We start from the raw sequence: 129,026 nt of genomic DNA, 5'->3' as shown, positions 1-129,026 counted from the left end.
CGGGTCTCTCCATAGAGAGGGGGGGGGGGCGTCTCCTAGGGTGGTCAGTGGCCTGCTTGCACTCCCCCCTCTACGCATGCTTCTGTCTGCAATGTAGCGCACTCCAACGGCAACTCCTGTCTACTTCACTAGGGGTGTGGTACCCTGCTGGGCTTACTATATCCGCAGCTACGCGTTGCAGTCTTAAGAGTTCCCAACAGATGATCCGCTTTCATAAGGGATCTGCCATTGCGGACACCTTGTTCACCGGCCGTCCACGATTTGGTGCTTTCCAGTGGCAGCTCCTAGAGCTTTTTTATAGGGTGTCTTGATGCAGATATGCTGGGGCTCCTCGGAGCACCACTCTAAAAACCACGCGCTACGTCACTCGGTCCGATGGCACCACCCTAGGCCAGGATAGGCAGAAAAGCTGGCGAGTGGTAGGAGACGGAGGATTGAAGAGAGGGGCAGGAAAGGGTTTTATTTGCCATTTTCGAATGACATCACAGTTACTGAAATTTCACAAGGCTTTGCTGTGAGGGAACGCAATCATGCCGGGGAACGGGGTGGGGGGAGATCAAAAGTGCAGATGGCGGACGAGAGCGGGCTCATCCTTAGCATCTGTCGCGGTCAGTTCTTCGCCACGGGGAGGAAAAGAAACACGAGAGCTTTTAGTCTTCATAGCAACGCTATCTGACAAAACAGAGGATGAGTGAAACGTAATGTGCCTGGTTATTCTTGACACCATGTGCGCTTCCGCCTTTTCCGTTATTTCGACCCGTTGCGGTGGCTCAGTGGCTATGGCTTCTCGAGGTCGCGGGATCAAATTCTAGCCACAGAGCATGCATTTCTAATGGAGGCGGGATGTAAAAACGTGTGCACTGTGCGACGTTAGTGCAAGTTAAAGGTGGTCAATAGTAATCCGGTGCTCTGCACTCCAGAGTCTCTTGTGCAGCTTTGGGATGGTTACCTGCACATGCTAAACCTTTTAATCTGAGAAAAGCTGCCCAAGGAGAAAACAGTGAGCTGTTGGGCAAAGAAAAAGCAACCATTACTCGGACTAAGCACACTCGGGCTACAGCATGAGTGTCAGTAAAGGAGCACACAGGGATCTCTGCAATGCTTCGAATTACAAAGGCACCCACGTAACCCCCAGGAAGGGTGGAAATATTATAGTTGCACAACGAGACGCCGCGCAGTCCTCGCAAAGCTATGGCCAGCAATTTTAGTTAAGCAGGAGTGGTAAGAACGATGGCTTCACTTTGCTCTCACACAAGTTAACTGCAGCGAACAGTTACCATGGGGTCGTACATAACCGACGGTACCTGAAATAACCTGCACTCACCTTATCATCACTGCCTGCACACTCTAAAGAGAAAGGTGTAAAGAGTAAAATTATCCTCTGGCGCACAGCCTTTTAAAACAGAGAGTGCGCTCGAGGACAGCTTACTCCCTTTTAACTCCCATATTGGCGTATTCATGTTTAAAGCACAAGAGACCAGGGCGAAGGTAGCTGTTCACGTGGCCGGCTTCCATGTCGCGGCACAGTTCAACAAAGCTTACTCTAAGCAAACTGAGCTGCTATAAAGCAAAGTTCGCAGAATTTTCAGCACCCCTAGCGAAAGGTTAGCACTTGTTCGATAACATACAATTTGCTATGCCTCTTACTAACGAGAGAGAGAGAAGGTAGACCGGACTGTGTTTGGTCAACTACTTTACTGTGCTCAAAGTGATGAGCTGCATTCCAAATACATTTGAAGAGCAGTGTTGTTCCTTTTCACGGCAGGAAGTAGTTTCTTGGCAGTGGAAATGCAGATCAATTGCTACTGAGCATTCAAAACACCTGAAAATGTCTTCCGTGTCAGCGGGTAGAGTCAAAACGCGTAAACTCTGTTTTACCCAATCTCGATCGGGCGCACAATGTTTTGATAGCGAATGACGTCTATATGATATAGAGCACAACTCTAGGCAGTGGTTCTTTTTCCTGCACATAGAAACGTCCTCTTCACAGCAGTCGGAATTCTGGCACAAATGCGGCATGACATTGCTGTGATTTTCTCAAGAGAACACGGTCCATGAGATCGTTTGTCTTAGTTATGCTACAAAGGAACACGTGGTTATATTCATTGAATAATATACCTTTCTATGGGCAGCGCGGACGTTGCGATTCCAATGTTCAGCTGCATATTTATTAACTTGCGTTAATGATTCTGATTACTTCGGAATATTGAATTTCGGAGAAATTTGCCGATGACAAAATACCAATGATAGTGCCCCCCGTTTGAGGTGATATTACTTGATGATCTTGTTCACAACGTCCCAACAATGTTCCTCTTTTACCACTTGCCATTCATGACTGATGTGGAAGACTTTGGGGGCGACTCCGGTGGCCAGGCTTTTGGATGACGATGGCAAGACGGACGAGGATGGCGCCTTGCACACGGGGAGCCTGTGCAGCCGCTGCACTCCTTCACCCACCCGTCAGTTGCGGTATTTTGCACCCACAACGAAGATGAGGCAAGCTTGTGCCCCACCATTTCCCGCTGACAGTTATCCTGCTGTGGCCTCCCTGTGACCTCGACGTCCCGCTGACCCGTAACTGTGGTGCACCTGATGCTGTCGTGTTGCGCGGCTTCGTGCGCAACTTTATCCGGCTCTTTCTGGAGCACACGGAAACCAGATGAACAACACGCAGCACGGGCACCACCAGCCGGAATTTTATCAGAAGGCTTGGGAGACCAGCTGCAGTCCGGCAGAGAGCCAGCAGCTGGTGCACAAGTTTTTCCTCGTCTTCTCTGACGTCGGGTAGGACAGACGGCGCAAGGGCGCCAGCCATGCCACCAGAGTCGTCGTGCGACAGAAGACTCCACAAGCATCCCCAGCCAGATCTTGGGGCAGGTTGGCGGAGTGCTTCTGCGCCTTATGTGGCGTGGAGGTCTGATGGCGGATAGGCTGTTGGTGCACACAAAATAGGGGTTGTCGGTGAAGAGACCACACCACGAGCATACGGGGCGAGATGTCCCGGCTTGACCGCGAGTTGTTTCGAGTCTCTGACGTCGAAGCAGTGTGACGCAAGTGGACCAGGTGCCTCCAGAACGCTGTTCGTCGCAGTTCCGTGGAGTAGACTGGCAGCGTGGTCGGGAACCAGGAGTACTATGTGTCACCTTCAGAGCATTGACGGTGCAAACCGTGTGCAACCAGTACCGTCGGGTTTGGACAACGTTGACGTGGTGCCCTGCGCTTTTTCCAGCTTCGAGAAGCTGTTCATGCGGACCAGCGCACATCTGTATCTCCAGGCAGTTCCATCTGTTCGATTATTGCAACGGGCAGGTCTCGGAAGGACCATGGCGGCGCTTCGGAGTGTGAAGTGCTGCAGTGTTCTTCAGAGCACTGGTAAAAAGACGAACGCTGGTTACCTGTACATGGAGGGTGTACGTTTCCTGGAGGGCATCTAGCCGCTGGGCATGTAATAAACGGACATCAGCCGCGAAGAAATACCTACAGGGTGACCAAGATTGATGCCGCTGAGTCCTGTTGGGGTGATGTGCTCTTGAAAAAAGGCTCGTGGTAGCAGTCTCCAGTAGAGCAGCAACATTCCATCTGTAGGCACAGTGCTCGGCTTCCACGCAGCGCCAGGTTACCCTGGGAACTCCGTTGTTTTGTGAAGTGGCGGTGCCGCCCACTCCGAAGGCCGTCAGCACCCTTGGTTTCCCTTTAAGATTACGACACGTGCGTATCTATCTGCTGACGCGTAAAAAAAATAATATTTGGGACTTGCTAGAAAGGAGTGACAGAAGCTCAAGGAACAGCGAAAAGAGAGAGGGAAGCTACTCTGATGTTCCCCTCGCCACGGAAGGTGATGACGTATCGTGGCTTTGCTCCTTGCCTTGGTCGCCGCTCGAGCGATCACCTTCATATTGATCGCCACTGTACAATCGAATACAGAAGTCTCTGGACCACACGCTCTGTAAACGAAGTCCATAGCTCTATTAACTGACGACCACACTTGTGGAGGTGAAAGAACAAAATTTTTACTTTCTTCTCGACACGTGGTCTCCAGCCGACGGCTGATAGTACAGCTATCGGCTTCATTTACGGAAGGCGTGGTCCAGAAACTCTTGTCCCCGACTTGTGTACAAAGCGAACTCGCGGCATTTTCTGAGTGTGGGCTGCACATAATAGTGATTTCTTTGTTTCAAGTGAATTTCAAATCCTTCACGTCGCAAATAAGCTGTTTTTTATGCCATAGAGCGAATGTAATGAATAATATTTCGTGAAACAGTGAGCGCGGATTAGCATGTCGTCCGCCATTTTTGTGCAAACATAATTTTCCACCAGTAGTAACGTTTTTTTTCTCAATTTAAAGCGTAATGTGCACCTTTAATGTGGAAGTAGAAGTCGCGCCATTTGAATGCTGCTATTTTCGGCAATTATGACACTTCGTACGAAATTTGGCACGTCCCTGCAAAGAATCACCTGCTAATATTTTGTCCCGAAAAACTAATAAATTGCCTTTCTTAAGGCATGAATATAGTATTTAGGCGAGAAAACATTTCATTTCGATGGAAACAAAAAATTGCGGGTAAAAGAGTCAACGCGAGCCAACCGTTAACAAACACTGCTACAAGTTCTACAGTAAATGTAGATGAGTAAATGAAGGGCTAATGGAGCATGCCAGGAATGTAAAAAAAAACGCAAGTGAATGGAAAGATTATGAAGGTTTCTTCGCGGTTCACTGCTTGTCCTGTACTGATGACCAGAACAGCACCCGATATCTTGAAAAAACTGTCACCAAGAGAAGCAAAGAACGCGCCACGCGTGAAATCACTGAACCTGAATGCATCTCTGCGGGGTAGGACTGCGTAAGCACCGCAACTGAATATTCGCCGGACAGCGTATACATTCATGTCAACCGCTCACAGTAAACTTGTCGGAAGTCAGCGCGGAGGTCGTCCTCATCTTCTCTTCATGTGCCGTGCCGCTTTTTTCTTTCTTTTTTTTTTGCACTGCAGTCATTTTCTGTGAACTTTGGTTTATGGGGGTTTAATGTCCCAAAGTGACTCAAGCTATGAGGGACGCCGTACTGAAGGGCTGCAGAAAATTCCGACCACCTGGGGTTCTTTAACGTGCCCCGATCATCGCACAGAACACGCGCCTCCGATATTTCGCCTCCATCGAAATGCGACCACCGCGGTCGGGATCGAACCCGCATCTTTAGGGTCAGCAGCCGAGCCACATCGCGGCGGCTATTTTCTGTGAATTATTTAGCAACATGCCCCATTTGGCACATTAACAAAATTAAAGGAGTATCAGTTAGGCTAGCTGAGGCAAGCTGGAGTATTTTTATGCTGATTACATTAATCAGTTAATCAAAAAATATTTAAGGAGATGGGAAAAGGAAAAATTTGTGAGAAAACTGGAGTGGTAGAGGGTCATGATAACCCAAAAAAATCCGCAGAGACACTTAAGACTGTTTACGTGTGGGAATGCGAAAGCGTACTGTCCCTGGGTGCATTTTAAGCGCATAGTTTGTACATGCATTAAAGTTCTTTTCTGCAAGTTTATGCACCAAACCGCAAACATTCGGACCTTCTCGCTGCACGGCTATGAGGTTGGCCAAGTTTGCATGTCGTGGATGCAAGACGTAAACGTTTGCTTGTTTGGGATGTCCACACACACATGTGCACACATATGGCACTACCCGAAACGCTGCATCATAATTCTGATATGAAATTCTGGCAAGGCATATAATCGAAGGTGGATATGTCGTTGATTTTAATCCCTGTCGCAAGCTAGCCTCCAACTTGACTAGCATTTGTGAGCTATATGCAACGAGAGATCAAATGACACTACCCGGAACGCTGTGCAAACGGTTTCGCCACAATTTCGCATTACGAATGTCAAGAAAACTGGCGCCGCATGGAGGTCAGCCAATGGCGAGTGTATATAGACGAACAACATATATAGGATTGTCTGAAGTGGCGGTGCTCGACTTGATGTGTGCATAATACGGCCGCTCGATGACGTCACCCTACTTTTTTTGCCATCGCTGGGTTTTTCTGTACCATCTGTGAGTACATACACACGCCGCCGGCTTTTCTCGTAATGAGACTAGTAATGTTTTCGCATTAAAATAGCAGAATCTAAATTCAGCAGCTTTATTGGAAAACTATTTGTTGCGCTCTAAAAACCGAGCGAAATCGAGGATGATCGCAGCAGGAGCGCGAGTCTTGATATTCGGCACATAGCTACGCTACTGCAGTGGCCGTTGACAAAGGTGGGGCCAAGTTTGCGCAGCCGCAGTGACTAAAAACACGCGCGAGCGGCCGAAATCTTAAGAATTTTGGGCAATAAAGCGCAGCAGAAAGGTTAAGAAAAATGATTATGCGTTAGGATGTACGATACTTTACAAGTTGGTATAGGCAGGACGTTTGACGTTCTGCACTTTCCAGTCCATGTCCACTACGGTCTCTCTCTTAATATAAATTCCTAACTTGTTCTAACTGATCAAACAGGTTTATGGACCAATTCCCAGGTGGTTCCAGCTGTTACCTATTGAAAATTACTATAAACCAGTTTAACCAGTTAGGATTTTCACTTGGAGCATTGACTCTAAACCCCCCATACAATGTCATACCATTACTTTCTATAAAGACGTGTTCACCACTCAGCGCTCCGAGCACGTGCAGGATTCTTGCACTATTACTTTATCCGAGCTTGCCATGCACGCACACAACAGTCCATCCGTACGGCGACGAAGAGGAGGTATATACAACAGTCATGAAGGCATCAATACGCTACCCCGGGGAATATAGGCTAAACGCTTAGGGAGATTAAATTGAAGTTCTTAATGCTTTATGTGGCAGCCAAAACTTCCGCAAAATGGATTACAAATACCACCCTTTGGGAGCTAAACTTCACTGTAAGATGCATAAACTCGCCTTTACTGTCCCTTCGATAACACCAAGACAGATACCTTAAGGTATCACTTACGCACAGCATGCAGCCATAGGGCCATAAGAACGAGTTTAAGACTGCCGGAGTCGAAGTGTTAATGACATGGCTAGTGCAGCTCTTTGGATGGTAATGGTGACCGTGCGGCAATTGATCGGTGACTGTTGCTAGGGTATCTTACGCTACAACTGCATTTCGGTGCGTATGCGGTTTCGTTGATCATAGAGCATGAAGCATTCTGCGAAACGCAAGTGTCCCATGAGGAATGCTGATGTTTGAGCTGGTCAAATGATGGTCGCGTGTTCCCTGCTGAAGCAAAGTGACATTTTCTCCGAGCTGTCTGAGTATCTCTTAAGCTTCCTCTAGAGGTCTAAAACGCCGCATATTGCTGACATGGGAGTTTGGGGTGCCTGTAGCAGATGGGCATGCTCAAGAGCTTATTTTTAATTCACTGCGCTTGATTAAGTCAGCATATGCCAGGTGTTTCAACGAACGACGAAAATTATTAGAAATAGGGAGTTTGAAATAGAAAATCTCTTCATGGAAGAAAGTGCGTGTATATGGTATTGTAACTGGTGTGGTACGGTACTGCGGTATGGTATAGTATACGGAATTTAACGTCCGAAAGTGATATAGGTCATATGAGGGACTCCGAAGTGGATGACTCCGGATTAATTTTGACCACCCGAGGTTTTTTAATGTGCACTCATAACGCACAGTACAAATACGCCTTGTGTTTTTTCCCCATCGAAACGCAGTCGCAGCCGGGATCGAACCCACATCCTCGGGTTGAGCAGCTGCTCGAGCGCCCTAGCCACTGGGGCTTTCAGGAAGTGCCAGCCATGGCGGACGTCAGTTACTATGCAAATCATCCTAATTAGGTAGTTATAAAATGCACTAAATTCAGTTGTCACAGTCTGGTAGTTAGTGCTAACGGGGAGTTCTAAGCCATGGACAAGGCGATAGCATACCAGTTTTCAAAACGAAGAAAAAGCCGTTACCGAAAGCTGTGCAGTGCAAGGATATCCAGCGCTTTTTTCCATACTAAACCGAAACTAAGTGCGTAGGGTAGCGCGCAGGAAGCTTGGTGTAAACCCAATGTCCGCTGATGACGTGTAGCTGCGACTATGGCGCACAATTCGAACTGCCTGCGCTATTGCACCACTGCATGCACATTCTTCTGCTTCACTGCTTGACACAAGTAAAAGAATAGCCATGGCGAACTGCGTGGTCGTTATCTTTTTTTTTTTATATAACAACGGAGTAATGAAGTGCGTGCCATGGTACAACAGAGCAGGCAGTTTAAATTCGATGCCGCAGTCATTGCAACAAGTCATCAGCGGACGTTGCATTTGCACCAAGCTTCCTGCATTCTGCTTCATGCGCTCAGCTTCGGTTTTTTGCAGAAAAAAGCACCAGATTTCCCTGCGCTGCAGAGCTTTAGAAAGCGCCTTTTTCTTCTTTCGAGAACTGGTATGGCATCATCCTGTCCATGGCTTCTAACTCTACATTGGCGCTGATTACCATACTGAACTAAAATTAGTGAATTAGCTTTAGAATAACTGACGTCCGCCACAGCTCACAGTTTGTCCCTGAAAAGATTATCTTTCCATTTCAAACACAATATTTACAGAAAATTTTTTTATGCGCCCCCTGAAACACCCAGTATAGGGTAACAATCTATGACTGTACATACAGTTCAATCATAGGATCTTGTGCTGATGTAACTTCGCATGCAAGTAAAAAAAAAAACTGAAGAAACTAACTTCACACCTTTCATCAGACAACTTCTCAAACTCCAGAATGTGACATATGCAACCTTATTTTGAATGATGATGTCAGCAACATTCATATTGTTGTTAGGCTACTCTGGTTTGCTGTACACACCTGTGTGCACCTGAAAGTGACCCATGTACAAACACTGGCTCAAGTCTCTCAATTTCTTTTACCTATATGCCTTCAAAAAAGTAAGGTTGCTTCGACTTTCCAGTGCACAGGTGATGCTTGCATGAGGTAGCGGGGTGAGATCCCTGCGCGCTAGTAAGTTAAAAGTATGTGTGAACACTGAGTGGACTCGGCAGGAATGCACTCTAGTGGTTTGAAATTTTCCACACCATCCAATCCTATAAGCAAGTGCCATGTTGTTCAAAGAAAAAGCAACTGGTTACAGATGCCCGATGGTTCCTTCAGATACTTCCCCGACAGCCTTTTGACACAAAGCACACAATACAATGAGCACTCTTACCAGAATATTTTTGAGTAAAACAACACTCTCGTAAGCTGCACTAGCTGGATGCGATCCCTGGAAGACTGCCAGCCTTGAACACACATTATGTGCTGCTGTTAAGGGTATGCTATAAGAATCTGATTGGTTCATGCTCATCTCACACATCCACAACATGGCATGCCATAGTGTAAAAAGTGCCCATTTTATGAGGCTGTGCAGCATACTCACCTACCAAAACGAGATTTGGTACATCAACAAGAAGCACTCTGTAAGCTAATTACTCCCTCATAAGCAATGTCTAGAGCTACTGCACGAAGCAGCTGCCCAACTAGAGGAAAAGAAAGCTTGTGGAGGTGAAGAAAAAGCATGCTGCAAGCCGCAACTTTTTTTCTAAAAAGCAAGAAATGCTTAGAAATGCTTTAAATACCTGAAAGAAGCAGCTCGTTAGCCAGGCTAAACACAAGAAGGCTTGCAGCACTCCATTCACAGTTAAACAGCTGCATTTGTATAAAACAAAACCAAGCTTTTTTTATTTAACTTCATTTCTTAGATGTCCGAAACAAAGCTCTGGAAAGGAAAAACACTCTGATATTACAGAGCATCATACACAACCACAAATCCAATGCCAAAATAAAGTAAGCATAGCACAGCAAAACGAAAAACCAATCGGAGCTCACAGTACAGGAAACTTTACAGATCCAGCAGCAACCAAGTACACAGATGCACTAATGCTCATGAGAACTAAACAACAAATGATATCGCAAGAAATGAGACTTTCTACACACTATGGACACTACTGAACTTTTTGACATACAGGTATGATTGTTGCATGCACATTTTGAAGCAGTAACCAAAACACCACCAAAAGAGTTACTGTGGCTCACTTTTCTTGATGAAGGCTGCCATGCAGCTCTGTTTTACAGGTATCCAGGTGTCACAGCTACCAGTCCAATGTATAAATTTATATACATGTGTGCGGTACTTGCTTGAGCAAAGGCTGGAAACCAGGGTGCAATGAATTCATGAAAAGCCTAAAATACAGGCAAGAAAGATTTGTATCATGCATTAAAAACAGCACCACCAAATCAAGGCTCTGTACACCGAGCCCAAGTCTGCTACTCTGCAACTAAAGCAACCACTGAATAATCAGCCATGCACATATCCCTGTCACACCGCACGGCTACCGCCACACTTCGCCCACACATGCACATTAACAGCCAAAGTGCTCTTGTAGAATAGAACAAATGTATAAAATCAAATCTTCACCTGCCTAATATCTTTATTTTAGGTTATCTTTATAGCACAAGACGTTGATTCATTTGAAGAATTAAGTTTGTCACCACTTGTAGCAAAGATTTGCGCAGCACTCAGTCCCGTTAGTCTAAATATCATCTAAAAAAAATCATTAAATCTTGAGATCAACACAGTCACAATAAGAAAAAACATTTACTGCGCTAATCTTGCCACCTACCAGATCACAGCCCAGAGTGCAGGCTGGCAAATTCATTAATGCCGACCGAAGCCTTGGCTTAGTTTGACAGTTGTGCTGCTTTGTGTGTGCAGACTTGCTTCTCAAGAAGCTTACAAAAGTAAACTTATGAAAATTTAAAAAACATGGCACTACAAGACGGTCAGCAATAACAAGATGTCGCACAAAGTGCTGTGTCAGCATAGATAAAATGACAAAAATGTGCACTTTTTTACCCGAATGTACGAAGATAAGACAGCAATTTGAGGTTTGCGAAATGCACCTGTGATGTTGCCACAAGCATCACACCGCCTTCACCCCATGATGTCCGTCTAGTGCTCTTACACCTCTTTTCCCCTCACCTCCATCTCTATGTGACATGTGCCACAGTGCTCCACATCGTAAACTTGCTTTCCCAAAGGAATGCGCAAATCTCTGCATGATAGTGCCATTCTGAGGAGCCTAGTGAACTGGCAAGGAGTGCAAGGTAGCAAGGTTTATTCCTGTCGCTGTAGCAGCCGCACATTGGACTCCCTCTGGCACTGACTTACGGTGCCATGCCTGCAGCTACGTGCTGAGCAAGCACCCTGGTTGGCTGCAGCCAGCAAAAACAATGGCTGCATGACATTACCATACCTTGACGTATGACACTATCTGCCATTTGTGTCGCACTAACATCAGTGTAAACCCCACAGGAAATGCCGCATACAGTTGTCGCTATGAAAGGAACTTGCTGCACCAGCCAGTGACTGTCAAAACCACACACGTCATCAGAGAAGTGTAGAAGGAAAGAAAGGGGGCTAACACACACACTCATTCCTAGAAAGTTCCACATCCTGAAACAGAGCCACCACATCAGTGAACCAAATGCTGAGCAAACAGCACCCTGCTGATGTCAAACGACTGATTACATGCTGACAGTGAAACTCAGTAATTCACAATGCTGCTTCCCTGGCAGCTGCAGCTTACTACCTGTCTCCAACAGCTTTCCCTAGGAACTAAGATGTTCAGAGTGTTGTAGCTGTTCTGTATCGATCATAAGAACTGGTCTTGGATTTCAGACTTCTCAGTAATTCTTTTTTTTTTTGCTTTAAAAATTCAGAGCACCAGGGTAATAGTCTCTGCTTGTAGTTTGAGCAAAAATAGTTCAATTGGACAGCAAGCCATCTTTTCACTATCTGAACGTACATATTTTTTAATTCCGTTTTATTCAAATCAACTTGCACTTTAGGTTTCCCGCAATTTTAGTATGTCCTTCCACTGCTTATGAACAGTAAGCACTCTTCCTTTTCTGTACCACAGCACAACATGTACTGGTGCCAACCTTTCCAACTGTGGTATGCCCCCAGCATGCACAGGAGATTTCACTTGAAAAGCATATTTCAGAGCAAGAGTACAATTAACAGTACAATAATTAAATTGTTGCCAAGCGCCTGCTTTTAAAGTGGGGACAAAATGATAATCAGCATGAGGCTCCTGCTCAGGTCTACAGCCTCACTGCTTTTACACCGCATAAATAATTCCCCCAAGCTTTTTAAGTAGACCAAACAACACATCCGTATGGCACAGCTAATGCGTGAATGGAGGCTGGTTTGTGCACTGCATTATGAAGACATACAAGCTTGCTCTCGAGTAGAGCAGGTTAATGGAAATGAGAGCATTTGAAAACCTATTTGCTCGGCAAAGAGCAGCAAAAAATATTTAGTTTCAACACAGTGCCTTGAAATATCTCATAAAAACAGCACAGCAGCCTAAGGCTAAACAAGTCCAAGGCAAGCTAAAGAAGTGGCCACAGAAAAAAAGACAACGCACGCAAAAAAAGTAAACTGCCTCTAAGCTGTATGATGCAACTAAAGAGCCAGTTGTTAACTCCCACAATCTTCCCAATTTATCGTTCTGCACATAAAGGCTATCCTACAAATGCTTCTACAGCAAAGCTAAACTTCACTGCTCTTTCAAATGAACGTAATAAAAGCATTCTGGTGTCCCAAAATTTAGCCTCAAAAAATGTAAATTGAAGACAAGTGCTGTAGAAACTAAGCACATACATTCAGGCATATACATGCCAGAGCAAAAGAGAATTGAAGAACTATGCCACAAAGGAAAGAAAGAAACTATCAGCACAATGAAAACTGCAAAAAGTTTTTTTTCCTCGCGAGTTTTATTTCCCTGATGCTTAAATCAGTGTTCCTCCTGTTTAAATCAGTGTTCCTCCTGTCATCAGAGCCTCCCACTTCATTTCAAATACTTCTGCTGCTCAGAAAAACAAAGCAGTCAAATTTGGAGGATGCATGTGCCCTCAAAGCAAGGCTGAAAACAAAAATTTATGACCACTGACTCAAAGAAAACTCGCCAATGAATTGTTCCAAGAAGCCTATATCAATTATGGTTGCTAAGGCCAAGTCCGAGAACCCAAGATGCTAGACTGTTTTAACGGCTGACAAGCCTTCCGTAAAACTTTAAGGTGTGCAAACACAGTACTGATAGACATGTAAATCTTTGACACCTAGCTATTCAAAACAAACAACTAACTGAAAAGCATCAGTGCCTCAAAACAAAACACAAACAGGTAGAAGCCTGTCCCTTAGTTCTGAAACTTAAAATAGACATATAATATGTATACCATCAGTAAACATTAAGCAACAAGTGAATTACCATATCACAAATGTGAGGTAGGATGCCCAGCGTAGTATGTTTCATAAAGAGACAATTACCTTTTCTTTCTGCCACCCAGAATCACAGACCACAAGCGTAAAACTAACTTCTCCCAGCTCACTGAAACATTTCTGGTCTACCACGCAAAGCAACAACAGAACATATAGCACCACAATGTAACGTGGTATCCCTCATCAAGCTCTAAAGCTGGTTTTGGTTTTAACAGAACCGATCAGCAATAAAAGTTAGACCAAATTGTTTAAATTTCAGTGATGGCAACACATGCTATCCAGAACACTGTTCATTGAAATTTCCCCAGCAATAAAATGGAATGTCACCAATGGGCTATCCTAACAGATGGTTCTTGAAAGGTACTCAATGCCAAAAAAGGGCAGCTATGACAAATGGCTTTAAATATCAGTTAGAAACATTGTAATGTACATATCTGTGTGTATATACATATATGACCTGTCTGTACATATAGATAGCAAGAATAAATTGCACTCTCACCCACCTCCTTTCAAGCTCAATTATAACAATTTGTACATGAGCATGGTATTTAAGAATGTTTAATGCATGGACAATTCTCAGTATTAATATTGACATGTGATGGCAGTTCGTGTACAGCTCAGAGAACATATACGACATTAACCACTTTAGTGTCTATAAATCTATGAATGAGAGCAACATCTGACAATAACAACCTAATATTTTCTCTGCCACAGCATCTTTCTTGTAGGAGAAATTGCACACAACCTCAGGCGAACTTGCCCATAAAATAGTGCTAAAAGAAAAAAAATTGTTCCATATGAATGACTTCAACAGTAAATAACAAGTAAATGCTATAGCTCTGCAAGCAGAATTGTCGCCAAGGGATACGAACTTACAATTTCGCAACAGCAACTTAAGCACTATGTACTTAAAACTAGAGTTCAGAACATCAAGTGATGCCTGCCTATGTGTTTCTATTATTTTGTAATGTCATATGTATCAAAGGAATTGAAATAATTGTTGAAGGCATGAGTGCTATGTGAACACATACGGTCTGCAATTACTCCACAGAGAACGGGTATGTTCACCTCATGGTCCATGGTTTCCTGAAGAATATAATGAGCACAGCCTAAAATATATCTCGAAACTAAGCCTACAGACTGAAATGAGCAGGCATTGTTATCGTGCATTCGTACTTCATTACTTCAAACAAGAGCAATGCAGCTTCAACCTGAACAGCTGCCAGGACATATTTTTAAGCTATTGATCATTTAACCAGGTTAGTTGCACCAAAACAATGCTTTCTTGTCTCTAAGTTCAGTAAGACGAACCTATCTCCATTGGGTGCTGTGCACAGGTACCAACATTCAGGACAATATGGATAACAGCAGATCCTGTTACCATGGTGAAAACAACAACAACAACAACAGAAAGACATGTCAAGAAAGGCCTTGGCTAGCTGTGCTGTTTTTTTGAGTGAAGATAACTCTGATAGCCATGCCTAAACCCCACACCACACCGGGAGCATCGATGGCGTTCTCGTGAGTGGCACCAGTACATGTGGACTAGGTAGCTACTGTGACACCTGAATGCCTTCTTGCGTCGCAGGCCACCTTCCAACTTACAGTGGTGACATGACAGACTCAGCGAGGGTTTTCCTAAAGGTAGGCGCGGAGGTGCACAATGTTTCCTCCGGCGACGTGGAGCCGTTGGGCCTAGCTGAGACTTTCCACAGCGGTCAGAGCAACAGACAACTACTTTTCGAGGCTTTGGTTGCTTCCTAGACTGCTTCAATCGCTGCACCTGCAGCGCAGGTGCTGCTACTACCCGGCCAGCAGTGTCTGGCTCGGCCACCAGTCCAAAGTGGCGCAGCAGCATCACTGCGCAGTCAGCACAGCGGCCTCTGAGCACCATGTTGTGGTGGCTCTCTGCCGCGTGTCGCGTCAGCACCTTGGCACTGCTGCACGGCATCCCACAGTGTGGGCACCGAGCCACTGCATTGTCATCCGCGTGCTCTGTGGAGACATGCTTGCGCAACACATCCTCAAAGGGCGTACTGTACTGGCAGCACGCATCCATGGCTCGGCAGCAAAGTGTCTGGCCCGAGTGGAGCCGCATATGCGCAATCATTGTGTCCTGAGTGAAGGAGCAGAAGCCGCACACAACGCAGCGGTATGGGAACACCGTGGCCAGGCCACCCTGACCCAGAGGCCGCTCGTCAGCTGTCCTGCAGCCAACCTCCTGGGCAGGGTCATGGCGGGGCCCCGGGGACACGCAGTCTGCTAGCCCTCGCTGCTCAGTTGCTGCACTCCATGTAAAGAGAGACAGGATGAGCGGGTCACGCTTAAAAGGGGCTCACCCAAGGAAGCCAATGTCCACAGCCTGCATACACAGGGGACCCGACTAGCATGCGCTACAACACAAATTTTCACAGTGGACAAACAACACAGTGTTTGCTTGTCACTTCAATCGGTTCAGCCTCAGGGTACCAGGAAGCATTGAGTGGAGCAATAATACTTCTGAATGTGTTTTAGTCACAACCGCTGAACTCTCACTTTGGAGCTCCTTACTCATCATCACAACTCTTTCTTACTTGCTGTCAGCGAATGATATGAAAGGGGCTGTTTATTCTTCGGATCACTGTTGCTGGTGGCCAAAATTCTAAAAGATAAGCCCTACCCTGAAATGACTCCAAAAGCTTGTCTCTTCCTCACTAAACACATTAGTGCTTTCCCTCTCAACTTTATGCATGCAATGTTTTTACACATACTCTATTATCCACCGCCAGAAGTTACCTTTTGAGCATTGCAAGAATTTACATTTTTGAGCCTCTGCTAGCGCAAGCATTACCTTTAAAAGGATTTACAGCTGTTGAAAGCTTGTTGTGGGATGACAAAGGAAATCAAGAGGTCTTGCCTTCATTGACAGAATCAGGCATAGTATGAGGAGTGTCTGGAAACTAAGAATACACCACGTGCCACCCGGCTGGTTACAATGACAGGTGGGAACACTGCCATATATATACTTTGAACCTCCAGCTTAGTTATTTTTTTTTTTTTAGAAAGTAAATGGCACAGTAATTCTCAGATCTCGGTGGACACCTGAACGATGCTGTAAGGGAAGGGAGGAAGGTGGGAGTGAAAGAAGAAAGAGAAAGAGGTTCTGTAGTGATGGGCTCCAGAATAATATCAACCATCTGGGGATCTTTGACGTGCACTGACAACGCACAGCACACAGTTTTGCCTCCATCGAAGCACGGCCATCATGGCTGGGTTTGAAACTGGGAACTTCGGCTCAGTAACCTAGTGCCCTAACCACTGAGCCACCACGGCACGTAACCTTCAGCTTCCCTCTCCCCTCCGGTCTGAAGTGCTCCACCAGCGCATAGCTGAGTAGCAGACTTTACTAACATCTGTGCTGATCCAGACTCCTGCCAAATGCGAGGTACAATTTGTGATGAGCTTTCACCATCCATGCAAGAGGTGGAAGACCAGTGACCATTCAGTCTGACATGCACTGTTTATAATGATAAGAATCGACAGAATGTGGTAAGTGCTGCCATGAATTCTAGAAAGGCAGAACCGAAGTTCATGACAAAAAAAAGCAGCGGTAGTCCATCTGTTGTCGCCAATGAAATTCTTTGCAAAATCGAAGGTGGAAGTTGTTCAAATAGGCGGGTGATGATGAATCATATTTCATGAAGCCAAACTTCATGCCTCCAGGTACATTAATTAACTCTGAAACATATTAAGAAACCCTGGAACATTTACGGCAGTGTATTTAAAGCAAACGGAAGAAACTGCCGAGAGGTGGCATACACCTGTTCATGACAACGCCCAGGACCATACAGCACATGCCACTACCTCGCTTCTGACAAGATTCAGATGGAAGATTTTGGAGAATGCCCCACATAGCCAGGAGCTGGCAACCAGTTATTTTCACCAGTCTTTTTCACTTGAAGAAACGTCTTGCTGGAAAAGCATTCGCCAATAACGAGTTCACAAGAAGAGTCCTCACATAGTTTATTTACACAGTAGGTGCAGGTTCAAGGTGCAGGTTCAATCCCAGCTGCGGTGGTCGCATTTCGATGGAGGTGAAATGCTAGAGACCCATGTACTGTGTGATGACAGTGCATGTTGAAGAACACCAGGTGGTTGAAATTATCCGGAGCCCTCCACTGTGGTGTCGTGTCCCTCATAGCCTGAGCCGCTTTGGGATGTTAGACCCTATAAAACCAAACCAATCATTTCTCCACGTATTTGTCACCATTATTCGAGCAATTGTTTAGTATTGGAATCTGCTTTTCTCTAATATGGTGAACTTTTGCCTGTTTTATTTACCCTATATTTTGCTTAACTGTATTTTAGTATTGCGTCATTTGCCTCTTGTGTTCAAATTTCATATAAACTTTGAGGACATAAGCAGTTAATTTTTGTTATATGCTAAGGATGACCTCCTCTAAGCTGCAGTTTAAGTTGTTTTTTTTTTTGTCATTTTACAGCACCATTCTGCAATTGCACTGAAATGTGCTGCAACTGAAGGTGATGCAGTGAACATTTTTACTGGAGCTATATCTTACCAAGCATTCTGCATGAGGACCAGCAGCTCTCAAATGTGACTCTGTGAATACTTCGCACTCCTTGAGGGGTTTTTAGGATGCCTGAAACAATTATTTTTCAGCACCATCGCTTGCATTTCTCTACCGAACAAAGCTAAATGTGGCCACATGAACACATCCAGGTGTCCAAGCCCAGTGAAACCAACCGAGATCTATTGCCTGGCTTAGACTACAGTATTTTTTCATTCTACAAACTTAAATATTTAGTAAGAATAATTAGCAGACTTTTTAATTACTGGTTTAGAATCTGAACTTTTCGTTTAATCAGTAGGCATATTCGATTCTCCAGTCCCGGACTATTTGCTGACAGGTCTCGGCTTCCACTCTGACAGGAAACACCATCAGGGTCACATGACCTACTTGCCAGGGGTTGCTTGCGGACTCTGCGCCGGAGCCGGGCGCCCGCTCGGTTACCGTGCCAGGCTGCTGTCATCTGCTAGCAGACGACGCAAGCCATGGCCACCATGACGCCGAAGCAACGCCGTGCGTTCAATCCCGATACTGAGTCGATTTGAAGACCATACTGTCAGCTTAGCATAGGTGCATTACACAACTCAGCTTCGGGGGTATGCTCGCCGCTACTGTTCACGGTGAAGTTCGCACAAAGTAGCCTAACTCGTTGTGGATAGGCAGACAAACGAAAGCCTTCGCAAAAATGTTGACAGCAAGCGCTAGCTGCTCCAGTATACGAGTGGTTCACCTGCGATGTTTTCAGGTAAGCGCACAGACAGCATGTTGCAAAACAAGTGAACAAGAACCTCTTGACAACACGAGCAAACAATACGCGCTCACAACTCCAAATGCGCACCCCTGTGTAGAGGATTTCAAGAAAATAAAACACAGATGCCAGAACAAAAAGTCTTACAATGGCTCAGAGAGCAGCTACGAGCTCGTGTGAAGGTGAAGGTTTAACGCACGATATAGTCCTCCAGGAAAACGAAAAGTACGCAAAATGCACACAGAGGATAACTCAATATAGCTGCCAGCAGGCCGCTTCACTTTCTGGGCAACTGTCGTCTGCTCCCTTCCTTGCAGCCCCAGGAAGCCCACAGACTGGCAGAGGCGAAAAACGAACGCGTTGTTATGGCGATGTGGGCAGCTTTCTGACTGGTGGGTGGAGCTTTCGGGCTGCCCGAGAAAATCGTATGCCGACTAGAGTCTGCAAGTAGTCCCGAACAGTCTGGGACTGAAAAATGAATGCGCCCAGTAATACGAGGCGAAACATCCATTAGTTGTACCGACTGGTCTCGAACATTTGCGTCAAAATACAATATTCTGAAAAATATATAATGGACAATACAACTTATCAGAAGCACATACAGCTCAGGTATGTTACAGGTATTGTCGTCAACAAAGGCGGACATCATTCGACGGGTGGAGGCCGGCGAGAAAAAGTCGTTGGTCGCTGAAGTGCTCGGAATTCCTCGCAACACGCCGAGTACAATCCTGAAGAACAAAGCAGACGTGGAGCTGAAGGCAGCGCAATCCAGTCACCCTGGAGCGTGTCATATGCGTGCTCCGACCAACAACAATGTTGAGCTATTGTGATACATTCCAGCGGCTAAAAAGACAGTGACGAAGGTAGACGAGACAGGACGAACGCCGGTACTAGAAAGTATGTCATTAAGCGTAGAAAGTTGGGCTAGTTGGCTGGTAGTACTATTGTGATACATTCCAGCGGCTAAAAAGACAGGGACGAGAGACAGGACGAATGCCCGTGCTAGAAAGTATGTCATTAAGCGTAGAAAGTTGGGCTAGTTGGTTGGTAGTACTATTGTGAATCATTCCAGCGGCTAAAAAGACAGGGACGAGAGACAGGACGAACGCCCGTGCTAGAAAGTATGTCATTAAGCGTAGAAAGTTGGGCTAGTTGGTTGGTAGTACTATTGTGATACATTCCAGTGGCTAAAAAGACAGGGACGAGAGACAGGACGAACGCCCGTGCTAGAAAGTATGTCATTAAGCGTAGAAAGTTGGGCTAGTTGGTTGGTAGTACTATTGTGATACATTCCAGCGGCTAAAAAGACAGGGACGAGAGACAGGACGAACGCCCGTGCTAGAAAGTATGTCATTAAGCGTAGAAAGTTGGGCTAGTTGGTTGGTAGTACTATTGTGATACATTCCAGCGGCTAAAAAGACAGGGACGAAGGTAGACGAGACAGGACGAACGCCGGTACTAGAAAGTATGTCATTAAGCATAGAAAGTTGGGCTAGTTGGTTGGTAGTACTATTGCGATACATTCCAGCGGCTAAAAAGACAGGGACGAAGGTAGACGAGACAGGACGAACGCCGGTACTAGAAAGTATGTCATTAAGCGCAGAAAGTTGGGCTAGTTGGCCTGTCTTTTTAGCCGCTGGAATGTATCACAATAGTACTACCAACCAACTAGCCCAACTTTCTACGCTTAATGACAATGTTGAGAAAGCTTTGTACACCTGGTTCTTAGAGATATGTGCCAGAAACATCCATGTACAACCCGAAGCCCATGGAGAAAGCGAAATGGTTTGCTGTAGCAATTGGAGAAGACAGCTTCACTGGTGGCACTGGTTGACAGCAGCGTTTTAAGAGTCACTACAGCATCGTCGGAAAGACCCTCTCGGGTGAAAGCGAGGTGACCAGCAGCACTGACACAGAGAAGTGGCTGTCCAAAGAGTGGCCGGAGATTTGCGATAGCTTTTCGCCGTCGCAAATATTCGACTCAGTTGAGACAGCATTGTTTTCACAAATGCTGTCAAATAAGACAACAGCTGAAGGGCAGTGCATGCCATGGTGGAAAAAACAGAAAAGTGCGTGTCTCGCTGTGCTTCTCATTGCTCGCTGCAAAAATGGTCATGCAAACTGCGGGCACTGGTTACCGGCAAAAGCAAATCACCACGGTGTTTTAAAAACATGAAAGGCCTCCCAGTTCGATGCGCATTTAATAAGAAGGCTTGGATGACATGCGATCATTTCATCGAGAGGCTCCGAAAGTGGAATATTGAACTGGAGAAGTCAGGCCGCAAGGTTTGTCTTTTTCTCGACAACTGTTCTGCCCATCATGTCTGCCAGTTGAGGCAGATCACCATCAAATTTCTGCCGGTAAATATACAACAACGAAGCTTCAACCTCTCAATCAGGGCACAGTGAAAGCATTTAAGGTTGTTTACAGACGGCGGCTGGTACAAAAGCTCCGAATCAACCTTCGGTTGAGAATCGAACTCAAGGTGGGCCTCCTCGGGCCCCTAAAGATGCTAGCTGGTGCCTGGAATGACGTGAAGCAAAGCACAATCATGAACTGCTTCCACAAAGCAGGGTTTGAGGTGGCTTCAGACGACAGGTGTCTAGACAAAGAAGATAATGGCGCTGGATGCCTGGACAGCAAGCTTTGTGAGCTCCCTGCATTCACAGACGCCGTCCCAGACGGCGTAACAGCACAAGATTCTGTCAGTGCTGACGACGACATGCAAGCCGTTGCGGATCACGCTGACGCTCAGATTGTGGCTGACATCATCGATACCGAGGAAGCGGACCCGAGCAGTGGCGAAGATTCTGGAAAAGAGAACCAGCTGCCATGCACTCTGGCTGAACTTGCATCCACATTCAGCGTCATTCGTTGCTGTTGTGGCACAATGGAAAAGGCACCGGACTTTTCATATGGATACCATCAACAAGCTTGAGGACAGCTTAATGAACTTTATGGTGCAGAAGAAGATGCAAGCTAAGCTCAGACTTTTTTCTTGCAAAATAAAGTGTGGTGGTCCTGGAGCTGTGCTTTCATTTCATATGGACTTTGTAGGAGCAAACTGGTAAATTCCCACTTGTCACGATCCTGGAGAAATTGTCCGAGATGTGCGCAATTTTGAATGTAATGGTGTATTTTATATTTCGAATTATCGATATATGTATCGAACTTTTTCATGATCCCCTTGGAGTTCAACATATCCGGGACTGACTTGAATTTAATTACTTTTCAAAAGTAATTTTGCTATGTATGGCATACAATAACATGCTGCCAGTTCTGAGACTGGTTTTTGACTCTAGTTACTGGGCCTAACTACAAAGGGCAACGCCAACGCAGTGTTTGCTTCGGACATCTGTCGGTTCTTATTTTATCCCCATCTTTGCCCTTTCATTTCGGCCGCTCTGTATGGCGGGCACAGTGCACTTCCCACAGTGGCAGGTTCGCTTCTGCATCCAGACAAACCATGCGTTCATCCGCAATGCACTGACAGCAGTATAGCCATAAAGCGCCGAGCTCATATAAGTGGTCGCTGTCCATTGTCTGTATACACGATGCACGGAGAGGTTTAGTGTCATGTGAAGCTTCAGAATGGGCATGAAACTATAAAGGCGAAAACCTTAAATGGCTCATTCTCCCGTCCGTCTGTCCAGTGTTACATCTAGCGCCTGGGGTGACTCATCGACGAGCACAGCTACCAAAACGTGACGTCATCTTCATCGGCATGTGGAGCTGTCAGCGCGGCGGCGTCGAGCGCTGTTCCGTTGTCAGTCGGTGTGCGGCAGCTAGTGGAGGAGGATGGCTCCCAAGCAGTGCAGCAATTCCACACCAGGTGGTTCGGCTCAGCAGAGGAAGAGCGACGTCTCAGTTGTAACAAACACAGGCAGTCATTGGCAGTCGAAGTAGCGCGATAAAAGCTTTCGCCTAGCGCACTTTAGGCTGCCAAAGTTTTTTAACCATCATTTTTTAACCTCTTCCTCCACCATACAGACAATTAGAAGTTGAAGAGCAATTTTTTCGGTGAAATTTCGTCCGCGTTTTGTTGTTCCTGCTGTACCCACCCAGAAGTATGAACCAACTAGCTCAGTTTTCTACTCTTTTAACAAATTTTATCAAAGAAAGTGGCGCCTTTGCAGTGATGAATACAGAGCTATAATGGCTGCTGTGATAAAATACTGACAAACATCACAGGACTTGTTCAACACAATATTACTAGCAGCTAGGGTCACATTCATTATCAATTCCTAACTTTTGATGCCATGCAACATCTACTCCTCAAATATCAGTTTACTGCATAAGCTACTTCTATGCAAGAGAGTGCATAGATCGCAAAATTCTGCCAAGAACTTTTATAGCATTACGCACACAGTCCTTCATATATTAGGTATTCGAAATAGTAAACTTTGTTGTGTTACAAAAAAAAAAAAACAGGATCATTCTAAATTATTTCCCGAAACTTTCAAAATTTCAACAAGGTGCACCTAACCAAAGCTTCTTGGCAAGCAACAGGTGGCTGTTTAGTAAGCAACTGTACACGGTTTGTAAACTTGATGGCACTTTATGGACAGCCAATTTCCCGCGTGAAACAGAAGCTAAAACATAATGTTGAGAAGAAATAATTTGGCCAATACTTACGTCCCACTTGGGGCTTCGAATTGGAACTGCAAGCACTGGTGCCATTGGTCACTGAACATCCACAGGGCTCAATTTTGCACTTGTCCACTGGTTGCGAAATGGATGGGTGTGGAGCTCGCACAGGAAATGGTGGATACAGGGAGCAGCCCATGCGTGACTTGTCGTTCAAGCTTGAGCTTAAGCTGAAAACCAAAAATTTCACTTTTCAGCCCAGCTATGCAAGCATGATGTGGTCACATGACAGATAAAACTAACACCAATTTCTCAGGAGAGGTCATTTGTCACAACATACTTTTAAACACCAATATTATGCGCATTGTACACTCTACGTTAGAAATATACAGCATACTGGTCCTGCTTCTGGGTCTTACTGTGCCATTCGTTATATGTATTCAGCGTTCTAAATCAACTGCAATAGAAGACCCATCAGTGACCCTTCCATTGCTTTAACAGATAATGAGGTTAGATTTCTTGAACAGGGCATGTGTAGGGGGTTGTCATGACGTTTTTTGGTTTTTGATGACTATGTGGTAGGGGTGTGCGAATATCAAATTTTTCGAATACGAATCGAATACGAACACTTAGTTCCGAATATCGAATTGAATATCGAATAATTAAGGACAGACGCATTTAATCACTACAAAACATTTATCTGGGCACCCAAAAACATCACAGTTCAACTATCGATGATTAAATAAACACAAAAGGCGTGTGTGGCTGCACATGGTCAGGCAGAAGTAGTTCCCTTCTAACTGAAACGACTCCTCCAGCCACAGAAAATGCCCTCTCACTTGGCACTGACGCTCTGACTATACCAGCTTCGCAGGTATAGCCACAAAAAACCTCACCAGTGCAGTCAGCTACGGCATGGCCCTTAAAGGAAGAAAGAATTTTCCTTCCGTGTAGGCGCCGCCATGTTGTTATGTATCTGTCGATAGGGCTTGCGGACCGAAATGAACGCCGGTGCTCACGATGAATATTCGGTTAGATACGAATATTCGCGTCGGGTCGAATATTCGAAACAACACGAATACTTGGATTTCGAATCGAATTCGAATGGTAAAAATACAATATTCGAAATATATTCGAAAATTTCGAATATTCGCACACCGCTACTATGTGGTTTTAGTGCTGCTTGGCTTAGATATATTCTGTGTTTTCCTCAATAAACGTTAGTTGCGAGTCAGCGCTCGCCCTGTTTGCTCTTCATCCTCGTCTTTAGCGCTGTTTATTCATTATGTTCTAAATCTCTTGACAGTGAGATTAACTCTCGTCCTTGCATCGCCAAAACTTGGGCTTTCTAGCGATGCTACAGAGTCCCACAACATGCCTGAGAGGCAAACAATTTTGACTGTGCATTTCTGTTAAAATCTATGTCTAATACGTAAACTTTAAGCAAGACTTGCTGCCGCATAGATGCCACCTAGATGCCACCAAGTCTGACCACCATGCTCAACAGCCGAGTGGAAAGCTGTTGGTGAAACAGTTATGTGGCGCTTTAGGCAAGGACAACAGTGTTCTTGTACCTAGTACAGTCTGCCCTGTGCTACAGAGCCCCATGCACTACACACCTTAGAGGCCTTGGACTGTAGATTTTTCACAAAGGCTGAATCCAATACGCAAACTTTATGTAAAACTTTCAGCCCTCTAGATGCTACCAAGCCTAACCACCATATTGAAAAGCTGACTAGAAAGTAGTAGCTGAAACAAAGTTATGTAGTTCTCTAGGCAAGAACAACAGTGCTCTTGTACCTAGTATGATGTGCCATACGCTATAGAGCCCCACTATACACAGCTTAGAGGCCTTGGACTTTATATTTCTGACAAAAGCTATATCTAATATGCAAACTTTACATAAACCTTGCTGCCATCTAGACGCTGTCAAGTCTAACCACCATATTCAGCAGCTGACGAGAAAGCGTTGCATGGCGCTTCAAGCTAGAAGGTGTGCTTTTGCACCTAGCACAGTATGGCACATGTAATTTTGCCTCATGTAGAACTGATAGCACTTTTCACCATCGCCATCATCAGCCTGACTACGACCACTGCAGGGCAAAGGCCTCTCCCATGTCTCTCCAATTAACCCTGTCCTGTCCCAGTTGCGGCCACCGTATCCCCGCAATTAACTTCGTAATCTCATCTGCCCACCTAACTTTCTGCCGCCCCCTGCTGTGCTTGCCTTCGCTTCGAATCCATTCCGCTACCCTTAAGGAGCAGTAGTTATCTGGCCTTCAGAGTACATGCCCTGCCCAAGCCCATTTCTTCCTCTTGATTTCGACAAGGATGTCATTAACCCACAATTGCTCCCTCACCCACTCTGCCCGCTTCCGGTCTCTAACGTTACACCTATCATTTTCCTTTCCATAGCTTGCTACCTGAACTTAAGCTGAACCCTTTTTGTTAGCCTCCATATTTCTGCCCCATAGGTGAGTACCGGTAAGATACAGCTGTTGTATACTTTTCTCTTAAGGTAAATTGGTAAACTGCCACTCATGATTTGAGAGAACCTGCCATATGTGCTCCACTCATTCTTATTCTTCTAGTTATTTCCTTCCCATGATCCAGATCAGCGGCCACTACCAACCCTAAGTAGACATATTCCATTACAACTTCCAGCACCTCGCTACCAATTGTGAACTGTGGTTCCCTTGCGAGACTGTTAAACATTAATTTGGTTTTCTGCATGTTAATTTTAAGACCTACCGTTCTGCTCTGTCTAACTTATTGATCATGCTTTGCAGCTCATCTCCTGACTTACCTAGCAAGGCAATGTCATCAGCGAATCGTAAAATACTTAGGTATTCTACATTAACTCTTATCCCCAACTGTTCCCAATCCAGGCCTCGGAACAAATCCTGTAAACAGGCAGGGAATAGCATTGGAGAGTGTTTCCCTGCCTGACACTCTTCATTATTGGAATTTTATTGTTGACTTTATGAAGGACTATGATAGCTGTGCAGTCATTATAGATATCTTCCAGTATTTTCAAATAAGGCTCTTCTACACCCTGATTCCACAATGCCTGCATGACTGCTCAGGTTTGCACTGAGGCAAATGGTCTCTCGTAATCAATGAACGCTATATACAAGGGTTGGTTATACTCTGCACATTTCTCTACCACCTGATTGATAGTGTGAATATGGTGTACTGTCGAGCATCCTTTATGAAAGCCTGCCTGGTCATTTGGTTGATTGAAGTCTAAGGCTGTTATGCTGTCCTTAAAAAGTACTAAAATGAATTCTTCCAAAACTCTCCGAAAGAAGTAAGGCTCCACCAATTATAAAATGTTCACAAAAGCACAAATGCATTTCAAGCCAAACTGCATTGTATAAGAGGCTGGCACAAGGAATACAGTAAAGAAGTCTCCTTAAGCTTGAGCATGTTGGTTATTCATTTGTGGTGCGCTATTTTGCACTGTTAAATCACAAATAAATGACGAACATGCCTAAGCTTCTGTCCTGGCAAATTTCATTTCTTGTACTTTGGGCTGTTTTCAAAGTGTCAATCTTAGCTTCCAAACTCTTACTTCCCTCACTGTCAACGCTGTCAGCGCCTGTCTCCTGTCCTGTCCCATCGTTTTGCGCTGTTCCATCACAGATGAATAACCAACACGCCCAAGCTGCTGTCCAGGCAAATTTCATTTCTTGTACTTCGGGCTCTTTCCAATGCATCAATCTCGACTTTTAAACTTTTATTTCCCTCAACGTCAATGCTGCTAGCGCCTGTCTCCTGCCCTGTTCCATCGTATTGCACTGTTCCATCAAAAAAATTCTGTACTCCGGCGGTTGTCAGGCATTGTCTCCAGAACACACAGCCGCAAAAACTTTTTCAAAGACTCATTAATGGCAGAGCTACAGCCGTCGCAGTCAAGTCATCTGCCACATCTGCTCAAAGTCAGTTTCTCTCACCCATCTAGTCGACAAGCCTAGAGAAATTTCCCTTTATTCTGCATTTGTAGAGGGAGACGCAGGGTACATCATATACAGGGTCTGTTCCGAAAGTAGTAGGACTGGTTTTTTCCTGGCCGAACGGGCGGACGAGAGGCGGTCTGCGCATGCAGGATCGTTGAAGGGGGATATTGGGAATGCTGGGGAAAATCGGCAGTCGACTCTCGGCCGTTGAAGACAGCAGGTCGCTTGTACAGTGAACCCCTGTCGAAACGTCTCGTCACGCAGAATCATAGGGCGTTTACTGGATCAGCGATACGCGATCAAATTTTGTGTAAATCTTGGTAAAACGGGCAAAGAGACTCATGACATTATTAAAGCCTACGGCGACGCTTCCATAGGTAGATCAGGTGTTTTTTGAGTGGCACAAGCTGTTCCGAGAAGGTCAGGAAAGAGTGGAAGACGACGACCGCTCCGGACGCCCTTCGACCAGCAAGACCAACGAAAATGTGTTGCGAGTGAAACGTTCATTGAACAGTGATTGTAGGATGAGCATCAGAATGATTGCTGATGACTTGAGCATTCCTCAAACCCAATTTTTTGATATCGTGACAGAAAAATTAGCCATGAGGAAAGTGTGCGCGAAGTTGGTGCCAGGAGTGTTGTCAGAGGAGCAAAAGGCCAACCGGAAAGTGATCTGCCAGGATCTTCTTCATCATGTGAACAAGGACCCCGATTTTTTGCCCAGCACAAGGCGGCAACGCTGCCTCAGGCCCCCTACAGCCCCGACTTGGCCCCGCCAGACTTTTTTATATTCCTGAGAATAAAATCGACGCTCAGGGGGAAACGTCACGGATCAGTGGAGGCGGTTCAACAGGCCGTGAAGAGGGAGCTAAACAGCATTCCAGTCCAGGCGCTCCTGGAGGCGTACGAAAACTGGAAAACTCATTGGCAGCAGTGTGTAGGTGCGGAAGGGTGCTAGTTTGAAAAATTCTAATCGTTTGTACCACTCTCTTGAATAAATTTTATTAAAAAAAATGAGTCCTACTACTTTCAGAACAGACCCTGTATGTCTACGTCATGGCTTCACCTCGCCAGGTATTTTTTCTCGCCTTTCACTTCCTGGCATCACAGTATGCATAAAGCATGATTGCCAGTATATGAAGGGGCATAGAAACACATGAGCAGCTTTCTGACAAGATGGTACGTCCGCATTCATGGTAAAAGAGGAAGAAATGGACAAAATGGACAGTAAACAAAGGGCACACAGTTCCCTCACCATGCACACACATAAAAGAACCAGAACAGCAAGGAACTACCATGTATGTTTTTTTGTGTGTGTGTGCCAAAACAAAAGGCGCAATGAAAAAAGAGCTACTATAGGTAGCAGACAATGAGACATCGTCCATTGTTTGTCTATGATACAGAATGATGGATCAATGAAACGTAATTTGCAGCAGTGTCACACCCAAGTCTTGGGTGCCAGCATAGAGGATGAAGAGGAAGGCTTTGCCGAAAAAGAGCGCAAACAGGCTTTGAATTTTCCCCACCTTACAGGGCATGCATGGCTCGAATACTTTGCACAGACAATCACAACAGCACAATATACACACTGAGCTTTTTATTTGAAATGTGCAAACCTGGTTAGGGGCCCCTTAAGAATGGTATGGGTCCAAACTCGCAAAAGCAGCTCACATGTGGATATGTACACATAGCTGCAGAAGGCCCTGACACACAGTTCCAATCTTTGCACACTTTATGAGCAAAAAATAAATAAAATTCTGAACATGGGACACTTGTAACAGCACTCACTGGTTTTCCTTCACATGGCGCTCCAGGGCAATCGAGTCCTCCCCCGCAAAGTGGCACTTGTTGCACAGATGCTTCCCGTGAACCTTCAACACGTGCGTGTTCAGGCGCTCTGACCGGGCCGCCTTGTACTCGCAGAAGGGGCAGGAGAACGGCTTGATGTGCGTGTTGAGATGCCGCCGCAAGCACCAGCCATCCACACCACGCCAGGGGCAGTAGGCACAGGCAAACGTTTTCGCTGCTGCTGTACCACTTGTGGCTGTAGCTGCCGCCTTGGCCGACCCCCCTCGCTTTCCTTTCGCTGCCGTTTCCTGCGGCAGCGCAGTGGGGCAACCCATAGCCTTGGGGCCACCCCCACTGCACACAGCAGATACACCGCTGGCATGGAAGCCCCAGGCCTGTGCACCTCCTGCACGGATCCCACCCACTTCTGTCAATGCATTCCCAAGGCATAGCCATTCGCACCCCTTGACTACAAATGAAGCACTGCATTTAATCTTCGCTTCCTTGCAGAGCAGCACCACAAACTGAAGAGGCCAGCATAAGGAAGGGGTGATACAGAGGCAGTCTGTCTTAACCCTTTGAGGGTTTTTGCCGTATATGTACGGTGGCGGTTTTCCATCCCATAAGGTCTTTGCCATACAGGAACGGTTTCAACCTTCCATTTGAAATTTTGCGCCATAATGGCGATGCATGTTCACAGGGAGGTGCTGCCACCTCCTATGACTTGCAAGAAGCATTTGAAATTTGACTATGCTACCTTCTATAGGAAATAGACAGAATTGATTTCTAGCTTCAGCGTGTTGCGCAGTCTGTGGCAACGCCGTTTCGTGGTTTCAGTTTCGCCGCGTGATCGCAATGGAGGCACGCGAAACTTGATGTTTATCTTTATCGCAGGTACTGCAGAATTTGATTTCCATCTTTAATGGTGCTGCTCTAAGCTTGTTTATCACAGATGCTCACAAGGTATTCTCGCTCTTTTTGTTTACCAAGTTTCCTTCGAGTTCTTCAGCTGAACAGCAAAGCGGCGATATGGCCGAATGCACTGCCCTTTATCTTGACACCGACAGCGATGACTCTTTCGACTGATTTTGTACATTCTGTACATTCAAACTACACAATAAAGTAATTTGACCATCCGGGAGTTTTTTTTCAACAAAATTCTACCCTCAAAGGGTTAAATAAAGAAACTAGACGTCCTGAATTAGCCATCTAGGGGACATCTCACTGTTATACACGTGACACTGTTGTTGCAATGGCAAAGTGTTTTCCCTCAGTTCCAGACCATGAACCCTGAATCTGCCCCATCAGCATTTTACAATGTAGAAAACAATCAGCACCAAAACTGGACGCTGTCGATCACCATCTGGTCTCTCAAACAAAGGAATGATTGTGAATATCACATTTCTGTCATGCTAAGTAAGGTTTATAATTGGTTGACTAACAAGCTACGCTCAAGGCCAAGACTCAGTCTACTGTGCTCTTGCACACTACCACAATGAACTCAAGCATGATATGTCGAGCCAGACACGAGCCCATGAAGCATGAGCTTAATTGACCACTCTAAACCAGCATCGTAAAATGCATTGAGACACTGGACAGTCTGGCATTCTCTGCACTTTTCCGGATGCACCAAACAAGTCATTTTCAGGGCATACTAAATCACTTCTCATCAAAGCTGCTGTTTCTGAATTTGAGGCCTTCTCTTACACATCAGCAATGCTACTTTGCTGGAGAACATAGGGGCACACCCAGTGCAGCACACACAATACACTTCCCTCTTTTCCACTTCCCTCCACACTGCCCCTCATCCACCATCCCCATAGCAGCCCACATTCTTCCTCACTTCCTCTCTGCCTGCTTGCCTCCTTACCAGTCATCGATAACTCCCCTCCACTTTGCTCTGCTCATCCATCAACACCAACACCACTGTTCTATTTTATCCACATGCAGACAGACAGGCTTACACTGAAGCGCCATACTGAAATAAAACTATTCACCCTAGGGCAAAACCTGACTTTTGCACCTTGAGTGAAGTTTCACTAGACTCGTGGTTAGACCTGATTTCTCCATGGAAGTCATCCTTCCCAAAAATATAGCCACCAGCTAGTGCATGTTGATAACACCATGAACGGCTGAAAGTACAAAAAATAACAAACTGCCCTCCTGGGCCATCTCAAGAAAGATCTGCAGAAATTTTCTTTGCGAATAATCATCCTCTCTTGACCTTTGCGGCCTTAAATTTGCCACTCTTCAAGATAAGTTTCAACAGTACCCGTCAGAAGCAAGCCCTTAGTAGTTTGTTACATATTTATTAAGCAGCTCACTACAGCAAACATTTAAGGGTTATTGCTGTACCTTGCAAACGAGGCAACAAGCAATAAATGGTTTGTCCCCTACTCTTTAGACATGGCCAGTGGCAGATGCCAAAAACGGCAGTGCATGCTTACCATTCATTACGTGTTTCACCTACTGGTAGCAAGCTCTAGCAAACTAGCATTCCTCTGAAGCCAACACCCCACTAAAATTTCACAGACCCTGGCAGCCCAGCATTCCTGAGTTTGAATGAGCACCCCAAACTAGCAATGCTGCCATGACAAGACACCATGTAGCCAGGAGCCGTACTTTGTAACATTTCCTTCAGTTTTGTTGCATTCGGTCATGACTTCAACTGCAACAAAAGCAACAGGAGCTGGGTAAGGAAACTACAAATCACAGGCACAGTCTGGACACGGCAGAGTCTGGACGTGCCACTGCTCTGGCTACTTTACCATTGCTTCCAAGTCTGGCTGTGTCATAGGGACACGCAACGCTCGGCAGGCATGTTAAACACATCTTTGTGCTTCGTCATTCATCAGTGTTGGTGCCAGTCCATCTGTACGGCATGGGCATAAGGCACGTTTATGCAAGTGGCATCATGAGTATGTTTTCATCCAGGTCATCCACCAATGCCCAAATCACTCGGAGCAGCGACCAATAGCACAGGACCAAATGAAACAGAAATAAAATTAAATGATAAAAAAAGTAACCCTGGCCCTCAGCATTTGGCTGGACATGCTCAACTGGCTAACATACCTAATACCCAGGAACCAAAGCTCCTAGAAGAGGTGCAGTCAATCAACCAACATGGCATCACTTGGCTCCAATGGTAGGCCACTACACACCGACTCCTACTCCCCCATCTTATGTCACTTGCCTCCTCACATATACTAACGCCTGACCTCTTCACTGCTCTTCCTCGCTCATCGCCAGCTAGCTGCATTCCGCTTCAATTCTGCTCTTCCTCTGCTCATGCAATGCATAATGTTATAATGTGCAACATGATGCTGACACAGATCTGCTACCAGGATGTGCCTGCAACAGTTCATTGCCAATAAAATGCTGGTTTGATTTTACTGCACTATCTATCAAGCCAGCTTACATCACTAACACTGTGGTGCCTTCCATGGTGCAGCTGCAGCATTGAAAAAATGTACATCAAGTTCAGGTAAGGTACAAAGATTGGTTTATTGGGGTTTATTGTCCCAAAGCAACTCAGGCTATGAGGGACGCCGTAGTGAAGGGCTCCGTAAATTTCGACAACGTGCACTGACATCGCACAGTACACGGGCCTCTAGAATTTCGCCGCCATCGAAATTCAGCCGCTGCGGCCGGGATTAAACCCGCGTCTTTCGGGCCAGCAGCCGAGCACCGTAACCACTGAGCCACTGCAGCGGGGCATAAGGTGCAAAGAACAATCACGCCTAGCTCGAAACTGGAAATGCTCAGATTTCAGGCAGTAATATACTGCATATAAACAAGAATTCCAATAAATGAATACATACTACTCCCATTACATGGCCAGTTTCAATACTTACGAACTCCACGTTCATCGCGCTCAGTGAGCATTGGTTGATGCCAAACACCAATTTAGAGTGACTATTTAATTTGATTTGCATTGACTCAATGGTAGTTTGCAAGGCCACTGAGAGCAACCTCGCACTTTCCATAGGCAACCTGCACTGAAGTATGCCGTGTCAATCGCAACGCCTTTACATACAGCCTAGTGTGAGAGCAAGCATTTTTTGGTGCATCCAGAGCGCTTTTCAATGCCATCTGCCTGCACTTACAAGCGCAAGCTTCTGCACTCTGCCGAAGCTGCACGTGGCATGCGTCAGCTAACTCAGCTACACCGGAAGCACCAAGGCAGGGATTTTTACCTGCTATACATACGTTTCTAATGGCTCAGAATATGTTCATGCGTTTGTCGCGGCCCAAGCAGCTGACTGTTGCAGTTTTGTGGCATGCAGTAGAACAATTGCAGCACCACCTCGGCAGTGCAGGCTGTCCACAGAACTTTGCAATAGGGCTCCCTGGGCATCACCATAGTGCTCAATCAACTGACATGTGCACTTGTTGCTAGCATGAACGAAGTGGCAGCGTAAGTGGTTTGCAACAGTCCAGAGAGAAAGCATTTTGACAACTTTCTCTCCCGATGCAAAGGTCAGTAAGGTGGCAAAAATGGGATTAAAAAAAAAAAAGTCTTATTAAAACAAATATTTTCTGCCTTGTTTTGTAGGTAAATATTATTTATGATCTCTATACTCCGTTTCATCCACAGCAGGAAATGCTGCGGAGGCTGCGGAAGTAGCGCGCCCACAAAACCTTACTACTACTCTACGTATAATTCTTCTCGAAGCCTCGGTGAGTGTTTGGATGAAAACAAACAGCAGTATAAAATGAAGTGGTAGCACTGAAAATCATGGTCAGAGCTTTGAGGCACTGAATGTTCGGTCCCTCTGGCTACAATGTTCACTTAGTGCAAACTACTTTTTAGGCACCAATGAAGTTAAGGCGATCCGCCCCACCATCCACTTATGATTTCACCATATGTCACTCTTAATTACTTCTCAAAGTCTTGATGAACCAGAGGACAAAAAAATGCGGCAAGAGGTAAAACGAAATCCAGGAGGTTTCCAGTCACGGACTTAGGATCTGTCGCAACTAAATATGCTTGTGTTCACTTAGGTTGTATTTTGAACTACTTTTTGGGCACTGAATTAAGCTGCACAAACCAGCGCACAAGCTTTGGCATCGTTGATTGCTATGTATGACACTGAGTATAGTAAAAATGGCAGCACCGCAAATTGTCATATTCAGACAAACTAATGCCGCTTTCATTGCACATCATGTCCCTGCATTACACCCATTTTTGCCTCTTAACACACTATGTGCGACTGAAGCAGAAGAGACTCACAAGTGCATAGTGCTATGGCAGTAGCTGTGGAAATGATCGTCGAAATGTGGTAGCTTCATTGTCAATTTTTGCAGTCTGCGGATTGTGCAGAACTGAGAAGTATTTAAATGGTTTTCTTTCTAAGTAATTCTCAAATAGAATAGCTCTCCGTTTCATATGTGTCCTTTGACTTCCTTACTGCATCCCTTTAAGTGTTTCTACATTAAATGTAACTTAGCTGGTTTGATGTGCCTAATGCTACCTGAAGGATTTCATGCCCATTTCTCAATGGCCACTGAAATTTACAAGGTAGCAGTCCAATGCGTAAATAGATTCAATGACCCCCGTTCTCGATGGGCACTGACGGTGCCCCTACCCCACCACACTTTACTCAAAATTTTACATATATAAAGCCCAAAAATGAAAGGCTTAATATAATTAAAGGATATCACACTTGTAATAAACTTTGACGCATAGCTCAGAGAAGAAAAGTGGACATTGATAAGCCTCTACTAAATTTAAAAATAAGTGAAAAATCAAATTACTTGCAATTAGATACCCAAATAAAAAGCATGTTTTGAGATAAGAGGTGCAACACCATGTTTAGGATCAGCATGAAAAGACTGCGCCTAACAGCGAACCAGTGCAGTACTGTTCTCATGAACTTTATCACTCAAAAGATGCTGACCTGCAGGGCAGCCGTTAGCAGGCACAGGCAAAGCCCTGGAACAATCGGCTGGGCCAGTGCAGTTGGATGGCTGGGGTAGGCGAGCCGTCCCTGTGGCATGTGCTCCCCACTGGCCATTGTTGCTGTGATGGTGTCCACTAGCTGAAGGCCCGTGGGCTGCATGAGATGCTGAACGTGGTGGATGGCGCCGGATCAGGCCAATATCGTAGGGATGGTTCTTGTGGATGCGCAGAAAGTGCTTCTTGACGTGGTCGGCTCGGTTGAACAGCTTGAAGCAGACATAACAGTGGAAAGGCTTGTCATCCTTGTGGATGTTCTCGTGTCGGTGGTACAGGTCTCTGCGGTCGGTGGCATACGGGCAGCGTGGACAGACATAGCGCTTATCTACAGCTGGAGTAGCAGGTGCTGCTGTCAGTCCTGCACCTCCAGAGGCCTCTGCCAAATTCTTCAGGTTCTGCAGTAGCCCCATGATTTCATCGAGCAAGGGCTGGTCACGCCACAGAGATGCTGGTGCATTCTGGATGCCATGCACCTTGCCCAAGTGCAGGCGAACACACCGAGACCAGGCACTGCTGTATGGGCACTCCGGACACTGGAACACCTGCTGTTCATGCAAACACACAAGAGGCACTCATTGTAGGCAGCTACAACAAAAGCAAGACTGAGGGGCTGCCACAAGAGATTTACTGTTTCCACTCCATTCTACTCCATTATAATATACACCATACTGAGAGGCTGACCTTAAAATAGTGGTGGCTCAACACAACGTAATAACCCACTGATGAACCCAAAGAGCCCCAAACATCAAAATGAAACTTGGACAGAATTGTTACATTATTCCGATCTTAAATGCACAGGAAAGTGTTTCAATCAGAGAAACAATGGCTCAGCCCAAGTACTCAGAAAGAACTGCACCTGTGTAGAAATACTGCATTTGTGGAGCTAAAAGCTTATCACCAACACATTTAGAAAATTCATTATAATGCATAATTTAATGCATGTCTGTTTATTGTACCCAGAGCACCTGTCACAGCCTTTATGCAAGTAAATTCCTTTAGCTTGGATTCTGAAGATATTTTTTAGTACCATCAGAGTTGAGAGAAAAAAACTAACGCCAACCAATATTTTAATTTAGCCCAACGTTTCGGGACCAACTCGGTCCCTTCTTCAGGGTTGGCGTTAGTTTTTTCTCTCAACTATCTCAAAAGCCCAACCAGACGGACCTCCGTCGAAGATGTTTTCGTTCGTGCCATCAGAGTCCTTCAATAGCTTTATGGTCATGAAACTCCCGCCGAAGTTTGGTTTGAGGACAAAAGCAGCTGCTAGAGGTGCCACTAGCGATCAAGGATACGCAATTCGTAGACCGGCCCTGCGACGTATGGTGTGGTTTGAGAGAATCGTCCTCCCGCACCCGTGCTGTTATTTGGCCTCTTAATTATTCATGAGTGATTCGCTGAGCATTACCTAGGTTCCATGGCGTGGGATTTTATTGGATGGTTTAAAGCCAGGCATGGCTAAGCAGCTGCGAGTGCACTGGAACAGCACATCAAAACACAGTGCTGGCTGTTGCTACATGCATGGCATGACATTCCCCTTTTGGACGCACATTGCATTCAACTTTGCTTGCAAAAGTTGCGCACCACAGATTATTTTCATTTGTTTATTTTTTGAGCTTATAAACTGCGCATTTCGGTCGGGATAGCTTTACCGTTTTTCCAGCATAGTGCTGCTATTTGTATAGTGACAATGCTACAGCATAGCGTCACTAACTGCCCCGATCCTGATAGAATAGCGCCGTTCTGAATTTCTGAGCTTTTTGAAGCACAGTATCAAGGTCTCCTTTAACATAGTAATGTAAATTATGTTTGCAACTTACTCGTCACAGTCTTCGGTGGTATATATGCGCAAAATGAAAAAGAATGCCTCAACAGATTGAACCTTTTATTCACAAACACTACAGAAACCAGAAAGACATTTGAGCGTCAACATAGGAGGTATTAATGGCTTGAATTTTTGACTGCACTGGCTGAGCGTTTCGCAAGCACAGTTGCTCAGTTTGTTTACATATGCTATTGCTTTAGCAAGCTTCTACTGACACTATAGTGGAGCTGGTACTTCGTCTTGTGAAGCTGCAATTTTAGTTTGTGCAGCTCAGGATTGTGCGTGGGTTTTGCAGTTTGAGAGGTTTTGTCCAAACTTTGCACATCTGAAAAAAAAAATAATATAAATAATAAATGGAAAGGTGCCACTCCAGCCACTGCTTTTTTTTAGTACTTAAAGCTCTGACGTACTGGACTCAAGCGAGCGATCTGTGTTGACACTGAGGCTCACCGTCATTAGCTGCGTCTGTAGCACCGTCGATGGCCAGGTAGTTCGGGCAGGAGATATATGGAGCGTCCGCTGCTCCGCAGCTATCAGATGCAATACAGCGTCGCTTTGCTGATAGCCGAAAACATGGTTTGTTGCTTGTTAAGCATCGTAGAAGCCCTTCAAATACCCTCGCAATAGCATCAGGCTTCAGCTTGGGCAGCTCAAGTCGCAGCGAAACAGCACCCTCGTTCACAGCGAATTCATCATCCCAATGTCAGTGGTATCGTAATCTTTCTCACAAATGCGCAAGTATGGTGAACCAAAGGAGAAGCCATAAATTTCTTTTCGGAGAATGGTGCATCTCCACTTTTCTTGCAGTTAGACGTCAGACGGGAAAAGAAAAAGTTGACATGTTTTCCCCGTTGCCCATATAGCCGGAGCAGCTGTGCGCACGTCACACAACAAAGTGAAGGCATCATGCACAGCATGCACTCGATTCACAACAATACAGTGATTCACATTTCTACACTGCACCTGATAAAACGGCGGAGCAAGAAAATGACGCAACGACACATTGCAAAACATCACTTCCTACGCACATGCATCCGCCCGCCTGCTCTGCCGCTCACCAAAACATGATGCTCGGTTGACGGCCGCACCACCCGCGGCCGCTTTGGGCAGCGAACCAAGCTCCCCCATTGAGTTTTAGAGAAGTTTCATGACCATAAAGCTAGTGAAGGACTCTGGTACCACCAAAACATACAAACATTATGCCCCAGAGTTCAACTTCCACCAATAACCAGAAACAAAACCAAATGAACACCTTTCAGAATCACACATCATTTCTACACATCACACATGAATGAAGACTCAAAGAAGCACAATCAGGAGTGAGTGAATTAAGCATGCTAATATTGTTTCCTTGCAACATGATTTAAATAAGTATTAAAAATTATAATGATTTTAATATGAGCACCTAAAATTAAAACATCCAATTCCACTGCAGATGGTCTGGCTATACACATTTACCAGGAATGAAATTTGCAACTCTGCACTTTTTCAGACAACCACTGAAATTATTTGAAGTTGAGGAGTGGCCCTAACAAGGTTAAACATTTTATTTCTAAACAGCATATATTTTTCATTCATATCAATACTGATGAATGCTTAAAATGGTAAAAGATGAATGACAGTCCACATTGGCTAACCACTTCTTTACAGCTTGCCAACTGAATGAGTGCTGCCTTTAGAACACCAAATTAAGAAAGAATGAGGTGCCTGAATAAGGTCTCATAATGCTTTCTACAGATTTATAGCACCTCCTCTTTGGCTTGGAACACTAGGAACAGACCAATGCAATATTTTCCTCCCAGAATTTGGATGTTATCTTGGCTTAAGTTCTGCTGTGCTACAATGCCTGCCCAATTTATAGTGCCTCCATATTTCTTTGCATTATGCCTAAAGCACATAGTTACCAAATGGGACATGCATACAAAGCAGCAACATCTGTGACTCGGAGCTGCCTGCCTCTTCATGCTACCATTAATCGTGACTGTTACCACAAAAACTGGTTACACACTACTTGGAACTAAATGGAATATGCAACTCAAATGATTGACTTCACTTTAAGAGCAATGAAAAACAATTTCTTTAATGCATGTAGAAAAAAACACTTAGTTCTAAAACTAAACTCTCTAAACTAGGCTAAACTACTGTTTATGGTCTATGGGGTTTAATAACGTCCCAAAGCGACTCAGGCTATGAGAGACGCCATAGTGAAGGGCTCCAGAAATTTCAACCACCTAGGGTTCTTTAACGTGCACTGACATTGTACAGTACACGGGCCTCCAGATTTTCACCTGCATCGAAATTCGACCGCCACGGCCGGGATCGAACTTGCGTCTTTCGGGTCAGCAGCCGAGCACCGTAACCGCTGAGCCACCACGACGGTGCAGCGTCATCTAATACTAATTCGTATTAAAGTTTATTAAATTCGCTTATTGTGAGTTTCAGGCTACAAAAGTCCAGACATGCAATGCAATATTAGCCGAAATCACAGGATGCTTACCTATGCTGCTATTCAGCAGCAGCAAGGAAGTTTATGATGACAAAGACAATGATAATAGTGGCAAGCATTGCAGTGAATGGCCTAAAGAAATGGGAATAAAAACTACCTAAAAAAATTTCAGTGAACAAGTAAAATAATATTTGGACACATTCTCTGATGCGCAATTTAAATTGAAATTCATGTGATTCAATGAACATAAAATTGATGGCTTGCCTTGGCATTAACATGCGTTCCCAAGTAGTGCTCGGCAATTCTTGACAGAAATCCCAATGTGTTACATGCAACACAGCGGAACATCTTAGTTGCAGGATTGTAGGCAGCCACAGGTGAGCCATCCCAGCTGAATTTTTCTTGGCCTTGCACCCAGCCATCATTAGAAGAAGCCCCTGGATCACGCTTTGTCTTGCGCTCAGATTTCGCTGAAGTTCCCGAGCTGGGAACCTGCAAAAACAAGTGAAGAATGTCAATGCCTTGTCAATGCACTACAAAGCCTCCCCTACGTCCTATGCATATAGTGACCATCTAAGTCCTAAAACACCATTCACTATCCAAGAGCTGTTCAACAAAACACTGAAGAAAGCCATAACACAAATTATATGAGATCTAGGCTATGACAATTTATTCATGTGCACCTCTATTTATGTACACTGATATAAAAAAATATTAGCAAAAGTCACTCTTGGTTTCAGAGACAAAATTATGACACATTGTATTGCTTCAGAAGAATTACCAGTGAGAAGAAAATGAAAAATGTTGGGGCAGTAGCTAGCTATGAACACATATTGCTAGCAAATAGCAATCAATGTCCACAATGACGTAGTGCCAGCACACTGTTTCCAGTACTAGCTAGGAAGGCAATTTCGAATCCACCAAAGATATCTGTGCTCTCAGTGACAAAGCAAACAGAGAATAAAGCTACAAGCACAGTCAGCATAGTCTGCAAATTCTTGATGTATGGCCGCAGCGTGCCTACTCTTCGTGCAAAAGTTGAACCCACAAGCAATCTTGTTTCCTGCATGCTTTTACAGCTGCAGCAAAACATCCCCTGCAGCAGAAAGCTACAAGAAATCAGTGATCTTCCACACGAGAAATTTTCCCGTTTTCAGATAGTTTGAGGGGTAATATTCGACGAAAAAGGAATTTTTTTTATGGAGTTTCAGGAAAAATTAAAAACCAAATTGTCTCACTTTTTCCAAATTCATGAAGTTTTCAAGCCGCTGAGCGAAAAAGGGCCTGAAATAGGGAATTTTAAGTCTGATTGACGGAACTTTTGGCTACAGCATGGAACATCACCATGTGAAGTGCTGACTATTTGGTTGCATGCCAAACACACATCAACATTGCATTACACAGTTTAACACTATGACAAGTCTCCTTAAAGCAGTGGAGACAGTATTTATGTTCTGAGTTCCTTCTTTAGTTTCTGTTTCAGCAGCTGAATGATATGACATCATAGATAGAAATAAGATGAGAAAATGAGAATTAAAAAAAGTGCAATATAATGACTGCTGCATCACTTTAAATTGCTCCAACTCTTGCATTGGCCTGCCCCAAGAGCTGTAATAACAGTAAATAAACAAACATCAGTTTTCACAGGCCTCACATTACCCAAACCCTACTTGTGATGTTATGGCCACCATTTGGCTTCTGGAATTGAAACTATGTCAGGAAAGAAATTCAATAACAAATTATTTACAAGGAACACGACAATTATACATGGTGATCCAAGTTTACAAAAATTTCAGGCACCATTCTAATGAAACAAAATATGCGATAAAAACTTGCCACTGCTACCACTTTTACAAAAAAATTGTACGTAGCACAAAACTTCAAGAGAGGCTGGACAAGATGAATGCTGTGCAAACCGCTGCATTATACATGTTCTGTTGCAAAACGATGTTTAGAAATGATTTTCTACTTTCACTACAGGGCTGATTCCAGGTGAAAATATGAAGTGGGATTCCAAATCGTCCCACTTGTTTTCAAGGGGTGCAACTTCAAAGCAAGTGGTTTTACAAATGGTCCCACTTGCTTTCAAGCGGTCCCACTTGAAAGTAAGTGGTTTTTTACAAATGGTCCCACTTGCTTTCAAGTGGTGCCATTTGAAAGCAAGTGGTTTTTACAAGTGGGACCACTAGACTGCAAGTGGCCACAGCTGGGCATCAAGTGGAGCCATGATCCATGTGAACATTTGTATATTAGACAAACAAGGCAGAACTACAATAGATTCGTAAAATAGAGCTGTCAGCAGCTTAATCTGCTACATTGTATTAATTGCAAACTTGACAGGACTGAAGAACGAGAAGAGGACAGGATGAGCGATTCTCGTTCTTCAGTCCTGTCAAGTTTGCGGTTATTCCTCCTCTCCAACATGTCAGACCAACTGGCCCAAAGCTTCCCCTTGTTGTATTAATCATTTGCTCAATCACTGTGATCGAATTTATATGAAATAACCGCACTCAATAAGCAAGCGCCATTGGCCCCAGTATGAGAATCTCATAAGTAGGGTATATATATATATATATATATATATATATATATATATATATGACAGAAGCCAACAGCCACAGAAACCAAGGGGCACAGGGGATTTTTTTTTTAATTTCTTTATTTATTTTGTGGTGTTGATCAATTTAGAATATTAGTGAATATGTTATCGCTTAAAGCTAATTGATTAGAAAAGTAGAAGAAAAAACAACCACATGCCGCCGGTGGGATCCGAACCCACGACCTCCGAATTACGCGTCCGGTGCTCTACCTCTGAGCTACGGCGACGGCTGTTAAATCTTCTGCTTTCGGGGGTATTTATGTTTACATGTAACCTAACCTTGAGAGTGTTCATCAGCGCCACCCACGTTCATAAGCGGCGGACGTAGAACGTCCTGAATTACCGCAGGTGTGACGTAGAACGTCATCGAACGGAGAGGGTGGAAGCTGCGTGAGAACCCTCTTATGCTTCCTATGGCGTCAAGGCTGCCAGAACCGAGGCCCTCGCTAAGCAATTAAGCAAAGAAGGGAATGGGGAATGAGGGGCTCGTTAGGTCGTGGGTTCGGATCCCACCGGCGGCATGTGGTTGTTTTTTCTTCTACTTTTCTAATCAATTAGCTTTAAGCGATAACATATTCACTAATATTCTAAATTGATCAACACCACAAAATAAATAAAGAAATTAAAAAAAATCCCCTGTGCCCCTTGGTTTCTGTGGCTGTTGGCTTCTGTCATATTTATAACGAGCCCCTCATTCCCCATTCCCTTCTTTGCTTAATTGCTTAGCGAGGGCCTCGGTTCTGGCAGCCTTGACGCCATAGGAAGCATAAGAGGGTTCTCACGCAGCTTCCACCCTCTCCGTTCGATGACGTTCTACGTCACACCTGCGGTAATTCAGGACATTCTACGTCCGCCGCTTATGAACGTGGGTGGCGCTGATGAACACTCTCAAGGTTAGGTTACATGTAAACATAAATACCCCCGAAAGCAGAAGATTTAACAGCCGTCGCCGTAGCTCAGAGGTAGAGCACCGGACGCGTAATTCGGAGGTCGTGGGTTCGGATCCCACCGGCGGCATGTGGTTGTTTTTTCTTCTACTTTTCTAATCAATTAGCTTTAAGCGATAACATATTCACTAATATTCTAAATTGATCAACACCACAAAATAAATAAAGAAATTAAAAAAAATCCCCTGTGCCCCTTGGTTTCTGTGGCTGTTGGCTTCTGTCATATTTATAACGAGCCCCTCATTCCCCATTCCCTTCTTTGCTTAATTGCTTAGCGAGGGCCTCGGTTCTGGCAGCCTTGACGCCATAGGAAGCATAAGAGGGTTCTCACGCAGCTTCCACCCTCTCCGTTCGATGACGTTCTACGTCACACCTGCGGTAATTCAGGACGTTCTACGTCCGCCGCTTATGAACGTGGGTGGCGCTGATGAACACTCTCAAGGTTAGGTTACATGTAAACATAAATACCCCCGAAAGCAGAAGATTTAACAGCCGTCGCCGTAGCTCAGAGGTAGAGCACCGGACGCGTAATTCGGAGGTCGTGGGTTCGGATCCCACCGGCGGCATGTGGTTGTTTTTTCTTCTACTTTTCTAATCAATTAGCTTTAAGCGATAACATATTCACTAATATTCTAAATTGATCAACACCACAAAATAAATAAAGAAATTAAAAAAAATCCCCTGTGCCCCTTGGTTTCTGTGGCTGTTGGCTTCTGTCATATTTATAACGAGCCCCTCATTCCCCATTCCCTTCTTTGCTATATATATATATATATATATATATATATATATATATATATATATATAGGAGCAAAAAAAGTGTTCTGTGGATGCACACACAAGCCAAGCCAAGCGTGTTACTAGTGTCTATCTCTAGTATGTCTTTCTTCTGTGTGATGTTTGCTCGTGTATGTGTCTTGATTTCCATGACAGTATATGCAATTCTAAGTTTTAATTCTCCTGTGAAAATGTTGGCACCAGGCTCAATGCCACCCTGCAGTCCTCACAGTTCAGGTCTCCTTTTGTACCTTAATAATATGCAAAGGCACAATTGGAACCAATTTCAAAACCCTAAAATGTGTGCATCTAAAATATCGAATTTCATGGTTCTAATTAAAATTTCAAATTTTTTTTTAATGGTTCCGTTTGTCAAGTGGTCCCACTTTGCCAAGTGGTACCTGTCCAATAACTTACTTTATGTGGTCCCACTTGCAAAATTTCCACCTGGGATAAACTAGTTCCTCTTCAAAGACAACACCAAATACAACCAGGCCTGTTCACGTCGATGCCACAAAACCTTCTGAACACGCAACAAATTCAGAACAAGTAGTGCCTCTTACATGAATGTGAAAATACAAAGAAAAATATGCTCAAGTGTTACAAAAATTTCTGGAATTAAAACCACTTGTTAGTTAAAAAAAGATGACTACTTCATGCATGAAAAAAGTTTGTTTTAAAAGTAAGAAACAGTGGCTTAGCACAATGTTTAAAACAAGAGGCAGAAAACTAGCAGCTCCGAAGACTGAAACTAATTCAGGAACTAATTTCCCACTGAAAGCATGGCAGCTTTATCCACAGCAAGACAACAGCAAAAGTGCTAATCTGAGATGCAAGAAAAGCCCCAACTGATATGGCAGCTGTTCATGAGCCACTGTGCTCCCATGGCAGGCCAAACAACAACACATCCTTGATGTGGCAATATGATCAGTGAAGCTTCAGTAGGAAATATACGTACACAGAACAGCTACAGTTGCTGCTTTAAAACGTTAAGTCCAATGCTAAGTGCAATGCAATGAACAAAAAATCACAAACACAAATAACGCTCCGAAAATTGTTTTAATAGTGTTTCCTAGTTTTGCGCACCTTCCTTGCAGCTCATTAATCACCAGAAATTAATTACCAAATTTTATTATTCATTTCATAGACATGTCACATGTCAATCAAAATGTGGTATGGAGTACTGAGGAACATTTGAATGAAATTTTTTCATAAGGATAGCATTCTGGAATTTTTTTTTTTTTTAAGAAACACAAGATACATAATATATTAAAAATACCCCGTCACAACACTTTTGCATGACATGACTGCCACGGACTTTGTACAAGTCAAAGGCACAAAGCACAATCTCGACCATTTTCCTAGACACAGCTCTACATTTATGCTGGCTTAATCTGCTGTCTTGCTTTTTAAAATTTCACGCACAACATAGCTAGACCAAATAACCTCTAGGTTCAGCTGGGATCTAGCTGGTGCCAGCTAGTTTGTGCTAGGATCAGCAAAGCCTTAAGCTAGGCTGGAAAAAGCTTAAGCTAACATCAGGAAGGCCTGAGTTGGTCCTAGTAAAGAGTTTACTTGTGATGGATCTCAGTGAGCCTTAGATATTGGACATCAACACCAAATACTGTACTTTATTAATTGCTGCACACATAAAAGTAAAGCTGGGGCACATTTTTTTTACAAAAATGATAGAATATGCACTGCAGTTTGCGAAAATAAAAAATCAGTTTTTGACTTGTTTTAGTTTTTCAGGAGTGCTTATTAAGCATGCCTGAAAAATAAATATCAACCCCTGCTTCACACTTTAATAAAAATTGTGTCAAGAAATCGCAGAGCTATGCCTCACATGTGATCTGCACTGGCAGCAAGCACAAACAGCTCAATTCTATCTCAAAAAAACTTTGTAAGATGTTAACTGCTGTAGCTACAAGCAGCACTTGTACATTCCTACCCAACGCAATTGCATAGAATACACAACACAGACTACAAAGTGAACCAATATGGTTCCGTGTACAAAAGATATTTGGACCTTGATGCACACAGTTGCATTTTGTATTTGTGGCACCACATATTCAATTTAATGACCTATCTTTTCTGAACCTCTAGAGTACCATAAATGGGTTATACAAACTCAAAAGAAATTATTTTGAGTGCAGTGTTGTGCAACATCGGTTCATAATGTTAGTGACTGCTTGATTACATCAGCTGTGAAAGCTTTGTACCCGTTATTCCCATTATGTCTCTCATGCTCAAAACTGTCATTCCTCCTGAAGCAAACTTAAGTAGCTGACTTATGAGGCATACTTTTTTTTTTTTTTTTAAATACCCCCCAAAGGGATGTGTCTTGAGCATCTTGCAGACTTAGAAAATGTGGCCCAACTACAAATGTTACCTTACATTTACACCATATTATATATTACACTACACTCAGTAGTGTGAGGCAACTTGGTAGCAATATCTCGTTACAGGCAACACCATGTCTGGCAAGCTACTCATTTCAACCATAACAGCTTATCTCAGACAGCACACAACAGATCAGGCCAACATAGTTCTTCAGGAGTGTGCCACAGCAACCATGACACGGGGACAAGCTATAATGTAGTGTTTCAACATTTGCAGGCTTTCTTATATGACCAAAAACAAGAACCAGTAAAGATCTACCTTACATGTAAGGCTCAAAGAGCATCAGAGTACAGCTACACTATACCCAAAACCAGGTTGTATATGGTTTATTAAAGGAGTATATAAACCAAACTTTATTTCTGTGTTTTTCCTTTCAAATCATATGTTAGATATTAGAATACATGGATCACTGCGTGGTATTCACCTATGACCACTAAAAAATTTATTGAATTGCTTCTTGATGCTGTTTCGGTTTCATCAACCGAACAATGGTGTGAGGTGTAGTTGTTTTAATTCCCTACAACGTTTAAGCCAGCCTGCTTCAAGAGCTGGAATGACAACAGACGACGTGTTGGCAATGATACTGCCTTTTTTTTTTCATGCCTTATGTGACCTAAATACCAACTACACACCACCATTGTTCGGTTGATGAAACCAAAACAGCATCGAGAAGAAATTAAATTATTTAGTTGTTGCAGGCGAACACCATGGGGTCCTCAATGCGCGCTAATGTCGAAGAAAACACACAAGCAAAGGTTTGGTGCCTATACTCCTTTGAAAATGAGCCATATCCCCATTTATGATCAAGTGCTAGACCTGACTGAGTGGAACCATGCAGTCAGCTCTGTGCATTGTGCAGCCAGGCCAACACAATCTTCAGTTTTTACTACCACCACGTTGCACTGACCATCAAAATACCTGTATGTGTATAGTAAAAACGCGGACAAGCAATGCAAAAAAAGGACTAAAAAGATTAAGACAGGCTACACAAGCAACAACAGGCTAAGTTACGACGACGAACATAAAAAAAAAGTTGGAAAGAGCGAAATCCAGAAGGAACCATTGTATGATAATTCAAGACGCAGCTAGTGTCCTTCTATCTGAGACTAGATTGGAGCAACTCAGAACCAGGCAATGTAAAAGCAAGTATGAACAAAGATATTGTGTAGAATGCAGGATCGGTTTTATTTTATGGAATTGGCTGCAGTTAAGTTCAGCAGCCAAGAACCTCCACATGAATGACCGGGATGGCTGACAGCCCCTTGCAATCAAAAGACATATGCACTGTTGTGCTCTGGATTGCCTCGATCCTCACCCTTTAATGGAGTTGCTATAGAAGTCGACTGCCCTCAAGGCCTACAATGCCATTGCCGAGAGCTACTGGCTTGAGTGGCAAACTGTGACTGTGCTCCTCGCCCCTCCTATCTTTCCCTTTTCAATCCTCTCATCCCTCCCACAGTAGCCAACAGGAACACTCTTCTGGTTAACATCCCTGCTTTCCATCTTCATCGTTATCTCTCCCTTTAACATCCCAAAGCAACTCAGGCTACAAGGGATGCTGTAGTGGAGGGCTCTGTATAATTTAGACTCCCTGAGGTTCTTTAATGTGCACCAATATTGCACAGTACATGGGCCTCCAGCATTTCGCATCCGCAGAAATGCGACTGCCGTAGCCGGTATCAAACCTGCGTCTTTCAGGCCAGCAGCTAAGCACTATGTTGCATGCAGGAGCAGTATAGATTCATGGTGAAAACAGCGCGGGAAAAACGAATGGACGACGAAAGACACAACACAAGCGCTGACTCGCAACTGATTTTTAATGAAAGAAAACGTCCTTTAAATGCTTTCCTAATCAGGAAAACATCAAAAGTGAAAGAACGCAACCAAAAATCGTGATCATACATGACGGTGACAAGACGCACACACCATCTCTGTGGCGCATATGCGTGAGACAGTTAGATGTCTCTTCCGGATAAATAGGAGAGCTCTTTATCATTGAGAGCGATGGAAGGATCGCTGATGCACCCGCCACTGTTATCGTAAATATGAAATGCCTCTATAATTTCACGTGTTAATCGATCTTTATCCCTGGCGAGGATGACGGTGTTAGAGAAAAGAGGAGTGCATGTGCCTTCCTTCCAATGACGGGCAAGATTGCATGTAGAATCATTGGACCGGGAATTGTAATGTTCACTCAAACGAACATTTATGCATCGCCCCGTCTGGCCTATGTAAACAGCTCCGCAAGTACAAGGGATCCTGTACACCACCCCCACCCTGCATGGGACAAAGCGACTCTGATGGTTGATCTGGCAACCACCCATCGTTTTCTTTTTTGTGTTTGCCCTCTTCGCCTTTATCTCCACTTGCCTGCACACGCGGTGAAGTTTGCTCGGAGCTGAAAACACAATGTTAACATTGTATCTACCTGCGACATTCTTTAAACCGTGGAGTTAGGAACGCGGAAAGTTGAAGATCCTTTCCACGTTCCTAACTCCGAAGTTGTGGTCAGCTTTCTAAAAACCGACAATCCGGGAGCGTGCGATGTTTTCAGTGTGGATGTGCAAGACTTGTACTACTCGTTGCCGCATGGTGAACTAATGAAAAGTGTCAAAATGTGCATCTTTGAAGACAATGATGAACTAGAATTCATTGCAAGTTGTGGAGTTTCCCTTGAGAGCTTCCTAGAGATCTGCTCGGAGCTGATAAGTCGACAGTAATTGAATGGAATGGTAGGTCTTTTGTCCAAAATGACGGTGTTTGTATCGGGTCTAAAGTAGCACCGGCGCTTTCCAACATCTTCCTCGCCCGCGTTGACAAATTAATTGAAAGTAGGTGTGGAGGGGTAGTTCTTAGGATTTTTCGCTACGTAGATGACTACATCGTGTTTACTCACAAGGGAAACATCACCCAAAGGCTAATAGATGTGTTGAAGGCACTGGGATTAACGTTTACGGCAGAACTTCCAAAGGATGGGGCACTCCCATTTCTCGACCTAAGGATACACTTAGAAATGCACCATGTGTGCTGGTTGTACGCTCCTCGGTCTACCAAGTCTTTCTTGAACTACAAGTCGGGTCACACAAAACTAGTAAAAAATGGCATTATTCTCTCGTGCCTTAAATCCGCCATTTCCAAGTCTTGTGAACATAGAATCAATGAGAGTGCAATGTGTCAGGCTGCCCGATTAAGGTCAAGCGGTTACCCCTCCCATTTGATCTCTCGGGCAGGTGATAAACTTCTTGCATGGGTGAAAAAGGGTGACAAGCCGAAACGGGAAAGAAAGAAGTTTGTGGTAGTGCCGTACACTCATGGTGCAGCGCATGGTTTAAAGAATGTCGCAGGTAGATACAATGTTAACATTGTGTTTTCAGCTCCGAGCAAACTTCACCGCGTGTGCAGGCAAGTGGAGATAAAGGCGAAGAGGGCAAACACAAAAGAAAGAAAACGATGGGTGGTTGCCAGATCAACCATCAGAGTCGCTTTGTCCCATGCAGGGTGGGGGTGGTGTACAGGTTCCCTTGTACTTGCGGAGCTGTTTACATAGGCCAGACGGGGCGATGCATAAATGTTCGTTTGAGTGAACATTACAATTCCCGGTCCAATGATTCTTCATGCAATCTTGCCCGTCATTGGAAGGAAGGCACATGCACTCCTCTTTTCTCTAACACCGTCATCCTCGCCAGGGATAAAGATCGATTAACACGTGAAATTGTAGAGGCATTTCATATTCACGATAACAGTGGCGGGTGCATCAGCGATCCTTCCATCGCTCTCAATGATAAAGAGCTCTCCTATTTATCCGGAAGAGACATCTAACTGTCTCACGCGCATGCGCCACAGAGATGGTGTGTGCGTCTTGTCACCGTCATGTATGATCACGATTTTTGGTTGTGTTCTTTCACTTTTGATGTTTTCCTGATTAGGAAAGCATTTAAAGGACGTTTTCTTTCATTAAAAATCAGTTGCGAGTCAGCGCTTGTGTTGTGTCTTTCGTCGTCCGTTCGTTTTTCCCGCGCTGTTTTCACCATGAATCATTACCAACTAGCCCAAATCGCAGCCTTAATTGAGCAGTATAGAAAACAATAAACACGTTCTGGTAGACTGTAAAGCTACACATCCAGATACCAAAGACATGGTATGCCTACCAGCCTTAGGTTTTAGGGAGAGTGAAAACAACACATCAGCGATACAAGCAAGCAAGAGAAGGCTAGAGTACTGGTGGCATAAAAGCAGAATGTAAGAACTACAGTAACTGTCACAGAAATCAGAACAATATAGCTTCAAACTTAAGAAATAGCTTAGCATGGGAAAAAAAAAAAGAACAGGAGTCAAAAGAAAAAAAGGGAAAAGGTAAAAACTACAGTTGTGCCTCGTTAGTATGGACACTCTGTTCCCGATCAAGTGTACATAATGAGAGTCATCCGTAATAACGAACCATGCAGAAAAACTAAATAAATGTTCTTCAAAAAAACTATGATTACGGACTGCTTCTCAGCATACTGGCAGTCAGTGAAGGGAAATTCGGGCAATCGGGCAATGGAAGCTAAAGGTGATTCTTCAGGTCTTCATTAGCATTAAAGCCATGTGGTGCAGGTTTTAGCCCATTGGGAGTGCCGTGTGATCCATGAGACGCATTATGCCACCTCTTGGTATGATGAAGTATCTCCTACTGCGACTGTTCACATCCCAAGAACTCTGTACTCACTCGGCTGACAGCTGTTGAATATGGTTTTCAACGTATCAAGCAGAAAGGATTTTTTTTCGCAGCCATTCATGCAATACGATAATGTGCATTGACCGGGCACCTTGCCGCTGTACAGCATTAAACCACTCATGCACAAAAAGGCCCTTACTACGGCATTTGCACTTTTGCTAGTGCTCTGCACTCAAAACACAATGACTGGAACATCTGGCAGAGGCACCTGGGATTTGTTCTCATTGATGCCCATATTAATTTGACAAAAATACATGGGTCCCAATAGGCTTCGTACATTTTCACGCTGTCCATTGTCCGAACGGAGAGTTTCCATATTAACAAGGCGTAAATGCATTGAAAAAGTTTGGCCCTTATAGAAACTGTCCATAACTCGAGTCATCCACATTAATGGGGGTCACAATATTAGGGTACAACTATAAATAAAACAGCTACTTTAATTTACTCGGCAGGGTGGCACTCACCGCTGCCCTAATTCTAAGGGATGTCAATAATATCTATCTAGATATCTATAAAATAGCCCTTCCCCATTCTAATTCCCCCCCTCCCCAAGGCAATTAAGCCCTTTTTAAATAAAGATTCATTCATTGATTACCCTGGAATGTTGCTGTTGCTGCTGTTGCGGCTGCTGCGGCTGCTGTGGCTGTGGGAGATGAGCTTTTTTGGCACAGTCATCGGTCGCCGGCAATGGTGGTGCAAGAGGTGGGAACAGTGGGTAGGGAGGCAAAAAATGGGAGGCAGAGCCTCGACTAGCTTGCAACAAGGCGCTCACGTGCTTGCCCACATTCTGGTTGGTGTAAATGCCCTCTAAGCAGCTGAAAGCTGCATTCAGAGTGCCCTTGTCCATGCTGGGTCATTCTCGTCCAGTTCCTGCTGGGTAGTCCTGAAAGAGCAGCAAAACATTTATGCACTTCAGTCATTATTGAGAAGATAAAAAAAAATTGGTATTGAGGAAATAAAAGGTATTCAGAAACTGTCCCACTTCTCGGTGGACATCTCACCACGTTGTGAGGTAAGGGAAAACCAGCCAAAAAAGACGAACACACAAGGAAAGAACAACACAGGACAAAAGACAAAGCCTTTGTCCTGTGTTGTTCTCTCCTTGTGTGTTCCGTCTTTTTTGGCTGGTTTTTCTCCTTTGACAAGTCGAGATGTTGTCAAAGGTAAGTAAAAGTCGAAGGAGCAATGAAGGACTTGACTAGCAATTTAGGGGGAGCCCATATGAGCATGGTTGTTCAGTCTGCTTTAGCTGAAATTCACGTTGCAAGTGGTAACCGTCCTGTGAGAGTTTTATTAGTAATGGGCCCTTTTAATTGTCTGCGCATTAAAGGAGTATAGACACCTAACTTTTGTGGCATGTTTTATTCTCAACAATAATGCCGAAGACACTACTACACATGAATCACCATGTGGTATGCGCCTATGACCACTAAATAAATTATTATCAAATTTTTCCGTCATGCTGTTTCAGTTTCGATTTCAACTGCCGATTTCAACTGGCTGTGATGTCAAAGAGGAGTTATACGTCACAGGCATAGAAAAACATCGATATAATTGCTGCTTCATCATTTTTAATTCACTACAGTGCTGAATCCAGCCTTCCTCAAGAGCCGGAATAACAATGAATGCAAAAGCAGCGATTATATTGCAGTTTTTTCATGCCTCACGTGACCTTTAACCTTACTTCGAGGTCACAGTAATGGGTTGGCTGTTGAAGCCGAAACAGCACGAAAAAGAAATTCGATTATAAATTATTTAGCGGTCATAGGAGGATTCCACATGGTGATTAATGTATAATAATGCCGTATGCATCATTACAAACAAGAAAACATGCACCCAAGAGTTAGGTGTCTATACTCATTTATGCAGTTCAAATTTACAAAAACAGCTCCCAGATTTTTTCACCACCTCCTGGAGTGAAATGGCCGCGATAAATGTGCCCAGGCCCCTCCAAGAGAGCAGCCACAATAGCATGAACCCCATATCCCAAGCCTACCTGAATCACTTTCACACTGGCTAGCATTTACAAAATGTAAATGCAGGAGCTTTTTAGTCACCACATACTGTGCCAAAAAACAATACAATGTCATAAACCTGAGAGTTTGTCTCCAATAGTCAGCATTATGAAAACAAAGCAGTGATGGGCAAATGCACACTTCAGTTTCAAAATCAGCTGCAAACCACTTGAGTAGCCATGTCTCACTCAAAAATGCAGATTCCTCAGCAAGTGCTCGCTTGCTCACCACATATACAATGTGCAGTGTTATGCCCCAAACATTGCTTCTGGATGTTAAACCCTGCAATTCATAATTTCTTTTCGTTTCCTCTAAAAAAAATAAAGCACAAAGCAGAGGAAAGACAAGAAGACTGCCATCATGCTTAAATATTGATAGCCAGCTGTGTGTGTAGGCACAGAGTATAGCATACGTTTTCAAGTGCATACGTTTCTAGCATACGTTTTCAAGTGCAATGTTCATATGGCTCAAGAGGCAAAGCAGTGAAAATTTTGTTCATTTTACATGCATCTCGAAAGAACATCTACAATGAAACAAGTGGCCATAATTTCAACATTAAATATTCATTCAATGCTCTGAACCTTTCCCCATAAAAATTTTAAAATGCCATGCACAATCAGTTTAATTTCGCAGTTGACAGAGCAACCACATTAGAAACATACAGTTGGCTACATAATTTGAACTCGAATGGAGGCTGAAAATTTTCAGATTATGTGTAGTTCGAATTGAGCGAAAATTCTTAATGCACCTGATGACGGCACCAAAGAGTCAATTCAAATAAAATGGAAGCTTTAATTGACACTGTGTAATAAATGGGTGTTTTGTAGGTTCATTTCATTTTTTTGTTGTAAATTATGCACTGAAGCTAAATGAATGTACTATGTTATAGTATGCTCTTCAGATAGAAATATTAAGCATTTTTAAGAGGAAAACAGTCAAACAGACAAAGGATGAGAAAAGAGGCAAGAGGGAATGTTTTTGTTTCAATAAAGCACAGATGGCAGTCCCGTCATTGTGTATGCCTTCCTTTTCTAGTCGTCCGTCTGTCTGACTGGTTTCCTTCTAAGTGTGTGCCAATGGGCCCAGATTTCAACTCTCCTGAAATATTAAGCATCAATGTGAAAGTGTGTCTAACACAAATGGTGGCAACACTTATGGCGTGTACTTGTAACGTTGAGCTTATAACAGGAAATGAAATAGTTCAAAAATTCTGAAATATACAAAAAGTTATTTGTGTGACTACATAAAGCACCTGAAAGTTTCAATGGTCAAACTTATTAGTACCTCAAGCTACAGGACTCGGGCTATGAGGGATCCCGTTGTGGAGGGCTCCCGACAATTTCAGTTACCTAAGGTTCTTCAATGTGCACATGCTAGGTGCACATGCTGCAAATGCTCAGCGCATGGGTCTTTAGCATTTCACCTACACCGAAAATGCGACCGCCGCAGCCGGGATCAAACCTATGTCTTTTGGGTCAGCAGCCACGTACTAGTATAACCACTGACCACCGTGACAGCTAATACTTAAAGCTACAAAAGCTACAAAAAAATATTGTTGCCTTACAGAAAAAGCTATTTCTGGGAGGTGCTACAGAAGCTTTTTTTTTTTTCTCCAAATATTTTGATAGAAAATGCGTCAACAGAAACGTGCTTCTTATTGGAACACAATTAGAATGAATGTGGAATTGTAATACACACGAAAAAAATTTTAGTCCAAAAATTTTGAGCAAAACTTCAAAACATGGCAATACCATGGAAGAAACAAATTGGCCAATATGCATAAGATGCAAAAAATGTTCAAAATAAAGGGGGCCTGAAGCACCTTCTGAGAAAACTACATAAACTCGCTGAATCACTACACGAACACCTGAGGTAAATAACACCCATCGAGACGCAACATAGAACCCACAATCGTGCAAGTTGGTGAGCCCTTTCCGGCGACATTTTGAAACTCTTGCTCTCCTCTGTGTTGCGCGTCTGCAAAATGTTCGTTAAGAGATGGCTACTGGTTAGATTCTTTCGGAATTACGCAGCTACCATGGCTGCAGCCAGTCAGCCGCGTCGTTCCGATGGGTCAGGACGCTCTGCCCCCCTCTCTCAGGGAATTCTTGCGTGCATCGGCGCCTGGCGGTGGGGCTGAGTGGGTGGGGCTGGCGGAGAAGCGCCGACCTCTCAGAGTCCAAAAAGTGACGAGAGGAGAGGGAAAGGCACGAAAACGCTAAAATTTAAATTCTGACTACAGATTAATTAGCTTCTAACAGACGCATTGAAAAAATACTAGCTGGAGGATATTGATGAAGCGCTGTCTTAACATTCCAGGCATACTGCAACTTTATTGACAGTCCCTTTCAGAGCACTTTAAAGTGGCTAAAGGCTAGGCATAAAAACTGAGTTCACTCACAAAGGCTATGGGCAAATGAGCGAAGCAACAGGGCAATGTTGAAAGACACACACGGACACACAAGATGCCCAGAAGGTTTAGTTATACAGGGTGTTTCACCTAAGACTTTCTGCAATTTTTAAAAATAAGCTATTTGAATTAGATGCGCGCTTTTTCTGGCATAGCATTGTCAGTGGTGTAGTACATCATAATGCAGCTAAGACGTGCTAACTAGCAGGCTTGTTAACCAACATTTAATAGTTAAGTTTTAAACTATCACCGTTGGGCTCCTTAATTATTGAGAGGCATGTAGCCCACCGTAAGTAATGGCCATATCCGTTTTTAGAATTTCGAGAACGCGATTATCCTGGGCGCTGTGGCCCAACAAATTTTGGCTATCTCGACGAGTTAGGTTCACTGGAGAGGTTGCTTTGCCTGCAAGCTTCTCAAACTGCATGTATTTTGGCGCGATGTAGGCGAAATTTGTTGGGCCACAGCGCCGAGGATAATCGCGTTCTCGAAATTCTAAAAACAGATATGGACATTACTTACGGTGGGCTACAGGCCTCTCAATAATTAAGGAGCCCAACGGTAATAGTTTAAAAGTTAACTATTAAATATTGGTTAACAAGCCTGCTAGTTAGCACGTCTTAGCTGCATTATGATGTACTACGCCACTGACAATGCTATGCCAGAAAAAGCGCGCATCTAATTCAAATAGCTTATTTTTAAACATTGCAGAAAGTCTTAGGTGAAACACCCTGTATAAAGCTTAACTTCAGAAAGCAACTCAGGCTATCAGGGGTGCTGTAGTGGTGGGTTCCAGATAATTTTGACCACCTGGGTTTCTTTAACTTGCAGTGACATCACACAGTACACAGGCTTCTAGCATTTTGCCTCCATAGAAATGCGACCACCAAGGCTGGGACCGGGTCAGCAGCTGAGCACCATAACCACTGAGCCACCACAATGGCTACATGCCCAGAACAGCCATAAAATGCCTTCTGGACCTAGGAAGCAGCTAGATGCTATTAAAACTGAATGAGCATTCCTGATGCCGGTGCCCATACCTTTTGCCTTCCAGCATGGAACCAAGTCATCTTAAAACTATGAGAAGACTACGCAAAATTTTGGCACAAAAATGCAGTTGCACAATAGGGCCATCTAAAAACAGGAGTATTTTTAAGACAATAGATGAGATGGTGAGAACAAGCATGAATACTTTAGGGGCTGCCCATGTAACGGGACACCTCAATAAGTAACAGAAAAACTGCAGCGTCTCCTGAAGAATGTTTGCAAACGCACCAAATCATAACCCTAATATTACTATGAGTGAGGGCATAAACAAACCAGAACACACTTGTGTTGTCCTCTCAAAAATCTACATCGTCAGCACGAATGCTGCATACAGCTGGTCCACACAATATTGTTAAAAGGTATGGGGACCTCTGTCACCTAATTTCCAAAGTAGCATCAATTTCCTGCATTTCACTTTCTAGCCAATCATCTTCCAAGCATGATAGCCCTACAGAGTGCTAAAAAGATAGCATGATGTATTTCAGAATACCACAGACTATTCAAGATAGTGTTTCAGGGGCAGATTTGGGGGGGGGGGGGGGGGGGGGTGCGGAGGGAGCACTCCCCCCCCCCCCCCCCCCCCCCCCCCAGGGCGAGAAAATTTACAATAAAATGTTGAACCCTATTTTTTTTTTTTTTTTCAAAGAAAATGCCTTTAAACACATGGCCCAAATGGGACCACGCCCCCAACCACCACCTCCAAGAGCGACCCATAAATTCACTTCTGGTACCAACCTCATTGAGACTGGTACTCTATGCGAAAAGTTACTTTAAAATGGAGTTGCTCTATATGGTTTACATACTCAAAACTCCTCATAGGCAATAACTGTTATTTCTGTGTTTTGCTGGTCACGCAAGTGTCCATGCACTAATCGAGTTCAGCCCGTGCCCTTTGTAGCATTCGCCTATCAATCAGCAGTTATCACAGCGTCCCTGATGCGCCCCAAAGTCCGCATATTGTGGAAATTAACCGTTCTCGATAAATGAAGTGTCACTTTATTGCTAAACATTTTATTAGTGCCAAAATCCACAACCAGTATTGATTTATGCCTTTATCACAAAATTCTAATCAATAACAGTAATCTTCTACAGGGTGACCGAAAAATACTGTAATGTGAAAAACAACTGTAACTTTTCAACACACAAATGAAGTGAGGCACGTTTTTTTTTTTTTTTTTATCTGAAAGCACATTCAATTCTGTACAACAGCTTATATTTCAAGTGTAAAGTGTCCACATTATGCTTCAATGCAGGCTCCTAGAAGTTTTTCAAAATTGTTCAATATAGCCGCGATGCCTTCTGGAGTAATTTCGCTCCGGGCATTCTTAAGAGCGCAGTTCAGCTATACATTGGATTTTTGCTTGAAAGAGCACTCTTTTTTTCTCTGCTATCCCCTAAACAGCGAAGTCCTACAGACTTAGAGCAGGGAAATTTGACAGGCAAATTTTCTCTGTCCAGAAGGTGAGAAAGTTTGCCTTACACTGCTCGGGTGTCTTCACTGCAATGTGTGCTAGAACCGAGTCTTGCTGAAGCCACCAGTAAATGTTTCTTGCATTCTTTTGGGCCCAGGGAATGATGCCGCCCTCCAGGATTAGCTCGCAGTGTGTCCTCACGTTTATTTTGGCCAATCTTTTTCACAAAAACAAGCTTCGTCTCCTCAAGGCCTGAATCTCGCCAAAAACCTGATGCCCTTGGTCAAACGGGTTTTTTCTGCTCACACAACTGGCAGAGGACCGTTCGGCAGCAAGCCTCAATGATTTTGCAAAATCCAGGCCAGTTCGAGAGTGAAAATCTTGTCATTGCTGGACAGAATCTGGTTAGAGGCTTCACTGCGGCTCAGCTCCATCATGTGGCAGTCCAGTCTGAAAGACTTTATACGGTCCCTCAGCAGCTGTCCTATTGCTAATTTGTGCACTTAGAGTCTTACGTCCTGTCTGACAAGTAGCTGCATGGTAGAGTTGCTAACTTCATGCTCCTGAGCAAGCTTTCTCATGTTTTTCACGAGATTCTGCTTTTTTTTTGCACACGGCCAATTTTACCTCCCACATTCTGGTTATTCAAGACCTTCCACTCTACTGCTGGCCCTTGATGCCTCCTGTCTTCTGGAATAGGTTAAAGGCACGATGGACTTGCACTTTCAGCAATCTGAGCATCTGGAATTGCCTGTGGTGCCTGACAATGGTGTAGAGTAGTTGTTTAGAGGCCATTTTTCACAGCAGTATCACACCAATAGCAATAAAAATAGCAGTTGTATATGAAAAAAAAGCAGAAGGAAGACTAATACAACAATACTGCTACTCAAAAATGTGAATGAAATTTAATGAAGTATAATTCAAAGAGTGTTATAGTACTTTTTGGTCATCCTGTAGCTTTAACACCTACATGAGCTGCACATAGCAAAGTTTCAGTTGTAGCTGCCATCACAGAATCATCCACATGGTTTACTGTGGAATTCGAAGATGTAACTTGCAATTACTGCAGATTTTTGTGGGCTATGTGACAAACTTGACCACACTGTTTCAATGCATCATTTGACATAACTGAGCACCCTATGCTTTTTTATTCACACAGACAACCAGGGCCAAGTTCTGGAAGAGTTCACTAAGTGGACATGTCCAAATAGGCATGGTTTAAACTGGGCACATTCTCTTGCTCCAAGAAACAGCAAATGCCGCTGCCACTGTCTCAAGTTGCATTAGTTGCGCAAAGCCTACCACTACTTTTAATCAAACACACTTTTGAATGCTTTACTATAAACCGTAAGTACCTGCAGTAAAGGTTTTGCAATATTCGCTTTTACACTACTGTTTTTGATACAATTGCAAGTACAGTTTCAGCCAAGACAATGTAACATGAAAGATGGGTCAGCTGTCACTGTGCAGCCATCAGTGGGCTTGGAAAACGCAGCAGATATGGGCTTCGCTCACATTCATCACCTTCGCTCACATTCATCGCCTTTTCGCAGTGCAGGTAGTCACCCATTCCCTGGCCTGTTCCTCCACCAATGACTTGAGCAGACCCAATGCACCGAACTTTCACCACAAAAGTTCCTTGAACCCACCCACACTCTCGCAGGATCCTTCACCAGCAGAAAGTTTGGTCGCACCCATGCACAGCTGTGCACCACTGAGCATCCTGTCTGTGCACCAGATGTGCCTCTTGGTTCACAAGCTGACAGATCACCAACAGCATCAGCCAAAGATAAAAGGTGCTCCAAGCTTCAGTGGGCTCGCCAACGCAGCAGCGATCGGCTTTGCTCACATTCATCACCTTTTTGCCGTGCAAGTAATGAACTGCTTCTCATTATACACCCCCCATACTTGCTACCCTGCACTCATAGTGTTGCCGATCCCACGCTGTTCTTTATCCATTGCATACGACTGTGCCGAAATTGTTCTATCATTGTTCTATCATGAAACTGCTGGTGACAACTTGTCTGCACTCGAAGAATAGAATTCGGAGCAGTTATAGTTACTCAAAGAAATAAAAATGTCACAAAATGTCAAAATATTCAAAATATTCGGAACCGGCTCCTGAAAATTGAACAAAATTGTTTCTCTGTTCCCACCCAAAAAAAAGTTGGATAATGTTGAATCTGTTGAAAACGGAGTGCAGAAAAACTTTCCCACCTTTTATCAAAATGGATGCATACGAGGATTGCGGCTGCTTGCCAAACCTTCTCTTCTATGGCATAACTGATAACCCGGAAGAAACTTGGAATGAAGTCGAGGGTTTGGTGATTGAACTCTGCAAAACGATGTTTGGCACCAAATTACAGCCAATAGACACTGAATGTGTACACAGGACTGGCTCATTCGCCGTCAATAAAACTAGTCCAATAATGGTCAAATTTGCACATTTTAGAGTTAAAGAGTACATTCTGGCAAATTCAGGAAAACTGAAAGATATCGATTTCAGTGTATCATCAGACTATTCACCAAACGCTCGGCTTGCCCATAAAAAAGCTTCCTAAATAGGCAAAATCTCAAAGCAAATATTATAAACCTCAACACAACAGGTTCATATTGGATCACTATACCTATGTTTATGATCATTCTACAGAGAAAGTAATCCAACATCCTTCATAGCTAAGAGCTAGGTTTGAACAGCAACCATGAAAATGTCCTTCTATTTATATACTAACACTACAAGAATTGTAAACCTTGTTTCCACTACAGATAGCAATGCTGTCATTTTATCTGAAACCTCATGTCCGTTTTCTATTTTATATACTAACATTAACCTTTTTTCCACTACAGATAGCAACGCTGTCATTTTAACTACAACCTGGTTAAAATCATCCATTGCAAACCTCGAACTTCAGACTGCCTAACCTACCTTCGATATATTCCATTGCGATCATGATGAGAGGCAAGGCGGAGGGGGTGTTAAAAGCAACTAACCGTAATCTTCATTACTTTAAAATTGATATCTCCTCTCCATTGGAAATATTGTTCATTTTCACTACAATTTCCCACCCATTTTAAATACTAGGAGCATTTAACTGTCATCCCAACACTGATTCAAGCTTTGTCACAGGTTTCCATGAGGCACTTTGCACTCGGAACAAACTAATCCTTTTGTTCGGTGATTTCAACTTTCCAGCGATAGTGTAGACCGACAGCACTAGCCATTACGAAGAATAACACAGAAAATGAATTTTTTAGCACGTGTTTTACGTATGGCTTATCATAGCTCACCTTCACCCCAATAAGGCATAATAATCAGTCTTCCGGCCTGCTCGACCTCTTGTTCCCCACACATGCTGATATCCTTCCTGCACTAACTTTCTTGCCCGAGCTCAGCTATCTTGCCGTAATTCACGCTACTTATCAGTTCAAATAACATGAGCAAAAAATAAAAAGGAATATAATCCTCTATGACAGTTGATTATGTCGCTTTCAATGAAAAGTTAGCTCAGTTTAGTTTCTCCTTTTTTGATATGTTCTACTGTCTTTCAGTTGAAGATAACAGGCTAATATTTAAACAAAAAATGCAGGAACTAATCAAAGCCCACATTTCCACCATTGCTGCAACTCAACGGCAGTCTTCCCCCTGGTTTTATAACATACTAAAGCGCCTCAGCAATAAAGAGAAAACACTCTCGCATCACCAAAGTAACATGTCACATGCATGGGAAAAGTACTGCTGTATTGACAAAATGTTTCAGTCGCTAGCTGCAAAAACTAAGCGATCATTCTTTTCAACTTCACTTCCTGATATGTTGCATAACAACTCTCATCAATTCTGGAAGGTTATTAATCCATGCCCAAAGAAATCCATAACAATACTCGACGAAAATGATGTCCCTATTCCTGATACTGAAGTTGCAGCAACATTTAACTCATCATTTTGTACAGTTTTTACTAATGAACCTGAAGGCAATCTTCCCTGTTTTCCTAATCCTCAATACGCTGTCGTGCCAGACATAACGTTTGAACCCCGCGGCATTTGTAAATTATTCAAAGCTGGAATTGACGTCGACAGGAAAGTACTTAAAAACGCTAAAGAAACGACCTGTGTCATTAAGTTGTAAATTTTTCAATAGTCTATTTCATCTGGAGTGGTGCCACTGGATTAGAAACAGGTAAGGTCATTCCAGTTCCCAAAAAAGGATCTTCAACATCTTGTCTTAACCACCAGCTAACTTTCACTACTAGCATTCGTTCTAAATTGATGGAGCACGTCATTTTTAGCCAAATCCTGAGATTTCATATTTCTAACAATTTCTTTCATTCTAGTCAGCATGATTTGTTACAAATTGATCTAGCGATACACAACTTGCACGTTTCACAAATGCCATCAGCTCCCAACCAGACCTTAACATACCTGTAGATTCACTGTTTTTAGACTCAGAGAAAGCTCTTGGTAAGGCTCCCCATAATCGATTTTTCTCGAAGCTTTCACGCCTAAATCTTCAAACCTTTGTCTATAATTGGTTATGCAGCTTTTTAGTCAGCAATCATCAGCTTGTTTTCACCGATAGCCACTCTTTTCCTCTGTCTCCTGCGATTTCTGGTGTAACTCAGGGTTACGTTCTGAGCTCACTTCTCTTCTTAATCTACATTAATGACCTCCCTGATGACATATCTTCTAATATACATCTATTAGGTGATGACTGTGTTATGTGCCAACCCATCAATGATAGCTCAAAAGTCCCCACTGTACAACAAGGCTTACAAACAGGCTTACAAACAGTAGAAAAATGGTGCAACAAGGTTAATGCCTTTAAATGTCAACAAAACCTCATTAAGGTGTTTTCACCACGGCCATTCTTACGTAGCACCCACCTATATTTTTTAGATAGCTCAGTAATATCCTCTGTGGCATCTTATAAATATCTAGGACTTATTTTAACCCACTATGGTCCTCTCGCATAGCAAAAATATCTAACGAGGCTAACTGCACCCTCGGCTTTCTCTGGCAAAGTCTAAACTTTGCCTCCCCTTTCTAAAGACCCTTGCTTACAAATCTCTTGTAAGGCCTAAGCTAGAATATGAATGTTCTGTTAGGGATCCTCATCATACTCATCTTTCTAACTTCCTTGAATCTGTCCAAAACCACATAGCTCTATCTTCTATGACTATTTTTCCTCTACTAGTGGCACAGTGCTAAAAACTAATGCAAATCATCCCAATCTAGAAACAAGAAGTAAAATAGCCAGGCTCGTTCTCCATCATAAGTTTCATCATGTTCCAATTGGTAACACCGCCATATCACCCACTACCACCATTCATCCCAAACCAGTCATTCACTCTGCACTCATTTTTTCCACACACAGAGAAAGACTGGAATGATCTTCCTGAAGAAGCAGTACATCACTCCAGTGCAGAGTTTCAGGACAGCTGTTGAATACTCTTCCCTGAAGCAGCCCACCACTCATATAAAACCTCTGCCCAGGGGAATTTCAGGAATAAATAAATAAATAAATAAATCACCCCGCAACTGATGCTCCAACCAATTGCCGTGGACTGAAGTGACATGTCGTTGAGTGGACACTTCCAGCATATCGGCCCAGCGCTTTTAAACTGCCATTACCACTGCAGAATGCTCTCGAGACATGGCATTTCTATTTATATTCTTTTTGGGGCATGCTGCACTGAAGTAAGAAATGAAGACTCCAACACACTTTTCCTGCATTGTCGCCATTTTCTAATGGCACTGCCCAGCTACCACTTGTGTGACAATGCTGGCACTGCCACCTTTAGTGTGTGATAAAAACTTTGTGCATTTATTTTTATTGTCATGTACCAATTTCATGTGCAATACTCTGCAAAGTAGTAGTGTTGTGAAATGCAATGGATCGTTGTAACGTATTATCTAGTCAGGCTGCATTATCGAGACTCACGACCGCATACACTCATCAGCATGCACTACTCGGCCATTGGACATCATTCAGTCGGTGGGACATCGCTGCTGTCGCCCTGAAGCAGGGTGAAGACACCTCATCAGGGCTTTTTGGTTTCTTCTGTCCTCACCATAATCACATGGGTAAAGGTGAGGTTGATGGAGGGAACAGCCACGTTAAGGGCGATAATACTTGTGGCTTCATTTAATTTATACAAATACCCCTAAAGGCCTTCACGACTGTGAGCATTATAAACAGAGGGGGGGGGGGGGGGGGGGGTACAGGCAGCAGACTAAAATACCAAACAATAAAACAATAAAACCACAGAAAACAAAAAATCACATGAAACTGGAATAAAAATGTTAACCGGTTATAATTCACTGTTCAAAGTGCCAAGGTGAAAAAAAAATGAACAGAGCAGAAGTCAAAAAATTCATATCAGCTAATACAAATAGCATTCAAATGATTTGATTTATTATTTGATTTATGGGTTTAACGTCCCAAAGCGACTCAGGCTATGAGGGACGCCGTAGTGAAGGGCTCCGGAGATTTCGGCCACCTGGGGTTCTTTAACATGCACTGATATCGCACAGTACACGGGCCCCTAAATTTCGCCTCCATCGAAATTCAGCCGCCGCGGCCGGGATCGAACCCGCGTCTTTCGGGCCAACAGTCGAGCGCCGTAACCACTGAGCCACCGCGGCGGGTTAGCATTCAAATCAAACAATAAACATAATTAATAGAAATGCAATGCAAAATGAACACAATACATTATGTTGTAATAATGTATGGAAGAAGTCAAGCAGTAGTTACGGTTCTCAGATGAGAGAGATTAGTTATGGGATTGTGAAATTTATCAGGATCAGTGGCAGTTTCAACACCTGAGGTCAGAGCGTTCCAATCATTGTGCGTGGTCCGCTTTTGAGAAGTACCAAAATGAAGCTAAACACGAGCAACGACAGAACAAAAAAAAAATTTCGAGAAGCCAGAGTGTCTAAAAAAACGACAGAAGTGTTCGGAGCGGGGCTCAGGAACGCGGGGAATAAGGCGATGGAGGAATCTGGTGCATGTTGCTTTCACGACAGGGATCTTGAACGCGCACCTACTGACACCAGTCCGATACATTGCCAGCTGTTCTGGGCTGGCATAACATAACGATGCTATTTTTGCATTTTCCACCCTTCACCATAGGCTGAAGTGACGTCACGCCTCGCGTTCGCTCTTGGTTATTGGCTGAAGCTTAGCGCGCGGCGTCGCTTCAGCGAAGGGCGCGAAATTCACAAATGGGATAGATTCGGGAAGGAATCTGAATCATACCGACCATGTCCTCGGCCAATTTACTGCACCTTGCCAACATGACGAACGTTTTCGCGTATACGTGAAAGTGGCAGAGTGAGTTAACACTGCTGAAGCTTTCCCCTTTACCAATTTACAACGCCCACTGAAGACGAGCCCGACACAAGTCTAGAAGCTACACGCAACAAAAATTAAACCAGCAGTCGCACATACGTAACGAAACAGTGGAATGACTGCTTCGAACAGCCTGTACTACACGCTCAAAAATAAAATGCACACTCTCCTAACCCGGAATGAAACTCAGTTGTGTTATTTACGCTTCGCTTGGGCACTACACACGACGCTTGCAAGCATTTTAAAGTGATCACGCTGGTTAAGAGTGCACCTCAGTTCAAACGCGCATATTAATGTAACCATGGAACATTTGTGGATTCGCGTCCGTAGCATCCTCCCGACAAACTTGACGGCCTACGGCCTAAGGCTTAGCACAGCACAAAAGCGCCGTCGCTAGCCTCTCTTTTCTTCGCCGCATACTCCCCCCCCCCCCTCGTACACCCGTCCATTTTCTTTCCTCCCCCGCCACAAGAAAAATATAACCAGATAGAAAGAAAGACTACCACAAAGGCAAGCTGGAGCGCCCGCGCCAGCGTAAAACTAATATAAAAATACTCTCAAAGCCAACTCCTCACCCACTCCCCTCCCCTCCCACCGCCGACCGCCCCCTCCCATTCGCTCTTGCATCACGGCCCTCAGCGAGAGCGAAGAACACCACCAACGCCCAGGCCGCGAGCGAAATAACACGCCAAGGAAGACTCGCCGTCCGAACCCCCCCCAGATCGGCGCAGCGACAAACTAGGATGGTACGCTCCAAAGGACACCACCCCCTCCTCCCCCCTCCGCCGGTCGCCCACATGGCAGGCGCCGCCGAGCCCAGCCGCCCCCGGGGAGAGCAGCCGGACCCCACCCACCGGCACCCACCACCCCGCGCACAGCCTTGATGGACTCGCCCTACCGCCAACACCCCACCCCCTCCCGGCGCTGGCGTCGGCGAAGCCGCTGTGTTCTTTGCTACGCCGCCCCAGCGCCTCTCACAGGACACGAGCGCGCAGCAACACGAAGATGAGAAAAAGAAAAAGAAGAAAGCAGATCGAAGAACAGGCCAGCGGCGGCGGGGGGTACGGGGCGGGGTACGGCCACATGAGAGATAGAAACTAAAGGGTGTTATTTGGATAGAAGCGCGCCGGTCGAGCGCTGGACGCTGGAAAGGCGGAGTGCGGGCAACGTCAAAAAGCAAACAGCTCAACGGGAGAGTTTGAAAAGCGTGCGGCGCTGCCGCTCTCCGCGGCCGGACAAGCCGAAAGCACTGACGCATCCCCTCCCCTTTTGCGTACTCCTTTCGGGGATAACAATTAATTCAGCCCTAGCGCCACCGGCAGTGGGGTGCGCCGGCGGAGAGAGAGCCAAAAAAGAAAACTGCACGGCGGGATTAGCGCGGCCGAACTGCACGGGCGGCGGGCGGGTTACATTAAAGAGAAGGAAAGGCATCGATTTTTCTCTCCGGCGGAAAGGGGGCCGCTGTTTTCTTCTTTTGGCCGCCCACAGCAGCAGCGAAACGGGCGGGGAACGGCGGGAGGAGAGAGCAGCCATTTTCGTCCTCCGCGCCTGCGCCTTCAAGCCAAGACAGCCGTGGCCGAGTCCGCCAGTACGGGCACTGCTGGCGCTTAGCGACAGTGTGAGCCGCCTTCCTCGTGGTCCACGCGGCGACGCGAGACAGGTGCGCGTCAGCTGATGGTCTCACACAGCACGTACGGCCGCCTTGAAATCCTACCGCGAGTGGAGCTTCCATTTGCTGAATGTAAACAAAAATTTTGAAAGTAGCTTTGCGTGCATAATGCATGCTCGCAAAAAGACACTGAAGATACGCGGATGATGCCCCGTCGCGGCGTCTCGGCTGCAAATACTGGGCGCGTTTGAGCATGCGTATACGCTATAGAGCAGAAGCGCTAACGACTATGATCGCTAAACACCAGCAGCTAGGCAGCGTTCCCAGCATGCGGAAGTATACAGCGATGTCTCTGACCAAGGGAGGTGCCAATTTTGGCAGCAAGTTAGTAACTGCGCCCCTATGCCCAGCTCAGCGTGTTGCTGAGCCACTGGCAGGAAAATGTGGACACCTTCACATATGCCCTTACCACCTCTTCCACAGTCACACCCAGAGGAAGAAGCCGAAGCACCAGGTTCTCATCATTACGCCAGCATTTGCCTCTTTTCTTTGCAGCCTATATTTATACCTCCGCGCGAAGTGTTCGTAAAACATTCGCGCCTGCAATTATTTAGCTCCCCGGCATTATCATAATGCTTTTACTTAAAACTGCAATTTTCAGGAGCTTAGAACAGCACGATGGTTGCTATCAGAAGACTCGAGTCCCCACGATTATGAAATTTGATTATCAGGTCATCTCTCGCCCTTGCTTCACACAAGTCGATGAGGAACAGTACCACTGGCGTTTTCAAGGAATACGGGGAAAAATTACGCGCACAACAGGTGGGGGCATCAGCCCTATAGCCTACGTAAGTGTTGCGCAAGTCTCGAAGCAAGGAAAGAAAAAAAAACATGTTCCCAGATATCTAAACGGCAAACTACATTGATTGCACGTGAGTGACGATGAATCGTTCGGTGCTGCCACGGCGCTTATCTCAGAAATGTTTCAGCTGCACGCGCAGTTGCGCACAACGCTGTAGCCACCGATCGAGCGGACCAGAAAAAGGCGTCATATTTCCGCAAAGCTAAATTAATTTTCTACAGCAAAAAGCGCGCAGCCTATAGATTCAATGATGCGTGCAACAGGTCAAGTCGGCAGAACAAGCACGCGAGAATGTTATCACGCTGAACTCGGCGACTCGGCAGGAGAAACAGTTGAAACTCTAGGGCATGAGGGAGGGAGGGAGGGGGGGGGGGGGGGTATGAGGGGGCACTGGGCGGAACAATGCGACGGAACAGGTGCCTCGTCCATAAAACCGCATGCGCGACATGGCAAGATGCTCCCATTCACTCTCTCTCTCTCTCTCTCTCCCTCTCTCTCTCAGAGCAGCAGCCTACATACACGCAACGGCTGCTGTGCGCTTCGCCGGAAGACGTGGAGTGCCTTGTTTTCCGACGGGCGAAGTTCGCCGGCGCCCGCCACTCAAAAAGCCGATCTCGAAAATTTCAAACGTGCGCTCGGCGCAGAAGTCGACGGATGAAAACAACCGCTCCCTCTCTCTCGTGCGGCAGTGAGCGCGCGCGCGTTGACGGCGTGCAATGAGGCGTGTGCATCTGCAGGGCAGCGGCAAAGACGGAAGGTGTGGGAGCAAAAAAAAAAAATGCGGACTGCCTGCTGGCTGCGGTCTTGCGGTGATACACGCTGGACAAAACGATGCGCCAAGCTGTAATACAATATTCCATCTAAAGCGATTGCAAGTGACAAGTACGTCGACTTTGCTGTTGTAACTGCGTTTAAATAAATACTACTTTGCGTCGTTTTCCGGCACACTTGCGCAGCACGCCAGTGTTAAAATGGGCCAATTCATTTTCCAGGTGTAAATAATTCTATAATGTGCTGCGATGGAGACGTTCAAAACCTTTCCTAACGTTTAGGCTGTTTGTTTTTTTTAGCCTTCTTCTAAGCCGTACTCTGACAAAGCCTCCTCCATCCCTCAAGACACCGTGCCTTTAGTGCAACGTGCTTATGTACAGTAAGCCCGAAATGAAGCGCTAACACACACATGGCGAACTTTTCTACTCATCAGCGGGATATCGATATCCATTTAGACAGGGTTTATAAATGTGTGCTTGGTAGATCCTTTACCCTGAAACAAGAGGCAGGCTGGCTGCATACTGCAAAGTAAAAAGTAAAATATTTTGTTTTGTTATGAAGAAGGTTGCAGCGTCATTCCAGTGCCCACGCGTAGATAACGGAGGCATCTTCTCGAAACATTGGCACCTTTCCTCCATCACCGCCTCCTTTCGTTTCCACAGTTCATTAAGTACTACTAACGTGGACGCACGTGCGTCCGGTCACTATACATTACAACGGGCTACAACCCGCCACTAGTTTATGGCTCAAAACAAGCGCTAAATCCTCGCAATAAAAAATTCTCCAGACACCATTCATGACGGTTCGGCACAGACCTGACGCGGGCTTGATTCGAGCGGTTCGCGCAAGCCAGTACGCAGTTGCACCTCGTATACGAGCAAGATGCGTGTAGCATGAGGCACACCCTTGTTTCGCACGCTAGGCCCAAAGCTGCCTGCCATTTACAGAAACAATTGCGCAATACCACAGTTTGACAAAGCCTGCCTCGGGAAGAAGCGAATGTGGAACGCGTGCAGGAACCACGATTTGGTTTGGTTTGGTTTGGTTTATGGGGTTTAACGTCCTAAAGCGACTAAGGCTATGAGAGACGCCGTAGTGGAGGGCTCCAGAAATTTCGACCACCTGGGGTTCTTTAACGTGCACTGACATCGCACAGTACACGGGCCTCTAGAATTTCTCCTCCAAAGAAATTCTAGCCGCCGCGGCCGGGATCGAACCCGCGTCTTTTGGGTCAGCAGCCGAGCACCATAACCGCTGAGCCACCGCGACGGCGGTGAACCACGATTTGCTTCTGGTATTTGTCTCCGTGCGGTGTGCAGCTCCGCAACATGTGCCTCGTTTGCCAGACGCCGTGAGCGTCGCAATACGCTGGAATGACCCGAGGTGCCGTTCGAGAATTGGGGAGTTGGAAAAGGGGAAACAAAAACATGGATAATCCCGACAGTTTTTCCACCCGTCATGTCGACAGCTTCCACAGTCCTTGGCAGCCATCCCCCATTACTTTTACAGCACCACACAATACTGCGGCACCCCAACGTTCATTACTTGCAGCCCAAAAGCGTAGCATACGATCACTGCTACCCGAGCAAGCCATATGAGCTGCCGATGGCGCGATGACCCAAGACCGCGCGACAGCGTGGCGATGCAGAAGTGTGATTAGACTGCGTGCGACCAACGTGCGCGTAACCTTGAAAGAGTGGGGGTAGGGAGGAGACATCGGCAACATATGAGCCGAAAACAAGGCAAAACGATGTTATGGAGAGCATCCACTCACCATGGATGTCACGGAAAAGAAAAGTGGGAAGTGCCCGGAAGAGCAGCTGAGCCAGAACTAAGTACGCGCAGCTGCAACGCGTGTAACTTTGCGGACTCGGCGAGGGGCAAGCCGTGATAAACACAATGCGATGCACAACACGAGATGCAATGCTTCCTAACATTCTCCCTGTATATCTGGATCAAAAATTTCCAGCCTCCTGCATCTTGAAGTATGGCCGAAAGCTCAAAAGCCGCTGGCTTACCACAGCGTGTCAGCGAGTATCCCAAGCGTTTTCATGTGGACAGATATTTCGGGGAACACTGAAATATGCCTTACAGAGCGCGACGTTCATTTAGAACGTCTCGAATTTCGGGGGCATTTTGCCGACTACTTAACGATAATACTGCAGAAGGCATGAAACGACAACACAAGCGCGGTAATGCTCCGGTCTCTCGCGTTGCCTAAATCTGCATACCAACTCTTCTGTAATGCATAACGGACACATCGGTATTTTTCCGAGAATAAAAAGACTGCCGTCGCGATCAAGAAGTCTGTGACAAACAACTAAAGGTAAACCAAAGACCTTACATCGTACAAGAATTACAAAGTTTATTACAGCCGTTCAGGTCACGTTCGAGTACTAGTGCCACTAATACCAGCACTAGCAGAAGTAATACTAATCAAGTAGCAGCAGACCTTCGGCACAGGAACTCTCAGGAGTTCACATAGCAAACATTACATGTGATTTTCTTAGTGGCCGAAAATAGCTCCGGAAGAAGCTTATGTGGAGCACGTACTTTTAGATCATTCCAAAAAGCCTTCGGTGACCTACTGCACATGAAACTTCGAACTTAGTCGCACTAATATCTAAACCTCACATCTGAACTGCACTGGATGCTGCCTCATGATTTTATTAAGGTAACCGACCGCACTTTATTCGCAGAAGCATTGAGGTTAATGGATTTTCACCTGCCGAGGCAACAGTGCCCGTAGTGAACAGCTCTGGTTTCATTTTGATCACCTGAGGTTCTTAACGTGTAATGGAATACCGCTGCACGGCCATTTTCGCTTCACTCAGTTGAACGCCACGCCACCGCCGCGGGTTTGCAGGAGCAAGGCGCGGTTTGCGAACTTGCATTCGGTGCACCTCAAGGAACCGTTCTCTCTCCAGTGTCATTTTTACTGCGTCAGCATATAGCCCTCTTTCACCGAAAAAGTCGGTAAGTGTGTGTGAAGCCTCCATCTTCCGGAAGCACTCTCAGGTGGTGCTTCTCACTTGACGCTATTTGTTTGTCCATGCCAAATTTCATCATTGTGCACTGCAGTTACGGTTTAGTACGTCACAGTATCAGCTAATTTTGTAATTGTGCAACTGTATTGGCTAGATTTACTCACGATGTTCAGTCTGTTATAGCCTGTATTTACTTTTCCTACTTGCCCTTCTTGTTGCACATACGTGTGCGCTGGAGGGATCGCCAGTAATAATGTTAGTAAAATTACATCGCATTTCTTGGACAACGGTCTCGTTAGCAGCCCAGGAGGAACAGGGAAGGAGGGAAATTTCGAAACTTTGTTTCGCGATCGCGCAGTGCAAAAATATGACGTTAGAAAGCGGCTATACATCTATGAAAGGTTGATTTTTTTTTTACTATTTTAATTGCAGTTTTTTTTTTATTTTTCCTGAGCGCAGGCACTATATCCTGTCTTAAACTGCGTCGTGACGGAGATTAGACACTAACTTTCACCAGCGCGGACAACATTCGAAAACATCCACGAGGCGATACGGAGCGCTTAACGTGGTAAAGTAAAAGTTCACAAGGATGGTCAGACAACTTAGAAACGTTGGGTCAGACTGCATTTCAAATATGGAACTTTTACTTGCACCAACGCAGGAACAAGGCAACTGTGATAAAATTGACGGGCGGTCGTAAGATGTCACGCGACAAATCTACGTTACCAGTACTGGTTCCGCATTTCGCTTTTTACAATGATCGCCTTCCCCTTACGTCTTTGAATTCGATTTCGCCGTCGCCCTTTAATTCCGCTGCTGCTTCGCTGCAGTTCCGTTTCGCTTCAAGTTCCGCTTCAGGAGGGTGGTGTGCGGAGGCTGCGGACACAGACTGCGGCATTATCGCCGATTGCGAGCTATGCTGACTAAGGCAGAGAAATCTAACGTACTGCGTAACATCTGCTGTCAATGAAAGTTCCCGTCGGTAACGTGGTGGTAAAAGCATCGAATTTAACAACGTTTCTTCAGCATACAACAAATTTGCAGCACACTGGAGACCGGTAGTTACAACGAAATCGCATAAAAAAGCAAAAGAACTTCGCGCGCCTATTTCTGTGGTGCGCGAACCGTGTGCAACCCTGTGGTGTGTATAACCGTGCGCAAGTCGCCAATACTCTGTGCACACAACTATCTTTGAGTACTATTAAAACCAACTGAGGTTGTCCAGTGGGTAGGACGCTCTAATGCTGACACACGATGTCGCGCGTTCGACATCGGTCACATTTCGATGGAGGTGACATACGAAAATGCTAATGTAATGAGATTTTGGAGCATGTGAAAGAGCCCCAGGTGATCAAGTTAATCCGGAGGTCACCATTGTCTACGGCGTGCCTCATATATCCCAGGATGCTGCTTTGGGACATAAAAATTCAACTTTATTTAAGATAAAAGTCCCGCCGTTCTATCCGGGACTTGCGCATTTAGTGTAGTCGAAAATCCCTTCGCAACTCGCAAAAACGAGAACGAAAGAATGAAGCGCCGTTTATTTCAGGCTACAGTGAAGACCGTTACAATTTTGTGGGCGCACAGTAAGCCGGCGAAACGAATACCAATGTGAGAAAGGCGTTTCTTACCCGCCTGATCACAAAGCAACAGGAACACTCCGAAGGCCGTTCACAGGACCAGGGCGACAACAATTGGAGTACAAGAACTCCCCGGGAAGCAAAACGTCTCGACCAAAAACACAAACGAAAGCGTGAAAGTGCGCGTCATAGCCAAACACAGGTTCACAGGAGTAGGGATTCACTCGCTGCCGATCCAAGACCGCGTCCATGCTGTGTTCAAAACTCGCGGTGCCCAAGACAGACGGCCTGTTATTCTAGCAATGGTGTTTACAAGCGGGCTGCTCGTGTCTGTCTGTCCGTGCGTCTACTCACCCGCACTCCGGCTTGCGCAGTACCCGGCGCTGCGTTGTACGCCACGTTGGAGTTCATTTTTTTCCACCGGCGAGACGACGCTCCCTGGAATACAGCGAGCGTCTCCTTTCCGGATAGAACCCCTGCCGCCCACTCGAGGAAAAAGCGTTTCTACCACCCCCCCACGTACGTGAAGTCCGGCAGGGCCAGCACAGCTGAGCGCAAGGCGCGACGTACGGACAGACCCCCAGCGGCCGGCGCGCAAACCACACAACGGAAAAGAGGGGAGAGAGAATAGGAGAGAAAGTGAGATCGACCAAGCTATGGTTGCCAGACGAGTTTGTAGATCGCTACGACCCTACTGCAATTTTCGCGGCATGCGGTTCACATCTGTAGCGTAAAATTGTTTCGTTTTTGTCTTTACAGTGTGTAACGGCAGCAAAAACTTTTTTAAATGACAAGAATGTGTCATTAAAAGAGAACTACGAGAAAAGGGTGCCAGCACACGGTTTAAAGCCTAGACTAAACGTGAAACGAAACTGAACTGGAAGTAGCTTTCTGGCTTTTACAAGAGCATAAAAACTAACGGGTTGTTTGTTTTTTTCTGATTATATCCGTAATATCATGTCACAGTAACAATGGTGCAGTTATCCGAGTGCCGCCTCCTCGTGTCCCATAGCAAAAGCGGTAAAAGCGCGGGTCGGTGCAAGCGTGGAAGCCAAGCTGCCTGGCGCGGACAGTTACGCCGCTGCTGCTTGTCGCTGCAAAACCGGTTCACCACTCTGGAAGTGAGCCGAGAAGCATTTCACATCCCAGCAAAGTTTGTAGACTAGTTTACAAGATAAAAGTGTGGCGCTGGTACTATTTTCTCTCAATTTTATTTTTTTCGCGTAGCGACACGACAGGAAAAGAAGAAAGGCGTCGTCCGCTAATAGCTAATCGCGCGCCTTGCCTTTTTATGGTGTTACCTTTTCGCTTTTCTCTGGAAGAGAAGAGGACAGTGGGAGTGGCTGCAGAGGGGCCGTTTATAGTTTCTTTCTATTCTTGTTTTCGTTTGGCGCGCTGCTCTCTTCCCTTTATCTTTTTGGGTTGTTTCATGTTTGACGAGCTCCGAGGCCCTGGCGTCCATTACTCTATCTTGGTGGGTGCGCCCCTGCAGTGGAGAGCGTAGGACGGCGCAAGTAAAAAAAAAAAAAAGTATAGGAGAGCGAGAGAGAAGCGGACCGGGGTGGGTGGTTTGTGAAAGCAGTGAAAGGGTCGCAGAGAAGATGGCGGTAGCGAGAGGAACGGTGAGAGGGCTAACACCGGCGAAGCGGGAAGCGCTGGAGCACTGCCTTTACATCGTGGGCGGCTGACGAGGAAGATTGGAAAAGCTCAACGACGGGTGTGCGCAGCGGAGAGGGCGCTGAAGAATCTCGGCGGCTGAGGAGGGAGTATTACGAAAGGGACGCTTGGACTTCCATCGGCGTTTGACCAGGTTTTGCGAGTCGGTCGGGTAACCTTCTGTCGCGAGCAACTGCAGGCAGCGTGTGCTTATGTTGTAAACTCTACGCGCCTGTATTTCGGTTGCAGGAGTCAAAGCCACTCACGCGACAAGAAAGTACGATGAGACTGGTCGCTTGCAGGTAGCGGTGATTTTTGCAAGCTTACCGTATAACACCTGTAACGCAGCTCGTGTACGGTCAACTATCCTGGGCGCATGTCAATGTACCTTGCAAACGTCGCACACTTTTTGTGTGCGCTGTGGTTGATCGATTTATCGGGTCCTAAATTTACGAGCCAAAGCAACGGCTATAACTACTATAACGCATGCCGTAGTAGAGGGCGCGATTAATTTTGGACCCCGTGGTTCTTGACGTGCTGCGAAATTTCAGTGCACGGGCATTTTAGCATCTCCCCTGGCACCAAAGTGCGACTGCCGAATACGAATATTTCGCGGGGAAAGGAAAAGTGTTTCTAGTGGACAGTACCTTGCGGAAAGGGATGATGGAGGCAGAATATTGGGTCGCAGTGGAGTGCCCCGATTTAATTTCGACCACCAGCTGACCTCGCATAGCACGCAGGCGTTTCTGTATAACACCATCATTAAAAATCAGCCGCCGCGGCCGGGATTCGATCCCGCGACCTACTGCTCAGCACCCAAGCACCATGAATAAATCACTGAGCATAGCCTTCTATGAGCCACCGCTGCCGGTATACCTAGTTTTCATTGACGTCATAACGGCCGCCATCTCTGGGTCCGGAAAGCGCAGCGAAAGCCTCGGCGTTTTGCTAATCCGCCCATCACCAACCGGTTCCCGCGTACACTGTGGAAGCTAGCCACAGTACCCAAAGATGGCGCCCATGACGACAGATGAACGTCATAATCGCGGTGAGTGCAATAAAAAAAAAGCATCTTACTGACGGGAAATCAATTATGCTCCCAAAGGTGGTGCCCCTAATCGGGGCCCCATACTTGAATAACACCATCTGCCGGGCTAGTTGGTTGCGATCGATATGTATCAGCAGCGCGAACACAAAACAGGAAGAAGGAGAAGATAGTACAGAGCGCTCCATACTATCTTCTCCTTCCTGTTTTTTGTTCGCGCTGCTGATAGAGATCCCCCATACTTGCTTGTTTCTTCAATGCCTCTCATGTACAGAAGTGGTCACGTCTTCACACTTACACCATGTGCGCATATGTCATGCATGTATACATCAAGCCTAAAGACTGGAGCCATGGACTCGAGCTCCAGCAAGCACAAGAGTTCCTTCACTTCTTCAGCGACAGTCGGTGGCTATTCTTTACAGCTCACCAATATGTTTTGTGCTATAGTATGTTAGGAGTATCCGGAGTCGCGTTGAGTAGGGCTCAGTGATATCAGTGCTGTCTTAGGTAAGAGCAGTGTAGGGCGTTCGTACTGGATTGATTTAAAATTAAAAAAAAAGTTGTCAGCCCTTTTGTTTTACTTCGTTAGCAGTAGTGTGTGTGTGTGTATGAGAGAGAGAGAGAGACAAAGCCCCATCCTCCAGAAGCCTCTACCCGCGAGAAGCGAACGCAGCCCCGGAACAAAAAAGCGGCAGCGAAATCAAATTCAAAGACGCAATGGAAGGCGATAATTGTAAAAGCGAGATGTAAAACAAATACTGCTGCCACAGATCTGTAGCACCACATAGTATGATCCAGTGATTTTATTATTATTATTACGAAGGGTCCAACAGTTAAGACATGTTTTTGTTCTTCGCAGGGGGGTCTACATCCTGCAGGCATTTGGTGTGTTGCTACACGTCGACGGACCTGCGCCATTGTCGGTTCCCAAGCTGACATTGCTGACGGCCGACAGCTGGTAACGGGTTTGCGACTAGTCGTAGGCCGGTTTTTTCGACCAGACAAGCGCGGGCACAGGATGAACCCGACAGCGGCCGTGTCATAGGTGTGTCATAGGTGTCATAGGTGTGGTTTACTGCATCCCCCTCTCATGTGGGGCTTCATACGTTGGCCATTGGCCGCTGTATAAATGTCCGGCTGCGGCAGCGTGCCAAAAACGTAGAAAATAAGGATACTAATGCGAATCTCGTGCAGCACCTTGCTCTACTACACGTGTAGAGCAAGATTTGAGCAGTGACCGATTCTTGGCAAGAGCAGTAATGATATGGCTAGGCTCCTTTTAGAGGCTTATTATATCAGAAAGTTGTAGCGTTGTGTGATTGACACGTCTGTACACGTATATTCTGCAGAATGTGCTTTTTTAGATACGTTTTTTAATAACTTATTGTTCGACTAAAGTGCTTTTTTTTTTTTGCCTTCTCTACGCGCATGCTCGCCATTCCCTTCCTGTATGCCTTGTACTACAGCATGAATAAACAGGTGGTAGTAGCGCTCGTGAACGTCGTATGTGTCCTCTCCTGTCCCTCGTTTTTTTTTTTTGCGCTGACTTCTTCACAACAGCTTAATGGGACCCTGAAGTGATTTTGACGCTCATATTCTAATGCAACAAATCTGTACAGGTGGTATTTGCGAACATTCGAGCCGAATTTTGAAGCTCTGCGTGGACTCTACAATTTACAAATAATTTTTATAAATTGCTGTTCGCAACCGATCAGGACGACACCTCACCGCGTGTTCTTAGCCGTTCCTATCCCGATGACGTCAGTGAGCAGTCTGGGCGAGCCTTCTCATTGGGGCGTTCCCGATCTACGTGGGCGGGATGGGGCGCGGTGAGGTACAGTGCCGACCTGTCTGCTTTTTTTTTTCTGGCCCGTCGGAGTGTATGATTTGAAGGGGTAGATGAGGGAGTCATTTTTGATCGCCGACATTACCTGTGTTAAGCTAGGCTTAAATTTTTTGCGGTGCGGTGATGAGCGACGGAATACTGATAGCTCGTACGCTTTTCTTACCCTCAGTAAATACCATTTCATGGTCACTTTAATTAACGTGTCAAGCCTACAGCTGGACTGTGAGGGCTCCTTTATAGAGGATCTCGTAACACGGCGGGACTCATTTAATATTTCTTGGATACTCAGCGTAAATGAAACTTTCAAATTAGCTTGTAGCCAGTCCGCAACCTTTTTTGTGCGCCACCCTTAACATGACTCTGAAGCGCTGCCATGCCGCAGTACTTGTGCTGCACTACATAGCTCCTCAGTTGACAGTTCAACACCGCTTGAACACTAGCGTACAGTTGGGGTCAAAAGTATCTGACCCCCCCCGGTTTCGACACCAGGAGTGCATCATCAGGTGGGGCCCGCATGCACTGCAGCATGCATCGCTTGTGGTATCGGTAAGCAGATGCGTACAGTCGGGGCGATGTGCCAAAACAATTCGTTGTTCGCTTCTTCTGCTTTATTGCTGCTTTATTACTGAATGGCAGCCACCATGCCAACCCATGCTTGCTTCGGGACCTCCATGATGTTGCTCTGGTTCAAGAAAAAGCCGTTCTTCTCCGAAGAAACCTCTATGGTGAAGCTCATTCGGACACCTTTCTTGACATACATCCAGTCGATCGAAGTACCCGGAGCGATATCTGCGTTCGTGAAAGCAGCAAATGAGCGTTGTGTGACCCCACTGAAGCGCTTTGAAAGCTGGCAGAAAGGTTTGGGGCTCAGTTTAGCCCCGATATAACCAGGTCGACGAGGGAGAATTCAAGCATCATCTCTATTTTCTTTTTAACGGTGGATCTTCCAACATTATGGTGCAATGAATCGAAGCACGTTTACGTATACGGCTTCACCTTTTTTTTCTTTTTTTCTGAAATGAAGTTGTCAAAAGACGGCGGTGCTGAGAATTTCGAAGTGCATAATTCGCGTTAACACGTTATCGTCCGTTAAATCTGTCAGAACATATAGACAAAATTTTTATTGCGGGGCAAAAGGCGATAAATGTAATGTACTTACTATGCAGATAAACTGGAGTTGGTCTAGATCGACTGATTATTGCGTTCTAATATTAAAGATCGTGCATTTTCGCTAAAAATAGACGAAAAAAAAAAACAAATATACAGGTGTCGCCGCCACCGGCCTATTTCAAAATCAAACAGATTACGTCACGTACTTCTTGGTAGTGGATCTTTGAGGTTAGACCACACCTCCATCCACTTCTAGTCAGCAATCACGGGGTCCATAATTTTCCCGACGTCGTCGTCAAAATCGCGAGTTTTAATCGGGTTGCGGAAAAAAAAAGTGTGTTTTTTTTTCAACTCCAGTTTTCTCAACAATCAATACCTTTTGCTGCCGCATGGAGCCAAGAAATACAATTTTTCTCACAACAATAACTAGGATGGAGTTCCCCAGTGTGTGTGTGTGTTTTTTACGTGCCAAAACAGCTACACTGCTTGTCTATGGAGATGCGCCTCAGTCATCGGCTCCGGCTTAATTTGGACCACCTGGGGTTCCCTAGTGTGCACTGATAGCTAAGAACGCTGTAGTGCATGTCTGCGTGGACTCTGGCAGCATTCAGCTTGCGTGTGCACTCGTCGTTATCCGCAGGTGCATCTTGCGTTCTTTTGGCTACCCTGGCTGGGTCTAGAAAATTATCTCAGAAGCTCGATGGCGCCAATCACTGCTGCTGCGCCACCGCAGTCTCGGAAAAAAAAACAAAAAAAAATGCGACGGTCAAACCCAGGTAGCACCGAACATGAGAATGTTGTTATAAAATTGTTATGCAAGTTGCATAACGCTACATGTTGCATTAGATCGTTATGTTAATTTTTGAAATTAACAGATAACGTTAAATGCAACTAAACTAAACTAAACTAAACTAAACTCAGTTTTGCAACTAAATCTTCTATATTGTGTCTGCCATAGATTACGTGCACAGCCCCGTTAATTCATTACAAAACTCAGCTTATTCACCACTCTCACTCAGTAATGGCTATATAATCTCGATTCCATAGCAGATTCCATAGATTCCACAGTAAGATAGCAAGGAGATCACAGCCTTTGAGCTACTCACATAGTAGAGAGGCAATGGATCCAGCTCTGTAGCGTGTGCCGCTGACCTGTTGTATTGCGTCGACTGCTCGATTTGCCCTCGCCATCTGCAAAGGAATGCGTAAAGGCAAAAAGGAAATAGGATGACGCAATTTTGCCTCGTGTCATTCGAAGTTCTTTCCAGTGGCCGTATTTGGCCATACCAAGTTGACCGTGCATTCAAGATGTTTTCAGACTCCGGGATATTGCGCTGAAGGCTGAATTTTCTGGTATGACTGTCATTAGAGCGATAGCTTCGAGGGCTCCGTTATTGTGAACACGATGTTACTGACTCCTATCACATTACAGCATTGCTGGAATTCTCACGCTAGCTTCAGAAATAGTGTTTTTACGACTTTTGATTCGTTCCTTGCGTGACTGAACACTGCCCTGCTACAAGAAACGAGAATGACTTAGAAGCCCCGTTCAGGGACCGCCTGTTGAAGTTGCAGCACGAACTAATATTAGATCTGTTCATTCCGTAAATAACCTCAATCACTGCGGGGACGATGGCATAAAGTGTACGGCTGCTAGTGAGGAAGCAGGCATACGTGGTGGAAGAAGCTTTCAGGACGGGCATCCAAATGAAAGCGAAGATACAGCTTACGGCTGTCAGAACTCCGAACCAAAATTAATATGCCCACAAAGCTATTAGCACTGCTCAATATAATCGTATCCAATGTGCAAATAACTTTGTCACAATACGCTGCTCGTCTTTTACACGCGTTATACACAGCTTACAAAAAAAATTCAGGGGGCACTTTGACTGCCTAAAGTGCGTAGAGGCGAAAGCGTTTCCGTACCACTTTGACTGCCACTGTGGAACTGGTGACGTCACCACTGGATGACGGCGCAGATAATTAATGACTAATTATTAAGTAATTGCAATGTCTAATTACTGATTAATATTAATTAAATGTTAATTCATGACGCTTAAGCTTCGCCTTTAGGAGTGGAACGCGACAGCGTGTTGTAGCGCTACCGGGGAGTCCACAGAATGCCACCGCCCGTTCGGCGCGATGCCTTGCCCTTTGAACGCAACGCCTTTCGAGGAAAGGAAATGGCGCAGTAATTCTCTGTCATCTCGGTGGACACCTGAACCGCACCGTACAGAAAGGGAGGAAGTGGGAGTGAAATAACAAAGAGGGGCCGTAATGAAGAAAATGAAAATTGTATTTGAGGAAAGTAAATTACGCGCTAACTGTCTCACATATCTCCGTGGACACCTGTCAAAAGCGTGACACCTCTGCTGACAAGCTTCTGCTGACAATCTTCTTTCGACGACGAGGCATTAAAGGCTTAAAACTTTAAAACGGCCATAGCGACACTGAGGCAGTGACGGTCCTAGAGATTGATTCTGGGGGGGGGGGGGACGAACTTCCATATACCGAAAAATAAACGAAATAGAAACAAATATTCTTTATTTAAATTCTATTTGTACAACGATTTTTGTGCGCTTTGTTACTGAAAAATAAATGGCGAACGATATAGGTATTATACCATAACTCATGCTTTGAATGTTAACGGTTACGTGAGCAATATTAATTTCGATACCAGGGGAAAACACGTGTCCAGGGAGGTCAAAGCACCTGCCCGGGCATTTCAGAAGCGGGGTCAGCGGCCTTCATTACTCAGTTCGGCGAAGGGGCTTTATTCCGCCCTCGGCCCCCTCCGACAAGGCGGTCGGCGCTCCTTGTCAAGCCAACAAAAGGGATGATCCCCTCGCTGGCGTCGCTGTGTCCCATGGTGGGGTAAAGACATGAATGGACGGCTCCTTGCCGCCCCGACGAGGTTGCGGGCCGCCGCAGGTGAATGGCACCGCCGGCGCCATGGCAAGACAACGGTGGGGCCCGGCAGGACCCCGATACCTCGACAATCACTACGAAATTGTACTCGTATAACTACCAACATATAGAACGTAAAATTGTGTGAGATAAGACAGCGGCTAACACGGTGAACCTACAAATGAGAGCCAGAAAACAGACGTTCGGGGAAGATGTGCAAAGGCTTTTTTTTTTTTTTTTTTGGGGGGGGGGGGGGAGGTGGCGGTCGAATCGCCACTGTACTGAGGACAAATTCAAGTGGACCTATATCGACACAATACTGGCTTGTAATGACAAAGACGGTTTCACTGAAAACGGAACTTTTGTAAGCTGGAGAAGGCAAACAAAAATTAAATAAGGCATCACAGCCATCGGCCGTTTTCGCGACGAACTGCCATGAAACTAGACAACGCACGCGGATCCCTGAGGCTAGGCTACACGCCGTTCACTTCATAACGGTGATCACGGAGTCCATTTTAGTCTCGACGTGACGAGTTTGAATCGAGTGGGGAGAACATTTGTAAATCCGATTCTCCGAGCAACAAATGCATCCTTTGTTGCCGGACAAGCGTCAGCATAACCAGAAGGAGCCATAGACTCGGTTTCTACCAAGAACAAAGGTTGAGTGGAGTCGCCCTGACTGTCCCTTTACCGAGCGGCAGCCCGGAGAAACCTGAGTACAAAGTTCTTTTCAGTCGTAGTTAAATAACGCATGGGGTCGTATTTTTTTTATAGCTATTCTTATCCCAGCTAATGTTTTCGTCGTCTGTGACGTCACAGCCGATACCTACAGCAAGACATTTGTCATAGGCAGGGTTTCCCTGGCCATTGTGACGAGGACCGCAACAAAATACAGCCTTTTGTAGTAGAGAACAACACACTGTTTACATGGCAAAGAAGATGAGACACGCACAGAAGAAAACAGGACTTGAGCGAGTTTTGGACAACCATTTCAGAGCGGCATCGATACATGTCATTGCAAACAAAACGCTCCGAATTGCTAGAAGAGACAGGCGCACATTGGTGCAGTGGTTGGCGCTCATGCATTTCTGGGACGACCGCGCGCTTGAGGCCGCGCCAGCAAGGCCGGCCAATAGCGGGCAAGCCTACCAGTTCGTCGTAGTCAGGCGGCCTCTCGGTGCGGAAGCTGTACGGGATAAGCCAGAGGTCTCCAAAGGCGTGGAAGCTGAAGTAGAAGGCTATCCTGTCGCGGAATTCAGTCACGTATTCCCGGAAGGCGTGCGACTCCGGCTCCGAGAAGGGCGCCTTGCCACAGAAGGTCTCCTTGCAGGGGTCCGCCTCTTCGACCGTGCCTGCATGTACGCCACGAAGGAGGAGACCTCACGCGCAGCAACCACCGGGCTTCATGCGCATACCAGATGCCCAGGGTGACTGCCTGCCCCAGTGGCCACGCCGTCACCACAGACATCGACTAGATCGCGGCCATACGACAGCGAAGAGAAGCTGAAAAGAAATCTTTTCGCGCTCACTTTGTAGCTTTACGACCGCGTGGAACAGCATGGCATAGCCTTATTTTCGTTTCTTTGCGGCGACCCGGTAAATACAAAACAACCGCTGTATGCATTTAGAAAGGGGCGCCGCCTCTGCCCACGTACGAAGTGCACGGTTACTCGCATTCTCCAAACACGCTGCGCCGGACACAGTCGTGAAAACTCCTCAGAAATGACTTGCAGGTAAGAGAAAAAGGAAGCGAAACCATCACATAATGAACGAGGCATCTTAAGCGGCGCACGCTGTGCCATGCCTCCCTGAGGCGATGTGTAAGGGTGGGCAACAACCTGTACAAAAAAAAAAAAAAGACTGCACAGTGATGCGTCTGAAGTAGTTTTCACGTCATATTCAGGCGGGATTGCTAGGTTTTCGGCGGTTACCGCAGCTGGTTCATCACGGACCTATGCTAGGCTCGGTTATTTTGGCGCTGGTTACATATATGGTCTCAGAGAAGAATGGAAGGGAATAAGAATGCACTGCAAAGTATGTGGCCATTAATGTAATCCTGTAGGTGCACAGAGTTGAGCCTGACGAAAGTAAACGTAAAGTTCCTTGCTATAAGATCGCCCAATCACCGTGCGGTCGCTCGAAAACAGGTTTATCAGTGGCGTGAAATACCTTTAGTACACCGCAGTATGTCTTTAAACCGCATAAGATACAAAACCTTCCTGTTCCTTTCGCTTGCCAAGGACCCCCAATACATCATTAATGTAATGATGGCAGACGATTTGTGACAACGGTAGCAACAAACTGTCACAATGTTCATAAATTTGTAAAACGATGCCGATATATGCATGCATCCTCCATTTCGTGAGAAAGGCGCAAGTTGAAGGAAAAAGCGGGCGGAGGCATAAACTTACTGCAAAACGACACGTCGAAATTCCGGTTGAGGTCGGTACCGTAGCATTTCGTGCCATTGACGCTGTACTGGACGGAGCGATTCTTTCTCCACATCCTGTTCTGAAAAGCAAAAGGAAAAATAAAATAAGGCAAATACCACTACTTGCTCTGTTCTTATTTTTTTTTATTCCGTGGGCGTGTACTCATAATCTCGATAGCATCGTTGCCCTCGCAGCCCAAAATGCAACAATGACCGTGGCGGCTCTCGGGGTCGAGCCGGGCAGCATGGCTACCCGAGGCCAGCATATGAGGCGCCCTGTCAGGCGCTTGAGTCCGGCGCTTGCTTACGGCGCCAACATCGTCCTGTTTTTACTCATTGCTCGCGGAGGGGCCCCGATCGAAGCATCAAAGAAGAAGAAGATCGAAGCGGTTGTGTACGACTAGCGGCACCGTGGGCGATTAGAACCCGTCGAGATATAGTCGCTACGTTTTGATTTCGACTACATCCGCGGTACTTCGGAGTGCTCCGAAATGCCAGCGGCACGGCCGTTTCTGTGCTTTGAGACCTAACTAAAATAGCTGTGCGAATACCGCGGCAGGAAATATAGCTTCTTGCACAACAGCAGAGCTCTTAGACCCTCTAGGCAGGCTCACTCACTCAATAACTTACGTGTACAGTTGGTTGGTTCGACCACTGCGAAGTCAAGTGTTTGCAAGAGAACAGGCTGCCCCGAGTTGTCACCATGTAGAAGAGTACTCGGAAATGTGCGAGGTTCGACAGCTGAAGGATTCTCACTCAAACGAACTGGGTAAGATTTATCGATTCCCTCTGGATGACGCATTTTACATGCCAAATATTAAAAAAATAACATTTGAATTGATTAAAAGAAATGATCTGTTGCGAAATCGCTGCTCCGTCCCCTGTTCAAATTTAGCGATAGCGAAAGGGGGATGGGGGCGGCGGGCACGCGGTAACCTCGATTGTTTGTGTCCTGCCGCTGGCTGCTTGGGATTCGACGGAAGCGGCAATTATGCCTCCACACTGCAAATGACTAGAGCTGCGACGCTGACGCCGTTGATTATTCCTCGTGCGCCCAACGCCTCCAGTCACGCAGTGCTCGATAAGATTTGTCTTCAGCAGAAACCGGACGCCCGTACAGCGGGACGACTGCCGTTACGAAATCTTCAGCGCGCTTTTGCAGAGCTCACCGAGCTCATCGCAGTGCATCGAAACCGAGACGATAGAGCTAACGCGTTGCGGCTCGCGGGTGGCGTTACGCAGCGCTCGCTTTGTATTCAGGCATCACAAGAAAAACACACCACGTCCCCCCACGTCACGGTGTTGTGTCACTCCGCCAACAGACCTCCCCCTCCCACAGCTAAAGCGTCCATCTTGTCTTGTTGCTTTTTTTTTTTCCTGCCAGTGCTTATCTGAAAAATTCAAGTTTGTATGCTGCCATTAGCAGGAGTGCGTTTCTCGTGTTCAGAACCACGCCGAAAGTGGCCAGAGTCCGCCCAGAGATGCTGCCAATATTCGCGCGCCGAAGAAAGCAAATGTCGTTAGCGCTGAAATCTGTGCACACAGTTCAGTCGAGCGCAAGAGGCAACGGAATTTGCGACGGGCGTGAGAGCAAACCATGTCAGAGAACGCATAGCGACAAAAGAGGCTGTGAGGTTCGACACCGTCTCTCCCAGCTTTGTTTTCACATTAACCGGCGCCAGCGTCTGAGAAACCGTGCTGCTAAGCGGGCAGCTAAACGCGGCGAAGGTTTCAAATACCTCCAGCCAGCCAGCACGCGGCTGCTCGCTTCAGCAGGCATCATGTTCATCTGATCGCCCTGTGTTTGCACGCGCATTGCGCCGTGTAATGCCGAGAGCATGGATGCGTGCGGGCGTTGGTGGGAAAGCGAGGGTGAGAAACGCTGACGTCACTTTCGACGAATAGAGAAGTTCGAAGCTGACAGAAGCGTGCGGCATCGTTTTATGTGCCTTACTTTCTTGTGTTGAGCGTGGTGCGAATCGTATTGTATTTCGTCGCCGCGCACCGCCGTATTTTTTCTCCGGAGCCAGGCACGCAGACCGTGTCGTCGGGAAGCCGTGGACTGGGTTCGCAGGGCGTCTACAGAGCTCTAATGCTGCTGTTAAACGCGTTGCTCTACGTGGACGCTTGCGTAAATAAGAGGATTTTGTAAAGGTTAACGACGTGACTTCGAGAGGCGTAATAAATGGTCAGGAAGAAAGAACCACGGCTTTGTACCGAGACATTAAGGAAATAATTAAAGTGCTGACCGCGAGTAAATATGAATCAAGCATGTGCCTATATTCTGCCCATATCGTGCAAAAATGCATGCGTTTTTGCGAAGCTTGCAGGCAAAGCAACCTCTTCAGAGCACGTAACTCGTCGAAATTGCCAACATTTGTCGGGCCACAGCGCCGTGGGTAACCGCGTTTTCGAAAATCTAAAAACTGATATGGATATTACTTACGGTGGGCGATGCGCCACTCAGTAATTAAGGAGCCTAACAGTAATAGTTAAAAAGTTAACTATTCATTATTAGTTAACCAGCCTGCTAGTTAGCACGTATTATCTGATGTACTACACCACTGTCAATGTTATTCAGAAAAAAGCGCTCTTCTAGCTCAAAAATTACGAGGAACTTTAGCGGCTAAAGTGGTGAAAGGCGAAAGCCTGAGTGCTGCATTCTGCTACGCGATTGTTCACTGTACATTTTGTTGGTTCATTAATTAACTGCCAATTAATGACGCTTAAGCTTCGCCTTTAGGAGTGGAACGCGATAGCGTGTTGTAGCGCTGCCACGGAGTCCAAGGAACGCCACTACCCGTTCGGCGCGATGCGTTGCCCTTTGAACGCAACGCTTTTTGAGGAAAGGAAATGGGGCTGTAATTCTCTGCCATCTCCGTGGACACCCGAGCCGCACCGTACAGGAAGGGAGGAAGTGTGAGTGAAAGAAGAAAGAAGGGCCGTAATGAAGAAAATGAAAATTGTATTTGAAGAAAGGAAATTACGCAGTAACTGTTTCACATATCTCAGTAGACACTAGTCGAAAATTGTATTTAAGGAAAGGAAGTTGCGCAGTAACTGCCTCACATATTTCGGTGGACACCCGTCAAAATTCGCGCGCGGTGACGTCACGACAATTTGGACCAATCTGAAAGGCGGACAAATACGCCTTGCTCGTCGGTAAATTGGTTTGTGAGGAAAGGAAATGTATCTGACTCTGATATCTCGCTGGACACCTAAACCTCGCCGTAACGGGAAGGGAAAAAGATGGGAGTGAACGAAGACACCGTATTCACTAGACGCACCTTTGTTCATTCCAAACCATCGAGCTGGCATGGCGGAGTGGTAGCGTGCTCGGCTCGCACTCCGGAGACCGGGGTTCAATTCCCAAGCTCGGCCAATTTCCTACTCGGTTTTATTTATTTATCTGGTCTGACTAGAAAGGTTAACTAGACTGATTGGTTAAGTAAGCAATTAACTAAACTCAGTCAAACTTACTTGGAGCATCACTATACGATCCCTTTAATTGGTTGCACGGTTAGTAGCCAAGGTACAATTGGCCCCGTTTGAAATTCGCGCACTGTGACGTCACGACCGTTTCGACCAATTGAAAAGCGTGACATTTCTGTCGACAGCTCCTGCTTACAACGATGAGGCATTAAAGGCTTCCGCCTTAAAAAGCCTATTTTTAAAAATTGTGTAAAGACTTAGGGAAACATCCCGTATAGCTGGCAGGTTGTTCACAACCCAGTGGGCAGATGGACAGCCTACCACAGGAGCGGGAATAAAGATGTTCTTGCTACTACTACTACTACTACTACTTCGCGCTAGCGCAGTTAAAATGCGCCACCAGTCGATGTGAGCCACGAATACTGGATAGTGAGTCCATAGTTTTAGTTGGAAGAAGTAAGCCACAGCTCTGATCGAAGTCAAACAAACAGTGAAAGAAATGGTTTGGGTTATTGGGGTTTAACGTTCCAAAGCAACTCAGGCTATGAGGGACGCCGTAGCGGAGGGCTCCGGATAATTTAGACCACCTGGGGTTCTTTAACATGCACTGACATCGACATCGCACAGTACACGGGTGTCTAGCATTTCTCCTCCATCGAAATTCGACCGCCGCGGCCGGGATAGAATGCGCGTCTTTCGGGTCAGCACCCGCGTGCCATAACCACTGAGCCACCGCGGCGGCCAGCATTCAAGAAGTTGTCGTTAAACATTATACAATATTTAATATTCATATTCGCACAACTATTTTTAGAGGAGTTTCATACATTCTGACGGTTAATATATGAAGGCCTAACGCACAGCGGGCTTTAATTCAGAAGAATCGAGAAGTTAAACATCTCAAACGGGCATCCTGAATGTACAGGGTCTTTTTTTTTTTTTTCAACCAAGAACAGCAGTGAAATATTACACTGAAACGCACAGCCTTCCGTATACCTTTAATATCGCGCGACCGTCCACCACGTGGCTTGTCAGCGCCTTCATCGGCGAGAGCTCGCGCAAGCGCACAAAGTAGCGCAGCGGGAGCGTCGCCCGCTGCGCTGTTCCCTTCACGAAGGCACACCGATTATAGTAGAGCACGTGAATGACTAAGATGCGTCACTGTGACGCACGTCCCCCTTTCCTTTATCGCAGCGTCTGTAGACGAAGCAAAGTAGATTAAACGTTTTTTCAATCAATCGCTTTGTACCGTTGACGAGAAAAGCTGGTGTTCGTCGTTCCGTGTCACCAAAAAGCAGGCGGCTCACCTACCACGCTGGGCAGGGGGCAGCTGCCCACCATGGCAGGTGGGAATTAACTCAAATAAATTCAGAGCAATCTCCATCTGCCTACCGTGTCAATGCGCATCATCTCATTGGTCGAGAGGTCGCCTTGTCTGTGAAAAAAAAAAATTGCTTTACGCAAGCTCGGGAAGAGCAACCTGGGTCACGCAAGCCCCAACGAGGGCTGTGTTTTAAACAGCCGCCTGCCGCGGCTCTGGCGCATCGCTTAACCGCTGCACCTCTGCGCCAGTAGTGGTATGAAGCGCTGGTGTTTGTCCTTCTATTGTCTCGTCTTCCGTTGCACTGTTTTATGCAATTCTTCAAACATGTACCAACCAGCCCGTATTTCGCCTCTTCTGGGATCTCTAACGTTATCGCACTGTACTCTTAAGGGTAGGTTAAGCGTCGTCCAAGTTTTTTTCTCTCCTATGGCCGGAGCCTGCGCATACGAAACGAAGTGAAGATTAACAAATAAAATAAATTGATCAGCACTCGCGCTATATTGCCTGGAATGTGAACATTTTGATTTGCCGTATCCCGTTGCGAAGTGGAAACTCAATCACGGGACCACGAATCAAATCTATAATCAGTGCTTCAGTCGCCACGAGTTACAAAAGAAAGTAGCGCATCTTCCAAAGGCGTCTTTCTTTACACCTACGCACCATTCTTTTTTTTTTAGTTTTTTGCAAACAGCTGTAGCGTGGCGGAGCGTGTGCTCTCGTGAAGGGAACAGCTAAGCAGACGACGCTGTAACAGGGGAGAATTTTGTGCAGCTTGAGGGCGAGTTTGTTGTTGGCTGCAAGTGGGGTTAGCCTTGCGTTATACCTGCGCAAACTTGCGTGAACTCACGCCCATATCCAAGCTCATTGCCATTATAAGGCGCTGACATGCCGCGCGGTCGACGGTCGCGCTAAAATCGGGGGTGCTGTACACAACACTGTTCATACTCGGGCTGATAAAAAAAAAATAAGAAACCCGTCCAGCATGTGGACAACAAACGCAGATCACAAACCGATCTCCTGGAGAACTCGTATCCGTCAGGGTTGAGGCACGGAATCACTCTCCACTCGTAGTTGAAGATGGCCGACACATCTGTGGCTCGCTCCTGGTGGCGGGTGACAAGCTGCGAAGCAAGTTTGTCGATGCTTGTGGCGTCCTGGGCCTTTGCTATCCCGTTGTTTTTCAGGAGCCACCCCCTTCACCCTTCAATCATAACGATTTTTTTTTCACGTGACGGACGGGGGATTTGTTATCTTTGTCATGTGAGTCGGAGTCACAAACGCTTCTAGTTCTACGCGACACATCATGACATAAATAAAAATGACTACCGCTTCTCCTCTACCCTCAATACCCCCCCCCCCCCCCCTTAGAATTTTAGAGCCTCCCCCAATTTCAATTCCTGGGGAAAACCCTCTGAGGTCACAAGGACGTTCGAGGCCAACACTGAATGCTCATGTATGTCCCGTCACACTCATGATAGCTGAATGTTGTATATACCAGGTGTCCCAGCTAAATGTAACCAGGCTTTAAAAAAAAAACGAGGTGTCCTAGCCGTCTGAAACCAAATGAGGGTTGTTTAGAGCCGCGTGACCTAATCTGCAGTATTTTTTTTCGTTCTTCAAGGTTGACTAATTAGTTCAGCTTAATTAACTAACTTTTTAATTATTGACTTGAGGAACAAAGTGTGAATGGAAAAGTTGTAGATCGCTTTGAGAAACAGCTTACTGAGACATTTGGAGCAAAGTAATATTTATGTAACATAGTTTTTTTTACCGGCCTTTAACCATAACTCGCACAATAAGAAAAAGCTTCCACATGACAACTGTGGCACTTCAACATCCCAGGACGCGCCTTAAAGAATAAAATCCATTTTTTCTGAAGTCCTCTCCTCGATAAGACTTTGGGTGCACGTTGGGGCAGAGAAGTGAGCAAGCAGCTGGTCACGTGGCAACTTTCTTTTAAGGCCAATAAATGAAGCTACGTAAATCATAACTTGACGGAAAGAGCACTACTAGCGGTTTTTCGAGGTGATCTAAGACTTTTGCATTGACACTTTCTTCCTGAAGTTAATAATTAAAAAGTGAGCTAATTAAACTTAACTAATTAATTAACTTTGAAGAGCGAAAAAATAGTCAAGACTAGGCCACGCGACTATGAACAACCCTAAGTTGGTTTCACTGGACTAGGGCACTTCGCATTTTTTAAAAGTTTGGTTGCATTTAGCTGGGACACCCGGTATATATATATATATATATATATATATATATATATATATATATATATATACACTGTTCTAGACTGTTCTAGTGGTATTTCCATAAAACCCTATTACCGATGGCAGGCATCGTATGTCACTAGGTGTCGCTCAGAAAAGGCGGAAATTCCATATGATAGTACTTGCTAAGGTTAAGAAAAAGATTTGAAATGGAATTAAAGAGGAAAAATATTTTCAACCTGGTTGCACCCGCCACTACCCCGCTTCAACGGGAACGCTCTGCCATATATGTACACCCGTTCTCACCTTAGAAAGAACTCACCTCGTTGATGATATACATGCAGGCGGAGATAGTGACCCACTCCCTGGCATGCACACCACAGTCGATCACGATAACGGGAAGGTCGGCTTCGCTCGCTATCTGCAAATAAAAGGCCACACGAGATGCTTGTCTATCAGTGAGTACAGGCAAAAATACATGTGTTTTGATCGACAGACAGCAGCCTACGTGATCTTGCCATAGATTTCATATACTGATATCACACAGCGAAAGCTGTGGTCGCGCTCTCATTAACACTTGCTGAACATTTTTGCTAAATAGTGGTGACAGATATCATAGTCCGTCTTTTGACAGCCAGCCGTTGAAATACGGCGTAATTTAGCTGCAACATCGGGCTTAACACATGATGCTGTTCCAATCTGTACCATCTTGGCTGCTGCTGCATGCCATTATGCTGAAACTTATAGACGATAGCTATGCGACATTTGTAAGACCAAAGCGCTATAAGGTAAAACACACGCACACACAAAAATTTTTTCGAACACACGTGAAAAACAGTGCGTCTTTAATTTTGTTTGTCTTCTTTCGTGTAAGCCTTCTGTTAAAAAAACAATCTGTGCTGTCCAAACCCCTGCAGGTATACTTGTGAAGGGACCATATGATGGCATCGCAGGGGGTCGGCACAACCTCTTCTCTGCACTTTGCCAAAATGGAAGTTGCTATATAGGTGTTTATATATGTTTAAAGCAGTATAGCCACGCAGTTTTTCGTTGTGACTTTTCTTCTTTGTAATGACACATAAGACATTAGTATTCATAGATCACCCCTCGTGGTAATCGCCCTCGACCGCTAAATAATTTGGAGTCGAATTTCTTCTCTCACCTGTACCAAAGCCGAACGATAGCTATGTATACGTCACGTGAAGTATAAGAAAAACTGCGATATAATCGCAGCTCCTTCACTCGTTGTGTTCCAGCTCTTCGGGCAGGCTGGCTTTAGCGTTGTAGCGACTTAAAATGACAAAGTAGTGATTATATCGCAGTTTTCCTCATGAATCACGTGACCTATACGGACCTTTGATGTCATAGCCATCACTCAGCTGTTGAAACTGAAACAAGTGAAAGAAGAAATTTGATTATAAATTATTTAGCGGCCTAGGCGAATACCATGTAGTGGTCCATACATAGTAATAACTTGCGCATCATTACAAAGAATAAAATATGCGACCGAAATTTGGTGTCTGTATACTTCTTTAAAGAGCAACTCCGGGGTTTTTTTCTCGGTCTTGATTACTTCCAACAAGTTTTGGAGCCACGCGGTATTTTATTTCGACACGAATCGACTTTAAAGTTCATCGGGTTCGTGGACTAAGGTCAGATGGTTTCTACCAACAGCAATGCGTTTTCGACCTCCCAAACATTCCTTACACGTCAATATCCGCTCCCTGCCTCAGTAAGAAAATTCCTGAGGCTTGTATTGGACCGCCTCAAGCATTCTATGAAAGGAGTCATTGATTTCAATTGTACCTCGGCCATTTAACACGCGAACGACTGTTTTTCTATAGTAGGTTATAACTTAAAAAAAAAAAACAGCAGTTAACACTTGGCTACGGTCCGCGGCGTCCTGTATTACTAACAACAGTAAACGAAATCATCTTTTTAATGCTTGACCAATGCTTGAGGTATCAAAATTCTATAGCTTAGTTTTTTTTTTCTCACGATTGGCTTGTTTAGGTAATAAAAAAAGTTTTAACAACGGACTACTTTCTTGTCCTGGAGGAATTCTGTGCGGCGGTCCCGAATGTTGGCGGAGCTTCACTGTCGACTTAAGTTATATGCGGCTATGTTTGCGACGTAATTTCTGCGTCACGCGAAGGATCGTCCCTAGCGGCGGATTGAGTTTCATTTTCGGTTTGTTTTCATTGTTTTAAATGGTTCTCCTCAATATTTGAAAAAGTTTGGTTTATGGCTTATGGAGGTTTAACGTCCCAAAGCGACTCAGGCTATGAGGGACGCCGTGGTAAAGGGCTTCGGAAATTTCGACCACCTGGGGTTCTTTAACGTGCACTGACATCGCACAGTACACGGGCCTGTAGAATTTCGCCTCCATCGAAATTCGAACGCCGCAGCCGAGATCGAACCCGCGTCTTTCGGGACAGCAGCCGAGCGCCATATATAACCACTGAGCCACCGCGGTGGCCTTTTGGAAAAGTTGCTTGTTAGAGAGATACTCTAAGCAATGGGGGTGTCACTATCAACTCAAAATGCTTGAAAACCCCCGTAGTTGCCCTTTAAAATACAGAAAGACATAGAAAACGCGCTTTGAATTCAGGTGAGAAAAGAAGTGTCAGCAGCGAAGAAAAGTGTCAAGAAAAGATAATATTTGTGGAATAAGGGCAGCGCTAGTGAAGACATCATTCTTCTCATCAACATGATGAGAATAATGATGAAGCATTCTTCTCTCATGTTCATTGCAGTCAATACTCTCTATTAGCACAGAAGAAACCTACCTTGACGGAGATGATGTCGTTGTCGTCATGAGTTTGTCCGATAACTTGAGTTTCAAGAAAGCTGTGGGCTTTTGCATATCCCAGCAGAGCTTTCGTGACCTAGAGCGTGAAGTCATGAGTTTTAAAATAACGGAGAAACGGAAATAAGCAGTCACGTGTGGAAAAACAAAAGGATTCTTCTGCATCCCATAAATTCAGCAGACTATCTTTGCAGATGCTGAACGGATCAAAAACGAAACAGCATACAGTAAAGACCTCATTTTCGCGAGGACCCTATATTCGCGTTTTTCGCTAATCACATATGACTGTCGGAAAATTGTTCCTGCCACTAATTTGGCCGCAATGTAGACTTACAAATCGGGAAAAAAGTAAATTCTCTAAGAACAGCGTGTATATAGTTCCTATTCTCGATAAGCCCTTGGTATCACATGTGTGGATGCAGCTAGACGTATTTAAATTATTAATTTGTTGTCATTAAAAGAACAGAGCTGAATCGAGGTCGGAGGTATCTGAACTGGGAACAGCGACAATACCTATCAACGGCGATCTGGACTGACACGAGGTTGAAACGCTCTGCAACGCACGTTTGGAACGGCTGTGCAACAGATAATGATTCTCCCTTACGACCAACGAATACCAGTTGCATACGTTCTTTCTTTCGCATGAAATCTGATACGTTAAGCCTAGCCACAACTGTCCGAATTTAAACGGTTTGTTGGATTGTTTCGAAAAGTTTTGCGCAGAAGTGATCGCTTATTTGTGCTTTCCGTTTTCTCGCACACATTGGTCTTTCGGCGTTTTCTGCGCTAAGCCAAGCCAAGAATGGAAACTAACTCGGGGATTGTCAGCAAGTTTCCCCAGCGGCTTAATGAGAGCTGAAGCTCTCAGGCATCGCTGTATATTCGGCTTGGTTTCAAGTTCAAGGATTGAAGTCGAGTTCATGCAACAGCTGTCGTATTTCGCATCAAGGATATAAAATCTGCTTTTTCGTATGTACGCAGCCCCGCCCGCGGATCCGCATGCAAGTCACGTACGGCCGTCAGTTTCGACTCACAGATCTGTAGCTGTAATAGCGCGAGTAGTCGAGGAGGTCAGTTGACGCTTCGCCGGCAGGGTTCGCATCGTCTGGGGCGATGAGGCGCTTCTCTTCGTTGATCAGGCTGCGAAACAGAAGCCAAGTTGCGCTCAACAAGGTGAACGGCGAACAGAGAAAGATGACTGACAAGTTTTCTCTTTTCGGAGAGCTTGACATTTCTATTTTTTAACGCCGCGTAACTGAGCTGCTAATAAGACAGAAGTCAGCAAGCTGTCTGTCCATACACAGTCCTTGACAGGAGTAAAGAATTCACTGCGGGCATCGACCGGAGATGGCGTGATCGGAAATGGCGTCGGGTTGCGTCGCAATGCCCGCACGGCAACGCTTCGAACACGGAGGAATAAATGCCTGGCTCCGAAGCTCTACACAACGGGCTGAACTGTCTTCACTCTGTAGAGCTCTGGCGCGTGAGGAGTGGTACAGAAATTTCGCCGCAAGTACGGCACGGCGTCACAGCCACGTGCGATCACACGCGCAGTAGACCCTTTACTTTTGACAAAGACTTGATATTTCTGTGGCATTTTTCTAAATATATGCAAGGCGCTCAAGAGGCTTTAGTGTCAATCTAGGTGTACTGTAAGCAGTTAATTTTTTTTTTTATTTTCTAGATGCATTTCACAACTGCCACCTAGCCGTCACGTAAATGTGCTTCGTGTAGAAGCAGCCTGCTTATATGCGTATACGGCTTGTATGAACTTTCACAGATTCCACAGGGCAGAGGACCGAGGCGCTTTCACAAACTGCAATAAAAAAAAGCGGGCGCTTAAGAAAAAAAAAAGAAACATCAGAGAAGCTTCGGAAAGCTGTGCGCAAAAATTAAGGGGGCACTTTAGCGATCTAAAGTGCGCGAGGCGAAAGCCTTTTCGCGCCGATTTGACTGCCTCTGAATGGCTATTGACCAATTAATTAATAATTGCTAACCAATGACTAAATACTAATTAATGACTAATTACTAATTAATGGTTAAGACATACTATGCCACGACGAATTCAATGATTTTGGTTACGGCGTATAACACCACTGATGACGTCATCAGGATGATTGACAGCTATAGTGTGACAGTTTTCGCGGACGGACGGGCGGTCAACGATGAGCCATCAAAGGCTTTTGCCTTAAAAATGTGATTATGTTTGTCCTAGATGTAGTTAAAACTGCTGATTTCATAGTCTCACCAGGGGTGACCTTCTGCGCCCTGTCGCAAGCAGTTTACTCCACTGCACGTACAAAAGATAATTGCATAGCCTGCCGTTAAATTCAGCAGGTACGCCTTCCGATGAATTAACAGCTCGATGCAACCAGATGTATGAAAGCGAAGAGCCGAAAACATTCGAAGACATGAGCAAACAGACAAAATGAAGTGTTCCGCGAAGACGGTCGCTGACCTTTGCAAATTGTCCGAGTTGACGTTGTATTTTATGCCCGCCGACTCCATGACGTCCACAATTTCGTTCATGCTTTCTGGAGGCACTCTCACCAGTCCAGTGTGACCCTCTCTGATGGTGTGGCTCCAAAAGTCCAGCTGCGTTTTGAGTCAAACTGGCATTACAAGCAGTTTTGCGATAAACTGAAACTAACTGTGAGTTTGTGCGCATCATTTTGGGACCGCACACAACTTCTTGCTAATCACTGTTCTGCAACAGGCAAAGAAAAATTCAGGGGAGGGGGGGGGGGGCACTTTGTTGGCCTAAAGTGCGGTGAGGCGGAAGCCTTAAGTGTGCGGTGTTGCTGCTTGTGTCACTGATGTGTGGTTAAGATGTTAAGCTTAGCCTCTAAGTGGAACGCGACAGCGTCTTGCAACGCTGCCAGCGAGTCCACAGAACGCCATCGCTCGGCTCGTTGGTAAATTGGTTTTTTGAGGAAAGGAAATGTATGTGTCAGGCATGTCTCGGTGGACACCTAACCTCGCCTTAATGGAAGGGAGAAAGATGGGAGTGAACGAAGACACCGTATTCACTAGACGCGCCTTTGTTCATTCCAAACCATCGAGCTGGCATGGCAGAATGGTTAGCGTGCTCGTCTCGCACTTAGGAGACCCTGGTTCGATTCCCCAACTCGACCAATTTGCTACTCGGTTTTAAGGCGAAAGCCTTTAATGGCTCATACTGTCGTGACCAAGTCGTGTTAGTAAATTTGTCCGCGTTTCACATTGGTCGAAATGGTCGTGACGTCACTGCGCGCGAATTATGACGGGTGTCCACCGAAATATGTGAGACAGTTACTGCGCAATTTCCTTTCCCCAAATACAATTTTCATTTTCTTCATTACGGCCCCTCTTTCTCTTTCTTCTTTCACTCCACTTCCTCCCTTCCTGTACGGTGCGGTTCAGGTGTCCACCGAGATGACAGAGAATTACAGCGCCATTTCCTTTCCTCAAAAAGCGTTGCGTTCAAAGGGCAACGCATCGCGCAGAACGGGTGGTGGCGTTCCGTGGACTCCCTGGCAGCGCTACAACACGCTGTCGCGTTCCACTCCTAAAGGCAAAGATTAAGCGTCATTAATTGGCAGTTAATTAATGCACCAACAGAATGTGAAGTGAACAATCGCGTAGCAGAATGCAGCACTAAGGCTTTCGCCTTTCACCACTTTAGCCGCTAAAGTTCCTCGTAATTTTTTATTTATTTTCCTGGTCTGATTAGACAGGTAAATTAGGCTAATTAACTAATTAACTAAACTCAGTCACACTTACTTGAAGTATCACTATATCATCCCTTTAACTGGTTGCATGGTTACTAGCCAAAATAAAATTGGCCCGATTTGAAATTCGCGCACTGTGACGCTACGACCATTTCGACCAATTGAAAAGCGCGACATTTCTGTCGACAACTCCTGCTTACAACGATGAGGCATTAAAGGCTTCCGCCTTAATACAGCATACAATTACCGCTTACCTGCTTCTATCTTCCCCTTACCTTAATTCTAAACCGAGCGCTTTACACGTACTTGGATGCAAGGCAGGACCCGCATCGAATTAAACCTACTGTTTAATCTACCTGAAGTTTTTCGAACACAAGAAGCAAATTTAACACCTTTACGCTTCGCATATCGTAGAAGCTTAATTACGATTATGCAATATCCTAGGTTTTCTTTCTTATCATTCGTAGTCTCAGCGTCTAGTTGCATAACATTTTTTTTTTCATGACTCTTTAGGGACGACAATGGCCTACTGCTCGAGAAGTCCAGAACACGAAGGTTCCGTTAGATTTGCTGTTAGCAGCTGTGAATGGGATTTCCTTTGATGTAGTCGAGTGTTTGACGGAATACCGTCTGGCGAGGAGGGAACATAATAGCAGAAAAGAGAAGCACTCGTCACAAAAGAAAAAATGAAAAACAATTGTTTTTCCTTTTTTCTTTTTTGGCGAGTGCTCCTCTTTTCTGCTATTATGATTTCCTTTGATGTCTTCAAGACAAAAAAAAAAAAAGAAATTGTTGAGGCTCGGTTGTGGATCGAAGACAAGCGAAAACTACTTGTGCTTGAATATACGAGCCACACTGCTGCAGTGCAATGTTCAAGCATTCGGTTCTTACGTCGAGGGAATCCTTCACGTCGAGTAGGGTCTTCAGATGTGACAGGCTGTCAATCCTCACCGAGAGGAGGTGGTGCCTGCACACGAGCGTGAACGTAAAACAAAACGTGTCACATACAAAAAAGTATCATAGAACTCTGTGTGTTTGTGTGCGTGCGAGCGGTTGTAATCGCTGTCTAGCAAACACTGCGTCCTTGAAACTATAGTCCTTGAATAGTCCCAGAACCATCAGACAGCGTAGATGGGGAGTGAAAAAATGTAAGGGAAAGATGGATAAGGGATAGGCACAAGTGTGCATATTGATACAGGGACCGATTTCTCCCGGCAGGGTTAGTGTCCAGGGACGCCATCAAACAGATATTGCTAAGCTAGGCATAACCAAGGGCGTGTTTTGGTGCGTCGTTTAGTGTGTCTAGAGTCACTAAGTGTGCCTAACCCACATGGTTTGATCCGCGGCGCGTAAATATGCCAAACGCTTACAAACTGCAGGCGCCCTTGCGGGGACAGAACAACAACAACAAAAGTAAAGTACCAAACAATAAAGACACGAAGAAAGCAGTCGGGACTGCTCCTAAATCTATCGCTGAATTAACCAATTCCCTCGGCGAAGTGACGTTTGCGCTCGCTCTGACTACGCCGGAAAATTCAGTTAAAATTGCTTTCCTAGTGCGCATGGCAGGGTGCCGTATAAAGGAATACTGTGTCCTCCTCATATTTCACTGACTTTGCAAATCGTTAAATGTCACGCGAGAAACAGCGAATTTTGAACTGTAATGACCCCTGAGGATTTCGATGGTATGACCCTTCTTCCAGAGTTGGCGAATGCACATGCTCGCCCGGCTGGGCAGGAATGTCGCCGGGGTGTGGCTACGCCTTTCCAACCTGACTGCCGCCATTTTGTTGGTTGGACTGATTTTCGTACCAGGCGCTGCCAATCCACCACGCCTGCGGGACGGGTGCGTAGCAGCTTAGTGAACAATAAGGTGACGCCCAGGGAGCAGTTAGTAGCGCCAGGTGAAAAAAGCAGTCCAGCGAGCAATATGGCGGCAATCACGTTGGAAAGTTTCGGTGTCGGCGTTTTGCTGGAAAGCTTCCAGTCGATCCACTTCCACCGAGAGGACGGGAAAATCGAGCATTTCCGTGACGTATGTTCTGTAAGAGCGCGAATGCTTTCCAAGATACCTCTGAAGCAGAATTTGCTCTACTGGCTAAGCTTTCCCGTTACAAAACAAACCGCTTACACGCCCAATTCTCATAAATGATGTCGCGAGTAGGAGCCACACCCTGGGTAATTTTTTTTTTTCAAAAGTAGCCTCGCTACGGGTGCTTTTAAGTACGTTTATCATTTCCTAACGCTTCCTAACCTAACTAACGTAACACCCGCAAAGGATTGCCACTGCGTTCAGGCTTCTCGAAGGCTTCTGCGGTTCCATGACATACGATCGCTTGGATGGCGCCCCGGAGACAGTTGAAGAAAGAGGAGGTACTCACCCGAAGAAGTTGGCGTCTGTGGCACCATCGAGGACGCCCTGGGCCCGGGGCCACGCGAGGCAGGCGAGCAGCAGCAGCAGCGGCAGAGCGGCGCTCATGGCCACGGCCGCGGCCACAGGACGAGCCGCTGGCCTGTTCTCGGCGGGGCACTGAGGCTGGCACTGCGGCTCGCGTCGCCGGCAACCACTACGCCGGAAAAACCGAGACGCTGCGGCGACGCTGCAACCAGAAACCACAGCGCGCAGCTACACGCATCCGCCTCGCTCTCCCCTGCAGGCCGTCTCGGTACATGGCGAAACTGTACAGAAATGCTTCACGAGTGAATAGCGCAGGAAACTATAGCCGACTGGCTCGAAGAGGCCACGAAGTCTTATGCTCTATATGCATGGCCGTAGCCTTTAAATGGCATAATTCGGCAGAGACGCTTACAACTGCTTACGTGAGAATGCGAAGGCAATAAAGTGCGAGTCATGCCAGATTGCATAATGACCATGCGTCATGACCGACTACGAGGCATGACTATGCTTAACGTATGTACAAACTCTATACACCCTACATTACGTTACTTGTAAAGCGCTAAGCCATGTTACATTGCAGAATGAGTCATGACTATGCATAGTGTTTGTAAAACTCTATACACTTTGCATTATGCTACTTGTAAGTGCTGAGTTATGCTGCGTTTTACAGAAAAGTTCCGAGTCATGCGTTATGACTACGCATACTTTCTAGAAAGTCTATACACATTACCTTACGTTACTTGTAAAGTGTTGAGTCATGCTACGTTGCAGAATGGCTATAAGTCATGACTAAAAAGTTCCGAGTCATGCGTTATGACTACGCATACTTTCTACAAAGTCTGTACACATTACCTTACGTTACTTGTAATGTGTTGAGTCATGCTTCGTTGCAGAATGGCTATAAGTCATGACTTTCATAGGTCATAGTACATGCACGTTTCATCATTCATTGCTATACACCGGTGTACTGCATCATCCGAATTTCATGCCATAGACGGCGGCGGACGGACTTTGTGTTAATGGAACGTATAATGCTTTCGCGTTAATAACAACATTTCATACTTCCCCGTTTACACTATTTCCAGGCCGGCTGGATCCAGTGGTTTCCCTACACACCCCCTCGGTTTGTAAGGATTTTTTTTTTAAATGAATGTGACCGTTTAAAATAAATGTGACCGTTCGATGCGAGTCACTTAAAAAAAAAAAAGCCTTACATTAAGGTCGCACTCTTCAAGGTTAAAGGTTTTTGTGACGAGGCAGCAACTAAACAGGCACTTAGCAATTTTGGGCGATTCGAGCATTTGACACAAATCATCTTGAGATGTGCCAAGGGACTACTGCTGAGCATTGTGCTGGCTCAGTGAGCATGTGATAAACAGCCAACGTTATTACCGGTGGAACGGGTTACTTGAACGTTGTTTAATTTATTTGCTGCATTCACTAGCGCGTTTATATTATCCTCGTATCTAGCCTCTCGGTCCTTAAAGGCACATTGCAGTTGGCGTCATTGAGATAAGGATAAAACCATCGGTTCAAATCAACAGGCCACCTAGTCGACAAGGAAAAAAAAAGCCAGTTCCTACTCGTTCGTCTCTGCTTTCGAGCAACCTTAAAGGGCCACTGACCAGGGTCCGGACATTTTTGAAGAACAAGCCCACTGCATAGATGAGGCATCGAAGATAACCTCTGCAAAATACTAGAGCCATGCGCGCCCCGAAAAGCTGCGAAAATTCAAATCAAAGCCCGTTCGTTCTTTCCTTCCTTCAAAAACGGGCCCCGCCCACTACTCTGCACCCCGCTGACGTCAAGGGTGGCTACTTTCGCTAAAGGCACTCCATTGGTGCATCGTTCTGACTGACGGGAGAAGGTTGGGCGTAGCCTTGGCGTCGCGTCGTCTGCACAAGGCTTTCCGCAGCGCCTTCTGTTCTGGCTCATGCCTCCAAACCCGCATGAAGGAAAAAAAAAAAAACTGCGGAGGGAGCGTGCGGCGACAGCCTTGAACCCTTGCCATAAAAAGTAAAAAATAGTAAAACTGAGGGAGTTGGTTCGCCCCCCCCCTCCCCCCCCCGCCGTGATCACGTCACGAGAAGCTCTGCGTGCGCGCTCCCTTCTCAGTTTCTTTTCTTCTATGCGAGCCCCCCAAAACAAGGTTTTAATTAGTAGTGCAGCAGAGCCTTTCCCTCGCTCGTCCACTTGAGCGCTCCGCATAGACACCGCTTATCCTCCATGCATCTTGCGTACGCCCTGACTCCAATGAACGACATGGGCTTCGGAGCGGAGAAAAGACACAAACACACAGAACACAAACACACATGAAGAAAAGCAAACGGGCGGTTGCCGGGTCCGCACTTCGCCGTGTGTTTCGAACAGAAACGACTTCCGCCCATCCGCTCGTGAAACGGTGGGGAGGCCTAAAAAAAAAAATGAAAAGGTGGCTCGCTAACTGGGAATGACAAACAGATGTATGAAAGGGTGCGCTCGCTAACAAGTCTAGGTGGTCGAGCCGATCGCGCCTCTCGATCGTTCAGTGTGCGGAGAAAATGCGACGACGCTGTTTCAGCCCCAGCAGCAAAAACCAAGAAAAGAATTCTATTGAAGGCGGGGCCATGACGTAGCCCCGTGACGCACTCCACAGACACCACGCCTCCGGCTTACGTCGGAGAAGGAAGGGGTGATTTTGCCTTGCCGAGCCTACTCGACGAGGAGCGGGAGAGAAGAATTTCGAGGAGGGAATGGAAGGAGAGGAGGCTCGCTGAAAGAGAGGTAGAGAGTGTCTGCTGAGCTGGGGTGGTCCGTGGCCCTTTAAGGCTAGTTCTTGGCGGGTTTTTGACCGCCTGCTGAGAATCCACTTGAGACGCATGTACACTCGCAGTCTGGCTGTGTCTAACGTTATATTTCGGCCAGATCATAAAGCACAACAGGCTAGTAAATATACTGTAATGGTATTTACAGGTAAAACAGCCTCTTTAAAATATTAAAAAAATTACTTACGACTGCTAGAGCTTGCGACATGGCCGGACTGGTGCTTTGGTTGCCTTTCGAAGCACGCTCCATTGACTTCATGAGATCGAAACGGGATGCGGGGTCATCGTCTCGCGCCTGACACGGCGTGGTTTGCACGGTTTGCACAAGTGTTCCCCGCCATCGCCACTTCAGATGTGGAGGATCGACCTCGCCTGATGATGGCGATGCTGTTGTTTTGCCCTTGGACGCTGGCTCCATACGTTGTTGGCTCCATACGCCTCTTGACATAACAGGAGTTTCTTCGTTTTCGGCCCTATAGAAATTTGTGAGCGATCAGTGTGAAAAATAACCCGATGAAAATGACATCAGAAGACATCGCATGAAACTAGACTGGCACACCTCACCGCACCTTCCTCTCCCATATAAGAAAAAAAGGATCATCAGCAAGAAAAAATAACTGGCTTCGAATCCGAAGAAAACAATTCAGCCACAATTCGAATTGAAGGAAAACAAACGGACAGAAAAAATAAAGAGCCTCTAGGTACTGTAGGCGAAATTACTGAGTTCCATTCGATTTCGCAGAGGACACGACTATCAGGAAGCAGGACAGGAAGGGACGTACTGGATAGACTAGGGCTCCCATGCATTTAGTCTACGGGGGACAGAGAAGACTTGAAAGACCAGCATAGAAGCAAGATCGAAGTGCAGCCCATTCCGAGAAATATGCACCCGGAATTTCATAAAGGAAAGAAGAAAGGCTAGGGCGAACGTTATCAGGAGAACATCGGGCGGGATGGAAGAGGAAGTTTACGCGGACGCGGCAGGACCGGTCAACGGGATATAAACCCTAGCATGCACGGATTCGCAAGAAAAATTAGTGAAATGGGGCATCAATTCGATACCAGGGAATCGCTCAGGCGGAAGAGGCGGCTATTACTTTGTCGGTGGTTTCCTGGAAGGTCTCGTGTGTTATTACGGACTCCCAGACTGCATGTCGAAACTATAACAGAGGAAAGATTGGTAAACACGCAAGCAGAATACTCAAAACTAAAGAAGACACAGGCTATAAGTCCTTAGTCAAATAGATCCCAGGACACTCTGCGGATGTTGGAAACGAAGGCGCTCACGCCGCTGCCCGCGGGCTGTTACCCCGGGTCCACCAACATTCGCAGGAACATAATTATTCTGAACCGTTATTAAGCTATAGGGAATTACTTCAACATTTGAGATTAGCAAGGAAAGTGCACTCCGAACCGCACAAAAATCTACACAGGGAGTAAGGGGCTATCCTAGGGAAATTGCAATCAAATACTTGATCAACCCAGTCAGATTCAGCTAAATGTTTCCAAATCCTTACCATCCGCATTTCGCCTCCTGCGGTGAAGTGGCTAGCTTATACCACATGGTATGGGCATGCCAGAACAATCCAGGTATTTCAAGAATTAAGAACCCAACAACTGAGGACTGGGAGGTGGCGCTGTCCAGCTCACATTCGGAAGACCAGCTTAAATTTCATTGGTGAACCGGGCAAGATCGGCAGCAAAAGCCCATGGGCTCCTGGGATGAGGGCCCACCCAACTAACTACGATTTCCTCAATGCATTAAACGTTTTCTTAGTCACTCACTCTAGGCACTTGAAGCGGTCCCCTGTGGGTATGTGGCATGTTTTCAAGGATACAACGGTAATAACATGACATCGTGAATTCGATCGTGATCAGTTACGGAGTTCAGAACACGTAGAAAAGGCACAGCGTAAATAATATTACTCAGTGTCGATAAAAGCAATCGCGGCAATTTATTTATTTATCCCTCAGGGCCAGAGGCGTTGCGGAGAGGGTTGTGGTACAAAAAAAAAAGATGACATGAATATTGAAAAGCAAAATGCAGCGTCAAATGTTACGCAAACGTTGAACATCACCTGAATTTATATTAGAGAGCTTTATCATAGCAGAAACGTATTAGCACAGACATATATCGGTTTATCGGATGCCTTTATTGGATACTATACCCCGACGTTCACTCGAAACGCGCTGGTGGGAGTCAGTATACCTACTACAGTGAATCAATAAACGCCGTTATTTTTGAAAATGATCTGCGTGTCATCCCGTGTAGCGCCCATATAGTGCGGGGTCCTATATGCAGCGGCCACTGCCTCAGTACGTCGCACTAGCCTTTGCTAACCGGCGGACGTGAAATCAGCCAGCCGCTCCTCCCGGGAGGTAAGGGTGGAAGCAGAGATTGGAGATCGGGTAGGAGTCCGTCGTTTATCAGTATACCGATGATCAGATCCTGTGCAGATAACGTGTGTATACTGACAAACGCTCACAGTCCTACGTTTCGTGATAAGCGCGTGGCTGGAGCCCCGGATATGTAGTTCGTGGACTTCACCGAGTCTTCGCGTCATTTTGCAGATTTCTTCCTATCAGATTATCAGATCCAAAAAATAAATTGGATGGTGGTCAGTTATCGCTTCAATCTCCTTTTTGTTTGTGTCCTCCCACCGCCCAAAGGTCTAATGCTGCCGAACAATTAGACGTGTGGGCCTATACCACTTCATTAAAAAAAAATCGTTGGCATAGAAAACGGGAAGTAATTCGGACAAACAGTCCCAGAAGCAGTGACGGTTTAAAAATGCATTAGCGGAATGGTATCGCACTGAGTTGGACACTGTCGCCGAAGACGAGGAAGAAAAGCGGCAACGTTAAACGATGTCTTCTTGTAAGAAACCACACTGTTTAACGGAACCAATGCCAACGCCGCTGCCAGCCTAATGCTGCATCTTGTAGCCAAGTCTAGCCCGTGCTGCATTTCGGCGCCTTTAACCCGTGTGCGCGCATGTAGTCCGACCTCGCAAAGTGCCGATTCTGCGCCGAACATCAGGGTACCTGACCAACGCGTTTTGCTGTCTGCTCTTATTGTTCGCAGGCAGCGACTGCTGTCCATACATTCACGCATGGCCGCGGTGAAGAAAGCACGCGGAACTCAGCCGCCTCGGCCGCCTCAGCAACCACGGCCGCCTCAGCAATCTCGGCCGCCTCAGCAACCTCGGCCGCCTCAGCAATCTCGGCCGCCTCAGCTACCTCGGCCGCCCCAGCAACCTCAGCCGCCTCAGCAGCCTCAGCAGACTCAGCCCAAGTGAGTTCAAAATGCGCTCCCGGTAGATAAATTACGCAGTGTTTGTTATGTCAAGGCAAGTTGGCAAGGCTCTCAACACCCAATCGTGGCTCAAAGGTTTACTAGCTTCATTTTGGCACTGTTCGCCCTCGATATTGACCTTTGAGTTGACGCCCGGAGTTGCTTTATAGACCTTGTCACGCCATTGGAGCAACCGGTATTTTGGATGGAGAGACTGGGAGAGCTTAATCTTCAACTATTTCCTATTTTACGAGCACAGTCCACTGTCAAATATGGTGGCACCCTTTGACCCCTGTGGCATATGTGATGCATTGAGCCGGAGGGCTGTGTTTACATAGACGCGGCCTTCTAGTACAGATCACTGTCGCTAATGGCCAATCGAACGGTATAGTTCTGGCTGCTGAATTTGTGAAATACAGCCCAGTGAGATTAGCGGCCTACTCAGAGCCTAGGGAATCAAGCACGTTGTCAACACTTGTGCATCGCCTGTACGACGGACCCCTATAAGAGCCATTGTTATAACATAGCCCTTGGCCTCCGCCCAGGAGTATAGAAGGTGGTCTAGGGATAACGCGACCTGAGATTAGTTCGTACTTGTCGATGGCTTTGTAACATTACAGTTGATCGAGCGCGACGGCTACGAGAGCAAACCCGCAGACTCCCCGTTCTGGTTTTCTTGCCTTGGCGTCGCCGTACTGCCAAGAAGACGCTGTCGTGCATGCCAGCCGAGCAAGTGTCAGCGGTGCGCGCTCTTGTCCTGCTGCAGGCGCGGCTCTCCGCGAAAGGCAACTGCGCGGGTCGCCTCAAAGGGCGCCAATGGGCCAGCGGACAAGCGACCAAACGAGGGCTACGGAGACGTGGGTGAGGCGATCGGAGAGAAGCTTGTCAAGCTGCTGTCCGACGGGGCAGAGCGCGCGCTGCACTCGATTCCCCTTCCGCTGCTCGGGGCGTCGGACGCCGAACTGCGGGACGCCACGCTGTTGGGCCTCGATAACTTCAAGTTGCGACCGGAGAACCCGGCACGCGTCGTGCGCTCGGAAAAGCATCTCGTCGTACACATCCCGTTGCAGGCAAGCAGCCGACGCGCCCATGGCGTCACGCACGTGGCCATTGTGAATTTGTGAGCACCGCACGCACTTCTGCGACCTATGCGTCAGCGTATAGTCAGATTACGCATTGGTAACTGCAAACGCCACGCAAGTCTGCGCGGTGATCACTGCGAAGCTGGCAGTACTGAAACAGCTTGGCCGTGGACGGCGCCCAGCACCGCCGTTGACGTCCTAAAGTGCGGCATGTCAGTATGCGACTGAAGGCGATTTGGCTGAATGAAAAGTAAGATCAGATTCTTGCTCGTTTCCAGAAAAAATAACAGGGAGAGGGGAGAGAGTTTTGCAGCACGTGGTTTTTGGTGTTATCCCGCGTGTCGATGCAAGCGACGTGCGCCGGTGACCAGCGGCCGAGAACGGATAGTGGTTTCGCACTTTACGTAGGCACTTCGAAGGTATGAGCTACCAAGGTAAACATCTATCCTTGTTGAAAAATTTCATCTTCCACCCACAGGACAAATTCGTTCGCGTTCGGATAGCTTAAAATTTTACATAATTCGCCTACCACGCGTCTAATACGCGGTGTCAGAGAAAACGCCCGAGTTGTAAATCAGTCGAGATTTACCGGTTAAGATAGAGCCGCGAAAATTAAACTGCTGAGTTGGGAGAGCTACGTTCTTCGGTATACTCCCAAGATCACTCCACTCCCTCCCTCCCCTTTTAAGTGCGCGAGCACTTACAGTGCAGTGGCTATTCGAATTTAGCAGTGGTGGGTTTGTCTGAAGCCTGCTTCTGGCAGGTGGTTATATATATATATATATATATATATATATATATATATATATATATATATATATATATATATATATATATATATATATATATATATATATATATATATATATTGTAAGGAAGAGAGTTGGGGTTTGCTGCCTCAGCTAGCCGCCGAAGGAGAGGAAGAAGACAAAAGACGAAGCTGACGAAGCTCGGGTGCGCGCTTGCGAACGCCGGCCTGCTAAGCTGAACGCTGGGACAAGGACTGTGGCCGTCCACACTAACTGTGCGAGTTTCCACATTACAATATATATATATATATATATATATATATATATATATATATATATATATATATATATATATATATATATATATATATATATATATATATATATATATATTATCTGTGTGTGTGTGTGTGAGTACCTGGCAGGTTGTGATGACGTGACAAGGTCACTGACTTAGGTGGCAGGTGGCTTCTTTGTAAGACACACCACGACAAACACTTTAGAGTAATCATCGTGGGAGGGAACAGCGCGAAACAAAACGACGGACAAAGGAAGAGGCACAAAGACGAGCGCTGACTCGAAACTGAATTTTTTATTGAAAAAACGAAAACATATATACATCACACTCACGTGAACAAACAGAGCAACTACCATTGGTCTAGTGGAATCAAGACCATCAAACGCACAATATGGCACGTGGTGAACTCTGAACAAAAGCACCCCTGAATCCCGAAATGAAGCAAGTCATGAATTATCTAAAAACGACACTTCTTTGTTAACTAATGCTAAAGAAGGCTGGCTGATACACTGTGATTCCTTCTTTCGTATGAAATAAGCTTCCATAATCTCCCTTGTCAATTTATCCCGGTGTCTAAACAAAATTTTAGTGTTTGTGACCAAAGGGCGGCACTTTTTCTGTTTTTTATCATTTTCCTTCCCACACTCGCGGCAATGATCTTTCAGATGAGAGTATCTGGTGTCTGATAGTGAATTAAGATGTTCCCTCAGCCGAACATTAATACATCGGCCTGTCTGACCAATGTATACTTTTTTGCACGATAGTGGAAGCTCGTAGACTACAGAGCATGCGCATTCCACCAACGGTGATCTGTGAGTAACACGGCATTTAAATGGACTAACTCCTAATACACTTTCACTACGGTTTCTGATGGCCCGGCAAAGCCCGCTCAACTTGCACGGTGCCGAAAAAACAACTTCGACTTCAAACCTACCAGCTACATTTTTTAGATTATGGGCTACTTTGTGAATGTAGGGGATGACTGCCCTTTTCATACATGCCTTGTCCTTCTTTGACTTGACGAAATCCGTCCTCACCAGCCGCACCAACTTTTCGCACGTTGCCAAAATAACCGAATCAGGGTACCCTGCGGTTTTCAGCCTGCTGACCTGTAACAATACACTCTCTTCGATCCGGTGAAAACAAGAATTCTGTAAGCTCGAGCGGAGGGCAGACACAGCTATTCCATTTTTTACATTTTTTGAATGTCCGGAAGAATAGTGCAAAACCTGTTTCTGTGATCTTGGGGAGTAAAGCCAACAAACATGGTCGTTCTTGAAAAACAACTTAATGCTAAGAAACTGGAGAGAATCCTTCAAGGGCACTTCTGAGGTAAACGACAGGCCATCTGCGCACTCTCGAAACAACTTCAAAATGTCTATCATCGTCCTATTGAAGTTGTCTCTTTTTGTCAGTACCAAAAAATCATCCACATATCTGAAAATCTTCAACACCATTCCCTCACTGTGTCTACTAATTTGTTTATCAATTTCACCTAAGAAAATATTGCTCAAAACAGGTGCTACCCTAGACCCGATACAGATCCCCTTTTTTTGCACATAGACGCCGCCTTGCCAGCCTACATGAGTTGACCTTAAATAAAACGATAACAGTTCAAGAAAGTTGTCAAGAGGAACCCCGCACTGACCAATAAAGCCTACTTCATCATTGTCATCAGTGATGCACTTTTTTACTGCTTTCATAATCCCATTGTGAGGAAGTGAATAGTAAAGATCTTCAATGTCAATACTGAAGCCTGTACAACCACCTGGATTGCTATGCTTTAGGAAAAGGGTTACCTTGTCTGTATTACTAACCAGGAAAGGATCATCCACAACTAGATACGAAAGGTGCTTTTGTAGATAACTAGATACACAGTGCTGCCAAGTGCCAGTTTCCGAAATGATAGCTCTGAAAGGAATGTTAACTTTATGAGTCTTGGCGGAGAAAAACAGATCTAACTTATCGCCTTGTGCTTTTCTAACAGCCGTCGCCAGCGGTCCAAGATTACATCGGTTCAGTAACGAAACGGCCTGTTCCTTAACACTCTGCGAATCTACATCGACACGATTAAAGCACTTACTTACAGCCTGTGAAGCCTTTTCAGCAAAAATGCCTTCGGGTATGACAACAAAATGACCTTCTTTATCAGATAAAACAAGCCGCAAATTACTGCACTCGAAAAAATCCACTAAAGACCGTAAGTCCTTACGTCGTCGAGGTGCGTTTGATGGTCTTGATTCCACTAGACCAATGGTAGTTGCTCTGTTTGTTCACGTGAGTGTGATGTATATATGTTTTCGTTTTTTCAATAAAAAATTCAGTTTCGAGTCAGCGCTCGTCTTTGTGCCTCTTCCTTTGTCCGTCGTTTTGTTTCGCGCTGTTCCCTCCCACGATGTATCAGTACAAACTCGCCCAGTTATCCATCCTTCTTCAATACTTTAGAGTAACAATGTTTAATGATGCGAAAATTTCGAAACACACCCTGCTAGCGCACATATTCGCATTTGGCTGAAATAGCCAAATCGCCTGCAATGTTTTTTTTTTTGTCTCTCTCCCTCACTGCAGTTGTTCGAACCCGACCGCGGCTGCCGCGTTTCGATGGCGGCGAAACGCTAAATGCGCCCTTGTGCTGCGCGATGTCAGTGCACGTTAAAGATACCCAGGTGGTAGAAGTTATTCCACAACGGCACCTCTTTCTCTCTCATCTTCTTTTCTTCCCTTACGGCGCGGCTGAGGCGTCCACTGCAAATTGAAACAGTTGCTGGGCCATTTCCTTTTCAATACCAATTTCAGTCAACCTCGCCTTCCCTCGGAATATTAATAACGCTCTGGCTCGGATAGTACAGGTGCGGTCAAACTATTACGGAACACGCGCTTCGGCTTTTCAAATTTTCTCACGCGTTCGGTACAGAAGATATGGTGGTTTCTTGTGCTTATACGCGAGCGCACCAGCGGCATGTACTGTCATATCTATAAATTACTTCCTAATTTTCGCTAGGTAAGTACGTGACAAGAGCCTGATCGCCAAAGCGTCCTTCGTAATATTATGGTCGGGACTGTACACTAATTTGTGCGAAGCAGAGCGTAATCTCCAGATAAAGCAAAATCACGGCACCTAATGTTTCATCAGAATAGGGGTTGGGTTTCATTAGGAAAGCCACAAAAAGTCCAAGATAAATGCGTGGTTCAAATGGGACCTTCCATTTGATAAGATGTTGCTTCGATAACGATAAGATGTTGCTTCGAGCTTAGGTAAATGACACCAGTGCACTCCCCGGCGCGCTGTTCGAGCGCTATAGACAGATGTGTGAACGTCTGTATACATGCTCAGAAAAGGCCCCTGAAATGTTTTGGATATTTGGATGAACATTAAGCGCAGTTTTATGTTCTGCCCACCTTAGCAGTGTGGGCATTTGTAACCCTCAACTATTAGCGCTGACAGAGTATAGCCCCCCAGTAAAAAAAAAACCCATTGGAACCAATTGGACATTCCAGTTGGAACTAAATGGACATTCCCATTGCTTCCAATTGGAGTTCCCAATTGGAACCAATGGGTTCCAGTTGTGTTTTTAGCCCCGACCAATTGGATCCAACTGGACTAGCCAATTGACCCATTAGGCCAGGCAGTTATTTCACCCAGAAAATATTCACAAAATATGTTACGTTCATTGAGAAAGGTAGCTAAATGTTTGAATAATATGCTCTAGGATCTTGGATAAATATTTCTACAACTTAACACATTGTAATGTGCAAAAGGAAAATTGATTTATGAGGACTGCAGGGAGACACTCTGCATTGTGCCAATCAACATTTTTCTACGGGTTTGAAATTAACATGCTTTTATGGAAATCAGAGCCAACAGACACACATGCATCACACACAAGCAACACTGCACATTCAGCTCTGCATACATTAGCTTATGTACATACAGAGAACACACTTCTGCTCAAACTTATATACCCAATTTATTAGGCTCTCATGCTGGGGCCAGTGACGCTTGCCCACTGAGCGCAGTTATTTAATTTCAGCTCGAGTGGTGGTGTAGGTGATGAGTACAATTTATTAGGCTAAGCTGCTGATAGCTCTTATTGTAAGTACCATATTAGTTCTACCTTTTTCGTCAAACATGCAAACATTCATTGGATAAATTGGGTGCAGTTGTGCGGACCAATTGGAGGCAATGAGTAAGACCAATTGGGCTCACCAATTGGAAACCCAAATGGTCCAATTGGATAGTCCATTTGGACCATCCAATTGGAACACCATTCCAATTGGAACCAATTGGAAACTGAACTCGTACAATTGGAACCCATTGGAAATCCAATTGGTTCCAATGGTTTTTTTTTTTACTGGGAGATATCACGTACATCTTGCAAATTAACGGCGGACTGAAGATATTCTGGTCGTGTGCGTACTCCGCCTGACATGCAGTCAAATATTTTATTGGACCCGCCGCAATGGCTCGATCTGAGCCTATGGCGTTCGGCTGCTGAGCTAAATGTCGCGAGATCGAATCCCGCCGCAGCCGCATTTCGATGGATGCCGAATGCAAAATCGCCCGTGGGCTCTGAGAACCACAGGGGGCCGAAATTAATCTGGAAGCCTCTACTAGAGCGTCTCTCATTGCACATGAGCAGCTTCGGAGATTTACATGGGTACTGAGGACAGCAAAGGAACATTTGCTTGTTTGCAAGGTTTAGCTCAGCGGCTTCGTTTAGGTGCATTATTCTGCAGCATGCGAAAAGGCTCGCAGTTATTTCTCTCAATTATTCTCTCTAGGGAGCAATTGTCACAGGTAAAGTTGACTATCTTTAGAGCAGCAGATCTCCTGGCGGTGTACAGGTAGTTTATTCATAAGCAGTTTGCACAAGTTGAAAAAAACAAAAATGCTGTCAGAAGTGGGATTCGAACCCACGCCCGGAAGACCGGACTGCGACCTGAACGCAGCGCCTTGGACCGCTCGGCCATCCTGACGACGATTGAGGTGCTATAGTAAAATCCTTCTAGTGAATGAGATGTCACTAAATATCTGCATGGCATTTTCATTGGATTTATTCTGCCACAGAAACAAAAGACTAACAGGACCGCATGAATCAGACCCATGGAACAATCGGCTTCAGGCTTCCACGCCCACCGAAAACACCGCTTGTTTGTACATACGATAAAATAACTGTTGTGAGTGTCTTGGCACTGATCACATTATTGTCCCCGACCAGACGTTAGTTTGTCCATGCAGGGAAGATATAAGATACGCCGCCTCCTGGAACATAAGATATCAAACATAGTACTTCGCCTTTTCTCTCATATTAGTGCATTCTATCGGGTGCGGCTTCACGCTGCTTCCCATGACACCATTCAGCCCGCGCAGGGGCAGATATGCGGACAAAGATTTGAACCTGTGTGAAAAATGGGTGGTTTTCAGCATTCGGCTACTTTTTGAGGCTGCTCCAGTCGAACTATGTTTCGAATTGCGTTTTTTTTTTCTTGTTTTGCTGTCGTGAGGCTCTTCGACATTTCTCCCTACCCATGCCCGCAACGCCCGCAAGCGTTGGTACGTGCTGCCATCTGGGGACAAACACTTGACTTCGGGCGCTGGGGCGGAAATCGGCATGAAATCGGCCGAACATTTACAAAGCCACGCCCCCTCTGTTACCCTTTAGCATCTTGTGCAGCATCACTGCCTTTCTTGCCGGAACGTGCACGAGCTGCTAACGTCTAACATGGGCTACATATTAGAAATACCATGTTGAAGAAAAAGGGCTCCCGCGCGTTAAAACAGGAATACGCGGCAAATTGCTTCGTATATAAGTCTCGCAGTATGCCTCGTGCTAAAAATGTCTGTTGTCGTTGCGCCGCCACACAGCTTGCGTTCGGCTACAAACAAAGCTATATTTGTTGCGCTTCATGGTCACTTTGGCCTACACCGTGCACAGTAGCTGCAGATGTTCCTAGTGCACTTCGGATGATCACTGTTCCTCCACGTTCGGATGCTTTTGTGACCTTAGTAGAGACAAATTAATGTTATAGGGTGTTCCAGTAGAGGCAAAACAACCATTTAAGGCGCTTTGTACATAATTCTGAACCACGAAAGTACACAACTGCGTACAGAGGAAACTTGCAGCCATTTCTCAGTGTGCCGCATCTAGCAGTGATTTCTTTCTTTCGGGCAAATTTAGCATCCTTCCTTTCGTGGTTGCACTGTTTTTTTGAGTCCACTAGAAAAAGCACTAAATATTTCTCAAATCAATGAGCTTGGTAGCACGGTTGCCTTCATTTCTAGGCAGACAAATTTTGTTGCCAGTAATGCCATCCTTAGTTTTTGTCAGTTTCAAGCATAACACTCATCTCTGAAACAGAAAATGATTCCATTGGCTGTTTGACAAATCTTAGAATTCTAATCATACTACTTCCAACCATTATGACACTTAGAATGAAATGTTCTCCATCCCCGTAAAACATAAACCACTAGTATTATGTGCTGGAAAACTAATGTCCTTTCTTGAAATACGTTCGCAGCACGAAAAAACAAGGACGCGAAGAAAACGCACACAACAGAACAAACGCTTCGTATCCCTGTTTTTCAAGCTGTGAACATGTTTCAAGAAGGATAGATACCAACTGGCCCAAACATCTGTGGTGTTGTCTTTCTTGGGGCCTGGATATACTATTTAGGTGGAAATATTTTCCAACTGAAATGAAAAATTCCACTTCAAAGGGCCATTTTGTACAGTTACAAAGAAGTGTTACATTGTTGTTGGCAATTTTGCATCCCAACTTTGTCACAAGTACTTTGGAGTGTCAGATTTGGTGTACCATATGGATGTACACAGTTGTGACAGTGCACCTACATATGTGTACTGCTGTGAACAAGTTTAACCATGTTCATTCAGAACATACAGCATGTTGGTTTAGGAAAACAGACTGCTTTGCATGCATGCAAATGCGAATCACTTTTAATGGTATCAAACCAATGTACATTGTCACTTGCAGGTGCAAGACCTAAATGTAACTGGCAATTACACAACACTGCGGTCTCATGTCACCATGAAGGGAAAGTTCAAGGCGCAACTGCAGCATCTCCACATCTACATAGAAATCGCCGTCTGCAGTGGTCGTCCCAAACTGCAGACATTAGAGGTCAGTTCTTGTTTCCCAATGAAAATTTACATTTTTTTAAAGCACTTTCACAAATGAGTGCAAAAGGAGCACTATCAAGATAGTTCAGCATGACTAAGGGAAAGACATTACAAAATTGGACCTGGCTCGCAAAGCAATGCAGGAGTGCACAAAAGTTGTTTACCTGCCTACCAAAGCAGTTGGGTTCACTGCAATGTCGCCATGCTTGGAGCTATGTATTGCAGCACACTCAACTGCCACTGTCGCCATCAAATCACTGCAAGTCTTATTGAATGTGACTATACATACCCAATGAATTTATAGTGTGGCTGTTGCTCTTAGTCCATGCAGCAACAAATGCTGGGAATAGAAAAACTTTCCAGCAAACCTATACACTTTTAAACCATTGCCTTGCAGGTCACGAAAATGGAAGGACTCCGCATTACATCTGCAAAAGGCATGACCGTATTCCTGAACTGGGTCTTGGTCGCACTGATTGACAGCTTTGTTAACCGAAACCAAGCACGGTTCTTCAGAATGATCCGAGAGGCTTTATGGAAAGAGTTTGCAACGCACGTGATGACTATTCTGCCCCGCCTTGATGTACGGTACATTTCAAAGAAGCAGGCCTGTCACCATGGAGAGCAAAACAACTAAAGCTTGCAGAAAAACTTTGCAGCTGTACTGTGGTGATTTTGTTACAAACTATGGAAAGAGGCTACAACAAAGTACAACTGGCTAAGAAAGGACAGTCCAAAATATAAGTGCTTCAGCCAGCAAGCGAAACAGTAAAGCACAAAGTGGTGTCAAGTAAGTGGATAACAAGTGTTTCCAGTTACCTGACAGCCCCACAAGACTTAAAATTCCAAACTTTACGTTATAGTAAAGGCACATATACAAGCACAGGAAGGCAAAGCAGCAACCAAAGAATAGAAGAAAAGCTCCAAAGGCACTCGTGCAACAGAAAACCACAAAACTACTTTTATGTTAAATAGCTGTGCACACCGAAGTACGAAACTGCTGCTGCTGGCAGTGACCTTCTAACAGTTTTCGAAACTATGTAATAGTTTGAAATGATACCATCAAAGAAAATGTGCAGCATTCTGGTTTCTTTCACAATTTATTGTCGCCCAGATATTACAGCAGATAATTTAGGTTAAGTCTTGCGCAAGTCTAGTCTATACATTTCTACTTGTCTTACATACAGACTAGAAATGTTGACAGGGCAGTAGAGGCAGTGCAAGAAGTATAAAAAAAATTATGCTGAGAAGTTAGCTATGAATGAAGTGACAATGCTCTTCAGTTTTGCATCTGTGGATTCGCTAATGTGACCTTCTTGAGCGATGGTGGTAAGGACGTCCTTGTGGTGGCTTCGAATATGCTGCAGAAACTCCTTCTCAAATTCGTTGATATGGGCAGGGTCCAGTTTGTCTAGGTACCCACGGACACCTGTGTAGATAACAGCAACTTGGTCTTCAATTGCCATTGGTGTGTACTGACCCTGCTTCAGTAGCTCTGTGAGCCGCACACCCCTGTTTAATAGCTGCTGGGTGGCTGCATCCAGGTCAGAACCAAACTGTGCAAAGGCAGCAACTTCACGGTACTGAGCAAGTTCTAGCTTCATTGAACCTGCGACTTGCTTCATGGCTTTTGTCTGGGCAGCTGAGCCGACACGACTTACAGACAACCCTACATTGATGGCTGGCCGGATGCCCTTGTAAAACAGTTCAGTCTCAAGGAAAATCTGGCCATCAGTGATGGAGATGACATTGGTGGGAATGTAGGCCGAGACATCACCGGCCTGCGTCTCGATCACTGGCAAAGCTGTCAGGGAGCCTCCGCCGAAGGCGTCGTTCATTTTGGCTGCTCGCTCAAGGAGACGGGAGTGGAGGTAGAAGACATCGCCAGGGTAGGCCTCCCGACCTGGAGGTCGCCGCAGCAGCAGGGACATTTGACGGTAGGCGACAGCCTGCTTGGACAAGTCGTCGTAAATGATGAGGGCGTGCATGCCGTTGTCGCGGAAGTACTCGCCCATGGCGCAACCCGAATAGGGTGCAAGGTATTGTAGCGGTGCGGCGTCCGAGGCTGTGGCGCTGACAATAATGGTGTACTTCATGGCGTCGCTCTGGGTCAGCCGTTTTACGATCTGGGCGACTGTGCTCCTCTTTTGACCAATGGCAACGTAAATGCAGTACAGCTTTTTCTTCTCGTCCGATCCGTCATTGAAACGCTTCTGGTTGATAATACCGTCGATGGCAATAGCAGTTTTTCCGGTCTGCCTGTCTCCGATAATCAGCTCTCGCTGTCCACGACCAATGGGAACCAAGCTGTCTACTGCCTTAATGCCTGTAAGCATAGGCTCCTTCACCGAGATACGCGGGATGATGCCCGGCGCCTTCACGCCGACACGAGCACGGCTCTTGCAAGCGACGGGTCCCTTGCCATCTATGGGATTTCCAAGGGCATCCACGACGCGACCAAGCAGCTCGGGTCCAACTGGCACATCCACAATGGCCCCGGTACGCTTCACTATGTCTCCCTCCTTGATAAGCTTGTCGTTACCGAACACGACAATACCCACGTTGTCTGGTTCCAAGTTAAGGGCCATACCTTTCAGACCGCTGGAAAATTCCACCATCTCTTCAGCTTGAATGTTCTTTAGGCCGTAGACACGGGCGATGCCATCTCCGATGCTGAGCACGCGGCCCGTTTCTTCCAGGTTGGTCGTGGAGGCCTGTCCCAGAATGCGCTCTTCGAGGATGGTAGAAACCTCGGCTGAACCGGCGGCTGCGTAGGAACATGGCGTGGTCGAAAGCTTTCGTAGTGCGAGCGCACTTATCGCTTCGTGAGCGGGCGCAAGCTTCGATGCTTGCTTCGGGAAATGCCTGGCTAACGTGCAGGCCAATCTGCGGGAGACGAAAGCCATGCTCGCTGCAAGCTTGAACTGCAATGCCCGACGAGCTAATACCGGCGAGATCACCTTCCCCTAAAAAGACGAGAGGACGTGACCTTCTCCGGCGGCGCGGTCGCCCGGTTGCCAGACGAAATATAGCACGCGGCTTTTGCAGCGCGCGCAGCGGCGCGCGCGGCAGGAGCGTGCGTCCGTCTGCGTGCTGCGGTATGCACTTTGCGCGGATGGCGAATATATGGCGCTGTTTGACGCATTTATGTTCAAGGAGTAGAGGGAAATGCTGTTATGGTAGTATTAGTCACTGTGTTACCAGTGGTTTAGTAAAAAACAGTAAAACAGAAGGAAAAGATGCTGCTATCCGCGGCATCTGCTATCGAAGATTGAAGCACCTGAGCTGAGACCGGTGATAATTACCCCTCTATTGCCATCGAAGGGGCGTAATTAATGGAAGAACTGCAGCTCTAGAAAAGTGCTTTTGGTGGAAGTCATGGATACTCGATAAGGAGCGGGTTATTGCTTAGTGGGTTATCTTCGTTTGCTGGTCCTGAAAACACCTGGATTTTTTTTATCGATTATGCGCTAGCTTTGCCATTCCACTCCTAAAAAAAAATCACTGGCAATTCCTATTAGAACCAGCTGTGTTTTGGACACCGTTGGAACCAACTGGGCTCAAGAATTTTAGCCACTGTCGTGACACAAAGCGGAGTCCATTAATTTAAGACGCACATCCAGTTGGTTCTAATGGGTCCAAAACACAATTCCAATCGAAACAAATTATGTTTCCTCCCACGACTGTAGGAGGACGCTTTGTCTTGTGCCAAAATTTCTGCGAGGTAATTGAAGTTGTGAAAATTCCACGATTTTAGGAATGTGAAGCCAAACAAACAAGCCAGCATCACACGTAAGGAACACAGACACTGCTAGCCTACCATAGGCGGGGAAGGGGGAGGGAGGTCAGTTAGCACCCTCTCTCTTTTTCATTCGCCCTCCCCCTCCTCCGGGCATGCTTTCTGGCAAGAGATTTTATTTCTTTATTTTACTCTCATGATACAGCTGTACATTACAGAGGGGAACGGCTTTTCACAGCAAAATAGAAGATAAAAAAAGGGGGCCCAGTACTGATCCTTGAGGAACCCCAGAACCCAGTGGTACAGTAGAGGAATGAGCGTCATTAATGCTGACAGGTTCAACACGAGAAGAAGGAAATCCACCACGCATCCAGTTAATAACTGCAGGGTCAATGTTCAGAACACTTAGTTTATGTGATAGCAATGAGTTATTAACTTCATCGAATGCTATAGGAAAGTCAAGAAATATGTAGTCAGATGAAAAAGCGGAGTCCAAATAGAAATGCAAGTCGTAAGTGAAGGGAAGTAGTTGAATGCCTCAAGAGAAAAAACTTCGTAAGGCATACTCTGTTAGAGAGAAGAAATTGTTATCCGCCAGGTAATTAACAAGATGTGTAAATATATGCACCATATGGGTCAATGGTTAGATGGATTCTGTTTATCTCAGTCTTTATGCACTGGTATGACCACAGCAGTCTTCCAGTCTTCAGTAGTACACCATGATACGATAGTGAGGATATGAATTTCATGATGATAGAACTATACTCTTTAGCATTCCGTATAAATTTGCCATTTATACCGTCAATTCCGCTAGAAGATGTTAGTTTCAAATCGATAATCGGTATAATGCCTTGCAAGTCAAACATGGTGGGATCCATTGCGAAATGATCGCAGAGTTGGAGATCGGGTCGTTGGATAACACTGGAGGAAGAAGGAAACGACTTAACGAAAGTATTATTTAGTATAGTAGCACAGATGTGGTCGGGGGAAGGTTCACTGGTGGGTGCAATAATGAGACTTTATTGGTGTTTCCAGGTTTTATTATGTTCCAGAAGCGTTTTGGATTAGCCTTCAGATTGTTCAGGAGGGTTGCTTTAAAGAAGGTGGACTTAGTAGACTTCAGTGCTCGTTGATATGCTGAAGCAGATGTCTTATGTGCTGTCCAATGGGCAGGTTTTAATGAATACTTAGCAGTTTGAAAAAGTCTTTTATTTTTGTTAGAAAATCGTTTTAAATATCTGTTATACCATGGAGCATGGCTATTGGAGTACACACGCCCAAGAGGGATAAGACGATGAATAAATTAGGACAGTTTATCTCGGTACATACACCAGTTTGTTTCTACTGAGCGCTCGAGGTAACCCGGTAAGAAAATATATACAAAGGAGCCCAGTTATTAAGGGCTACAAAATGAGCTTTGTTAAAGTCGTTAGTGGTCTTGGAACGTTTTGACTACGGTGCATGCGATAAATCGAACGTGAAATGCAAGATATTGCGATCGCTCAGGCCGGGCATATGTATTATATACGTGTGACATGGTATCTTCAGATGATGTTAGTACAAGATGTAGACAGGCGGAGAGGCTATATTTAGTTACTAAAGGCCCCGCCTTCTAAAGATCAGGTCCGCGATCCATGGTCTCGCACGACGAGTGACAAATCCAGTCTTCTAAAAACACTGGTTTATTCCGGATACACAAAAAGCACTTTGCAAGAACGCAACATTGGACCACAACATTAAAATTTCAATATAAACATATTTTAAACTCTCCGTGTCTAAGAAACAATGGACCTTACAAACAATCTCACAACAAGCTAACAATTTAAAATTTAAAGAAGGAATATGAACTCTTCATGCACCTTTAAAAATATAAACGAAGACACAAACAGGAGTCAAAGAGCAGAAGTTTAAATGGCGAAGCGGCAACACAGGAAACTGAGGGCCGTTTTTATTCGAGGAACTAATTTGAGCTCAAGGACAGTGGCAGCTTGGCTGGCGTATTTTACTATGAATAACTTCACTGTCCTTCCCATTATACAAACGCTACCGCACAATCTAGAATGTGTTTCTTCGCACAGCAGACCTTTGAATAAAGTCGTCCGCGATGTCACTGAGATTTATTTTGCGGGCGAGCTCTTTGCGCCCATGGAGAAGTTATGCTGCCCCCTGACCCCACCGCTCAGTTTCCGGGGGGGGGGGGGGGGGGGGGGGGCTAAAGCCCTCCAGCGCCCCCCCCCCCCCCCCCCCGCAGTCTGCGCCTATGTAGCCTAGAGTGGTGAACGAAAAGATAAGATATTTAAGTTTTCCGGATTTAACTTTTTTCACCGCACTAAAATTTGCCCATTGGGACGACAATGTAAGACTTTTTACACAAAAGAAACTTTTTTATCATTGTACTGAGCGACAGTTTGTTCCCACAGCAAATTTATTGAAGATATGCTTTCTGCGTTGCGTGAAGTAGCGATTATGTTTTTTTTTTGTTACAAAATGAGGCAACAATTTAAAGAATGCCTTTTCAAAAATAACCTAAAGCGTCAGTACTTCACACGCAAGCCTTTTCTGGCGATCACTGCTCGATTCCGCCGAAGCATGGAGTCCAGGAAGCCGTCAGTGAAAGTTTATGTATCCACACCTTTGCAGCAGATTCTCGACTTTCTGCTCGGCGCTGCTGGCTTTTTTTCCCTCCGACGATATGCGATGCTTACACAAATATATTCGACTGAAATGATCTCAGTACGCCGGCTTGGCCACTCCATAATGTCTGCCGCCCTCTTTAACCAATTTTTCACAAGCGTGGAAGCGTGCTTCAGGTTGTAATTTTGTTGAAACGCATATCCAAATCCCAGATTCGTGTGTGTCAATGGCAGCATAACGTTTTCAAGAATGTCCTGATCAGCCTCTTCGCTCATGGTGCTTTGAATTCAATGTGACAAACTCCACAAGCGGAGGATCAGCCCCGTGCCATTACGTTTCGGTTTAACGTTGAAGTTGATAACGAGGTCCATATAAATTGTGTTTGGGGCGACACATACAACGAATCCCATAATTCCCGCATGACAAGAACTTCGATGCGTCTAATGAAATCACTCTTTTCCATTTGTGACCTATCCAAACTAGGTGTTCATTTACCTACATTATCCTGGAAACCCGATTTTTTTCACTGATATGAGCGGTTTAAGCTAGTCTCCTGTCGCTTAGTTCAGCACATTGCACATGGCGTCTCGCAGTAAATGGAGTGACTGTAAAGGCTGATAACAGGGTCAAATCTTCGGAAATGTTGATAACAGTCAGTGTATATAGTTCATAAGGCAGGCGCGAACAATGCCTTTCTCGACAACTTGGTTGGTCGTTCTGGCGCGTCTCCTGATCGAAAAACCAAATCTCCTCTGAACCTATATCTCTACAAAACTTGTGAAGTCGTGGCCTGCGCTACTCTCTAATCCAGTGAAAGTTGGTAGTGTTTCATCCCATAGCTGTGGCCTCAGGTAACTGCCATTTGAGTAGGCTTGAAGACGTTATATTAACCTCACACTATACGCCCACGTACTGCTTGTAAAAGTATGCAATCATGCACGTAACCGCACAATATGCTACCTGAAAATGATATCAAGTTTGTAATTGTTTAGAACATACGGAAAATGAACGCAATGGAAAGCGCCCGTGAAAGGACGAAAATGGAAAACAAACTTGTAGCAAACAGTTACGCCCCCAATTACGGAAGAGGACATAATTTCATCATAATATATTCAGAAATAGCGAAGAGGGCTTTTATACCCATTTTATTTTCAATTTAAACAAAAAAAAATGGAGAATATCATATCTTTTTGTTCACTACTGTAAGTCAATGTACCGGGTGATTTTTTTAACGTCTGCAGATTTTTATTAGAAAGTGAGAGATACGTCAGTGCGGTTTGTGGAAGTGAATTTTTCTAATTTTTTAAATTTTTAATTTTTGATTTTAGGGGGAAAGATTATATTGCGGAATTGAAGGCCCCCGGAAGTGTGCCCCGTTTCTAAATTTTCTTTATCGGCAATGCGCTCAAAATATCGAACGTCAAGCACACGCACTTGAAAGCTCGTTGAGTTAGCTTTTCCGCGTTGCACTTTTGTAAGAACGGAGTACCTCGCATTTCTAACGAAGAAGATACAGACGCCGTTTACGTATTTAATGACGTAGAACCAGTTAACGCGATTTAGGCGACGTTACTACGCACAGCAACACCGTTTTATAAATGCAACGTGGGAAAGCCACCTCAGCGAGCTTTGAAATGAGTAATTTTGACTCTTGATACTTCGAACCACACTGCCGATGAGGAAAATAAAAACTGGGTTTACCTTCGTTGCTGACGGCCTTCAGTTTCGCAACAAAATCTTGCTCCCATAACCAAAAAGAGTTGATTAGTTAATTTCGGTGAATTAATCGTGTAATTATTGAGATCTATCACATGCATGGCGTCCTGCTGGCTGTACAGTCGATCTGCACAGACCGCACCGACGCACCTCTCAGAGTTCTTATCCCTTTGTGTAGCAGCGGGACACATGTATCCCACTCGTTTCAAGTGCCGGGAAAGGAAAAACGGTGCAACCATGTATTTGCGAGCAAAATACTACCTAACTGTACAAAAGAAGCCATTAAATGTGTTTTTATATTTCGGTATAGACCTCCTTGATGTTCTGTGTGTTCTTACAAGTGCGGTTGTACAGTTTAACAAAACCCATCCTGGCGGGAAAAGAAAAAAACTGTTGAACTTTTGAGCCTTTTCCTTCGTTCTACTGCCTCATATCACTTCTTGAAGCAATTTTCAATTCCCATACAAGTTGACTAATACGTCTGAAAGACTGATGTAAGGATATGTGCCACATTTGAGGTCTTTTTGCAAAGTCATTGGTACGACTGTGCACCCCTCTTTTCTACACAAGCAGTAGTCGAAACGGCTTGAAAGTGATGACATTCAATAACTAGAGTCAATAACTAGAGTTCAATAACTAGAGTGCAAGTTTGCCATTTTTATGCGTGTGAGTTATGCGCACAGCTTGCGCCTTGCAAGGGGTTAAACTAAAAATACCTAAAGTTAAAAAAAAAATCAATCCTGCATATCCAGAGGACACACTTTTGCTCCCACTTATGCACCTCCTGCTCGAGCCAGTGGTGCTTGTATGTTGAGCGAAGTTATCTAATTTAATAGTGCCCACTGTGATGGTGGAAATGATTAATGCAATTCAGCAAATAAAACTGCAGTATCTTTTTCACAAAAACCTAATCAGTTTGCTGCTGTGTGTTAATAGAGAGTAATATGCGGAATACCCCAATAAAGGCAATCATTGGCTTCCAATTGGACTTTCCAAATGAAAATTTTCCAGTTGTGGATTTGGAATCAGTTATTGCAACATCCCATTGGGCCTTCCACTTCGCTCACTTGCAATGCTCAAGGCATTCCATTCGGACATTCCAGTTGGAGTTTCCACTTGCTTGAAAATGCACAAACGTGAATTGCCTAATTGGTACTCTTTTTTTTTTTAAAAACTGGGACACCCTTGAACCCGCAAGGAAACCTAATACCCACCTTCCGTTCATCCTCCTCCTCGGAGGCTGCCCTGTCTGGCTCGGTCCCGAGCGACCAGCAATCGCTGATAGAACGAGCGCGCCGGATGACGTCAGATATCAGGGTCCTGGAGTGAGTTCTCCGCCCATCATAGAGAGCTATACCTAACCCTAAATATATATATATATTTTTTACCACCACCGCCGCTTTGAGTTTCAGGAACCAGTTGGAATGTCAAATTCCGTTTGGTTCCCAAGATTGCAATTGACGTCCTCTCTCCCAATTGGATTATCCAATTGGGAGAAATGACTCCAACTGAGGTGTGCGCTCGTCCCGTGCCCTTCTTGTTCTTGTCCGTCGAAGTTCGCGCTGTTTTACAAGAATGCATCTGTACCGACTCGCACAACTGAACGTTCTGCTTATCCAACTGGATTCCTCGGAACCAATTGGAATAGCTAACTGGGATCCGCAAAACCATTTGGATGGTCAAACTGGACCAATCAAATGGATTACTACGTCCTACTGAGTCCGTTTGGATCCATTGGCTGTTCAAGTGTTTCCAGAAGTACTTGTATTTGGGCGTGCGTGTTGGTTCATAACTTTTCAGGAGGACACAGGGGCGCAATAAAAGACACGGACATAGAAGTCACGGACACGGACACGCTCGTCCCTGTCTACTTCTATGTCCGTGCCTTTTATTGCGCCCCTGTGTCCTCCTGTCAAGTGTTTTCATCTGGGTCCAGTTGGATACAAATGGAATTGCCAATTGGTCCCAACTGTTTTTGTTTTTTCACTAGGTCATTTTCGTCCGCGTGCGTCTCCTCAAATGCAAAAAAAACCCCCCTGCAAAATAGACTCCCTGTACAAACGGCACGTTTATGTGACTGTCTCAGTACCATATCAAGCACTACAGAGGATTTACTTCGAAAAACAAAGGAAATGAGGGGTGAAGCAGCATATGTGGCTTCCGTATATGGCTAGTTTTCGCATACTCAATGAGCTACAGCGCAACAGCTGCCCAGCTCGTAATAAAGCCGGCAAAATAACGAATGAAACTGATAATAATTCAGACATTTTTCAATGCGAAAGCACTACCAGTCACATTACGAGAAAAGCCGACGGAGCTCGCGCGCGTGTGTGATTGCGTGCGTGCGGAAATGATCTTTCACTCAACACCGAAGAACTCGTCGCCTGAAATAAACTCAGTTCGCAAACGAAACCAAACGTCTGCGTCTTGCGTCCACGACATGCAAACTCGGCCAACCTCATCGCCATGCAGCGAGAGGGTCGGAACGTTTGCGGTCTGGTGCGCGGCCAATACGCAGACACAAACTTTTAGAAAAGAGCTTTTATGCATGTGCAAACATTCACGTAAACAATGCACCCAGGGAAAGTAATACTTTCGCATTCCCACACGAAGGGTCTCTGCCGGATTTTGATGGTGAAGGGGTAGCATAGTAAATGCATTTGGAAAGCATTAGAACGAAACATATTCAAAACTGTCACTGTAGGCGCGTCCGAAGCCTTTCATTTCCGTTTTTCTCGACACGATATTTTTGTTGCGTGACCATTCTGCGCGGAGGGTACACAGATGGGGTGTTTATATTTCAAAACCACTGCCGCACAATTTTGGAGCAACGAGCGATTTTTTTTTTTTGGGGGGGGGGGGGGGGGGGGGGGGGGGGCGGCTCTAGATATAATGGTTCGACTTTCCATCACCTACTTTGGAAGATCGTGAAGTAGGGCCGGCATATTACACCATTCCGCAACAGTTCTGTTGTATCGCTCCTCTTTTCGTCCTTTGTTATGGGCTCATGTGACTCATCACCCCGCTATCATCGGGATCTGCCAGTCGGCACTGCGAACAACAAGTGCAGAATACGATTGAAGGAGAAGAATTTCGTTTTACTGCACCAAATCAGGCTTGTATTTGACATCCTCTACGGGTCAAGGCAGTCTGACATTACTTTTTTGCGGACAGAAGAAAAGAATTCAGCAAATGCAAACTTTTATCCCATCAATGTGCTAATTTTCGTTCACGAGAGCGTGCAAGCGTATTTATTTTTTTACTCTTTTCCCGCACAGCACGTTGCACAGCCTGTAGGAGCAAACCTTAGAGTTGCCCCGCTTTTCCACATCTCATCCCTCCCTCCTTTTGCCCAGCTGAAGCGGGCGCTGGCGGAAATTGTGAGACCCTGGAACGGTTCTGCCGGCAAATGTGTTTTATTGCTTAGAACGAAACGCTTCTGAGCATTCTCACTAGGTATAGGTAAATCCTCGAAATGGAGCCTGCAATTTACTATTTATCGTGGTTCTGGGCCGACGCTAACACATATTTCAATAGAAAGTCTATAGACTCTCTCGAAAATTTTTTTTTCAGAGGGCCTTTGACCGCTTGGGTGATGACTTTTGGAATTTCTTTTTGCCCGCATGACATCACTGTGTATTGCTGGCGTTATGCTGAACGTTACGCACGTTGACGCTGTCATTCGCTGCGATCATGACGTCGTGTGTACTAGGGCCAAATGAAAGGAGAAGACAATTTAAACTGGAACATCAAAATGAGAATATTTTAATTGTGGGAAACTGAACACTAACTGATTTGATTTTCACTTGCATGGCGCCAAGACCGTTGCGTGGAAGTGTTATCGGACTGCCTCTATTTATTCCCCAGCGGCTAATATGCTTGTTTTCTTGTATTCGCGCTGCAGTTATTCTGTTGGTGTTTCGTTTGACGATAACAGTACACTTCAGGTAACAGGGAGAGCTTGAGTTACTGCGTGATCCTCGCCGCTATGCGCAAATGGTTTCGAATTGCTGCTTCTTACTGTGAGCTTATTTCATAATCAATATCACGGGATCTCTGAATGCGCGACCATAACCAAATGCAGCCAAAGAACTATTCTAACACTTCGACACATGCGCGGTGGCATTTAGAAGAAAAAAAATTGGTTCCTTCCGAAAAGTTTCGTAACGAGACAGTTATCTTTACTATGGTAACGTTTTAGAAAGGTCACGAAGGCTGAGTCAGCACACAACTTATCAGTGAACTATCAATTAAAAAAAAAAAAAAAGAAGTTCGGTTTTAAATTTTGACATGCTTGAAATGACTTCAGTGTCGTGAATGAAAGATGCTTCGTCGCCGACGATATTCAAATATTACCTTTCCCTAAGGAGGTACCAAGCGCACCAGCTGTTTCTGGTGCGCCGCTGTTGGTGGTTTGAATAGCCATTTGCGCGGCGCCAAATTGAAGGCACTGCTGTATGCTTCGAATCCTAGCTAGTAGATGGCGCAACAACCTCTGCCTCAGACAGTCAACATTTAAAGCGCGGCAGGCTGAAAGCAAGAATGGTTACTGCAAATAGAGGAAAAATGACGGGCAGGTACCTGCACGGACAACATGGCTTTGAGGTGGGCCAGTTGGTGCGACATAATCTAGAGGCGTCAATGGGTACAGCTCCGCTGCAACGGGACGCGAGAACGGAAGCAGAGCATTTCGTGTGTTCGTGTTAATGATGCTCCCTTTATCGCGCTCCTGGAAAGCGTAGCTTTACAGCGCAGCTACTTATAGTAATCTGTACCGTCTTTGCCGAAAGTAACCAAGCAACGAGCTTTGCTTCTCAGCTGCACAGTGGAGCCCGTGCGGCAGCCCTTAAGACCAAAGGTATCGAAAGGCGAGGACAAGGGTTCTGCCTACCTAACACAGATAAGTGCAGAAAAAAAACCCAGTTGCTTGGTTAGTTTTTCCAAACACGGTACATATTATTACTCACAAGAAGACGATGAAGCGGGCAGTGGCGATGGACAGAACTCTCGCGGCAGGACCACTGACCATTAAAACATGGCTGTGGCTAAACGTACAACCTTTGTCAAACGTTGACGAGCCCAGGGGGTTTGCCTCTCTGCCTTGTAGTGCAGCTCCTATAGCATTCACGGAAGTCCTACCCACTGGAATGTACGAGACCTGAGATCGTCTTACCTTCAGGAAATTTGGAACGCTACAGATGCATTACGAGCCAGACAGTGCGACTCAGAAGAAAACCTCCTGGGCTGTAAACTTTTGATGAAGGCTGTACGTCGGACGATCCCAGTACATTTTCCCCTCAGGCACGTCGGACGGATCCAGTCTTTTTCAAAGTCCGACGTATCTCACAAAATTTCCTCGTACGTTCGCGGTTACGACAGTACACGTGTTTCTGTCCATTCCCGGGTAGTACCGAAACATTACAATAATGTTTCTTTTTTGTTTTGGTCCAACGTTATTTCAATGTTCCTAATGTCCTTTTTTGTAATGTTTCTGTAATATTGCAAATAAATCTAGAGTAAACTTTCAATGACGTTAATTGAACATTTAAACAACATAAATGTAACATTCTCGAAAATGGTAAACAACCCTGCACAACCATAGAGTCCTGCCAGTTGCGAAGGTACATTCAACGCTTTGCAAGGACCAAGAGCGCTGGCGACACTTGAGCTCCACATATAATCCGTCATACACGGATATACCAAACTCGGTTATTTCGAATTATTCGCTATATCGAACACACAGATTATCTCCGTTGAAAATCCCGTGGGAAAGCGTAGGAAAATCGCGCAGTATATCTGACTATAATTTCGCCGGCACTTTGATATATCGAACTGCGTGCAACGCCTCTGCAAGTGACGTTTCTCACAGCTGACAGGCCGTACCGCGGCCGTTGGAAAGGCAGCTGGCGTACTTGTCGGAAAATTATGGTGGGGTACTCGCGCCGATGCCAAGGTGCTTCTCGGGTGCCAAACTAATCTGAAATATCTGGGAGGACAGCTGACTGGCAATGTTCACACACATGCAAGGAAGCAAAATA

At 45.5% G+C, this 129,026-nt stretch overlaps 4 protein-coding genes, 1 long non-coding RNA gene and 1 other non-coding gene across 9 annotated transcripts; 2 read left to right on the top strand and 4 right to left on the bottom strand.

Moving 5' to 3' along the window:
• Positions 1 to 9,662: 9,662 nt before the first annotated feature.
• LOC149350482 (uncharacterized) lies at positions 9,663 to 73,249 on the bottom strand. 3 transcript variants are annotated; one of them, XM_089579508.1, is made up of 8 exons: positions 73,009 to 73,249; positions 59,717 to 59,834; positions 51,211 to 51,498; positions 39,437 to 39,664; positions 34,846 to 35,449; positions 28,946 to 29,351; positions 23,247 to 23,428; positions 9,663 to 15,577 (listed from the first exon to the last, which is right to left on the bottom strand). In XM_089579508.1, exons 3-8 carry the CDS (start codon positions 51,460 to 51,462, stop codon positions 14,730 to 14,732), a joined length of 2,520 nt encoding a protein of 839 aa, XP_089435634.1. In that variant the 5' UTR covers positions 51,463 to 51,498; positions 59,717 to 59,834; positions 73,009 to 73,249; the 3' UTR covers positions 9,663 to 14,729. The 3 variants fall into 3 exon arrangements, with proteins under 3 accessions (XP_089435634.1, XP_089435633.1, XP_089435635.1); XM_089579507.1 differs by lacking the exon at positions 59,717 to 59,834; XM_089579509.1 differs by lacking the exon at positions 59,717 to 59,834 and having other exon boundaries at positions 34,846 to 35,446.
• Positions 73,250 to 74,819: 1,570 nt separating this feature from the next.
• LOC149350480 (uncharacterized) lies at positions 74,820 to 105,614 on the top strand. The gene is made up of 3 exons (XR_016289453.1): positions 74,820 to 75,358; positions 76,215 to 76,400; positions 105,422 to 105,614. It is a non-coding gene; the product is annotated as an uncharacterized LOC149350480 (long non-coding RNA).
• On the bottom strand, positions 77,788 to 102,741 carry LOC149350481 (carboxypeptidase B-like). Of its 2 annotated transcripts, XM_089576888.1 has the most exons (12): positions 102,524 to 102,741; positions 99,516 to 99,734; positions 98,026 to 98,101; positions 95,883 to 96,019; positions 94,459 to 94,564; positions 93,405 to 93,503; positions 90,938 to 91,036; positions 89,413 to 89,523; positions 83,630 to 83,729; positions 82,368 to 82,570; positions 79,418 to 79,502; positions 77,788 to 77,990 (listed from the first exon to the last, which is right to left on the bottom strand). In XM_089576888.1, exons 2-12 carry the CDS (start codon positions 99,611 to 99,613, stop codon positions 77,824 to 77,826), a joined length of 1,281 nt encoding a protein of 426 aa, XP_089433014.1. In that variant the 5' UTR covers positions 99,614 to 99,734; positions 102,524 to 102,741; the 3' UTR covers positions 77,788 to 77,823. The 2 variants fall into 2 exon arrangements, with proteins under 2 accessions (XP_089433014.1, XP_089433013.1); XM_089576887.1 differs by lacking the exon at positions 102,524 to 102,741 and having other exon boundaries at positions 99,516 to 99,793.
• Positions 105,615 to 105,678: 64 nt separating the features above from the next.
• On the top strand, positions 105,679 to 115,537 carry LOC149350478 (uncharacterized). Its single transcript, XM_089575542.1, has 4 exons — positions 105,679 to 105,686; positions 106,398 to 106,701; positions 114,754 to 114,900; positions 115,297 to 115,537. Exons 1-4 carry the CDS (start codon positions 105,679 to 105,681, stop codon positions 115,534 to 115,536), a joined length of 699 nt encoding a protein of 232 aa, XP_089431668.1. The 3' UTR covers position 115,537.
• Positions 112,654 to 112,737, bottom strand: TRNAL-CAG (transfer RNA leucine (anticodon CAG)). Its single transcript has one exon. It is a non-coding gene; the product is annotated as a tRNA-Leu (tRNA).
• A 443-nt stretch (positions 115,538 to 115,980) lies between the features above and the next one.
• On the bottom strand, positions 115,981 to 117,919 carry LOC149350477 (ATP synthase F(1) complex subunit alpha, mitochondrial-like). Its single transcript, XM_089579506.1, has one exon. The coding sequence runs from the start codon at positions 117,803 to 117,805 to the stop codon at positions 116,138 to 116,140; it is 1,668 nt and encodes a 555-aa protein (XP_089435632.1). The 5' UTR covers positions 117,806 to 117,919; the 3' UTR covers positions 115,981 to 116,137.
• Between the last annotated feature and the right edge of the window lie 11,107 nt (positions 117,920 to 129,026).

This window comes from Amblyomma mixtum, chromosome 3 (assembly GCF_055824585.1).
Source record: "Amblyomma mixtum isolate Tamu chromosome 3, ASM5582458v1, whole genome shotgun sequence".
Taxonomy (NCBI): Eukaryota; Metazoa; Arthropoda; class Arachnida; order Ixodida; family Ixodidae; genus Amblyomma; species Amblyomma mixtum.
Note: the sequence above shows the minus strand (reverse complement) of the source record. Positions and strands in the feature narration are given on the sequence as shown.

Excerpts from the sequence above, each read along its gene's own strand:
- LOC149350482 (XM_089579508.1), bottom strand. The coding sequence starts at position 51,462 with ATGGACAAGGGCACTCTGAATGCAGCTTTCAGCTGCTTAGAGGGCATT. Across the intron at positions 39,665-51,210 it reads AGCAACAGCAACATTCCAGG|GTTCCCAGCTCGGGAACTTC; the intron begins GTAATCAATGAA and ends TTGTTTTTGCAG. Across the intron at positions 23,429-28,945 it reads CGCCATGTGAAGGAAAACCA|CTTAAGCTCAAGCTTGAACG; the intron begins GTGAGTGCTGTT and ends TTTGGTTTTCAG.
- LOC149350481 (XM_089576888.1), bottom strand. The coding sequence starts at position 99,613 with ATGAGCGCCGCTCTGCCGCTGCTGCTGCTGCTCGCCTGCCTCGCGTGG. Across the intron at positions 94,565-95,882 it reads AACTCGGACAATTTGCAAAG|CCTGATCAACGAAGAGAAGC; the intron begins GTCAGCGACCGT and ends TCTGTTTCGCAG. Across the intron at positions 91,037-93,404 it reads ACGACATCATCTCCGTCAAG|ATAGCGAGCGAAGCCGACCT; the intron begins GTAGGTTTCTTC and ends TTTTATTTGCAG.
- LOC149350478 (XM_089575542.1), top strand. Across the intron at positions 106,702-114,753 it reads TCGTACACATCCCGTTGCAG|GTGCAAGACCTAAATGTAAC; the intron begins GCAAGCAGCCGA and ends TGTCACTTGCAG. Across the intron at positions 114,901-115,296 it reads CCAAACTGCAGACATTAGAG|GTCACGAAAATGGAAGGACT; the intron begins GTCAGTTCTTGT and ends ATTGCCTTGCAG.
- LOC149350477 (XM_089579506.1), bottom strand. The coding sequence starts at position 117,805 with ATGGCTTTCGTCTCCCGCAGATTGGCCTGCACGTTAGCCAGGCATTTC.